Raw genomic sequence first — 144,179 nt, 5'->3', positions numbered from 1 at the left:
GTGTGTTCATTTATTTATTTTTTATTTTAAAGCTAACCTGAATCAACAATTTAACAACTAAATTCCAAAAAAAAGAGTTCCTATCTTCAAACTCAGAGAATATTCACATTAGTGTTAATTACTTGGACAAACAAGCTATCCTTTATTTTTCAAAAATCATTACTCCTTGATCAAAGACATTTGACCCACCTGCATTAGATCAAAGAAAATCTCCTTCAGTGATAATGAACCCTTAATAGCCATCCCCTTTAAACCATCCAAGTTAATATTTGAAAGATGTCTTATGCAATTTAACACTCTCCTTAATTTTATTATTATTATTATTCATCTTTGTACTTCAGTATTGCAGATGTCTGTCTTCTTTATGTCTGTCAGTAGATGAACTGCAACTGAACCCAAGAAACTGATCAATCTTTTTGAACTTACTCTGACTAGGTAGAAAGGCCACCCCAAGAATTCAGACATTAACCCTGGATTTGGGAAATGAGAAGGGCCATCTCTGAGTTGCTTAAGACTTGTATGGCATTGAGGAAATTGTTTTGGTCTAGACTGGACTCTCTAATTATTCTTAAATGACAATTACATTAGCCTTGATGTTGTTTGGCCTCAGAAAGGGATTCAGAGTCCATGCTGTTGGGCTCCTCTCATTCCCAGGAACACTTCAAATCAACTACTCTGTCTGTGTTGTGACAGGTAATTCACTTAGTGCTTAAATATCAGAGAACGAGGGAGTCACTCTTCCTTAAGGGAAGAGGAGTCAAAAGCCACTGGTGACAACAGGACTGACAGAGAGACACAGCAGCCTCACCAACAAAAGAGACAATCCCACAGTATTTGAGTAAGGTGGCCCAGCAGGTCTTGTTACAACAAACAGGTTCAGCCGAGTCCAAATCACCATTTAAGTCTATGGTTGCATGGCAGGTCCAATATGAGGTCACAGAGGCAACCCTGTGGGTCAGGTCAGAGTCTGCATCAACAGATTACTGTCAAGCATGGCCTACTGAAGACAGTCATCTATATTGTCAATATTGCCATAGCCAAGCTGAATGTTTTGAGCTTTTGAGAATGCTTTGAGACAGTCTGCACATGACCCTCAAACCCTGAAATCAAGACAGAAACTGGGAATACATAAAGTACCTTGTCTCGAAGACATGTTTTGAAGAAAACCACAAAAACAATTGTGAGGTGCATGCCAGGTATTATGGCAGATTAGTGAAAGCAGAGATAAGACTAGCAAATTCGTCAAATCTCATTTGCTGCTAATTAATTCAACTCACCAAACTTAATCTTAGAATAGATTTTAGGATTGCACCTGCTCCTTCCCTCCGGTACTTCTGGAAAATTACAGTTTGTGTTCCATTAGGGGCACTGCATCTTATTACCATTCATGAAAAGGTACAGTCACAAAAGTCATTCTGAGCCTTCCTGTTTCCAGGGGTGAGTATACTGAGCTAGGGCACTGAAGCAAATAGTGTTTCTATGCTAAAGTTAATATGACTGAGAAAAGTCTGTGGTTCACAGCGCAAGAGTTTTAATTGGTAGGTGACAAGAATGATCGGTATGCTGGAAGAATTTTTCACATGAGGAAATAACAGATCTATAAAATAAAGTACAAAGTTACAAGATCTGATATAAGAAAGAATAATCTGCTAAAGGGAAGAATGCTGTGTGTGTCTCTGGAACTTGGGACAAGAGTGGATCACACAAAACATTTCAAATGGATTTAACACATATAAATAGTCCGTGATATAAACTGAATAACATATTTATAATTATAGCAGTGAAGATTTTAGTTAGAAATATAAGCCTGAGAAGGACATAAAACTAAAGACTTGCTACAGGACATAAGACCACCACAGTTAATGAGATTAGAAAATAAATTATTTTAGGAGAAATTATTTTGACTTTGCTTCTCACAGCAGCCACTTTTGCCAAACATGTTTCATACAGCTTCATTTGTCTTCACTCAGAGATAGAAAGCTGAGCTTTTGGGTTCATTGTATTGCACCATTAAGTAAAATCCTAAAGGAAGAAACTGCCCATTTTATTAGTCAAAACTGAAATATAAGATGCACACCAAGGATGCTTCACACAACTTCTCAGAAGTATCCAAGAGATTAAAAAAAAAAAAAAAAAAAAAAAAAAAAGCATTTGATTCCAAACCTTATTCTGAGGCAATTAGCCCTTCCTACCTCCTGACATGGTTCAGAGAAATAGGGAAGACTAAATTTGAAGGGAACAGTTGCATACTCTCCAACTAGAAAAGAGATATGAATGAACATTTTCCCATGTTAAGTAACACCAAAGACATTGACTACCAGGAGAAAGTAGGGCTTTGAGGTGCTTCTCTCCCAGAGAGTGACAGGAATGGCTGACCCCTCATTAAGCTCTGCCTTCATAAACAAGGAACTAGGAACTTATGAGAGGTTAAGGAGACAGAGCTATATGCTATATGCACAGGTCAGTAGAACAGGAGAACAGGGAAAAAAATAAATAAAAGGACCTGTATATTAGGCAGCAAAATCTCTTATAATGAGGGCATAGCTACAGCTCAACATCTGAAGGGAATATATCTCCATGGAGAACTCCTATTCTCTGCATTCCCTTTTTCATTATCATTTTATCCATTAGTGTAATTTCTCTGTTATAGAAAATGAATGTCAGAAACCAGAATGCTTTGCTTTATTTGTACCCAAGCCAGTGCCAATCAATACCAGAAGTATTCCCAGTGCCCTGTCAATGCACTTCAACCCTACCTTGTTGAGAGTCCTTCTTAATTGACTCCAGTGAAGCAAATCCAATTTCCACATTCTCAGTCCTCATACACATATGCTAAGACAGCTAAATTTAAACTATTTCTGCTCAGTTTTGTGGTGTCTACTCTGACACACACGACAGAATGAGATCACCTGTACTTGCTTTATATCTCATTTTTAAGACCATTTAATTGGAATGATTTTCTGCCATTGTTTCTGGGTGATATTAAAGTGATATCCTAGAGGAAAAAAACAAATACATTATTCTATCCCATCATGAACTCTCTCTGAAACCACCTTCTTTACTTTTACTGCCGGATCTGATTTATTTCTGAGACATAAGTGTCAATAACTTGTTTTTGATGGGCGAAATACTGCCAGAAAAATGGATATAGTTGAACATTAGGCTATAAAGTGGGGTATGAAGTATAATTCAGATGGGCTTCATGACACTTGTCCCTCATATGACACACATTTTTTCATTTCCAATTTCATTGGAACAAGGAGAAAAAACTGTTTCCAATCTGTCCCACCTCATAAAAATAGACCTGTGTTTAATTCTTCAGGACCTAAAATTATCCTTTAGATATTGTCAACCAATCATCCAAGGAAAACGGTCATGGACAAAGTAATAGAGAAATCTTCTAGATACAGAGATGACTAAAATATTGCTGTAGCTCCAGTTTTAATGACAGCACTCAAAGTATTAGGCGAAAGCTAAATGCAGTGATATCGTCTGGCATATCCTTTTTTTTTTTTTTTTTTTTTTTTTTTTTTGTAAATGGTGTAGTTTATCTGTATATTGCTGTAATTTATACATATAAATGATTTCCCCAAAAGAAAGAGCTAATGATAGTCCTATATATCCAGTAGAGAAACTGCATTCTTAGAAAGAGAGCATCAAAGCACTGCTTGGTTATAAATGATTATAAAATGGAAAGAAAAACATTTTATTTTTATGCTTGGATACCTTGGTTTGCATTTGTCTGGTAAGCAGCCATCTCAAAGCCTTGATGTACCCTGGCTTGTGTTTAATTGCTATTTCTGCAACAAGGACAGAAAACCAGAAGCGAAAAAGCAGCAGCACAAGATCCACCTATGGTTCACATCATCTTCTACGTTAGTTCTGGGCATTTTTGTAGGCAGGCTGCTAAATATATCAAAGCAAAGCTGCTGACTTGTTGAGGCGATGTATTTGGAACAAAGGCTGGCAGTCTTCAACATGGGAAGCACTTGAGCTAAAAGCTCCAGTTTCATGCTAGGTTTTCTTTCTAAGTATCAGGGTCACATCATAACGATTGAGCAGGTATAGAAACACTAGAACCAGATGGAGAGTCTCTAACACGTATTCTCACTTACTTGAAAATTATTTGAATTAGCTTCAAAGAAAATTGCCTTGTAAGTGTTCCAAACTGAAATTGAAATAAATAAAAAAGTCGGGTAGACATTTTTTCTTTGTGCAAATAAAGTTGAGGAAAGGAATTATTTGACTCGAGCAGAAACAATTGAACCTTTTCTCAGAATTGAAATCATATTAATTACCATTAAGTCCTTAAGGTTCTAAATTTGGAATTGCAATCCTCTTTGAATTCTTGTCCCAGTGTAGTGGTGGTTGCATTAGGTTTAGTGGGAGATGAGCTAGATCATGGAGGAGCACTTCTGAAAGTCTCACAAACTGCATTTAATCCAACACAGGGTACAGTCATACATCGTGGCTATTTTCAAGGTTTACAGCTGGTGATGTAGATTCTTTGTTGATTCTGATTTCTCAATCTCTCTCTTTGTAGTAGATGACATAATCCTTTCCTTTTTCTTCTGTTGTCACATTAAATTTGACATTGGTCCTTATTTCAGCTATGATGATTTAGATCTTTAATAGGAGTAGAAAACACTAATTGTGGAAGACTTTAGTAGAGCTCTGTTACTGACTTTAGCTACTGTGGAAATGCTCAGCAGATCTGCAGTGGCTAAAAAATACTTGTGTATATCTGCATAGATCCACAGAAGATAGTGAAGTCATTCTGTAACATCTGAGAACATGGTCCCTTGAGCCATCGCTATGCCCAATATAGCTCCATGGGAATGAACAGACACACACCAGATAAACCCATTTCCAGAGCTACAAGTTAAAAAGCGCTATGCATTGACTGCTATAACAGAACTGAAAGAGACTATTCTTTTGAATATTAGCTTACAAGGTAAAGAAAAGAATCCTGATTTGACCCTGAAGGATTAAGATCCAAATTTTTTTTTTTCTGATTTACACACCTTGTGATATCACAGCATATAAATCATCATGCACATGCACAGTCATACAAAAAGGTTTTTTATCTTTTATATTTTCAGAAACAAATTAAAATTGTAACATAAGTTTCATCCTTATTTAAAAACCTGTCTGAACACCGAGTTCAAAAATAATAGATTTAATTGGAATAAAAACATGTGCTATGAGTGGAATTGGTCTCACCTATGTCAAATTCAATTTATCTTTGCCACAGTTTATTATATTAATGGATTAAAATTGATTTATATGAAACCTGATTAATCCAAAAATAAGCCTTGAGGAATCAATTTGGATTATGGAGGTAAGACTTGTGAGTAGAAGAAAGATCATGTTTGAGAAAAGCAGTCATAAGCAATATTCACTGCTTCAGCTCCAGATTTGTCCTAGAATGCAAAAATAATGAGAACATTATTGAGTAGAAACCACAGAACTTTATGAATTGAAATCAAAGGTGAGCTTCAAGAGATGTTATATTTACTCAGTCTTGTGTTTAGGGTCTTTACTTTTAGGGTCTTCACTTTTATTTCTTTCTGCTCTCTGTTGCAACTTATTTCATCTGTCTTTAGATATTATAAATTAGGTACCTAGCCTAGATTGAATCAACAATAAGTGGAGAAATCTAGACATTTTGAAGTGTGATTAGGCAAGATTATTTGTCCCCTGAAGATACATTTTTCTCCCCTTATTGACTGTTGAGGCAGTTTAGATAATTGACTTTGTGTAATTTATGGTGAAATAAGAAGTCCATGTCTTTATTGTCAAGAGATAGAGAGTTGCACTGCTCTTGGTCCCCTGAAGACTGTGGGGTCATCTGCTGAACAGTTGAAAAATGTGTCTTTTCTCTGAAGTTGGAAGTCCAGTAGGTTAATCATCAGCAATAAGAATGCAAACCATATTCTGCAAATATTTTTCTGCTGTGACTTTACTATATATGCCTGTTGATTTATAGAAATATGCATGAGCTATAATAACAATATATTATTATTATAGTAATAATTATTATTGTTATTAACCCTCTCTGTCCTATATTTTATGTGTTTGGCTTTCTCTCTCAAGCCAAGATCACTTCAACCAACTGTTGTTCCCCAATTGGAAAGATAAAATCCCTACTGATTGATTGATTGATTGATTCAACATTTCTGTAGCAAAACTTTGTAGAAAAGCTCATCTTAATCCTTCTGGCTCCAGAGCAAAGAATCTTAAATACGTTTCCCCTGTGTTCCTTGCTCTAGCAAGAGAAAATGTGTCTTTCTTGGTAAAGATTACGGCCAAAGAGGTCAACTGATTCTCTATTCCAAAACCTGTACAGAATTCCTTATAATTACCAATCTATTCATGTCAACAAATTGTGTTTGACTGCTGTATCTTTCCCAGGGGATAGTCTTTGTTTAAAGATATTTGGAGTTAGAAAACATGAATTCTTAGAGTGGTTTCCTGCTAAGGTTTAACCTTATTACCCATTTGAAAGTTCTTGATTTCAAACTGTGGGCATTGCTTCATGCTATGCCTCATTTTTCCAAACAAAACAACCCTTTATAATCTGCTGTTTGCTTCTCCTGTGATCATACTATTCTTTCTGATAAATGATCTGAACAATTAACAATCTACACTTTAAACCATTATTCTGGACTTAGAATTTTCACAGTCCTTAACTCTATCTTCTCCACCTTATAAATTTTTTTCATTACCAGAAATGGTAATGGTATTCCTCTGTAGACATAAACTATACCATGCGCAGAGGTAAAGGGTAAGTTTCCTACATTTCTTCTATTCATGACTGGCTTGTTTATTCATCTAAAGGCTCGTACACATTTTTAATGCCAACAGTATATCTTATTTTTGTTCCTACTTTATGGAACTTTTTAGAAAATCAGATTTGCAAAACACATTCTGTTACCTTTAGGCACTATCTACATTTTCATCCCTAGATATACAGGCAGGAGGGATGACAGATCGGAGAGCAGCCACTTGGAAAGCAAGCTGGGTGTTCTGTCTGACAGCAAGGTTGGCACCCAAAAGGGCCCTGGGGTGGATCAGACACAGCACTGATAGCTGATTGAGGGGAGTGATTGTACCACTCTGCTCTGCACTCACCTTGAGCACTGTGTGTGGTTTTGGGTACAACAGCATAAGGACAGAAAACTACTAGAGAGCATTCAAAGGAATTCTGCAAAGATGATGAAGGGTCTAGAGGGGAAATCATTTGAGGAGCAGCTGCAGTCAATCGATTTGATCAGCCTGAAGAAGAGGAGACAGGGGAGGCCTCATGGCGGCCCGCAGCTCCCTCACAAGGGGAGCAGAGGGGCAGGCACTGAGCTCTGCTCTATGAGGACAGCGACAAGGGAATGGCATGGAGCTGGGATGGGTGAGGGTCAGGCTGGGTGTTAGGAAAAGGTTCTTCACCGAGAAGGTCAGGCACTGGAACAGGCTGCCCAGGGAAGTGATACAATCCCTATCCCTGGAGGTGTATGAGAGACATGTGCATGTGGCATTAAGGGATGGGATTTAGTAATCCCATTTCATCTTGTGGGTTGCTTTTGGGAGTTGAGAACATAACTCCATAATTCCTCTGTCTTGTCTTTTTGAATGCTGCAAAGGAAAGGTTGTCTGTTATGTGTGATTTTAGCTTGACTGTATTGATAAATTTTTATGTGATATTGAGGAAGTATACTTAAATAAATAATTTCTATAACATACATGTTAGGTGATTGAGTACAGAGTAGTTCTGAAACTATAAGACTCATTTACGATTACATTGTGTGAATTTGGAAGATGAAATAAATAGCACTGTAATCAAATGCATTGTACACCATATGTCAGATTAGTAATGTGTGTATACATACATGTATGTATATGTATACATATATATGTGTGTGTATATATATATATATTGTTTTTTTGGTTCAAAATACATATAGTATCTTGCCTGCGAAGAGTGACCAAGTTGAGAACATAAAGACTGTTGATCTTATAGGTTTTATCAAGCTAATAAAGATAGAAATTGTTATTATATAGATGATATTATTCATATTTATGCAAGTCTGATGTTATACTAAATGGCTGTAATCATGCAGATGTCAGGCTGGAAGTTTTAATTGAATTTTAAAGCAATTTTTCACAGTGACTTGGAGAAAAGAATAATGATTAGATATTACATCTATTATTCCAAAAATTCCATCTCTCACCATTTCTGTCATAGTCTTAAAAATATCAGAGGTAACTGGAGCCTGACCTGCACACTGTGAGTGGCAGACAGAAAAATGATAATTATATACAGAATTGTAACAGTTCCATCAGAGACATATGGCCCTGGTATTTCTTTCTGTTAGCTGGGAGCAGCAGTGCTTTATGGTTCAGTGATCTGTTGGATAATCACAAAATAAAATAAAAGATATCATTTGTTACAGAGAATAAGCCTCAATAATGCTGTTGAACTACAAAATGACTCCACTGTAATCACTGGTTGTAACAAGATGTGAATGATCCCTGTGCCATACACTGACTCTGACATGATGCTATCATTTACACTACTAAATGAATAAGCATTTGTTTTCATATGAAGACATATTACTTGTATCTCAGAAGCAGCACTGTTATAAATTTCACTTGTGATTTTATCCATACTTTTATTTTTCCCCTTAAAGAGGTAAGTTATCTAGAAGAAACCCTCAAGAGTTTTAAAAAGCCCTCAAGAATTTTAGAGAAAACTAGTATTGCCAATGGCTGATTGTGGTCTTCATTAATATTGCAGTGCAAATAAAATTAGCCATGGTTTGAGTTTGACCTGTATAGAAACTTAAAACAAGATATTTCAGTGGTATCACTGTACCTGAGAATGAGTGTAGTCCTAAATATCTCCTTAAATATGTAGAACTGCCTTTACTTTCACTAAAATCAGATGTTTCTCTGAATGCAGTCTGTGGACACTGTACGTTGTCTCAGAAGTATACTTCGGCTACTTCCTCTACTTCCTCTTGTCTAAATTTGGCCATAGGAAAAATAGTCCAATAACTTTTTCTTCTTCCTTTAATGCAGCATCTAGGCAAACTGTTTCAGTTATAAACTTGTCAGCTAGACTGTGAAAGTATTGCCTGCCACGAGTTCATAGCATTAGGAAAATAATTCCAAACACTTCATATTCATTCAAGATGAAAATCACAATATGAAGACAGTGTAAGACGCTGGCTGAACAGTGCAAGTCTATTTTCTGGCCCTGAAATGAACAGATATCATCTAACCATATTCATACTCATAATGAATTTTACATCCCAGGGGAAGGTCACAACATCTAAGCTATCTATGGGGACTAATCTGTGGACCATATTAACTCTTAAATCATTTCAGGAAATGGGAAAGTGCTTGCCAAGCACACCATAGACCATGCTGGCAGCTGACCACTGGTTTCCAGAGCATCTGCCAATGGCCCTCAGATTATTTAATGCATAGTGATAGGTGTAGCGTGTATGTCCTGATTATATTTCTGAAGTCTTGTCTAGATTCAAGATGCACACTGCCTTTGCTGTCCTATGTCTGTGAATGAATTTTGCCCTAATTAATTAAAAATATGAAATAGGTTTCTCAAAAGATGTTGTCAAAATTTGGTTTCACTTTTATGCATTGAAAAAAGTATAATTTTTTCAAAAGAAGTTTTTTTTTTTTTTAAGTACTAAGACTATGTTTTCTCAGATACTGTAGATATCATTTATAATTTTTGACCCTGAAGATACAAAATTTAACAGCTGTGCAAACTAATGGTGACAGATATACATATATATATATACATATTAAAGACAATATGACATTAAAATGTTCCAAGAAGTTTATCTAGCCTCATTCTGCTGAAAATTTACAAGATCAGTATATCTGAATTTATGTCTGGAAGGTTAATTTATGTATTGATCACACAGCTATTTCAACTATATAATTTTTATTATCATTGTTATTATTAATGGTAATTTCAAATTATTTGTACCAAAAACTGTAGAATTATGAATCAAGAATCCTGCCAATTTTTTTTGGTAGACTTCTGTTTCTGAACAAATAGTTCATAATTTTCCATATAAAGCTTGAGACCATGAAAATAACAGCTTTGTGGTTTAACCCTGGTAGGCAGCTCAGCCCCACAGCCAGTTGCTCACTTCCCCTCAGAGGGTTGGGAATGAGAATCAGAAAGGCAAAGGTGAGAAAACTCATAGGATGAGATAAAGACAATTTAATAGATAAAGTCAAAGTTGTATGCATAAACAAAGCAAAACAAGGAATTCATTCACTACTTTCCCTCAGCAGGCAGATGTTCAGCCATCTCCAGAAAAGGAAGGCTTATCATATGTACTGGTTTCTCAGGAAGCAAACACCATCACCCCAGATGTCCCCTAATTTATCCCAATTTAATATATAGGGTGCTCCAGTCTCAACACGAAATTTCATAAATTCACTCATATTCACTTACTACATCCCCGTTTGCTGTTCAGTATGATGGGAAAATCTCCCTACCAACATTCTATTGCAAATACAAGCTAAATACTGAGAAATTTCATGTATAAATATATATTCAGATATATGTAAATTTAGATGTATGTATATTTAGATATTTGTATATGATCTTTTTCACGCTTACACATGTATAAAAATATATGGTATGTATACCTGTGTGTACAAATATATGAAAGTAAACATGTCCATCTCCACATCATCTATAAAGACAACTATATTTGTCATTTCCTTTCTCCAAAGTTTTCATAAAATGGATCCTAAGCCTATAGAAGAACTGAAATATTCTTAAGTTGTTTAGAGTTTCATTCTTGCTTCTAAATTTAAAACTAGGCTTTTGGGGCATGAGCTGTACTTTCTCTGGGGGTGTAATTGTCATGTACATATTAATATATGCAAATAAAATTGGAGTTTCAACAGCCACTATTCCTCCAAAGGTTACATTCTCTAATTAGAGCCAAGCAATTAGCTCCAACGTTTCCTTTTTTTTTTTTTCTTTTCTAGAAGCCTTGCTTCTCCTTAACAGTAAAATTACATCTCAGCCATTCCTTTTTGGTTCAAGTTATGAAATAATTACAACTGTACCTTCATTTCATCTTGCCCACTAATTGCCCCCCTTTTAACACAGATCATTTCAAATGGTGAGTCTTTGAGATTTTATAGCTGCCTAATATGTACATGAGTATAGGTGCGATGTTAGAACAAATTGAACTGTTCTTTGCCATTCTGACACCTAAAATCCCATGTTACTGGCTGATGAGACTAAGGGACCAGCAATAACCAAGTCTCCAGGCTTAATATTTTTTTTTTTTTTTATACTACAGTTTGATGTAGGAACAGTGTGACCCATAGAGTGCACTCAAAGACAGATGAATAGTTGAACACTTTTTCCTCCTGTAGTATCAGATCTTAAATTTTAAAATAAACTTTATTTGACCTTAGCAGTGATTCATGTAACTTTGAATGATTCATGGTATGTGATCATTTTTATCATAAAAAATAAAAGTAAACAAATCAATGTAACATGCCTATCAGTTCTTTGTCTGAAATGAGAACCTGGAGGGAAAAAGAGTCCATTTGCCCAGCCTCTCTCAGCAGTCAGCAGGGAGATACAAGCAACTCCAGAGGGTAAGTCATCACCTCCAAGATACACACTTCCCTGTAGTGTGTTGTTCCCTTTCTCCACTGATTATCTAGGGAGTTTAGAGTCATCTAAACGTATCACTGGTGACTAAAGAGAATAAATTGGCACCTTCCCCTCCACTGCTTTTCATGAGGAAGCTGTAGAATGTGATGAGGTCTCTCCTCAGCCTCCAATTTTCCAGGCTGAAGAGGCCAAGTGACCTCAGCTACTCCTCATACATCTTCCCCTCTAGACCCTTCACCGTCTTTGTAGCCCTTCTCTGGACACAACAGTTTTACGTCCTTTTTGTACTGTGGTGTCCAGAACTGCACACAGTACTCGAGGTGAGGCCGCACCAGTACAGAGTAGAGCAGGATAATCACTTCCCTCGATCGACTAGCAATGCCATGCTTGATGCACCCCAGGATATGGTTGGCCCTCCTGGCTGCCAGGGCACACTGCTGGCTCATATTGAACTTGCTGTCAAACACAACCCACAGATTCCTCTCAGTGGGGCTGCTCTCCAGTGTCTCATCACCCAGTTTGTACGTCTAGCCATGGTTGCCCTGTCCCAGGTGCAGGATCTGGCACTTGCTCTTGTTAAACTTCATGCAGTTGGTGATTGCCCAGCTCTCCAATGTGTCCAGATCTCTCTACAAGGCCTTTCCAACCTCAACAGAGTCCACAGCTCCTCCAAGTTTAGTGTCATATTGCATGTGTTTATTACATATATATGCAAATAAGCTAAATAAGCATATCAGGTTGTACTGGCTCAGAAAGAGGACCCAGGTGTTCACAGTGATCTGAAGAAGCAGCAGGAGAAAGCAAGCTGATGGAGCTAGAAGGAGCTGAGAAGGCTGGGAGTCCTTGGGAATAGAAAGGCAGAGTACCTAGGATACTCTGAGAGAGCACAATGTTGCCAAGATGTCTCATTACTTCTGTTCAGAGATACAAGGATGATCAGGAAAGGCTGAAGGACGGTTTTGCAATTAGCCATTTTTCCCCATTTTTCCTTAAGGGGAGGAGAAGAAAAGGTGCAAACAAAGGAAATAAAATAAAATCCATCCTCTTCATTTTAGATTATACACCATCCCTTTCTTAGAGCTGTGCTTTAGGGGACAATCTTGCCCATATTTATTATTAAAACCATTTTAAGCTTATTCACACTTTCAATACGTAGGCATATTTATACATATGAATACATATTAGACATGATGGCAACTGTATATATATATATATTAATTCAAAGAAATAAACACTGTGAGCACCATCAAGCACTCATAACCTTATATGACAACAAAAATGGTAGTATCAGCCACTGCCAGGATCATGGATCCACCTACCTGCCTGCCCGTGTAGGGACAAAGACACTGCCTTGGATATTTCACAACCTAAAGCCTTACCTCCTTGAAACCTACTTGTGGTGGACTAATTTCATCTTAACATTGTGCTGTTGACAAAAACAGGAGTATGCAAACAGAAGAATATCTCTCTCTCTCTGGAAGGTGGCTCTTCAGCAAAGTTTTAAGCTGTTTCCCTCAAGATGATTCCACAAGAGAGACTGCAATCATTTCTCTTTAAATATACTCATTTATTTAGAAGATTGTCAGAATCATTGCATGGAGAAGCAGGTTTAACTGTGGCTACAGAATTGATCTGGGGGCTAAAGTGTACTTTAGCATCTCCCTGTCATGTGAGAATAAACGGCTAACGGGCAGGGCCCAAAGGGTTATGGTAAATGGGACTGCGTCAGGCTGGCGGGCGGTCACCAGTGGGGTCCCTCAAGGCTTCATTTTAGGGCCGGTACTTTTCAATATTTTTATAAACGATCTGGATGTAGGAATAGAAGGTATTTTGAGCAAGTTTGCTGATGACACCAAACTTGGAGGAGTTGTGGACTCGAATGAGGGGGGAAAGGCCTTGCAGAGGGATCTGGATAGGTTGGAGAGCTGGGCGATCGCCAACCGCATGAAGTTCAATAAGAGCAAGTGCCGGGTCCTGCACCTGGGACGGGGAAACCCTGGCTGCACATACAGACTGGGCGATGAGACGCTGGAGAGCAGCCTAGAAGAGAGGGATCTGGGGGTCGTGGTAGACAGCAAGTTCAATATGAGCCAGCAGTGTGCCCTGGCAGCCAGGAGGGCCAACTGTGTCCTGGGGTGCATCAAGCACGGCATCGCTAGTAGATCAAGGGAGGTGATTGTCCCGCTCTACTCTGCGCTGGTGAGGCCTCACCTCGAGTACTGTGTGCAGTTCTGGGCACCACAGTATAAAAAGGACATGAAACTGTTGGAGAGTGTCCAGAGGAGGGCTACGAAGATGGTGAAAGGCCTGGAGGGGAAGATGTACGAGGAACGGCTGAGGGCACTGGGCCTGTTCAGCCTGGAGAAGAGGAGGCTGAGGGGAGACCTCATTGCAGTCTACAACTTCCTCGTAAGGGGGTGTCGAGAGGCAGGAGACCTTTTCTCCATTAACACCAGTGACAGGACCCGCGGGAACGGGGTTAAGCTGAGGCAGGGGAAGTTTAGGCTTGACATCAGGAGGGGGTTCTTCACAGAGAGGGTGGTTGCACACTGGAACAGGCTCCCCAGGGAAGTGGTCACTGCACCGAGCCCATCTGAATTTAAGAAGAGATTGGACTGTGCACTTAGTCACATGTTCTGAACTTTTGGGTAGACCTGTGCGGTGTCAAGAGTTGGACTTGATGATCCTTAAGGGTCCCTTCCAACTCAGGATATTCTATGATTCTATGATTCTATAAATGCTTTTGTCCCTGCCAAAGAAGGTACACAAGTAGAAACTGTCTAAATGTCATGCTTCTGGATGTATTTCTAAGAGCTGGGAGATGAAGCATCTTCACAAAGCAATGGCTCCTACCTCTTCCCTTGACAGACAACAACCAGGAACTCTTGTCCTACAGACAGTCATGGCACCAATGCTTGGCCACTTGACAATTTCTTGCCTTTTGTGAGAGACAGCAGCGTCCAGTTATGATATCATCTACTAGGGCACTTAGTCTCTAATTTGAGAAAAGAAAGCTATAAAAAACTCATTTCTGTCAAAGATTCTCAAGCCTTAATCCACAGCTTGCTCTACAGGAAACCAGACTCAGCTGACACAGCCCCCAAAACTACGTTGTGTCAACCATGAACCTGCTGATGCTGGCTGGGGGCAGGGAATGGATTACATGGCCTCTTGAGATCTCTCCCAGCCTTCTTTTCTACACCTTTACAAAAGGAGTGGCAGGAGATGGGTTTATTCAGTTCAACCACAAGGGATCTTCCCTCATCAGGTTTCTGTGGAGCCAAGGTGCAGCGCAAAGCTGTCATCCCTTTGGGTAATGCACAGGGGGCAGGGACAAGGCAAACACCATCTGCTCTTTCTCCTTGGCACTGTGTCTTCACAGACTCTGGGAGGTGCATTTGTACCTCCATGTGGAGTTAAATCAAGATCTCACTCATCAAAGATATTGTAATAGTCGGCCAGAAATCTAATATAAATGTCAAGCAGTTGTTCTCTGAAATATCATAGGCGTTTTTTGCCATATTGCTGCCTTTACCTTTCTCATGTGTATTTAGTTAGAACTGGTTAAAAAGTGTTCCAAAAGAACATGGAAGAATGCTGACTTGACAAAATTAAACTTTCTTCAAGAACATGACAATTTTGTCAAAATTTTCAGGGGAAAGTATTCAAACATTTGGTTTCATGAAAAAAAAAATAAATAATAAAAATCAGGGTCCTTTAATTCCATTAATTCCATTTATGTATTATAGATTGTATGATGCAAGCATACTTAGAAGACAATATAAATGCCAGAACAACAAGTTAGTACGAAAATCTCAGAAGTTCTTTAAACAAAATATTAAAATATATATATATATTTTATAAAACAGCACATTTCAGAATCTCAGAACTTCTTATTTAAATACTAATAAAAAAAAAAAAAATTCAATTTTTGTCCAGAAAGTGGTGAAAGTCAATATATCAGAATAATCAGAGGTAAATTTTGAATTTGAAGGCCACCTACATTTTTCTCAGTGCTAAGCTAGAGAAATCCTTCTGTAACTTGATAAAATTCTTCATAACTAGACCCTGAATACATTAAACATGACTTCAGACCAAAAAGTTCTATTTGTCTATTCAGGTGAACAGTAGGCACATCTTGGAAGAAGCTACACTATTATAATATTTCTCAGATCATTTAAGCAATTCTGAAATTCTTTGAATTCCACTTTTGCTCATACCCAGAAGTGTTCCTATCTGATCACTTTGAAACCACCCTCACAGGAGCATCCCCTGAAACAGCCAAACTGGTGCATGTTTTCAGATTACCAGTTTAATAACTCAGACACACACTTAAGTAGAGATACACTTTCTTTTGACAACAGTGATAGTGTCCATCTTATAATACTATAACTCAGTGTTTAGAGTTCAGGCACACATGGGAAAGAGGGCCATCTTCCTTCTCAAGGACACACATTCATTTGCTCTTTAGTCACAAAAGAAACCATAGCATCTGGTGGGTTCAAGCAGCTGCTGCCTTGACTCATTTTTATTTCAGATGGTGACTTTTTCAAACCACAGAAATATTTTTTGGTGTAAAGACAGAAACACCAAGATCTCTTAGTGAATTTTCATTAGAGAGTAGCAACCTTCATGACTCACCTCAGGCCATGAAGGAAAGAAAAAGTTTCTTACTTTGGATGGAAGACTACATCCAGCAGACTACTAAGACTACTATATAAAAGATGAGTGGAAGCACCTGTACACATGTTAAAATGGAAGACTCCACCCTCTTTCTAAACACTGAAAAATAAATCTCTCTGGAGAAGACAGTGGACTGTAACAGAACATGTTTAACTCTATTTCTGTATGGTGGATAACCTCTGGAGACCAACAAGATTTGAGAGATGCCCTTGCACACGTCCTCACTAAGAGATGGTACTGAGGTGCACTATCACCCCCAGTCAATAAACAGGGAACAAATATATGGGATTGATTATGGAGAGTTCTGCATGCTCAGTACTAACTAGGCTGGTATCCATACAATACTGGACATGGCTGTTATCCACATGCCTTCAGATGCTGACTCTTCTGCCCACACTACCTGTAGTGGTATAGGAAATTCATTGGTTTGGTGAATGACTCAAATGACATTTAACCTCTATGTTAGTTAAGAGATTATTGCCTGTTGTGGTGGATACCTTCAGAGCAGTGGGGCTATTTCTCCAGTCATGCTGCTCATATTCTGTGATACTAGAAACTTCAGTAGAGTTCTTCTCCTCATTTACATTGCATTGTAGGAGTTTAAAGCCTCTTTGAAGAAGTGAGGCTACAGAAAGGATTTGGAAGATGAGAGAATGGACAATAGAGTATATCAGTCCTTTCATTCTTTAGATTTGAAGGGCATGTGAGATCAGTATTCAGTAGAGCCAAAATATAGTCACAGTTTTTGGATGCATCCATTTATGAATTATGAAACACACAGAGAAGTTGATGCCTTCCTCCCATCCTCCCCCCCTCCCGTCCCCACACACACTTACTACTGGACAGACTTCATAGCTAATATAAAACTTGGATAAATTATCTTAGTTTATCTTACACTAATGAAGCCTTGACAGTTTACACAAGCTGCTCACAGATGTCAGTCGCTTGCAAACACTTCCATTGTAAGCCAAATTTTAACGGGTGACCTATTGATTAAAGGCTTGTGTGTTTCTACTGTCCTGTTCCTAATCCCTCTATCAAACAATTTTGAAGAGAGCATTTTTTGAAGCGTGCAACATTAGGTCCCAGTGAAAAGAAGGCCAAGTCTTTAAAAGGAAGCTTTTAGAGCTCTAATAAAGATTTCTATTTCAGTAATTTTGCTTGATTAAACTTCTTTGGTTCTTACCAAAACATAAGCTACAGTAAATTGTGGCAACAATATTGAAGACTAGCTTGGAAATTGTGTTAGATCTTTGACCAGCAAGCTCTTGAATTGGTTTAATTCCTATTAAACTAACGGATACAGCTTTGTGTCTGCAGGAGACGTTTTGTTCCTCTTGACATTGCATGTTTCAGGACCCCTGCTGAGGCATTCTGTCCAGTTTTATTGTTTACAGTTTACGTGTTGCTACTGGGCTGTCAGTTGGAGGTATGGGCTGGGTTAGACAGCATTGTCATGTAAATGACATCCAGATTTACATACTACGCCAGACTAATATTCATTGTGATGTCTCAATAAAGGTGTCTTTGATGGACAATAATTTTTCGAAGACTACAGTCCTCTTTGAAAGTGCAAATTAAACAGAAGCCTCTTTAGTCGGATTTCAATAGACTTTAAATGTTGTCAACTGTTCAACTGCATTGTGATGTTTCAGGTCAGGTTGTTCCATCCAGACTTACGTTGGTGATTGGTGACTGCTCTGCAAATAACCTACTTAACTTTTACTTAGAGCAAGCCCAGGTGCTAGACCCTCATCCTTCTAAACAAACACTGGAGAAGGATAGAGAATTTCGGCAAACTTTTCAAGCAGTATAAATATATTGTTTAAGAAATAGCAATCAAGACCTATAGTAGCTCACAAAAAGTTCCATCAAAACATTTTCTTTAGTTCAATATACTACAAAGGATATTTGAATTTTTTAAAGGAAGACTGCTGAAAATATGGTATTCAGTGTTCTCTACACTAGCAAATGCCAACCCCCATCCTTTTCATGGGATGTAGATGGATCCTACCAAAACTGTCCCTGTATTACTGCAAATAGACTCAGACAGGATCTTATATATCACCCATTTTCAGGAACTTCATTTAGTAGCAATAAGCACCAAGAGGGTTTAAGACACAGTTCTATTAAAGATCTCATTTCACCAGGGACTCTATCCATCATTCAGACTCCATACCAGAGGAATGTTCTCACTTTTATTTCCTTCTTTTAGCCAGAGTTTCGCAGTGACCATACAGTTCTTGACAAAATGCTCCCACACCTACTTAAGAGCATTAGTCAGGTTTCCAAGCAGGGAGTTAGTTTTAGTTTAGTTAGTTAGTTAGTTAGTTTAGTTTGTTCAGCTGGGATAAATGTGTTGCTGGCCACTGTGTTTGAATAAGACTGCCATATTTTTCTCTGAGATTTTGAGAAAAATGACTGCTTATACTGTAGAGTTAGCACAATACATTGAACATGAAAGAAAATGCCTGTGTACTGACTTCTGTAGAATGTGTACTGACTTCTGTAGAGTACATTAACAGGAAAGCCAGTATGACAGGAAAATGTAAGACCCATTTCACTTGGGCTCAATACAAGAAATGAGACAGATGAAAACATGTAGTAAATGTCCTCTGTTCTGAAACTCCATCTAAATAAAATTACCATGTATGAAGACAGGACATCTCTTATGTATACTCTTGTGGGGTATAGGATAACATTTGACTGACTCAATTAAAATTCTAAAATGTATACGGTTATATTTGATCTAATGACTCTAAATTTTTATAATAAACAAAAGAGAAGAAAAGATATTTCCAAGGTGTTATTAATTTCCCTCTAATGCTAAAATCAAGAATAAACTGTCCTTGAAAGATCTTCCTTCCTCCCTTCCTCCCTTCCTTCCTCCCTCCCTCCATCCCTCCCTCCCTCCCTCCCTCCCTTCCTCTCTTCCTTCCTTCCTTCCTTCCTTCCTTCCTTCCTTCCTTCCTTCCTTCCTTCCTTCCTTCCTTCCTTCCTTCCTTCCTTCCTTCCTTCCTTTCGTTCTTTCGTTCTTCTCCTGTGTGCTTGCTTTCTGTCCATCTCTCTTTCATGAGATCATAAAGTAATGTGCACAGATGTAATTGCCTACACTGTAGATGTGCCATTAAAAATACAGATTTCTCTGAGAGGATAAAGGACAAGTTATACATGTATGCCCTTTTTCTCCACACGGCAGCAATGATTGCCTACTGGATGAAATCCTGTCTTTGCAGAAGAGACAGATGAAACTATTGTGGATTTTAAGAACATGAAGATTTCAGCTATAACCATTAATTGAAACATTAAGTGAACTGAAAGCAAAAGCAATGAATTATGGGTATACAAAACTGGCAAAACAAGCAAACAATACAAACAAAACTTACAGCCTTTGATATAGCTTTATCAATTACTACCATAACTTATTATTTTCTTTGGCTTTATTAATCTATAACTAATTTGAGTAGGTTCAAGCTTGCTCTCTCTCATTCCCAATTAACCCAGTGGCAATTATCACTGGCTTTAGTCTTTAATATCTAAGAAATATCTTTTACCTCTTGAAAGAAGCTTTTGAAATCTGAAAATGCCAAACCAGCTAATGTTTTATTTAAGCACAGAAAATGAACTTTAGGTTATTCCCCTTGCCATAGGTTAACTAATTATTTATGAAATAGGGAAATGAGTAAGAGAGAAAGAGAGAAGGAGAAACAGAAAGAAAGAGAGTGAGAAGAGGAAGTTTAATATTCAAAACCAACTCAATTTTGCACCCTAATTTGTACGTTAAAAAGTTTGTGTCCTTTGCTTTGACATTCAGTTTACCCTCAATAATTGACACTGTTAATTTTGATCTGCATAGCTTCATCTATATTAATAAATTGATATATTTTCTATGAAGTTTAGCATTCTCTGACCCTGGATTTGGCTGACACATTCTGCCCATATTCTTAGTACTGAAACAAAACAAACTGCTTAGTGAGAACAATTCTTCATCCTTTAAAATCTCAAGGACTCTTGGGAATTTTCTCGGTTAGTGCCACTTAGCCTAAGCCAAAAGTGTTCAAGGGTCTTTGCTAAAAATTGACCTGTATGGAACAAGTTTCAGTGCTGGTTCACAAGTGTCATCAGTGTTTAATTTCTTACAAAGTCATAACTGTCATGTCTGATGTCAGCATAATAGCAAACTTAGAATTTGGCCTGATTTTTCTTAGGACATCAGTGAAATTTCCATTGTCTTGGTTAGATGGTGTCCATCTCTAAATGTCCTACTAGAACATAATAATTTTACACCATAAACAATTTGACTGAAACAAAAGGTATATTTTTGTTTTAAACCTGCATTCTACTGAAACTACCTGAAAACTACCTGAAACTACTTGAAACGAAGCTGTAGAGAGGTGGGGATCAGCCTCTTCTCACAGATAACTAGTGATAACACAAGAAGGAATGGCCTCAGGTTGCGCCAGAGGGGGGTTCAGGTTAGAAATTAGGAGACATTTCTTCTCAGAAAGAGCAGTCAGGCATTGGAATGGGTTCCTCAAGGAGGTGCTGGAGTCACCATCTCTGAGGGTGTCTAAGGAAAGGTTCGATATGGTGCTTAGGGGCATGGTTTAGTGGGCCACATTAGTGGTAGGAAAATGGTTGAGCCAGATGACCAGCCTTTTGCAGCCTTCCAAGTGCTGTAAAGGCATTCAGACTATAGATTATTGTTTGGGGAATAAAGTCAGCAATAGCTGTGAAAAAAATGTAAATCAAAGTGAAGGGTGATATTGTGACAAGGGAGAGACAGAACAACACAGATATAAAACGTATCAGGAAAGAAGTTAAACAGTAGTCAGAAACTAGTTTTATTTGTGTTCTTCCATGACAAGAAAAATTAGAAGTAGTCAATTTGTTATAATGATTTTGTAACATACAAGGACAATTTCAGTAAAAAGAGATGAGGAGCTCAGGAAAGAAGGAGCAGAAATGAAAAGTGAAGAAACTTTGAGTAAGACAGGGGAATCCCCTTTTGTCTTCTGGCTGGCACCCTGCTCAGAAAAATCATGAGCACAAAGTTATTTATCTCATAGAAACTAGACATTGTTTTGTGATTCTATTCTATTTAATACTGCCATAAAATAGAGCAGTCTAGATGACTGGAATGATTTATAACCATCTCTTCTACTGTCTCACCAACCAGACTTGCTGATATAGCAATCTAACCTGTATCCGTTGAAGACAGATGGGTCTTTAGCTGTAAATTGCAATCAGCTGAAGATCACTGCCCCCACAGTCCTGCTGCCAGAAGGTAGTGTATGAATATATCCTAATCTGTGTCACAGCAAAGCCAGTCAAATGAGCTAAAAACATATTTGTCATGATTTATCTGGAGGACAGTCTACATTACACTTACATGTAAGTAGATGAGGAATATTCACAAGTTCCTTTCCTGTAAAGAAGTAACCTCATGTTAGGATCACTGACACAGCAGCCTATATGTGACAAGGCTTAAAATTACACTTATTATCCATAAAATGAACACAAGACTGGGGTCCAAATGTGAGATCCTGTGTCGCTTATTAGGGTTTAAGTTTTCCTTCTCAAGGATCACAGCCATTTCCACATGTAAGTAGGAAGAAAGAAATTTTGAAAACATGAAAAACTTGGTGCCAGAAAAAAAATATTCAAAATGCAGAACTGGATCACAAGAGTGCATGGGTATTTAATCAGCACTTTGAAGGAAAAATAATCACATCTTTTTATGACCTAACCTTTTCAACAGTTCCACTACAATGAATGACACACAAACTATTACAGAAATCAACAGAATACAAAAAAAAAAAAAAAAAAAAAAAAACAAAAAAAAAAAACCACAAACCAAACCAAACCAAACCAAAAAACAACAACAACAACAACAACAACAACAACAACAAAAACACAGTAAAACATCTCAAGCACAGCAGGGGTTGCAATAGAAAGATTCATGAAAACAATGTGTTTTACTCAAGTCATTCAGTGGGAATGCATTTAGATTACTTGATGAGAAAAACACTGAAAATATCTTTCAGTGACAAGCTGTCAGTCATCTGTGCTGAAGGGGATGTGACTGATTTACCTAGCTGTCATGGACTAGCTTCTTCCCATAAGAAATAGAGAGAAATAAGAACAGGCATCCATGGTCTATTTTTTGGGTAGAAGAAGAATACATTGTACTTTGTGCTGATTTCCTGGCAGCTATCAATAAGGCCCAGAGTATTTGTTTCATTGGTTTAAATTTTAGCCACTTCTGTTCCTGTTAGTGCTGTTTGGCTATGGGCCACCATAGCCATATGGGCCAGCTGAAGTTCCTTCAGCTTCTTGATGATGTTAAGTAGGCATATCATCATATTCTAGATGATGTTAAGTAGGCATAGATGGTGTACCACCGTAAAATAGGTTGAGACTGGTCCACCAGTCCCAATTTAACTATATATGGCTTCCTAAACAGAATAGGAATACGAATCATAAATTGTTTGGGTTGAAAAAGACTTTAAAGATCACCTATTTCCAACCCCTCTGGGACACCTCCCACTAGGACAGGTTGCTCAAAGCCCCATCCCACCTAGCCTTTCTCAGCAATCTATACCTGCTGGGAAAAAAAAAAAAAAAAAAAAATGCAGTAGAATAATTTTGTATGACAATTTCAAAACCTACATTGAATTTTCGCTTAGCAAACAAGCTCTTTCTTCAAGAAGATCAGTATTGTCAGGAATATTGTTCAAAATAATTTTCTGAAATGAAACATTTTATACTTTTCTTCTCCCTAACCTTGACTTGTCTTGGGAAACAGCTCCGTTACCTATCCATGTCATGGAGACAGATGGACAATTAGGGAGCCAAGTGAAACCTCTTCAAAGAAAGTTTCAAAGTAATGTGTTATCCCTCCCTAGAGTGGTTCTTTGAACCAGAGTCCTCTTCTTGTGCTGCTCCCACTAACTAGGTCTAAACTACATTTCAGGCTCAGATAGCTAACAGAACCATGTGGACACCTGTAGACACGCTACAGGCATCCTGCAGGCAGCAATCCACAACATTAGAGCTGGGTCAGACAGCATACTCTGCCTGATGTGGCTTCCTGCCTTACACCCTCAGGCAAACCTCTGAAAATTCTTCTCTCCAAGGGCTTCAGGCACCTGAACCAGGTAAAGTGCGGTGAGAGGAAAGCTGAAGATCATCTGATGGGGGGAGAATCTACAGAGCTATGTTGCAAATAGGGAGGTGTGCGTTAAAGGAGATACCTGGAGGAAAAGGTCCCATCAGCTTCTAACTCCTCTCAGCTTGTATCCTCTCAGGTGGTGTCCTCTGCCTTCAGTTCATGACCCTATAATCCAGACACTGTTTCTCAGATCACCAGTCAAGCTAACTAGCTGCCATTTAACACAGCAGAGATGGAGCAGATGAGGTATGTTAGTACTGTGATGTAAATAACCAGCAAAGAAAATATGCATCAGGAAACAATTTTTGAATGAGACATTGGTAGTTGGAGTAAATCCAGAATAAATATCAGAAGCGTAACAGTACTTTCAGCTGAATCACTTTTCCCCTGTAACAAACAATCTTGTTAAACGAAATCACGATAAGAGTCTATATCAAATTCATTCTTCAACTTTATAATTATAAAGAGATAATTTTAGTGTATACTTCCCATAAAATTAAAATAAGAAGAAATTGTTTTTATAGACTATTTTCTATTGAAAAGGAGAGAATTAAAAACATCAGATAAAATTATCTCTTCAGATTAGTTAATTCTGCACATACACACACAAACACACTTTCTAATACCGTGTCCTTTTGTATTCTAAACAATAAAGGGATACATTCTGATGTTTCCATTTTAGTGTTGTATATACTTACATACATGTATATATATATTTTTAACACTTATATCAAATGGAAAATTTCAATGACTTAGAAAATGCTATCCTGCATCAATCACATTTTATGCACTATTTTTGTGAGAGAGCAACATTTTGCTCAGACAATGAGAGAACAATGGGGAATGGTTTTAAACTAAAAGCGGGGAAATTTAGATTAGAGGTTAGGAGGAAATTCTTCACTCAGAGGGTGGTGAGGCACTGGAAAAGGTTGCCCACAGAGGCTGTGGATGCCCCATCCCTGGAGAGGTTCAAGGCCAATTTGAATGAGGCCCTGGGCTGCCTGATCTAGTGGATAACATCCCTGCCCATGACAGTGGGGTTGGAGTTAGGTGATCTTGAAGGTCCCTTCCAATCCAAGCCAGTCTATGATTTAATGATTCTATGCACACCTATGCCCGTTATACCATAGCTTCTGGACAGAAAATCACTTCATCCATAAAACTGTAATGATTTCCCATTTCCTCCTCTCAGTTGCCTTTCATTTCCACTACTTTACTACAGGCTGCTTTTTCCACATGTGCATTGGCACTAATGTTCATGGTCTTAAAAAATAAAGAGTTTTTGGGCTATATTTCTTTGGGCTTAAATAACTACATCCTTCCAGTAACAATCGAGACAGGAAAAGGACATGGAACCATGAAGCCAGAAGAAAGGGTGAGGTGAAAGTGGCAGGACTGAGACCGTCTCTGTCAGAAAGCCACAAACTATGAAACTCTTTGCTATCCTCTAAGCATACCCATGAAAACACAGCAGGTGAAGGGTAGGGGAAAATTCTTGGCTAGGTAGGTCTTTAACTAGAGATGTCTAAGAATCGCAAAATCAAAACTTTGGACCGAACCTTATTTTCAAAACAGTCCCTTGGCTTCAGTAGGGCTATGTTAGTCCTAGGAATAAAATAATGCCAGGACATACACTTCATTCCTGAGCTTAAATGTCTAAGTCTTGATATATTCCAGTAGCCTACATATTTATTAGCTCCACATATTAATACTTTTGAATGCTTAAGGACCCATTCCATTTCTGTTGGCTGTGATTTTTTCCAGAATGATTATTAAGTGTTAGTTGAATTATTTTTATGAATAATTTTCAGACAGTTGGTTGCTCATGATCTGTTTGCTGCAACTATTTGATGTTTGTTATTCACGTTGCATGATTAGCAGTGCAATTCATGCATAATTCTTTCTGATTCTTCCTTTGAATATATATATATTTTTTAAAGCAGACCATGAATAATGTTGTCTCTTACAATTGTTTGGAAGAATATTCTGTTGTACAAATATTTGTGAGAACATCAGGATTCATGAATGATTACACAAATTCTTACCTTATGTGCATATGAGCACTCACAAACCATGACTTCTTGTTTATTGTTTCTTGATCTGGTATGTTTAGTTTCTTGATATGGTGTATTCTATTCTCTACTACAGTCAAAAGAAAAAGGGCACAATGATCCCCTGTTCAAATTAACATTAAAACTTCTCCCCTTATGAAAATATCTACAAATTGGAGTTTTTAGTAGTTCTACAAGTATTTTTAGGGGAAAGTTTGCTTGCGTCTTCTATTAATTGGAACAGCTGAATGCTGTGCTAGTCACAAAGCTTTCTTAATTAATTGTATTTTCCTGCACTATTTACTACCTTTTTATTTTTCTCTCACTAAGACTTCTGTAAAAACAAAACAAAAATATAAATATGTTTTGACTGAGTTTCTTTTTATTCTTTATGTTTTTTGTTATTTCATGTTCTCATGAACTCTCAAAGGGAAAAGCACTTCTTGATACTACACGAATTAACCCTTGAAATGAGAGACAATAGGAAGGAGCAAATATTTCAGGTCTATCTTCAAGCCCATGAATTCTCCCCACTGATACATCAGTGTTACTTCGGTAGCATATTCAGTGGACACTTACAAGGACTTCGACAAAGTTAAGTGTGTGATCCCCAGGAGACAAGGATGCATACTGCTATTACTGATTCATGAAAGGGAAAAAGGAAGGTAAAAGGAAATATTTCCAGTCAGTGAGGTGTGTGATGCCTGTTTAGGATTAGGAATTAGTACAAAATTCTTCTTTCCTGAGACAATGATTGTGCAGGCACAGAAGCTCCAAGAGGACAGGAAAAAAAAAAGGATGGAGGAGCTGGGGGTGGGGTGGGGGAGTGGGGCATGAGGGAAGGCTTCTCCGAATTTGAGAATCAATTTAACAATCCCCAGAAGATTTAGCAAGAACTAAACTGAAACCAAAGGATTTAAAGTTACTATTCCAGGAACATATCCCCATTCTACTGCCTCTGGTAAAAGAACAGCAAGCTGCAGCCCAGGACTACAGCTGACAGCTAAATTGGCAAATTCCTCAGTCACAACAACTAAATTTGACAGGGATCATAAGTCAGAGTCTTTAGCAAGTCCACTTGCCCTTTTCTCCAGAGAGAAGTTCATGCTATTCTCCTGCTTGCTGCAGTTTGAACCCCTATCAGATCACCATCAACATCTGAAGTACAGGTGACTTCTAGGCATTTTTTTTTTCCTTCTCTTGCTGTGAACATTCCTACAGGAAGGAAAGAAAAGTTCTTAGTTCTTACATTTTTCATCTCCCCTTGTTGGAAAAATAGTCACAAAGACCAGAAGAGCTCAAGATTTAAAAAAAAAAAGTTTCCATTTGATAGCTTAATTTTTCAAACTCTCATTGCACTCATTAATTCAACCCTACAGATTTATGCAAAAAGAAAAATAAATAAAACCCAGCTAAAACTGCACTCCCACCCTTGATTTGTGACAAAACAAAATTGAACTTAAAATTTTGAGCCATTAAATTGCTACCACCATTGAAGAGCCCTATTTTAACAGCAGTGTGATTTGGGAGACATCAGAGAGCTCCCTGAACTATATATTCCCATTGCAACACACAAACAGATATATTTTCATTGCTCTTTGCAGCTGGTTCTACGCATCCAATGATCCTGTCTTACTTTTTGCTCTGCAAAGTCTATTCCAGACAGCCAGCAAGGATTCATGCCAGAAATGTAAATCTCTGCCACATACTGCAGAAGAGCCACCTACTGAGTAGAACATAAACTGGAAATATCATCATCTCTTCTTCACTTAGAGAAAATATAATAGGTTAAACAGTGACAAGTTGTACACACAATACATTTCAGTGTACTCTGCAGCATGCAAGCTAAGGTGAGCACACTGACACACAACACACACCAAAGTAGAACACCCTTAAAAGTCTAGAGCAAAGAAAAGGAAAACTCTGAAAAGCAAGATCAGACCGGGACTGAAACTTAAAACAGATAAAGAACACTTCAGCATAAAGTGCAGCTTTGACAGCAAGTCTGCTGTGAAGGGAGGAAAAGAAGAAAACTGATTCTCTGTATTGAGCAGAGCAGGAGTTAAAATGATGAATAATCCTAATGAATAACCCCTGGAGGGGGGCTGTGCGGTAGTAAACCAGATTTGTGTAATCGGTTCTCATTTAAGTTCTGCTGCTAGTTTAAAGATATTGAATGAATTACTGTGATTCCTAATGAGACAAGCCTGTTTTTCTTGAGATAATTGATATAGTAACTCACAGTAAATAATAGTGACTTTAAATATTGCCAGTGCTAAATGGTATAAAGTTTAAAGTGTTTTCATCAGTCAGGAAAAAAGGGAGTAGGGGAGGGCAGACCTCTATTTCTATGCATAAACAAACATAATTGATTGAATTCAGAACATTTGTTTTTATGAAGGAAAAAAAAAAAAAAAGTACTAGCTAAAAATATTCTCCCCTGGAAGTTCTGTAGATCCTACAGAATAAATGTTGTAAACAAACTTTGTTCCATGACTTTGAAGTCTTCCTAACCAGTTTCCCCCAACTTAAAAAAATTAGACTATTTATAAAAGTGCATAAATTGTAATTTAAGTAAAAAGCCTTGAAATTTTTATCAAAAGCATTCAAATTAGTCTCTCCCCAGGTCAGCTAATGAGTTGTCATGAGCTGGCCTCTTACTGTAGTGCACCTCCTGCAGACTAAGACAGTGAACCATGTTTTCATCAAAGGAAATGCTCATTAGTAGAGCTTTCAGAAACTGATTTGATTATAGTTTCACTTGTTAAAGTGAAATATTTTCAGCTCATTAGGATGATTACGATTCAAGGTCATCTTTTGAAGCTAGTCCTGTCAATATAAGATAAATGGGCCCTCATCTTTTTCCCTTCTTTACGTCTGTGCTTTTTAAACTCTTCTGTGCAAAAGTTCCATAGCCATAATTAATTTTTAGTTCTTCTTTTACAAAGCTGCTTAAAAAAAAAAAAAAAAAAAAAAAAAAAAAAAAGAACAAAGATTTTGGCTACCAAAAAGGCATTGAAGAACTATTAAGAGGAGGAGGAGGCTATCTTGTTTTAGAGAAATCAGAGAAAATCCTTGAAAAGTTCAGCCTTTGAAACCCAGCTGTTTTCTCCTTGACCTCTTCCAAAGTTTCTAAAAGGTACTTTGTACATATTTTTACATGTATCTTTTAATCTCAAAAGTGTAGAATGAAACTAAAAACTGCCCAAGAAGTACTAGTGGCTTATTAAATATCTTTTCTTTTATGGCACATAATAAAGTTAACACCTTTTAAAGGTTGTGGTTTTTTTTTTTTTTGGTCTCCCCCTTTATATTCAGCACTTAATCTCTAAGTGGTTAAAGAGCCATTTAAACATAAAGGAAATAGTGCTAACTTCTATCCACATACTGAGAAATACTGCATTTACATAGGGCTTGCATCTTAAACCTAATTGGTCACATATCGCCTCATACATCAACCATCAACTTGAAAGATGAGGTCAGGAAGCCAGTTTTTGTGATGAATATATCAGACTTGAAAGCTGTATATTAAAATCAGGCCAAAAAAAAAAAAAAAAGAGTGAAAGAGAAAGAAAGCAGATTTGGTCTCTCTAGTAATAGGCAAGAGAGTTAGAGAATGACACAGATTTCAATTCCCCATGGTGATTGTGAAAGTGTCCCACCAGCCTGGGTTATTGGTACAGAGTGGGGTATATACATGTGATTTCTGGTGATAGAGACTGGGGAGGAGTATGAAGTGAATTAATAGACGTCCAGATTAACCATCAAATAATAAATGATTAATCATTTTGTCAACAAATTATCCACAATGAAGCCTAGCCTTTACACCAAAGCAGTGCCAATTATATCAGTGTAATTGCATCAGGGCAACCTCCCCAGCCAGAGAACAGTAATAGAACTATTTAGTTTACTCCCAAGGGGAATGCTCCTATGCAGCATCTCTATGCTAGTGCATCTTCATCCACTCTTGGACTTAATTAAAGTCCTCCTGATTAAAATAAGTAAATAAACCCCCTGGTAAATATATATATATATATGTAAACATAGGTTATTTTGTCTTCTTATGATCCAATTCACTCTATTAATATAACTTTTAGTAATGACAAGTGTAAAAGCCAGTTGCAGAATGCAAAAACTCCCTGCATTTCATGGTGGATAAATGCCTTTCTTTCTGCTAGCCCATTCCTGAGGATACTCTTCTACATTGTGCTGCAAATACACAATTAGCGAACTAATGAAGAATGACATCCTAAAGATTTATGTCTTCAGGTTGAGTTGAGTCTCTGATGAACTCACAGACATGCCTAATGTAATAAAACAATAAGTAACATTGTTTGCTGGTTCATTTGTTTGTTTTACCTTGTTTTGTTTTGTTTGTTTGTTTGTTTGGGGAAGGGGAGTTTTTTTTTTTTTCTTTCTTTTTTCTTAATGGGAACACTGACAAGTCGATAGATCTGCAATGTAGTACCAGTTCCCTAATTAGATGGTGCATTCTATATGGAGGTTTATTTGAACTGCATCTCTAGCTAATTTCAAAATTTACTAAGTTGGTCTGGGTTCTGTTTTTACCAGTTGCTTCTTCTGTGACTTTTGATAAATAATTTCATGCTTGTTTCTCAGATTTTTTTATCATTTCTATTATTCCAATCAAAACAAAGCTGATAAAAAAAAAAAAAAAAAAGTGAGAGAGAGAGAGAGAGAGAGAGAGAGGGAGAGAAAGAAAGAAAGAAAGAAAGAAAGAAAGAAAGAAAGAAAGAAAGAAAGAAAGAAAGAAAGAAAGAAAGAAAGAAAGAAAGAAAGAAAGAAAGAAAGAAAGAAAGAAATTAAAATAAACACAGTGGGGTTTATATTGCAATTAGTCATTTACATGTGAAGTATCCAAGCAAATCTACTTTTCTTATTTCCATTTACAATCAACAGAGAAAGGTAGTCACTTCCAAACATAATTAATCACTTCTCAAGAGAGTTATGGTAGACAGGATGAATTATCCTTAGGATATGTCCACTTGGGACTTTCTAACTTTTTTCTGCGATCAAAGAATTTTTCCACAGGAGAAGTTGATAGCTTTAACCTGAGGTCTCCAAGAAAATAAAGAATTAATTATTTCCTTTGGTAGTTTGTCCCAGTGATGAGCCAGTGACACTGTTTTAGATCTATGTCTTTATTTGCTTGACTAAATTCCAGCCACTGCTTTATGTTTTGCTTTTCTCTGTTGGTTACATGAAATTGAAGTCATTGACAACACAGGATCCCAGGATACCACTTTTCCAGATTTTTTTTACCTTTGATGCCCTGAGAGTCATTTAAACTGTTTTCAGAAAATTTAAATGGTTTAGATTGTTTATGTAGTTTGTCAAAGCTTAATCCAAGAGGAAGCCACCAGGGAAAAAGCACTGAGTTCTACCAATTGCCTTTGTCCTCTCCCTATGTTCCAAAAGAGAAGAGAGAAACCTGAACTGGTATGAGGGAAATGGGACCAAACTTTTCTCTACAACATCCAGATTCTACTTCAGAAGCAGCAAACAAAGTAACAAGAGACAACAGCTTGGGAGATTCCTTTTAGACAATGTTTTCATCAGGACACTGTGACACCAGAAAAGGTATCCAGAGCTGTAAAATCTTACTTTTTGGACATTTTCAAGGCTGAGCTATACTAAACCATGGCTGACCTGGTATAGCGTTGGTAACAGTTTTACTTCTAGTGAGAGGTTGGGCTAGAGAACCTCCAGAGACACTGCTTACAACCAGTACTTCTGTAATTCATCTGTCCTGCAGCAAGAAATAATTTTGTCCAAATTTTTCAAATTATTCAAAAGAATGAAAGAATTCAGACTTTAAGGAGACAGACAAATATTTTACTGCAGTAGGTAAACTGAGGTGTATAGAGGCAAATGAAGTGTTCACAGTTATATCACAGGAGTGTCAGAGCCATGAACAGAAACAGAACTTGTCTGCTTTGGCTAATTTGCAACATTATGGAGTGTAATCTTTGGTCAAAGGGACAATAGTGAAGAACTTATCATTTTTATTAGAACAAAATAAATAAATAAATAAATAAATCCTTCATTTGGAATTATAAATTCATCAAGAAGGATGCTGTTGTGATTTTTTTTTTTCAACCAGACAGGTTGAAAGTTGCCAGCCTCCATAAAGTTTTTCCCTTGTTTTAAGAGTCTGTGTGAGACTGTTTGTGTGGAACCCTGCAGGCTAACTCCAGGGGAATTTGGTACAGACTTGTCAAAGACCAAACAACGAGGATGCTTGGGTGTCTTTCTTATTTTTTCACTGCTAATATGGTAATGCTAGTTTCCAAATATAGCTTTCAGAGGAAATCAAAGTTGGAATAAACATTCCTATAATATTTCACACAACACTGATGAGATCTCAGTAATCTAACAAGAAACACTTTTACCTACAGCAAAATTAGGAAAACTATGGCTATAAACATAGAAAGAATTAATTGATCACTTTGTTTCCTTTCACCATCAACAGAAACTTCAAAGATGAAGAACTGCTCAAAAAATGAAGGAGAAAAAACAAATAGTAGCATTGTGCACGGCAGTTTGAAGGTAATGATTAATAGTCAGGATCTAAAGGAAAAAAAAAAAAAAAAAAAAAGAGAGAGAGAGAGAGAGAAAATGCGCAAAACACAAAAACAGACATTTTACAATCATTGGTGGCCACTAGAATTCCAGTAGTCTCAATATTGGCTAAATCATATGGTTTTGCTTATTCACTTATTCATCTATTAACTTTCCAAAAGGTTCCTTGAAAAAGAAGGGTAGTAGATAAGCCATTTAAGAAGTGATTTTTTTCACAAGATAGTATCAGTCTAAATGACATTTACTTCAGGGTTAATGCTCTCCAAGGGGGTGCCAGATTTTTTATATATATCCAGAATTAAACCACGCTGAAAAGAATGCTTTTTAGATGTTCTCTTTGACATGAAAGTATACCTACAATTTCTGCCAAGACTTAGACTGTCTATGTTTTAACATCTGTATCATAATTTCTCAAGAGTAAATAATGTTCTATTTCTTCCTTTTTTCTAAGCCTCTTACATTAGAAAGAGACTGCCCTAAAAGGCAATTGCCAATTTCCTAACACCATGTATCCTATCTTCAAAATTATCACTTACTGGTCAGTACTTTGAGGGCATCTTTAAGATGTTCCAGAACAAGCCTCTCATTTACCCTTAAAGGCTATAGTTTTCATCCTACCTTATTGTAATCAACAGAGTTCACCTCTGATCTAAAGTCTTGTCCTCTGGTCAGTGGAGAAAGGTCCAACTCATTTCACCTTGAAAAGCTTTTTCGGGGAAGTGCCTTGGACACCCTCCTTGGAGACATTTGGCTTCATGGACAACCAAGGGAAACAGACAACTCTTTCAGAGCAAACTTTATCTACCTAAAAGACAGAAGTTGAAACCTTTGATGAATAGGGCTGAAGCAAGGTTGTCTAAAAACCCCACCACTGAGAATTTAAGAGAGAGATGATAAACCTTATTTTGCCTTTCTAGAAATGAGTAACCATGGGGGAGGGCATTTGTTCTGGTTAAAAGTAGCACATTTTTCTACCTTCTCAGTCACAGGGGTGGAATTTGGAGCTTCCTGAGTACACCAAATTTTTCCTGAGAATGTCACAGAAAAAGTTTTATCCGTGAGGAATGATTCACATATTCCATAATAATCCTTTAGGATATGGGGTCCTGACAAGCCCAAGAATGCACTTCTAATACTGTGAACAATTTTAACTATTCTAGAACTTTCCCTAGAATTCCCTGTTTTTCTCAGACTAGTGTTTCAGCCTAGACACCATCAGTGGAGGACCTAAACTTTTCAGCCGGCCTCCACCACTTGGCCCAAACCCGTTTTCAATCTGTCTCCTTGCAGGGCACAACATGAAGCTCATCTATGTTCTCAGGTTTTTGCCTGAGGGGTTGGAGATAGGGAACATGTCTAGCTTATCCTAAGAGAGTCTATTTAAGGCAGACATTAGTCAGCATGTTTGCATTTTGTATTTAAATTATGTAAATGTGTTCAAAGGCTGTTTGGTAGGGGCCTATCTGACAAACCTAAAAACAAGTAAACAGAAACCAAAGCAGATTAGCATGAAAATGGAAAACCCAAACAAAAAAGACTTTTCAGGGTTTTTATACATGCACTAAAAAGATAAAACCACAAATCCAACAAGTTATGGCACGGCAAAAGTCACAAATGGACATTGGGCAGGATGAAGAGACAGATTTTTCTGATTTGTGTCCCAGTTTATTCAGCCTTGAGCCTAAGGCACCCAGGAGTACAACAACCACAGGGAACATCCTCCCTCAAGGAAGCAACAAAGAGAGTAAATGCTTTAACTGGTACCAAGGGCTTTTATATGTCTTACTTATCAACAGAGATTTTTAGACGTTGTCTTGTCTCCAGACCAAGAAACTATGAGAGCATGTGCTATCGACCACACAGCAAGGCAGAGTGACAGAACTAAAGTTTCAGGTGAGTTTGGGTTGCCTCTCAAAGTGTTGGCTTTTGGTCTTACTTCACCTGCCTGTAGCCAAATTCTGAATAATGTGTAAATCCTGACATAGATGAAGCAAAATGTGATGTGGGGAGTGACCCTGGTTTCCAAGAGGAGTCATTTGCCTCAAGCTCCTAACATCAGATAATTTTTGAATTTGAGATGATCCAAGAATACATGAAAGTGATACTTGGGGCTAAAATAAAGGGGTTTGATTATCTCCTCCTCTCTTAAGTGTTAAATAATTTTTTGACATAACTAAAACTATAACTGAAGAGTCTCAATTGACCAAATTTTCCACAAAGATACCGTAAACCAGAAAATCACTGGGCCTTGGCAACTAAAAATTGGAATTCTTATTTATTTATTTATTTATTTTAGTAAATGAAATGTTAACCAAAATCCATTGTTCAGATTTGTTTTTTAAAGAAAATAAAAATTGGCACCTTATTAAGAAAATAAAAAAATGCAAATTATATCTTAACCAGCTAAGTAAATTTGCAGTGAGATTTCTTCAGAATTTTGCCAAAACTTTAGGGATGTCTAATTGCTAAGCACCCTTCTGAGGCTTTTTGATATCTTCTTTGGATATGCATGGTCCATCTACATGTATATTTAATGATTTCAGTCTGCAAGTTAAAAATAAAGGGGGAGGGGGCAAAAAAAAATAAAATAAATAAGTTGTTAAAAAAAAAAAAAGCAACAACAAACCTGTCCTGTTAACTCATATAGTCAGCCTTACAACTTCAACATTAAAGAGTTCTAAGAAGAGTTCATGAAGACAAATTTTGCTTTCTAAATTCATGAGAATTGTGCCTCATGAAGTATTTGGTCAATCTGAAAACAGGACAGAATGCAAATAGGAATTAACTTAAGAGTTAAGGAAAATAAATTTATTTATATAAATATATATATATATGTATATTTATATATATATATAATCATAATATATAAATATATAAAAATATCTATAAAATATAAATGATATATATATCATAAAAATATATATAATATATTTTTATAAATATATAATATATATTTTATATATTATATATTTAATAATATATATACATATTTATATTTATATATGAACTTTATAAATAATAAACTTTATAAACTTTATAAAAATATATTAATTATATGTTATATAATATACATAAATATATTTATTATAAAGTATATATCATATTATATTATTTTTCAGCATATACATCAAACAAATAGGGACAACACGACGCCTTTTAATTCTGAAGTTCATGGTTCATAATCAGGAATGGTTAGCCCTTTTTATCCCATCCCCTACACTACAGTCAGTGTTGTTTTTTTTTCCTTTTCTTTTTTTTTCTTTTTTTTCTTTTTTCTTTTTTTTTTTCCTTTTAAATGCTGCTTTATGAGTACAATTATTTTCAAACATTTGCAGAAGAACATCCCAAGATCTGCTTGCATTAGCTCATTAATTATACACACTCTATACCTATATATTCAACAACTGAATATAGCCCATGAGTAATCTTGAACCTAACTTCTCTCTCTCCAAGCAACTCCCATAAACTATATGCAACAAATAATACCTATTAAAATGCACATTTTAATGAGCCAAGGAAATATATTACAGACTTTGCCCTTTTATTTATTACAAATATTTTTTCTATTTATTGTATGAATATAAGGATAAGACAAACACAGAAGTGTCTGTATTTCATGGTCTGTGTAGAAATGATCAAGTATAGTAGCACTGAAGCTGAGCAAGGCTTCAATATAAAAATGTTTCTACAATTTCAAGCCTTCTTTTTAAAAAAGTATTGAAATGGAAAAGTTACCTACTAAAAATCTACCTACCCTACTAATACTTGTTTGCATGAATCAGGATTCCCCCAGAAAACATCATAAAATTTGTTATCGGTTTTATTCCTCATTAATAGAAGAATGAAGTTTAGCTATCATTTTTAAAAGTGTCATTTGAGGTATTAAAGTTGTGTTTGCAGATGGCATTTTAGAAGAGGGAACTGATATGGGGTACTGCGTCTTTGAGAAAAAAAAAAAAAAAAAAAAAAAAAGATGCTTGTTTCAAATAAGTATCTCCAAATCAAGACAATTGTTAGAAATTATCCAGAGTAAAAACAAACTACATTTCCCTACTACTTTATAAATACTTTGTACCAAGTCTAAAATACTTTTTCTGGCATCTGCAGTCTGTCTGGAAACTCCTCACCTTACTTTGATAAAGTTATTTTGAATTAATTTAAAATCATATAGGGTAGGCAGGGTTATGGGTTATTTCAGGGTTATTTAAGCATCCTGAAATGCTTAAATATCAAAAACTAGTGTACGTATGTTGTAAGTACAGTGTGTCTGATGTATTTTATTACTTTTTTGGGGGGTGAAAAGCAAAACAGCTTAATTAAAGATTTTTTTTTCAATTCTAACACACTTTCAGAGGAAGAAAGATGAAAAAAATGCTCGATTTATAACTTCACCAAAGTTTCTGCTTTGATATTTCCCAATACGAAAAGGCTTATATTTTTATCAGAACGTAGTCTTTTTATTGACTCTTCACTTCTTTTTGTTGTGCTGCTTTTATATTTCACCCCATGTAAAGAATTTATAGACATAAATTAGACATTATAGACATTAAAGAAGGATATGACAGTTCTAAAAATCTAGACTGGAAAGAAGCAAATGAGGCGGTTGTTTCTTGTCTCTCCTAACACAAGAGGGCATCAAATATAATTGTCTGGTAACATGGTCAAAATGGAGAAATAAGATATTTACTCATGCCTTGGATAGTTAGGTATTCAATTCTGCCAAGTGATATCACAGAATCTAAAAGTGTATCTGGGTTCCCAACTAACTGCATAAGTCTGAACCCAGAAAACATCGGGTAAAAGATATTTAGGTATTTTAGTCCTTAAGGACAAAATGCCCTTGCCAATTTGTTGTAACTAACCCAGAGCAGGGATGCCCTTGCCAATTTGTTGTAACTAACCCAGAGCAGGGATTTGAAGTTTGATTGTTCATGGATAGTTATCCTGAGCTTAGCTTTTCCTGTTATTAAAGCGAAAAAAGGGATGATCTTTTTCCAGCCATGATTTTAGAAAACTGACAGTGGCTCTTGAATTTCTTTTTGCTCTTACCTTTGATCTTCAGCAGGAGCTTTGATCTACACTTTTTACTTTTTGATGTCACTAGTGTAAGAAAAAAAAAAAGCAAGACATTCAATATGTACAAATGGGCGTATCTCCTACAAGTGTTACAGATTGGTTTGTACAGCTGAGAATCTAGGTCACCACACAGAAACTGACTTAGAAAGAGTGGAATTCAGCTCCTGTAATTTTACCGTTTTATGAGAAATTAGGTGTGTTCAACAAATGTTATAAGTTGAATCAATTAGAGAATTATATTAAATGTCTACTTTATAAGTAGATGAATCATAGCCTAATTCTAAAAAGAAGTTCAGGGAACTGATTCTGTTATATATTTAGCAGAATGAATTCCCTTTAAGAGAACACAAAGTAAGATGTATGACTCTGAATCTCTATTAAATATTCACCTAATAATTGTTCAGTCTTTCTGGTCCCACTTGATCTCAAAGTGCTCATTCCACTTCAGTAAAAATAGCCAAACAACCTTTGTACATCAAAATGAGAAGAGAGAATTTGCTACCACAGTGCTCCAGCATTCATCATTCCAAAAATAAAAATAAAAATGAATAATTCCAAAAAGTGGAAAATAAGTGTTTTATAGAACAATAAACAACAAGAAGTGTCAATTCTCATACTGAGAAAGAAGGGGAAAAAAAAAAAAAAAAGAAAGAAGAAAAAAAAGAAAACTTGGCTTATATATTCTGTTATAAGCTTGTAACTCAGCCCGGTTGAGTTAACAGATCAGATCTGTTTACTGCCTCTCATAGAGGAGCTGCTTTGGCTGGTAAGAAGTCTTTGATGAAGTATTTTCATCAGAGCCACTTGGAATGTATTTTCTCACTGAAAGCTAGCACAACCTGAGATTAAATGACAAGAAAATAACAGATTATTTTTCCCCAAATTTATCTTCTTAAAAATACAACATATTCTGAAAATAAACAGACAAACAAAATATTTGTCATATCCTTGGATAGTAATCATTCAGCCTGTGCTTTTAGGTATTTCATAGACCTCAAAAAATACTCATATAAATTGTAAAGTAACTAAAAGCAGCTGTCCTTTAACCAATAGGCATAACTTCACTGTTTCAAAGTTCATACTTCAACTTAAAAACTATATGCAAACAAATAGAAAGATGTATCACCATGCCAATGTTATTACAAAGTTAGGTCTGTCCTGTGAGTTATGGCTAAATCCTCTGCAAGGTTTTGGGGAAGTCAAATACCATACTTAGTGGGATGCTCCCAAATATACCTTCTATATGAGTCAAACAAAAATATTGTTAAATAAAAATTAATTCAATTCCAGATGACTCCTCTACTGTAATAAAGACTACACATGGTTTGGGACTACACTAGGTCTTATTTAGGACAATTAAGACAATGTGTTAGTATGCTCGGTGGTTTCATGAGTAATCATGTAATCAGCTCTAAGGCTGATCCATCCAAACTCTCCAAAACAGGTGGATAGATTCTAATGGATTTTTGGAATAGAACAGTGTTCAAGTTAATTCCTGAACAATGCATATGGAAGAGACGTAGTTAACTTGAGCCAAAAACACACCAGAGATTTTCCAGTAATGTAAGGGTGGGTGCAGGCAATCAAATTTCAGTGTTACTATCTGCTACAATTTAATTTACTCACAAAACAAGAATTCTAGAATCCTGAAGTTGTTCAATGATCATATTTTACTCTTTACTTTTTTACATTCAATCTTTGAAGACACAAAGCATATAGGATTGTATGGTGATAAAGTGTCATTAAATTATATGGATTGAGGTTAAGAATCAATGTATTGAGATATCAGGGCTCTTCCTGAAGAATTTATATACACCTGACACAAACAGCCAATTTAAATTTGCTACCAAACTTGGAAGGAAAAAAGTAAAGGAAGAAAGAAACCATCACTAACAAAAGCCTAACACTGCTATCATTTTTTGAAAAAATGCTCCAGAGTGAAAAAGGTTCTTTGCTTTATTCTACAACTGTTTATAATGCCAACTTGGAGACATATTACAAATTCAGGCATTCAGGGGGCTTTTCTAATCCTCAATTGCAGTTTGTCAGTGCTTCAGGAATATTCCCTTGCTCCAATTGTTCATCCTCAGCAGGAGCTGGATTAGTAACATCAGAGTCTGCAGATGCGTATTGTTCCCCATTAGTCTCAGCTTGAGCCTGGTGTTATGTCCTTTTCATCAGGAACCTCCAAGTCCAAGTCAGTGAACCAGGACTAATGATCCCAGCCTTCCTGGGAGACATCAGAGTCTGTGTACGTAATGTCCAGAGCCTTCACTTCTGCTGCTGTTAGTCATTTAATGTGCTTCTTAAGTCTCAGAGCACTTACTCTCAATGCATAAGCTACAGCCTCTTCTCAATGTTTCCAAGAAAATACACACTCGAATATCATTTTTTCTCCATCCCTTTGAATTTCTTTTATAATTGCATCTGGCAGAAAACAAGGAGTGGGAAGAATAAAAAAAATAATAATAATAAATTTAAAATCAATTTGTAAACACTTAAATGTTGATGGCCAACAGCTGCAAAATTATTGGTAAATTACCTCAAAATAAAAATTATTTGCAAATCATTATTTGGCAGAAATGGGGGAGAAAAATGCCATAATTCACACAGATGATTAATATTTGAGGAGAAACGTTCTGCTAAGTCTACTCCACACTATCAGTTGGAGAAGCACTTTATAAAGGTTACTTCTGTCCTTTTCTTTCTCTGTTTTCTTGCTAACCCTGTTGGCCTTTCATAGATATCAAATTCGTGTTTCCATCTCAACACGGTGAATAAAGAGCTCCCTTTAGAAACCATCTTTTTTGATAGACCTGGGGATATTTCTTGTAACAAAACCAGCAACCCGAACCTTCTGCTCTGGACTTTAATATGAACATATAAGACTTCCCCTGGATGCCCTCCTTTTATAACTAGCTGCCTGAAAACTATTTTTCATGCTTTGTGATACCAGACATATTGTTAATGAAGGTTTAAAGAATTTCCTCTTAAGTTCCTCTGAAGCCTGTACCCCACAATATTTCAGTGAAGTCTGTTTCTTGATTTGCCAGTCTGTTTACAATCTTAGTAATACAGTGTTAGAGCAGAAGAATTTCACTTTAATTGCCATTGCTCCTAGCTATTTAAGCAATGTGCTGAACTGTCTATCATCAAACCTGGGCAGCCAGAACCACTTCTTAAACATGAACTTGATATTATCTTGAGTCAAAGTGCTTAGAGCCTACATAGTGTTTGTACTATATGATGTTTGTGCTATACTGGAGACTTAAGAAATCATTCTCTCAAAGTGCCCCAGGTATATTTCTTATTCTAAATGTTTTGGCTCAATAGAGACCTTATCAATATTCCAAAAGAAATCCTTTGGATAGTCAAGATAGTAATTTCTGGCATTTGTTGCTATACTTAGTTGTATTGTGATAAGAACTGAAGATCTAAATAACGATTAAGAATTTCTTACCTGAGTGCTACCAAAATCCAGAAACGAAGGCTGACTTCCTGAGCTGAAAAGATTGAGATTAAAGAGAGGTTTAAAACAAACAACTAGATGGGCAAAAAATGCTTGAATGAATGGGCTCAGAAAGTAGTGGTTAATGGGTCATACTCTACCTGGAGGCCAGTAACAAGTGGGTAATTTAGGGTCTGTCCTGTTCAATGGCCCAAGGACCTGGATTAGAAGATGGAACATACTCTCAGGAAGTTGCAAGATGTCATCAAACTGATGGGAATATTTTGATACACACCAGGACTGAGCCACCTTTCAGAGGGATTCAGAGAATCTGGAGAAGTGGACCAGCAGGAACCCAATGAAATTCAAGAAGTACAACTGTCCAGTCCTGCACATCAGAAAGAAGAGCCTTTTTCAGCAATACAGGCTGGGGACTCACTGCTTAGAGATCAGCTCTGTGGCCAAGGCTTGAGGCCAAACCAGGAATGAGCCATGGCAGCCACAAAGGCCAACAGTATGTTGGGCTGTATAAATGGGAGCAGATCCAGAAGACTAAACGAAGTTTACTTAGCCCTCAGCTTACTTTTGGACTAGTACATCCATTTTTTGACTCCCAATGCATGAAAGACATATCAAGAGAAAGAACCATCAAGGTACTTGGGGGCTGGAGTATTTCCTTTGTGTTGGGAGGTTGTAGGATCTAACGTTTTTCAGCTTGGTCATTTGGGGAGGCCCAAGAGCAACCTCTAATATTTATGAGGTTATCAAGAAGTTGTAGCCAGGCACTTAGGTGCATGGTGAAATGAGAGAGAATTGGTGTCGCCTGAAACAAGAGAGATTCAAAGTGATGTAAGGAAAGAAGTAAATTTCACCATGGAAGTCAGGTATTGGAACACCTTGTCCCAAGAAGTCCTGCAATCTCCATCCTTGTAGGTTTTTCAAAATACAGATGAACACAGTAACCTGGTCTGACTCCACAGCTGACCCTACTTTGAGCAGCTGGTTGGACTAGAGACATCCTGAGGTCCATTGCAAACCCTATGTCTGAGAGCATTGCTCAAACACTTCTTGAACTCCAGCAGGCTTCACATGAAAGGAGTCTCTGTTCACTGAGAGGATGCAATATCATACAGATGATAAGATTAAAAGGTTTTGTCTCTGAAAAGACAAACATTGCTGTATTGATAGTTATCCTAAGAATCGACTTTAAAAATTATCACTGTCTCCGTTTCTGGAAGGTGTTTTTCAGCAAATACATCTCAAAATAATTCTCTCCCCATCAAAAATCAGATTTAAATTATTTAAAACTGTTCTCCCTAATTATATAGAGAGATTTACTTTCTATTTTATACATAGACCCCTAAACTTAGACACAGACATATATAATCTGGTATCTCAGAAGATAAAATATTCACCAAGATAGTGGGCAGCTTATAGTCTTGTCTTTCTTTGCTTGTCTCACTGTCAAACTACTGAGTTTAAGGAAGGGATTACTTTTTTTTTTTTTTTTTCCTGAACAGTCTCATGACTTTGATTGAATATTTTATCTTCATCTATCTACCTTAATTAAATTTTCTTAGTAGTTCTGTATCAAACAACCTGGTTTTTAATATCAGAGAAATAACTACTCAGAACAAAAGTTTGTATCTCATTACTGTATGTTCCAGACTGACCTACAATTCCTAGTTATTCTTTACAGGGCTGACACTCATAATGCCAACACAAGCTACTTTTAGTACAGAAGTATAATAATTTAAGGCCTGCATATTGTTCTCAGCATAACAATATCTTAGCTTAATATTAATTTATTTGCATTAATAATTCAATTATAATGTTGAATACATAGGTCAACCATTTCTTATTCATATCTGAGAGTTTCCCCAGAACATAAACAGAACACCGCAATAGACTTTCTGATTCTATCCTTCATGATGTGCTTCTTGGTTGCCTCTGCCTTGGTTAGGAACTCAACAGTAAGTCTGAGAAAGCATCACTACTAGACTGTCATCTCTGTCATCATAGACTGTCATACTCTGTCATCAAGGACAGAGCTCTCTGATAAGCTAACTGGCATGTCCTGGCTGTTGTCATGATATCAAATCCACTTACCCTCAAAAAAAAAGGCCCCTGGTATTTGAATCCAGAAATCTAAATCTACTTTGCTCATGGCAGAGGACTTGGAACAAAATGACCCGTAATGTCCCTTCCAACTGAAACCATTCTATGATTCTATGATTTTATAATTCTAATCTACATTTTGGGAATGCAGTTTGGCATATTCTAAGTCCTACACAGGACCTAAGAACTTTTTCAGGATGTACTAGGGATACCAGACAAAACTTGTGTCAGCAACCATGCTGGCAGTACAACATTGCAGTCAAATTTCAGTTTGCTAGCACTGCTTTTGTGCTCATTCATTACAGTTCTTCACTGAAGCCTTGACTGCTGTCTGTGGACTTTGTTACTTCTTTCACATTTTAAGGACCTGTGCTCTAAATTTTGGATTGTTGAAGCCATTGTTGATAGCTTAGTGTGGCAAATTCATGTGTCTATAAAATCTAGGGGTGATGGTGTGTTAGTACACAAGGACATTATAGACTATAACACCTGGGGATTATACAGTACTCTCTGTTTAATATATTCCTCCTTCCCCCCCCCCAATAAATAAATAAATAAATAAAATAAAATAAAAATTGGAAATACCGATGAATACTGATGTTGATGAAGTCAGCGCTGATAGAATCTGCTTACCAAGCCTTCAAAACATTTCTGTCAAGTGGGCCATTTTTTTTGCTGAGTTTTGCTAGAGTGGAAAGGCTGCAAAGTTCATTGTCTCTTCATGTGATCTCTATGACTTCTTTCCCCTGTCTTCTTTCCTCTACTTTGTTCATAATCTTTTTCCTCTTTAGGAAGCGTTTGCAATGCAAAAATGCTACAGGCTTTTCTGGGTTATTTGGGATTATATGAGAAATCACCACTCCTGACCTCATACAGTGAAGCATCAGTAGTTTAACAGATTGGCAGTGATGGGACAAAGTGCAGTAAAACCCTGGAGGACATAAGTGTCTGTTTAGCCAACTTGAAAGATTCTTGACATTCTTTTGACCAATGCCACTTTTATTTTTTTTTTTATTTTTCCCTGTAATAGCTCTGTCACAGGACTAACTATAGTAGACAGATTTGTTATGAATTTCCCTTGGTAGTTTATCATAGCCAGAGAGAATGTTAATTTCCATACCTTTTTCTTTGTACATGAGCTTGTGTAATATACAGTATCCAGCTGCTTCTCTGAAAGAAGAGTGAAATACCTTTGCAATCTGAAACATGACTGTATCTGTAGATTTTCATAACCTCAGCCCTTATTTTGCTAGAGAATTATTGCCAACTCCAACAACTTAAAACCTTTCTGATCTTTCCCTTCAGGAGATAAATGGCTTGCAATCCCCACCTTACAAAACTCAAGCATTGATGAAAGAAATGGATAATGGAAACACAGGGGGGACTTATTTGTTATAATAATTATTCTTGATATTTGAAGAGCAGTTAGAGTTTCAGTGAGTGAGCCTCTCATATTGCATGAGTTAGTTCAGCACATTGCCTTACAGTGTAATTATATTCTTGTAAACTGCTCATGCTCAAGAAATTGCAAGGAGCTTTACAAAAGATATCAGTACCATTATATCCATTTTATGGAGAATTTTAAGTCCAAAAATAAAAGTATTTTGATCTAGATCATCTGGCTAAGCTTGGAATAAAAACCAGAAGTCATGGGTCTTCATTCATTTCTCTCTCTCTCTTTCTCTCTCTCCCTCTCTCATTCCTCTCTACATCACTTAAATGCATGTACTTAACTGCTCAGAGGTCCCAAGTAAGAGAGTAATACAGTCAATGCTTAACTACAACAGACTTAACACATGTGTAACTTTGCGTTTAAAATCAAACCTTTTCCACAGGATCTAAGTAGAGATTTTCCATTAAAAACACATAAATAATAGTTTTGCCATAGAATATCCTGAGTTGGAAGGGACCCATAGGGATCATCAAGTCCAACTCTTGACACCGCACAGGTCTACCCAAAAGTTCAGACCATGTGACTAAGTGCACAGTCCAATCTCTTCTTAAATTCAGACAGGCTCGGTGCAGTGACCACTTCCCTGGGGAGCCTGTTCCAGTGTGCAACCACCCTCTCTGTGAAGAACCCCCTCCTGATGTCAAGCCTAAACTTCCCCTGCCTCAGCTTAACCCCGTTCCCGCGGGTCCTGTCGCTGGTGTTAATGGAGAAAAGGTCTCCTGCCTCTCGACACCCCCTTACGAGGAAGTTGTAGACTGCGATGAGGTCTCCCCTCAGCCTCCTCTTCTCCAGGCTGAACAGGCCCAGTGCCCTCAGCCGTTCCTCGTACGTCTTCCCCTCCAGGCCTTTCACCATCTTCGTAGCCCTCCTCTGGACACTCTCCAACAGTTTCATGTCCTTTTTATACTGTGGTGCCCAGAACTGCACACAGTACTCAAGGTGAGGCCTCACCAGCGCAGAGTAGAGCGGGACAATCACCTCCCTCGACCTACTAGCGATGCCATGCTTGATGCACCCCAGGACACAGTTGGCCCTCCTGGCTGCCAGGGCACACTGCTGGCTCATATTTAACTTGCTGTCTACCACGACCCCCAGATCCCTCTCTTCTGGGCTGCTCTCCAGCGTCACATCAGCCAGGGTTTCCCCGTCCCAGGTGCAGGACCCGGCACTTGCTCTTATTGAATTTCATGCGGTTGGTGATCGCCCAGCTCTCCAACCTATCCAGATCCCTCTGCAAGGCCTTTCCACCCTCATTCGAGTCCACAACTCCTCCAAGTTTGGTGTCATCAGCAAAGTTGCTCAAAATACCTTCTATGTCAAAGAACAGTAGTCATGTCATTTGAAACCCATAACAGAGATGGGTGTAGTACATGAAGAAGGACTATAGGTGTCCACCAGCTCTCAATCTTAATTTCAGTACTCATCTTTTTTGCTATAATTGGGAGAGAATTTTATGGTACAAATAGCAATTAGGCTTCCAATTTCCATTAAAGCTGTAGAAGTAAGAAAACTAAGTCCCTCCTGGGCTTTTCAAAACCTTCCCATTACCCTTAGTGTTTTTATTGATCTCTTTTGATTTAACAAAGAAGGCTAAGATGATTCTGCCAAAACATTCTGATGCCTCTCATACATTTTAAAAGTATAATTCATTAACAAACAAACAAACAAACAAAAACAGTGATTAATTGTTCTCTTGCAAGATAAAAAATAAAAATCAATCAACCACACAGAATAAAGAAAGGAATGTAAAATGCTACATTCAAATGAATAGCCCAAAACAAGATCTAGAGAAGACACCTTTGCTGTTTGCCTCTCCAAAGGACTAGGCTACCTCTGTAGTGTTTCCTGAGTTTTCCTGACATGATTAAAAAATGTTCATAAGCCTTTTTTTATTTTTTTATTTTTCCCAAATGAAGACAAGAGCAAATATCTCCCCAGTAATCTAGAGTACGGCAGTACTGTGCTCTTAAAAAGGAGCTGCATGGTGTGTCAGCCATCCTCTGGAAATACACCTCCCTAATGACCCCTTAAAAAATTGTTTTCCTCTTCTGCAAACTTTTCTAACCTATTTGGTGTAAGGTGAAACCATAAAGGCAGTTGCAATACTCATTATCTCCCACATAATGGGGTCTTACTCTTGACTTTCCTCCTCTAATTCTATTCCTCAGTAGGGTATCATTTCACCCAGACTGTGGAGGAATCATCAAAAAATAAACTATGGCTCTTTTAGAAATGGCCATCTACTTGTGTTTAACATGAAGCATCCTCATGGAGAATATGACACCATAGAGCAAGATAGACACCATAGACACCATGCACCTATGGAAGTACAATGCTGAAGAAGTGTAAGATAGGATTTAAAACATGAATCAATCATTCAGTATGTTACATAATACATATACCTGAGAGAATTTGTCTCTCACGACATGTGATGCATGACACCTGTGTCAATAACTTTACATTACCTTGGTCCTCTTATGTGGCATGAAAGTAGGGCAAGCTTCTCCCAGGTTCCAAGACATCTACCATTTTTACCCACAGTAGTGACTATCCCAGTCACAGCATGGGAGTTTAGTCCCTTGTCTTTGGTAGGTTTTGAACATGTTAGCTAATAAATAAATAAATAAATAAATAAATAAAAGCAGTCATGTTCCTAGCAAGGAAAAATTGCTGTTACATTGAAATTAGTCACCTTCTGCCCCAGCAGCTTTATGACCTAGAGGCTCTACCAGTGACAGCACTATGCTCACATGAACCTGAACAAATTTTATCTGAGTCTGGAAGCCTCATCAAAAGACATTTGTTTCCCTTCCATCAAAAGGAAGAGGAATTGTACCTAAGAAAATGGGTGGTTTCTATAAGTAGATGTGTTTTAGTGATAAATGACTGACAATTGATTTACATATTTAATCTGCATTATATGCACAGAAAGTATATGTAAGATGTCTTTATAGCTCTTCATTAATGGGATAAACAGAGAAATAAAAGAATGTCCTCCTTGAGCAAGTTATAGAATGTCATGCCACATATTGTAACTCAGATATATCTGTACTTTTGACAACTCTTTCAGCCTTTCTGAGACTGATAGACTTCATGTGTGGACTTTTTTCACAACAGATCCCCATTTATCTAACATCTAGACTTTGCATGTCTCCATTCTCTTTCTCTCAGATACAGTACGTATTTGAGACATAAGGAAACACAAGCCCACCTGGGTTTATCCCCTATTTAAGATTTTCCCTTGAACTTTTCTGTATCAAAAAAACACAGTGAAGCTTGACACTTCTCTCAAAAGAAATGATCTTTCATTTAGACATGCAATGGCACATTCCCAGTGGTAAATTGAGAATAACAGACTTATTCGCATACTGATTCATGGTCTTCTGTAAAGTTCAGCCATTCCCCAGGATTTGCAGTTCAATAAAGGGTGAGATATTTGTAAATGTTTGATCTTTTCAATCAAATGAGTTGGGGAAGTCTTTTTTGTTCTCATTTTGTACTTATTTTATACATTTGTACACAAACACTACCTGGTTACAAAAAGTTAAGATACTGTTGTCAGCTTCTTGGGACAGGATAGACTTTCTGGGCAAAATTCATCTCACTCAGTATTAGACATCTGAAAATCAGAAGTCTATCTCTGAGTAAAGGTGGCTCAGTCACTCTGGGCTTTCCTGATCTTCAGTAACAAATAAAAAAAAAAAAGAGGCAGTTCTGGAATATAATTCATCAGACTTAAATATATTCTGCAGGCAAATAATCATACCCTAGGAGTGCCTTTTCTCACTTCTGACTGTAAAGATCTCTGGTGTCACTGGATGTATCCTTATGATAATTTCCTTCTCCATGTCTGTACAGGTCTGGGTTCAAGTATTTAAGCAATGGCATTGGTGTACTGATATTAAAGCAGATCTTAACAGTCAGGATCCATCTTTCTAGCTTCATTTGTTTGAAAATTAAGCACTTAGGATCCCCCTCATTAAAAAGGAGGAAGAAAAACTTTCAAAAAATAACTCAACCCATGTAATCATGCAACCTAATATTTTTGTCTTGAGAATGAGTGAATCAACATTCAGATGTTTTTCACCTATTTTTTACAACTGATTTCAGAGGGGAAGCAGGTGACACAAAGCCTAGCACAAAGTTTAACAATAAGCTGCTGACAGATGGGGATCAGGATATTTTGCCTCAGCCAATTCCATTCTAAAATGCCAACCTAACACAGGAGAAATAAACCTCTTGTTGGAAATGGCTGTTCTCCACCTTCACCATGGAGACAATCTTCAGTAGGCTCTCAGGCTATGATTTATTGTACAGACAAGGCCAGGGCACAGACCTCACATCTGATCATCTGCACTGTGAGGTTATCAGCACAGCTGGGACACAAGGCAGGGTTAGCACAGAGCAGGGACCATTCCCAAAATGCAGCCTGAAGGCAGCTGACCTGTTTTGGAGGCTGGGAATTTAGTTGTATGTGGGCCAGACCTTTCCAGCAGGACCCAAGAGAGCAGTCCCTAGTCCATTTTATTTACTAGCACAACTATAACCTTAAAGACCCCAGGGTCAGAGGAATACCACCCAAGGACACCTGCTCTATTATTCATTGTATAAACCTAGAGGAAGGACTGCCCCTAGCATGAAGAAATAAACACCACAAGCCTGAATCACAGTCAAGGTATAAATGTACTGCCCCTAAATTTATTGTGCTGCATCTCCTGGTTCTTTCAGTGATGTCAGGAGTAGGAAAGGGAATGAGAAGCAGAAGGGGGAGGGAAGCAGTTCCATATCAGAGCACTGCTGGGTATCCTCACTGCCAACTCACTCAATTGCAGACACATTGGTAGAAAGACTACTTTCCCACCAGGTACACATATCAGTGCACTCAGATAGATGTCTATACTCAGCCCTTAAGCAAACCCAATGAAGAAACTGGCTTTTGCAACCTACCTGCATGTTTAAAGGAGCTAGGTTTGCACTTGAGAAAGAAGGAAAGTTACATTCATTAGGTAAGTGCTGTGTTTTGAAAATATTTGGTTGGCAAATTTTCAGCTTTCATTTGATCTCTTTTCCTTTCCTGCCCCTTTTTCTTCTTTTTGCAACTCAAAAAGGAAGCCTGAGGAAGGGAAAATAGAGGTCTGGGATATGAAACCTTAAAGAGCAACTTAAAACAAAGCTACAATGTTTGTTTTTCTGAGAAGAGCAACAGAAGGAGCAGGGAATTGGTTTATGAAATCATGATATTACAAAAAAAAAAAAAAAAGTCTGACTGCTTTTGCAAACCTCATTATTTACTTGTTAAATACAAGCAGCCTGACTGATGAGATGTAAGGCAGAGATCAGAGATGGAGACAAAGTTCTTATCCTAAGGTTTATAATTAGAGCAGAAATTGTTTTCATTGTGATCCATAAATATTACCTATTATCAGCCAAGGAAAATGAAGAAATATAGATTAGACACATATTTATTTGGAAGTATGGAGTGATCCAGTGTCACATCAGCTTTTGCCCCTTTTGGCAAAATGCTCAGGCACTTGCTTACATTCCTGACATACATATCTTTTTGATTATATACACATGCATATGACATTTGATCTTCTCATCTGAGTCAGCTCTTGGACTCAGCTCCAACATACCTAAATCCCAGGTTTATGATACAAATGTACATACATATCACCACTTTTCTCCTGTCTTCTTTTTCCAGGTTTTGTATTGGCAAAGAAATAAGCAGCAAAGCAAAAACAGGGGAGACATTCTGGTGTTCAGAGTGAGTTCAGATATTGGTGTTTGGACAGTACTTCATAAAGTTCAGCTTGGGAGTCCAAGACTGTTTCTGGAAAGAGTCTGAGCACATTTTTCACAGCGGCTTTCCCAGCCACTATTTCCCAACCACTACTTGGAAACAAATAATTGTAATAAAAGTGCACCTTTTTTCTAACTTAAAAAGTAGAAGAAAAATGAGACAAACAGTGAAGAAACATCCTTAGAGTTTTGTAGGGTGAAAAAATCCGAACTTGGGTCTACATGGTGGACCATTTGTATGTCTACAGATACATGGGATAACTGTTCCTGATTGATCAAATATTGCAAAAAAAAAAAAAAAAAAAAAAAAAAAGAGAATTTTTTAAATCAATCACATGTTTAGCTCCATACCTGACAATAGCATGACAGTTATTCTCTTCTTTTTTGAATGTAACTCCAATACATTTATTGGAGTTGTTCCTGATAATTATCTTTGCATTTTTAATATAGATGAAATACAGACACACAACAGCTTCCTTCACATTCTTACAACCATGTTTAATGCTTCTTTTACCAACACATTTGGCAAAAGGGCTACTCCACCCATGTAGGAGTCTTTCCCTCATGATATGAGAAAATACACCTCATTACTATCCTTCCTTTCTTCTCAGGGTACTAAATATTCACTTACGCTGTGCAGTATAAAATGGTGACCTCCTCTTCCTTAAAACCTCCTGCCGCCCTTAAAAACACACACACACATATAATAATAATTTAAAAAAATAAAATAAAAGTCTCAAACTAAGAGCCAAAACCTTACATCCAGTGGTTAGGCTGGCTGACATATGCAACTAATTCTCTGAGAGGTTTTGTGGAAAACCAGTGACAAGATAGGTACTGTGGGCTAGCCCCGGGCAGTCAGCAGTGGCAGAATGCTTCACACAGCCTCACATGTAAAGTTTCTGAACTGACACAAAGCTTAATGGAAGTGAACCCTGACGACTAGGCCAACCAACTGTAAGTGACATCCTGCATGGCGTGCCATTATGCATCCATCCTCCTCCCCTGCCCCTTCTGCCTCTCCCCCTTGAAGGTATAATGCCTCCTGTGGGAAGCCTTGATGCTAAAATGCCCTTGTACTCTTTGGCAGATAATTTGCTGTCTACCAGCTCTTGTGTAATCAACGCAGCATCCTCAGGATGGGAGTGAGCTACAGACTTACTTTTGGAAGGAAAAAGCTAACGGAGTAATGAATCGACAAAGGGCATACTGAGATTTTGTCTGAAAGCATGCTTTGCTTTCTCTGAAATTATTAAAGCCAGAGAAGTTTGTTTAGGGAAGAAAATACCTGTCCCCAAAGCTAAGAGTGTCTCCAAAAAACAAGTGTGTTTGCCTTTTATGTATAAATTTATATTCTCAAATTCAAGAGCTAATTTGAACTATCTTACTGCATCAATAAACAGCTCCATGCTTGGTATTTTTGAAGAGGCTCATGACTCCTTTTTAAAGCAGTGAAACCAGTCTATTTGCGTATAGCTAACATGGCTCTTGTTACAATGCTAATGCTCTATTTCACATCCATCACTTCTCCTTGGAGAGTTTTAAAGCACTTTGCAAACACTGGGAATAGCAGTAGATATGTAACTGAAGTCTCATTTTGTTAGGTCTTGCACAAATTTGATGTGAACACAAACCAATGTCCTTAAAAGTGCACGATATAGTGGAATAAGACAGGCAAATTTAACAGGGAAAAGAAATATGGGAGAGTTAAGGAAAGCTGTTATCCTGTAGGTGGTGGAATCATGAATGAGCAGAACTCAGCTCTCATGAGTGAAGCTCAGAATCCTGGCAGCTAAACCAAGATCTCAGCTAGCCTCACAACTCATAAACAAATGAACCATTTTATTTCCATTTTACAGACAGTAAGAGTGAGGTCAAACTTGTAAAGCTGATGTTTTCTGAGAGTGAACACTACAAAACTAAACCTGGATTCCAAATCCTCTGCTCTAAATAGTATCTAGCTACAAGATCAAATTATGACTTTCTGAGATATTCCAGTATTTCACTACATTGTTATATTTGTAAGTGGTTTACTTAGAGTAAATGTTCCTAGAGACATACAGTTTGCATGCAAGAACCTCAGCTTTTTTTTTTTTTCTCCTTTATTTATTTATTTTTTTTTAATGATTGGCACTCACTAGGATAGGCAAAGGAAGCTTAACAATATGAAACCTAAGGGATCTGAAAATTTGAGGAAATAAATTGAATGCTATAGTTTTTAATGATTTTTGAATGATTCAGTTTGACAATGTCGATAACAAGGTGAGCTGCTTTAAAGGTGCATGAAGACCACAGGCTTTTTGAAATCTCCTACTATACATGTAAAATGGGAAGGATTTTCTCCCTCTGGGTATGACTGTGTGTGCAAATCTGACTCCACAATAAACTCATTGGCAAAATAGTTATGTAATTCAATCCCCATCCATAGGCTGGACTGCTTTTGGTCTGCAGAGCAGAGAATAATTGATAAAAGGAATATAATCTTCCATTGTCAGATTGTCCTCTTTTAAGCTACTCTAATATCAGTTTTAATATAATTCTTCCTACAGTTATTTGCAGAAGTAATAATGCTATACAAGCTTGTTTTTTTTTTCAGAAAAAGAAAAAGAAAGTTGCAAAGATGAAAACACCTTGAGTTCAGAGAAATGATCAATAGTTTATTATATGAAAAAGACACTTAACCAATGAATTCTTAACAACCTTGGGCTAAAGTTAACAAAGAGTTAGATTAAGTGTCCCTCCTGTAAACAGTGCTCTTCATTACGATATTACTAAAGAAAACTGTCTCTGTAATACAACTATTAGGGGAGAAAGAAAGCTATTAGAGAGTGTAGACAAAAGGCATCAAAGGATTAAATTATAATGGATCTATATAGACAAATTAACTATTTCTGCCTCAATATTGAAGCTTTGAGGGCCATTACTGCTTATCTGAATTTAGGTGTTTGCTAATAAAAATTAGCTTACCTGATTAGGCAAGAAGCAACATAAAAAGATTCTCATTTCAGGTAAACCATCAAAGTTCTACTACATGATGCTTTCCTGGCATGCACCCCACCTTTCCACAACAATGAATATAGTGTTACTCCCAATCATTTGTGATACTGACACAATATTGAACTCAAAGTAGAACAGTGTTCCTGTCTTGTGGTGCCCATGAAGGAGGGCCTGGAAGGAGAACATGGCATTCTGAGGGCAACTGTTATGGAGCTAACATGTGGCTTATGAAACCCTTTTCAAGGGGTTGTCTTCAGGGAAAAAAAAATGGTAATTTCCCATTCCCAACAAATTAAGAATTTCCTTGCTTCCTTAGTGAAAAGAGGTCAGTCTAAGGACTGAAGTGTTGCCATGTATCTGCTGAACTCACACACCATGTTGAAGAGAGTATGCAAAGAAAGTACTTTTTGGAAGGCAGCTTCGACTTAGGAAAGATGATCCAGATGAGAGGGGGAAGAAAATAGAGGGGATGTATCACTGGAGTGCTTTGAAGACATTCTCTTATACCTGATTGCTTTCTTGCAATTTTGTTTCTCTCTAACTTAGAATAAGCTTAAACTATTCTCCTAACCTTCAGTTAATGAACATAAATTTTGCTTGGGAAATTTCTAACTAGACCATTCTTGAATGATGTAGCCCAGAGAGTAACATCTTTGTCTTAATGGGTCTTGACAAAATAATGCTATGCACAGTTGGTAATAGTGGCAAAAGTTAGATAAAGGTTTAATAATAACATGTCAGCACTGGAGAACTTAGTTTTTATTTGTGGTTTAGAGGAGGGTAATAACTACCTTACATCATAGAATCACAGGCTCATTAAATTAACTGCCTCTGGAAAGGCAGTCTAAGTGTTCTACCCAAGGTCACATAAAAAATCAGTAGCAGAGATTGAGCTACTTGCCGAGGCGATCGGCTCCGGGGCAGACGCATTCTGCAGAGGAGCAGGGGATAGGACAGGCAGGGCTTTTTTTTTTTTCCGGCATCTAACCTATTCCAGGGAGCCTCCAGGACCCGGCAGCCCTCGCGAGGGAGGCTGACGAGGCATAGGTGGAGCCAGCTGTGCCCCCTCCCCAGCCGTTCAAAAGTTGCCCCTAGGGAGCGCAGGCGACCAGGAGGGTGGTGAGTCAGTAGGGAGTAGGGAGTAATGCAGCAGATAGCATGGCAATTCCTACAGGCAGGGCAAGTAGGAAGGGCAGAGAGTCCCCCCCCCCCCCCCTCCCCCAGGCCCATACAAACAACTCCTCTAACTGCAGTCTGATGATAGCTAAGCTGCAATGGTCTCCATGAGGCACAGTGGAGAAGTCTGTACACACCCAGACTGACTGCCCGCTCAAAAATGCAGCAGTTCAGGTCTCTGGATGCAGGGAGTGTCTGAGCCTTTTGCTACCATCTGCGGGGGGCAGAGAGACTGTGCATGAGGTGCGAGCAGGTCAATGACCTGGTCTGCCTGGTGGCAGAACTCTAGGAGAAGGTCAAGAGGTTGAGAGATATCAGGGAGTGTGAGTAGGAGATAGACTGGTGGAGCAACTCCCTGCAGGGCCTGAAGGAGAGGTACAGGGGTGAGGCACCCCAAGTGGGTGTGGACCCCCTGCCCTGTCGCTGTAAGGCAGAAGGAGGGGACCTAGGAGTCAAGGAGGAACGGAAACAGGTCCCTGCTCAACATCGCAGGCGAAGCCCCCAGGCCGACCCCACCTTCCCACGTGTCCTTACACAACAGATTTGAGGCCCTGGAGCTTGAGAGACCGGTAGGTGAGGAAGAAGTAGAAAGTCTACCCAGGAGGATGCCTAGGGTGAGGAAGTTGACTCCACACCTCAGCACTGCCTCCACCAAGACAGAAAGAAGGGTGATTGTTATGGTTGACTCCCTTCTCAGGGGAACAGAGGGACCTATTTGTTGGCCTGACCCTACCTGTAGGGAAGTCTGCTGCCTTCCTAGGGCCAGGGTCAGGGACATTGTCAGAAAGCTTCCCAACCTGCATCGCCCCTCTCACTATTATCCTCTTTTGATAGTCCAGGCTGGCAATGATGATACTGAAGAGAGAAGCCTGAAGGCTATCAAACAGGACTTTAGGGGCCTGGGATGGTTAGTGGATGGAGCGGGAGTACAGGTGGTGTTTTCATCTATCCCTATGGTGGCAGGGAGGGGTACAGAGAGGACACAGAAAGCCCACCTGATGAACACGTGGCTCAGAGGCTGGTGCCAACACAGAAGTTTTGTTTTTTTTGACCATGGGGCTCTTTACTCGGCACCCGGCCTGATGGCCGCAGACGGATTCCTATCTCTAAGGGGAAAACGGATCCTAGCCCAGGAGCTGGCGGGGCTCATTGAGAGGGCTTTAAACTAGGTAAGAAGGTGGACAGGGCTGAAACAAGGCTTGTTAGTGCTGTGCCAGGGGTAACAATGGCAGGGCTGGGAGAGAAGGCAATGGCCCAGCTGAAGTGCATCTACACTAATGCACACAGCATGGGTAACAAACAGGAGGAGCTGGAAGCCATCGTGCAGAAGGCAGGCTACGACTTGGTTGCCATCAGGAAACGTGGTGAGACCACTCTCATGACAGCAATGTCTGGCTATAGGCTCTTCAGAAGGGACAGGCAGCATGGAAGGCGTGGTGGTGTGGCTCTCTATATCAGAGAGAGTTTTGATGTCGTGGAACTTGGGGCTGGGAATGATAAGGTTGAGTCTTTATGGGTTAGGATCGGCGGGAAGGCCAACAAGGCAAGCATCATAGTGGGGGGTCTGTTATAGCCCACCGAACCAGGATGAGGAGACTGATGAGGAGTTCTACAGGCAGCTGACAGAAGTTGTGAAATCATCAATGCTTGTTCTCATGGGTGACTTCAACTTCCCAGACATATCCTGGAAGTACAACACAGCCTAGAGAAAGCAATCTAGGAGGTTTCTGGAGAGCATGGGAGACAGCTTCCTGACGCAGCTGGAGTGAGCCTACAAGGGGAGATGCCCCGCTAGACCTTCTCTTCACAAACAGAGAGAAGGACTGGTGGGAGATGTGGTGGTTGGAAACTGTCTTGGGCAGAGTGACCATGAACTGGTGGAGTTCTCCTTTCTTGGCGAAGCCAGGAAGGGGACCAGTAAAACCGCTGTATTGGACTTCCGGAGGGCCAACTTTGAACTGCTCATGACACTAGTTGGCAGAGTCCCTTGGGAGACAGTTCTGAAGGGCAGACGAGTCCAGGAAGGCTGGGCACTCTTCAAGAAGGAAATCTTAATGGCGCAGGAGCAGTCTGTCCCCACGTGCCCAAAGACAAACCGGCATGGAAGAAGACCAGCCTGGCTGAACAGAGAATTGTGACTTGATCTTAGGAGAAAAAAGAGGGTTTATAATCTTTGGAAAAGAGGATGGGCCACTCAGGAGGACTATAAGGATGTTGCGAGGCAGTGCAGGGACAAAATTAGAAAGGCCAAAGCTCATCTGGAGCTCAATCTGGCTACTGCCATCAAAGACAACAAAAAATGTTTTTACAAATACATCAACACAAAACGGAGGACAAAGGAGAATCTCCATCCTTTACTGGATGCGGGGGGGAAACTTAGTTACAAAAGATGAGGAAAAGGCAGAGATGCTTAATGCCTTCTTTGCCTCAGTCTTTAGCAGCAAGAGCAGTTGTTTTCTGTCAGTTCTGGTGAGGCTGCACCTCGAGTACTGTGTTCAGTTTTGGACCCCTCATTACAAGGAGGACATAGAGGTGCTCGAGCGTGTCCAGAGAAGGGTGACGAAGCTGGTGAGGTGTCTTGAGAACAAATATTATGAGGAGCAGCTGAGGGAGCTGGGTTTTTTCAGCCTGGAAAAGAGGAGGCTCAGGGATGACTTTATTGCTCTCTACAGGTACCTTAAAGGAGGCTGTAGCGAGGTGGGGGTTGGTCTGTTCTCCCACGTGCCTGGTGACAGGACGAGGGGGAACAGGCTAAAGTTGCCCCAGGGGTGTTTTAGGCTGGATATTAGGAAGAACTTCTGCACCAAGAGGGTTGTTAGGCATTGGAATGGGCTGCCCAGGGAAGTGGTGGAGTCACCCTCCCTGGAGGTCTTTAAAAGACGTTTAGATGTAGAGATGAGTGATGTGGTTTAGTGGAGGACTTCTTAGTGTTAAGTCAGAGGTTAGACTCGATGATCTTGAGGTCCCTTCCAACCTAGACAATTCTGTGATTCTGTGAAATTCAGCTTGAGTCTGCTCAAACCCATTTGAGTGCCCAAACAAGACCACCTTTTCTAACTGATATTTTAGTTTCCTGTTTGAGATTTTAACTGTTTTGAGGTGACAGTAATTGACCCCAATAAAACAAGTTTTATATGAAAATATTTTCTAGTCTTAACAGCTACATTAAATGAACCATTAAAAATTAAGCATTGAAATGAACTGACCTGAACAACAAACTAAAACATGCCTGAGGCATCAAACAGGTTTCTATTTTTTTCCTTTTATTTATGATGGGTGATGTGACAGAAGAATTCACTAAATTCTGAATACTAAATAAATTAGTCATAGCTCAAATGCCACTCCAATAATTTTCCAGGGAACAAACACCACAGTATCTTTTTCTCATTTTTACCCCTTTGACTCAGCTGGTCTGAAGATACCTCAAAATGGAGAAACCTGGAAGACAATAAAATATAAAGATGTCAAATACTAAATCCACTAAATGACTTGATCATATAAGGTACAATTGAGTTAATATCTAGGCACAAATATCTGGAATTTATACTCCAATGCTTTCATGTAAATATTGCTGAGCCTTAGATGCATCTCAAACCAGGAGTTGCCTGTGTGTGTGGAGGGTTGCCTACCCTGTTTTGGAAGATAAAGAAGCTGAATAGCATGAATACAGTCAGATTATAACAGATGAATTTGGGATCAGATGATAGCCCTGATGTTATTTACTGCTAGAGACAGTCTTAGTCCATCATTTGTAGCGCAATGGTCCTAGGTAAAAGACATATTGTCTTTATGTAATATGGTGTATATCATAGTATGGTTTGCAGATGTCTGATTTTTTTGCTTGACTTTGTTTCAACAATAAAAATAATGTGGATTACTTTCTTCTGTGCCAGATTTCCCCAAACTTTCACTTATACAGACAAACAATAAATAAATAAATAAATATTCCGAAGCATTCAAGTTTACTACTATCCCCTAGATTTCTTCTGCTGATGATCATTTCAGTAGAGAGACTGGGGTGAGTCTATGAGGTAGTGGTGGCTGTAGGGAAAGAAAGATGGGAAGACAAGAAAACACAGAGAGAGAAGAGGGAAAATAGAGCAGAGAGAAGAATGAGGATGCAGAAAAGTAGAGAATAAGATGGGAGCAGACTCATCCTTTAGGGTACAGGCTTTCTCACTGGTTATAAATGAAGAGATGATTAAGTAGAGATGTTGAAGAATTTAAATTTCCTTTCAAAGACCATGTTCATCCCTTTATGTTCTTCCCAAAGATGGATTTACTGTAAAGCCATGTGGTTCCTTCTAGGTGATGGGGAGACAACCATCAGCTGACTCTACTTCGTGGATACCTCCAACCTTAGGCCTCCTCATGAATACACAGAAAACAACCATGCATTAAAGATAGTAGGGTTCTCAAAGTGTATATCCTGGCCTGCATATCCTGGATGGGATGTTAACTTGTAGAGCTGAAGCTTTGACTACAAGAGGGACCTTCTGATATTCTTCTTGCATATTTTAGAAAACCTTACATATTTTTCTTTGCTATCAACTCCTTCTTCACTTTTTTCTTCCGTGGGAAAAAATAAATAAATATATATATATAAAAAAATTTTCACACAGCTTTAAAACAAAACACAGGGAAGTAGGGAGGAAAGATAAATGGGCAGTCTTATGTATAGGTGAGTTGTTTGGGATTTTGGTAAACCCTCTTTCTCAGTCTTTTCCTTTTATAAAACTTTCAGAGTTGTTTCTGTCTTTATCAACCTTCTACCATGGTGCTGAGTAGCTGGAGTGGAGTCTGTCTTATTTGATTTGCAGCTACTCAGTGTGGAACACTGACTAAAGCAGTGTACACAAAGCCCTTCTGGAGTGGATGATTTGTCTCCAGAAGGCACTATTGTGAAGGTAAAAATATCCCATAATGGCAAGACACAGTGCTGTACCTCCAGGCTTACACCTTGATGCTTCAGAATCAAAGCCATTGTTGGTTTTATCTAACTGCAGTGGTGGGAGATTGATAAAGAGATTGATAATATTGATAAAATAATTCATTTTATTTAATTAATTTTAAACTTGCATCAAATAAAAGTGACTCATCACAAGGACTTGTCTGCTGTAGGTAGAAGATTCACTCACAGATCTGCTATGGACCCAAATTTTTTCCTGTTTTTCTCATCAAAAAGTCATTGGGAACCTCTCAAGGGGCTATTTAGAATGAAAGTGTCCTGGTCGAAAATGTTGCTTCATAAGGATCTCAGATGGGCAAAAATACAGGTGGAAAGGAGAATTTCATACGTCTTTTTAAAAGGTTGTGATAATTTTTAGGTTTTGACAAAATGTTGCAGTGCGGTTTCTCACCTTGTTTTGCCTTAATTGCAGAAGATATGTACTTTTCCTTCATCCTTATTCCTCCACAACCCAGGAAAAATAGACCAATCTTCCAATGACTTTCTCAGTTATAACATCCATTTTTTAAGGAGGTCTGCATTGTGGAGTCTCCCACCTTAGAGGTATTCAAAAGCCATCTGGATATGCTCCCGGGCAACCTGCTGTAGGTGACCCTGCTTGAGCAGGGGTGTTGAGCCAGATGGTCTACAGAGGTCCCTTCCAACTTCAAACTTTCTGCGATTCTGTGATTCTGTATTCTGTGATTCTCAGCTTCAGACTGCAGTATTGATAGAAAATCTTCCCTTTTCCAGCTATGCCTTTGGCTGCATTGCAGAAGAGACATTCTGGAGAAGGAAAGATGTGCTCTGGCATATGCCAGATTAGAAGTGATCCCACTGTTCTTAGACTGACCCTGCTGTGAGCTGAATATACTTTTCTTAGGGAAATCTGCTGCTAGCTCCTTATCTGCATTGAAGAAAGGCAAAACGGTGGCAGTCCTAGCACAGGATGTTTGGTGGGCTGTTACTTGTGACAGTTACTCCAACTCCAGATAGATAAAATAGCTTCAAAGAGAATGAAAAAAATTTTGAGGTCTTCTTTCCAAAGCTGCAAATGTTCACACTCACTCCAGCCACCTCCCACAAACAAGCTGAGTCTCAACAGAGAAATTTGAAATCTTGGCAACCTTCCATGAAGGAAATTAATCTTTAAGGAGCCTCAAAACTGCCCATGGGCAAATCCTCTTTTCATAGTCATAATAATAATAATAACTAATGAAATTCCAGAGTATTCAGAAAAAAAGCCAGAGTTTTTAGAAAATCTCCAGGCTGCCATTTCCAATTATAGATTGCCACATCCAGTAACTTCACCCTGATAAAGCAGAAAACAGATCTGTACAGGCAAGTGAAGATGTATCTAAAGTTGAGATAATATCAGCATCTCTCCCTTAAGACATAAATTGAATGGCATCATTTTATTAGATCAACATATTAAAATAAACCCCAGCATCCCTGCAACTTCACCCAACCTAATGCCAGGGAGCTCAACATTTAAAGACTGGTTTTGTCTTGCTGTTTAAGAAAGAATGATTAACTTGTTGAGTGAGAAGATACATAATATGTCAGTCTTTCTAAATGCCTGGTGAAAATAAAAGAAAATGAAAAAAAACAGAGAGATAGAGAAAATGGGAAAAAAAAAAAGAGAGAGAGAGAGAAAAAGAGAAGAGAGAGAAGAGAGAAAATGAGATGAGATGAGATGAGATGAGATGAGATGAGATGAGATGAGATGAGATGAGGAGAGGAGAGGAGAGGAGAGGAGAGGAGAGGAGAGGAGAGGAGAGGAGAGGAGAGGAGAGGAGAGGAGAGGAGAGGAGAGGAGAGGAGAGGAGAGGAGAGGAGAGGAGAGGAGAGGAGAGGAGAGGAGAGGAGAGGAGAGGAGAGGAGAGGAGAGGAGAGGAGAGGAGAGGAGAGGAGAGGAGAGGAGAGGAGAGGAGAGGAGAGGAGAGGAGAGGAGAGGAGAGGAGAGGAGAAAAAAGAGAGGGGAAGGGAGGGGAGGGGAGGGGAGGGGAGGGGAGGGGAGGGGAGGGGAGGGAATGCAAGGCAAGGCAAGGCAAGGCAAGGCAAGGCAAGGCAAGGCAAGGCAAGGCAAGGCAAGGCAAGGCAAGGCAAGGCAAGGCAAGGCAAGGCAAGGCAAGGCAAGGAAAGGAAAGGAAAGGAAAGGAAAGGAAAGGAAAGGAAAGGAAAGGAAAGGAAAGGAAAGGAAAGGAAAGGAAAGGAAAGGAAAGGAAAGGAAAGGAAAGGAAAGGAAGAGCTAAAGTGTTGAAATATAATGAGTTTTTTATTTTAGAAACGTGCTATTTGGAGATTTTAAAGGGAAACCACTCTTCCATTCTCCAATTGCAAATGTTCAACTGCTTTATTTCAAAGGGTCAGATTAGGCCATCTTTCAAGATTGCCATGGGGGGAAAAAAAAAGTTTTGCCTGTATGCCAGTAACCAAACATATATTTGAAAAGAGTATTATGGCACTATAAATTTGATCTGTAAAAAAAATTTATGTCATATTTTTATGTTGTAAGACATGAGATGACTTCATCATCAAACTATGGATTTAATTGATTGTTTTTTTCTGATTTGACAAATTAAAAAAGCTAGTGTCTGTATTAAGCTAGATATAAAGTGTATATATATGACTTCAGAAATGTTTTCTGTTGACAACAGAATGGAAGTATGTGTAAGGACAGAAAAGACTCAGTTTGTAGAAGTGAAATATTTAAACTGAAATCAAAAATTTCCATAAACTATTTAGAGTGCGAAAGCCTTTACTTTTCTGTTTTACTTTTACTACAATCTCAAAATGGTAACTGGTACAAGTAAAATATCCTCTTTTCAAGCTATCTCTATAATTTTTTAGAAAGTGCCTACGGCATAACATTTTGTCCAGGGAACATGCCCATAATGCCCTCTCTATATTTCTGTCATGCTGAAGTTAGGATTCAGTGTTTGAATTTTAATACTGAAACTTGGAAATCAAAGGGGTTGATTTTTACAGCTAAAGGTAGGCTAACAGAAAAAAAACAAAAACAAAAACAAAAACAAAAACAAAAACCAATACTGATCCTTTATAGATTTTCAGTGACAGTTATTCCAGTTTAATCTTTAATTAATTCATTTGCATATCCTGTGCATTTTTCTGTACTTCCTCAATTGTGCAAAGAATATAGTAACCTTAGGATTTTTTATTTTTTATTATACAATAGCAGGTTTTTCTCAAAAATTGATGTGAACATGAATGCCTGCTACACTTCAGTTCTATCTTTCTTCAGACCAACCACCATGTAACTCAGACCAGTTCAGTCCCAGATCATGTCTGCAGCTTTTAGCTCTGACAGTGCCAGATTGGGCAGCACTCACTGGTTCAGGGTATCCCCTATTCCACCCTCTAGATCAAACTTGCAACTTAAAATGTTATCATTTCCCATTGGGGTGGCAAAATTGTCTCACACACTACCAATGGTAGTTATTTTTCTGCTTTCTCAGGCAAATTGCCCAAGAAAGACCTTTGGGTTTAGTCATCCGAGGTTTCTCTTAAATCCATGCAGAGAGGAAGTTATTTCCTGAGGGTAAATATGCTTGCCATTGTGAGGATGGACTGAATTGCCTTCCACAAGATCTTAGGATAGACTCCAGAGCAAACCTACCCAAAAATAAATGAGAAGAAATGTGCTCTTAAACTGAGCTAGGACAAATCCTACTGCAGAAACATGAAATTATCCCTCCTATGATGTGACATTTTTAATAAACAAATCCTAGTTGTGATCTTTTTTGATTGTTTTTTGTTTGTTTGTTTGTTTGTTTGTTTGTTTTTGTTTTTCTGTAATGGCAAAAGTGGACAAGGTTAGGTTTCTTTTTTACATCTTTTAAAGAGGAACAGTTTTCATGTACCACTGAAAATCGAGGAGAATACAATGCTTGTTAGCTATTCTGTCTTGTTGTCTGTTCCTCTGCCAGTTCTCTCTACTGAGAGAACTGGCAGAGGAGCTGGCCAAGCCCCTATCCATCATTTATCAGCAGTCCTGGCTATCGGGGGAGGTCCCAGCTGACTGGCGGCTAGCAAATGTGACGCCCATCTACAAGAAGGGCCGGAGGGCAGACCCGGGGAACTACAGGCCGGTCAGTTTGACCTCAGTACCAGGGAAGCTCATGGAGCAGATCCTCTTGGGAGTCATCATGCGGCACTTGAAGGGCAAGCAGGCGATCAGGCCCAGTCAGCATGGGTTTATGAAAGGCAGGTCCTGCTTGACGAACCTGATCTCCTTCTATGACAAAGTGACGCGCTGGGTGGACGAGGGAAAGGCTGTGGATGTGGTCTACCTTGACTTCAGCAAGGCTTTTGACACCGTTTTCCACAACATTCTCTTCAAGAAACTGGTTGCTCTTGGCTTGGACTGGCGCACGCTTCGTTGGGTCAGAAACTGGCTGGATAGCCGGGCCCAAAGAGTCGTGGTAAATGGAGTCAAGTCCAGTTGGAGGCCAGTCACTAGTGGCGTTCCCCAGGGCTCGGTGCTGGGGCCGGTCCTCTTTAATATCTTCATCAATGATCTGGACGAGGGCATTGAGTGCACCCTCAGTAAGTTTGCAGATGACACCAAGCTAGGTGCGTGTGTTGATCTGCTCAAGGGTAGGAAGGCTCTGCAGGAGGATCTGGATAGGCTACACCGATGGGCTGAGGTCAACTGCATGAAGTTTAACAAGGCCAAGTGCCGGGTCCTGCACCTGGGGCGCAATAACCCCAAGCAGAGCTACAGGCTGGGAGATGAGTGGTTGGAGAGCTGCCAGGCAGAGAAGGACCTGGGAGTGATGGTGGACAGTCGGCTGAATATGAGCCAGCAGTGTGCTCAGGTGGCCAAGAAGGCCAACGGCATCCTGGCTTGTATCAGAAACACTGTGACCAGCAGGGCTAGGGAGGTGATCGTCCCCCTGTACTCGGCTCTGGTGAGGCCGCACCTCGAGTACTGTGTTCAGTTTTAGGCCCCTCGCTACAAGAAGGACATCGAGGTGCTTGAGCGGGTCCAGAGAAGGGCGATGAAGCTGGTGAGGGGCCTGGAGAACAAGTCCTACGAGGAGCAGCTGAGGGAGCTGGGCTTGTTCAGCCTGGAGAAGAGGAGGCTCAGGGGCGACCTTATCGCTCTCTACAGATACCTTAAAGGAGGCTGTAGAGAGGTGGGGGTTGGTCTGTTCTCCCACGTGCCTGGTGACAGGACGAGGGGGAACGGGCTAAAGTTGCGCCAGGGGAGTTTTAGGTTAGATGTTAGGAAGAGCTTCTTTACTGAAAGGGTTGTTAGGCACTGGAACAGGCTGCCCAGGGAGGTGGTGGAGTCACCATCCCTGGAAGTCTTCAAAAGACGTTTAGATGTAGAGCTTAGGGATATGGTTTAGTGGGGACTGTTAGTGTTAGGTTAGAGGTTGGACTCGATGATCTTGAGGTCTCTTCCAACCTAGAAATTCTGTGATTCTGTGATTCTGTGAAATAACACTCCATCATAGCCGGGACACTCCAGGTACTGTTTGTTGTCTGATATACAGAAAACCAAGGACAATCCATTTCAAGAATAATTTTAAAAACAGTGGAGGGTCCCCATCAATTGTAATATGCAATTTAAATAAGCCCTTCTGTCCCAAAGTTAAAATATATCACCCTCAGCCTTGTAGAAATTTGCCTGTAGAGGAATGATTTATAAATCATTCAGTAACAGATGATGTTACAACTAAAGCAGTGGGAGTTTTGAAATACCTACATCAGATTAGGCGTGTGTTTATTTCAAAAAATGCTCTGATCTACTTTGGATTTTTGGCAGGCACGACATGAGCCCAACATGAACTATCGTAAATCAAAGCCTTGTTTGAAAGTCAAACTTGGAATGCTTCCAATCTCAATTAAAAAACATTTGATGCTTTTTGGACTTCTATTTTTTTTATATTTATTTTTTTTCTTCTCACTAACTCTGCCCAGACCTGCCCATAACAAACATCTCACCAGGAACTAATGAAATTGCAAATATTTGTATGTTTCCTTTATTTGTGGGCTCTTTTTTAATGCATTTTTTCTCCATTGTATTGCATTTTAATGAACAAATTAGGAGGGAAAAATCCACATCCAGGCATTTAAATTAGTACAGATTAACATATTATATATGTTTAATAGTTTATGTCAGATATAAATGGCTGCAGAAAGAGAAATCAGGCAGCATTTGAAATCATTAAAGTTATTCAAGGCAAGTTTTAATTCATTTCCTCCCTTTTCCCTCTAAGATTATGATAAACAAATTACTTCTGATTAACTCTGCAGCAGTCTTGAGGTCTAACACAAACTCAGTGGCAAAAAAAAAATAATTCCATTTGAAGTTAAATAAACCCTGGTACACAGAAATTTTTTGTTAGGTGATAAATAAAAATGTCGGTGGAGGATGCATGAATATAATCAGTTTTGCATGCAACCACATTTACAAAGAGTAGTAGAGTTCTCTTTGAGCCTACTGCTGTGGTAAGTCAAATTTACCATGGAATCAACTCTTTGTTTTTACAAATCTTGGAGTAGAGCCTCTCTTAATACAGTCTGCCAATGGGCTAAAAACATTTCACACCAGGACAGGACTCCATGCCAGGTGTCTCTACTTCTCATTTGCCAAAGGTCAAAGAACAGTCCCTACAGGCAATAAAGAAGCAAATGGAGAGGCTTTGAGCAGTTCATTTTACTGGAAATCTGAAATCTCTGGATGTTAATTACCCTGGTATTATTAAATTCATGGACTCAGAACCATAAAATTTGTAGCTGAAAAAATGCAACCAGTGTCTGCAGCACAGGATTGTGGCAAGACGGTTTTTAAAACTTTATATATAATGATTCCAAATAATGCTTAATATTTCTTCTACCTGCACTCCTGAGATGGACAGAACTTCCAGTTTATGCACTTTTAGCTCTTCTTGACTGAAACATAACATGTATTGCAGTGGTACATGAATGAGTGGTACACAGCTACTAGGAAACCTTAGCCTGTCCAAAACACTGCAGGATGACTCCGGCTCTTAAGACCACACCTGTGATCAATCAAAGCTGTCCTCTTCTGACCTACTAGCTGTCCAAAGAATAATGAAGATCTCATTTCCATGTACTAGGTGTTCCAGCATTCCTCAAAGTCCACTTTAAACTTTGGGAATGATGTTTACAGGCAGCTACTCTGACCTTCTCAAAGAACTGAATTCATTATGGAGATAATGCTTGCTTGTTCAGGAAAAAGTATTTTTCTACATTGGACAAGTGTTTCTACACTGGACTCCTAAGCTATTCCATCAATGACAGGTATGCACATATGCTCCAGGTGCTTCCAATCTGGCAGGCTTGCCCTCATCATCATAAATACAGACCAGCAAATACCTCAAGAAAGGGCAAATCTATCCACACAAATGACCCCACAGGGCAATTGACTCCCCCTTTCAAGAACTGAGTGAAAAAAAAATAATAAAATAAATAAATAAATATATATATATATAATACTATGTCCCTTTGTGAACAGTGAAAGTACTAAGATCTTATCATACTGAAAAAAAAACAGGTAGTATCCAGTTAATAGGAAGAAAGTGTCACCTTAATTTCATGATCTTTGCTCTCAGAAGCGTGTCACCTTATAACATATTGGTGTTACCCATTTGTTACCAACGTCCTGCCCTGGTTATGACAGCATATCTGACTGAGGTCACACTAGCTTTACAGGGGAAAGTAGAATCCATGAAAAGCAGAAATATCTTTTTGAGCTTTATGTGAAATAATTCTCTGATCTTTGCACACACTGTGGGACACAGAACTCTGTGAATAGGTCTGCATAGGAGCTGGATGTCTCTGTAACAGAATCAGGCTTTTTTGTTCTTTATAAGAGCTAATTTTCTGCATACAATACAACAGATTGCATTGACAGTAAACATGTAGTAAAATGCAGCAAACTGGTGCACAGAAGGGCCACATCCCACCATATCTGTTATTAAAGTTAACCAAAGGTTAGCCTCTTGGTCTTGAAACTACATGTTGTCATACAGATAATTGTGAGTCTCAGAATAAAAACACTATATTTGCAGGAAAAAGTGATACAAAATATTGTTTGAAAAAAAGATCCTCAATTGTCTTTTAATGCTCAGAAAATAAGGAATAGGGAAAGAATCCTTATCTCTGATCCAATGGACTTATCTACATGTATATATTTGATATGCTTATTCCAGCTTACTTTACTGACTTGCCTTATAGTTAAATTTTTTGCTGGCTTTCTGCTTTCTTTTCACTCAGAAGAGGGATATGGAGTGAAATGTTAACTATCATTCAACACAGCTAAAATGTACATACTTACATATTTGATCCATATCTATCTCAGCATTTTGTTACGTGAGTTTCCACATTTTGTGACATTCAGTAAACATCTCAATGAAGCGAATGTCATATAATTTCAGAATATGTTCTTGGCTCTAAGAGGCCTGGAATACCTAAGCCTTGTCATATCTCTGTCAAATTTCAGAGCAAGACACATTTCAGTGATAGGCCTTGTACAAAACCCTGCAGTGGAAGAAACTTACTGAAACTTTTCCAATATTTCTTTCTGATTATTTTATGATTTGAGGAAGAGGGAAGAAAAAAAAATAGAGAAGTGTGGTTGAAGTTTTACAAATGTTTAAGGGAAGTGAGACATAAAAATGTGCAGTTTCATGACAAGCAGTTGTAGATGGCTTTGCAAGCCTCTGTCTAACTGTACCTGTCTTGGTTGCATGCATTTGTATCTTGTTGCCTAAGATATTTTATATCTTGAATCTCAGTGCTTAAACCATTAGGAGACAGCAAATTTGTAGCAGTGTCACAGAGTGGAAATTTCAGTTAATTTTCTGACTCAGGCCAGAGTTTTGTGATTCTAGACATGGTCAGTAGCATATGACTCATTTTTACCGCTAATTTATTTACCTTTTTCCACTAATTGCTTACCCAAATAAAGCAATATTCAGCTTGTTATCAAGGCAGTTAATTTTTGATATTTATAGTGTAGTGATGCATGTGTATTTCAGCAAGGTGCTTCAGATCTCTTTATAGCCAATGGGGACCTGATGTAGAAAGTTAATAGGAAGGATTCATTTGCCTTAACAGTGTTATCAAATGCCATATTAGATATCTTAAGGTGTCCTATCTGTCTTTTGGCTACCTCGACAGAAGGATCTAGGTTTCAGTTAGATCCTTGTACTGCTTCTACCAACCGTGGGTTAGTGTTTTTTGTGCCCTAGGGCACTAAATTCCATTTTTAGGAAAATAAATCTTCTTCCTACTGCAATTTAAGATTTATCTCAACATTAGCCATTCTGTATCTCATGTCACATCTCCATAAATAATTTCCACGAACAAAATCTAAACTTAAATGTCGCATGCTGTTTGCCAGAAGATAAGAGATGGTATCTCCACATCAACAAATCTTTAGCAGTTTACTCCTGTGGACAAGCTTAAGATGGTCACAGAAGAATCACAGAAGACATAGTAGCTAAAGATTATAGAATTGGGTTATGCAATGTGCAAATTTGAGGCTTTCATTCACAGCTTTGCACAGTGGTTTCCCTCATGCCTTTTGCCCGGTATCTCTCCAGCCTGTCTCTTATTTATTTTGTAAATTTATATTATTTATTTGGTGACACTGCACTATTTTTGTGCAGTGTCACCAAGCAGGAAAAAGGACATATAATTGAGTTACCACTAGCTATGTTCAAAGAAACCAATCCAAAGGTTTGACAAATTAGGTTTTATCACCACACTCCCTTGTTGTTCTTTTGTGGGAGCCTACATGTTAGGAGATGAATAATTTTTATGGAAGTCATTAAGAGCTCATTAGACCTCATTAGGTGGTCTACTATTTTATGGTCTTTATTTCTGACTCTGTTGCAGTCTTTACTGTATGGATCTTCGCAGTTTTACTAATGTAGGGGGAGAGACAGGAAATCATTGTTATGAAGACGAGGTGTCAGAGATTAGCATATAATCTATACCCTAAAGTAAAAGACAACCCAGTTGACTCCCCTATGTTTCCTTTAAGTTTGAAGTAAAGGTTACCTCAAATACTAAGTTATGTTGCTGTATGATGGCTTTTTATTGTTTTGTGTGTGTGTTATCACCTAATGCATTTTTCTAAGCCTCTTTCTGCCCTCTTTCACCCCAGAACCCCTTTCACTATCATTTTGCAGCATTTCAGCTATGTTAGAATATTGCAAAAGCTGTGAGTAAAACATTACAACAATAGAACACCAGATAAAAATTCCCATTTGTGGATACAAACCTTCTTAAATTGCCATTATATATTTTCATGATGTTTTAGCCTGTGGGTACTATCACTATAATTTGCAGTGTATAAGTTTTAATAAGTCAATTATAAACGTAATGTATGCTGCAAATATCACCACAGTAACAGCTTAATAAATATGGCCTTTTTTAATCTTATCCTCAAAACAGAGTTAATGTACCATTTCTCTAATTTATAATCAAAATGCAAAACAAAATTCAGCTTAACAGTTACAGTGGAGCTCAGGTGCTTCATATCATTAACTTGAAATACCTGAAAGCAAATCTGTTGTTTTATAATGGTAAAATATGTCAGAGAACTATTTGTATACGTGGATAATGTATTTGCTTGTGTATATACATATATATGCATACACTTCTACCTATACACATATTCTTCTGGAGTATATTTCTCAGCATAAAGAGTTTATATCAGAATAATTGTGATGGCCACATTACTCCAGTACAGAGAAGTCATTTTGCACAATGTATGTTGCAATCTTGTTTTTAATAAGACACAGCAAAGACCCAAGGAAATTGTTCAGAGTTTCATCCTTATAGAAAGACAATTATTATTTTAACCCCAGGGCAGTAAGACCTATGTTTTCTAGATGCAAGCAGGTAGGCCTAGTTGATTACAGATTCATAACCCATCTTCTTAAAGTGTCCAAATTCTCAATGTAGTCAACAAAATGAGGTGGGTACCTCTGAAGGCCTGCAAATGGAAAGCAGAGAGGACATGACGGTCATCCGAAGTTTAGACATCTAGCCTACATTACTCATTTAAGCTCCATCAATCAATACAGTAAGATGAGTAGGTCCAGAAGACAACTCATATCTTCAGAGAAACTGACAAAAATAAGTAGTCTAGAGTGTCTATCACTCATCGTTAATTACATTGGAGACTTTGGTGATTAATGTAAACTACATGCTTAAATTCGAGTTTGCTGAACTAAGAGGGAATATAAGAGGGAATAACTCATTCTTACATCCAGTTCACAGTGTTACAGGGATGTTCTGCCATTTAACAAGATTGGGATGTTGCATGAGTAACCCTTAAGTATATGCAAGTTTGCAGGAAATAAGCTTTTTGGTTGTTGTTTTAATGCCTACTGTACTTGATTTAAAAAAAAAAAAAAAAAAAAAAAAGTTTTCATTGATGTCTTCTGAAAAGAAAATGAGTTGAATTAGTGTGAATGCATAGCTCACATTGTATAGTTGAACAATTCTTAATTGTTCTTTATAATATACTAACGTGTATATGTATGGTGTTTACAGGGAGATAGAATGAAGTTTTGACAGAAGATAAAACCAAAAGAGACATCATGCATCTCCTTTATAGGAGAGACAGTCCTGAAAACTCTTGAAATATCTATAGCTATACACAATCCCAAATTAGGTATTACACATAATTTAGGGGTGTAAATTTGTCATATTCTCAGAATGTTTTTCTATGTCATTTTTCATCTTCAGTACAATCTAACTACTCAAACATGCTTCTTTTGGGTATACATTGGTGATGTAAAAGCAAAGGAGCAAAGCAAAAGCATGCCAGTAGTCTGGGACAATCATTATAGAGCTGGAAGAACTGTTCCACACTTCTACTTTCTAGGAAAATTCTGAAATACAGCTGGGGGAATATGTCCCTTTTGTCTGAAAGTGGTTAGATAACCATAATTTTGATCCGTGGTTTTCGTTATGCTCTACAAGAGAGAGGAAAGCGGTTGGGGTTGCAGACAGATCCAGAGTGAACAGCATCCTCACTTCGGAATGCTGCCCATGAAAACTACCAGCACTGCCTCTTTTCCATCATCTTTTTCTGACAGCTTCTGAGAAAGATTCAGGACATTGGGAAGTGTTTGTGTTTTTAATTTATCAAGGTAAGAGTAATGACTGTACTGAGTAGGAGTAATTCCAGTTTCTAAGGTGACTAAAATGCACAAACAAAAGTACACAAACAATAACAATATACAAAATATATTGCTCTGTAACTGTCACTGAAGTCCTCTGCTAAATGCAAATCACTTTACAGGAAGGGTGGCTAGGAACAAGAGCAGAAACCAACCAACCAACCAACCAAAACCTCTGAAAGCATTAAGCTGTCTTGGTTGTTTCTATGTAATGTTACTTTTGCTTTTCTCTAGTACTTGAAAGTCAAAGGGCTTGAATCATGTGTCACTTCATCTTTTCCTCCCATTCCTGCTCTCAGTAGCAGACACAAGCCCAGCTGCCCTGTTCTCAATCTAGATGAGTGATTTTGTTCCCACCTTTAGGACTTCTTTCTGTTTACTTTGTACAGCTGAGATAACTTTATCCCATGCTTGTGATGATTCCAGCCTACTTCAACCAGAAAATAACCTAGATATAACTGAGCATGAGTACACTGAGCCTCACAGACTCTTTATTTTTTTGTCCTCTCCTCTCTTAGCTCTTTGCTCACCTTAAGACTACATGAAAACCTGGATAACTTAATACGGAATATCAGAGATAATGTTTTTCGACACTTGCAAAGCGTGCTTTGCCTTCCAGACAGGATTTCTTCAGTCTGCCCTGTTCTAGATACAAAACCATCCTTCTGTCTGCCACTACTGCTCATGCACAACAAGGGAGAAAGGGGCATTGCACAGTACATTTTCCACTGCTGTGCTGTATCTCATTTACTCTTGCTACTGAAATACACAACCTCTAATTAGCTCGTCCAGCTCTGCTCTTTTTTTTTTTTTTAAGATGGAAAAAAAGAAAGTCATTTATTACTGGCTAACATTCATTAAAACTTGTAACTACTTTGTTTATTGATACTAAACAGCATTTCTTCCCCTTCTCAACCTGTCACTGTGCAGCATATTCACATATAAGGCATCAATAATTATACAATGCATTACAAATGAGCTTTTAAAGCCAGGATGTAAATTAGGAATGTAAATATGGCTTCCAAATTGGCTATGTTAATATGAAATATGATTGTTTCTAATAGAGTGGGAGTAAGCCCCAGCGGTATTGATCTTTTCCCTTTTCTGCTTGACCCCCCTCCCTCCCCCCCCCCCCCCCCAAGTTAAGCAGCAGTGTCTTTTCACCTCCCCTTGCTGAGACTCATCTGGTCAAGTCGGACTCTTTCCTCTTATTTGCCTGTGCCGAGCCATGAGCACTAAATGAAGCGAGTAATTTGGTGCATTGTTGGGGGGGACAGGAGGAGGGGGACGGGGGAAGGGGGGCAGCTGACAGTGAATGGTGTCAGCTGCAGAGGCAGCAGAAAAAGCCGACATCTTAATAAAACAGCCTCGGGCAAAATCCCATTAAAGCCTTCAGAAGCTTGTTTCCCTGCAGTTGAGCAGGTAGGCGTCGTGCACTGCGTGGCAGCCCTGAGTGCTCTCTGGGAGCCCAGTTCAAAAAAAAAATACAAAAATAATAAAAAAAAAAAATTGAGTGCTTTTTTTTTTTTTTCCCTTCCCTTTCCTCCCCCCGATCTAAACCATCTACCAGCTTCTGCTCCTCAGAGTCATTTGCAAGGCAGAGAGGGAGGGAGGGAGGAAGGGTGAGGAAGAAGGGAGAGTGCGCGTGTGCCTTGATGTGCAGGGACAAGTGCCTATGCAGTGGCAAGAGTGCTGGTGAGTGCTGCTTGCCCATTAACACTCCAGCGCAGACCTCAGGCTGACCTTTGGAGAGGATAGGGAACGGAGGGACATGGGCAGAATGACAATGAGGAGATGAGGCACTGGTGCACCACTGATGTGGCATTTAGGACATTGGCACCTTTTGCCTGGTGGTGATGAGTGAGGAGAGGGAAATCAGGAGAGGGCACTGGAGAAAGACAGTAGCCAGGCAGGGGCAGTCATCAAAGAACAAGGGAAGCTGATGAAACTCCCCCTGCCAGATCTCTGCTCTTGTGAAATTAATCGTTGCTAAATGTTTGTAAGGAATAAGTGCACCACACACAGGCTTTGCTTGAATAAGCTGTAGCTGGATTTAATTTTGTTTTGATGAAGGTTTTCCATCACCACAGACACCATAGTGTCAGTGGCTATGCAGGGACACTGAACCAAGGAGATGATCCACATCCCTCAGCACTCATGGATTTAATAGGCAAAAAATCAAGGTGCATATAAAATTAGTTAAGCCCATTTGCAGCCTGGAGATGCAGGCTTCCTCCTGACACACACATCTCCTCTCAGTCCAGCCACATCTCTCTATCTTGTTGGCATTCCTTCTTTGCCCATAAGTTCTGGGTGCAAGGACTTCTGGAGCATTTCTAGAAATTCTCTTTATACGTGAGCTTATATTACAGAGATCTAGTGGATACTGACAGTTCAAGTTCAGGAACAATTCTGCCTGACTCACCTCATGATGTAGCTGATCTGACTCTCTAATAAAGCACGGCAGCCATAATCCATACAGATAGATTATGTCCTTTTAGGTCTCTTAAGAGAATTGAGTTTGCTTTGGCTTCATATTGCTGTACTTCTACATTGTACATGTACTGTCTGATGGGTGCCTGGATAGAAAAAAAAAAAAAAAAAAAAGTGAGTTTCTCATAATAAATTAATTTTACCTGTTCTTTTGAATCTATTTGGGTTTATGAATGACCCTGGGATAAAAAAAGAACATCCTTAATGCAGCTGGAACTCGGTGCTTCAGCTGTTGCTCAGCTATCATTCATTTCTATTAAGGACAAGGAAGAAAGAAATCTGCTTGGCTCTTACTTTATCTAAAAACTACAATTAAATCTGTACACACTATGCCTTCATTTCCCTATCTGTACAGCAGTAAGAATAAGAGATGAGCTTCAGCTTTACTCAAGGACTGTTGCCTCTGCCATAGGTTGTGATATTCAGGCAACTATCAGCAGGAATATTCACCTCTCTGAGACTCATTTCATTGTGGTTAAATTACCTTGGTTTTACCAGAGTCATGAGACCAAATGTGAGCCAGAAGTAACTGGGTGCAACTTTGTGGATTTCAGTAGAAGATTCTCAACATTTAAGCTTTGCCCTGGAGCTCAGCTAGAAAAATCTCAAATCATTCCTGCACTCTGAATTTTCATTTCTTTTTCTTTTTTTCTTCCTCTCTGTTCTTTTCTATCTTTATTCACTCTTTATTCATTTCTCATTTTCCCTGTTCCCTCACCTTCTTCACTTTTTACTTTAAGCTGTGGTTTCTACTCTGGAAAATCCCAAAGCATTTTCCAACCTGCATTTGTACAGTTTCATTCCCCCATGAGTGTGCATCTACTGGCAGAAGATGAACAAATGGGATTGTTCCCTCTCCTCTGAAATGCAGCCACTTCTGAGGTAGAGCACTGCAGCCACTCCATCTTTAGCATGTGTCGTGGGTCTCCAGAGAGGAAATGAAGGATAACCTTTCTACCTGAAAGTACCTTTTTAGGTAGGCTGAATATAAGTTGGAATTAAGCCAGAACACCACAGTTAACACTTCTCTAAGAGCATAACTTGGGACTGTGACCAGAAATATCAGTACATTCCTTTGGTGTCTGTCTATTGACCTGTAAAAAGGAAAAGTACAAAAGTTTAATCTTTCTTTTATACACATGTGTATATTGCATAAATATATATGCACATATATATACGTGTACTTTGAAGTTTTAGAAGCAGATCCTCTTGGAAAGAGAAACAGAGGTAAACAATTAGTGAGGATAATTTTCATGATGGTATTTCTTTTAATGCTTTGATGTTTTATTGTATCTCATCGTATTAGAAATGGTTCTTGATATTTCTGAGTAAAATGGATTAAAACTTCTCTGTAAAACCATAAACGGACCTTCCTTTCCCCAGTATTCTGCAGTGAATAGTGTTATTATTATGATGATGTGACAATAACATTTGGTTACACTATGAACACCATACCTTCATTCACTCTTTTATGCCATTTTGAGGGTTATAGAAGGTATATACAACTCAGTCTGTCTAAAACCCACTTAAAATTCAGTACACAACAGTACATCTCTATGACTGTCAAATCTTCCAATTTCCATCTCCATCCAATTGGCCTGTCTTTATGTAAACTCATTAGGTCGTTAACTTGAGCCCACCCCAATGTGTTCAAAGGAGAAGTTTTCTGCCTCCCACCTGAAGTTTCACTATGGTCCAGACAACCAGTTGATCAGACAATCAGATACCCAGAAGATCCCATGGAAAGGTCAGGCATACAGCTAACCCAAAGAAAATGCCACCTTAGGGCTCGAGATTGGATGCCTCACCAAAGAAGTAAGACAAGTCATTTTTATTGTTTTCTCTGTCTGGCTGAATCAAATAAAAGTGATGAAATCACCATCTCATGCACTACCTGCAGTAACAATGAGAGACAGTAACCAGTTTTAGAGGTCCTACAAATTTTTCTGCAATTTTATGGTTAAGAATCTTTTCTGAAATTAATCTGAATATGAGCTCCAGGCCTTGGTCTCTCAAAGGCACATGATGTTTATCCCAGAAAGCCCAGAATTTTAAACAGGAAAACATCATTGGTAAGATTGTAACAAACAAAATGGAAATTCTGCATCTGAGTTAGAACACCCAGGATTCATCACAAGTGAAAACATCAACAAATATTTTAGCAACAGTCTTTGGGCTTTTTTGGAGAACTAAACCTGTCTTGGGTACCTATTGGATGACCTTCTGGTTAAACTCAGCTAAATTCAGTTAAATTCATCTGATCTGCCAAGACTGGGTAAGGCGTGGTGAACTGTTTTATAACTCTGCCTAAGTAAGTTACCCTAACGTGAAAAGGACAAGCAAAAATTGTTGCTTTCCCACTTTTATCAGCGTAGCAGTGTGTTTACCACTGAGAAAAGACCAGATACTGCATAAGAAAATCTGCCATCTACAGAGAGAGCAACACTGGATGTGTCAACTATCCAAAGCATTATTTTTCCTTAGATCTGTCAAACATGCAGTTGTGTGTCAGTGTGTGCATGCATAAATACATATATATGCAAAAATATGTAATGACCTGTCTGTTATGTGTTTGTATACATTTGAATCAGGTGTAAACACCAAAGCAGACAAGGCTGGATTTGCATATTCCGGTACATCCAGTTCTTTTAATACAACTGAAAATTCTCCTCTGTGTCTATGTTCATACCTTCACATCAACATGCATACAAACACCTTCTTTTCCTCTTGTTTTTCCTCATTAGAACACTTTAAAAGAAAATATGGATTTGGGTTATTCGTTCTGGTAGAAAATAAAAATACCATACTGCAATATTATATTTTTTTCTTTTAAAAAAGAATAATCAATAAAAAAAGAAAGTATTCCAATTATCCTTAGTTGTTTACATTAACTCCTGTGATGAGTTATTTGAAGTGTGCCCTATTAGATGTCTCTCAAGTGTGTACTCCATCACAGAGCTGCCATCAGAGCTCTGAACATGGTGAAGGCATGACAAAGAAACTGTCCAGCTTGGTACCAACACATCAGAGACACAAGGAGGAGCAGAACTTTGAAATTTGTTTATAACTTAAACTTGACATCTTAAGATACTTCATATAATTAGATCCCTTCATTGCGTGTAATTAGTGAGTTCTCTATATAAAGTCTAACCTGCCAACTGATTTAAAGGGACATCCAGAAATGTGCTCTCTCCTCTCCAAATTACACGGGGGGAAAAAATAAAATCTCTTCTGAACTTTCCATATACCGGTGATATTTTCTATTTTGCAACAGCTATTAAAACACAAATAAAATGAAGAATCTCAAATACATTTTGCCCTGGCCTATTTCCATTGGAGATACAAGTAAAACTTTCACACATTTCTATACTTCCTATCATGTGAGAGAAAACAACAACAAAATAAACACAACAGTGAAATCACAGGGCATATATTAAAAAAAAAAAAAAAGTACATACTCTTTTTACATGATCAAAGCCTAAGCTCAGTTCTCATTTCTAAAAATCTTCCTGCCTTAAAAATCAAAGCTGATTTACTGCAAAAGAAATTCCTCTTATTTCCTTCTATTACTATTCAGCCATGAAATAAACCATACCTCATGGAAAAATAAGTTATCAGGCAGAGGAAGTGTCCAGGAGAAAGAACGTGAGGAACATAGACCTGTATGAGATCCAGAATGTCTCAAGGGGGAAAAAAAAATGTCTTTGTAATTTCTCACTAATAACGTATTATATTTTTACTCTGTAAACACTTCCACACCCAACTGCATATTCAAAGTATTTTCTAGTGTGCTTTTTTTTTTTTCCTTTCTGTCTTTAAAATATTCCTCTAAGCTAGTGTTTATCATACCATTCTGTTAGGGGGAGGAAGCAGCTACATTATGGAAAATAATCATTATTTTATCCAGTTCCATCTTGTTGTCATCATTAGCTTCTGCTTTCCGTACATTCCAAGGGAGGATTTTTCCAAAGAAACCCGTGAAAGCTCCCCACAATGAGTTTCCTGGTGTGAAGTGTGTACCACAGCAAGCAACTGGTCACTCCACACCCTCATCATATTATATCAGCCTTGGAGCTAATACCTGCATGTTGCTTCTTTGCTAGTAAATTGAACGGGGTCAGGGAAGGGAACCAGAAACTGAAATTATTTTTTTGTATGATCAAATATCTACAGTTATCCCTGGCATCTTTTGGCATGGACCAGCCTGCACTTGCCCCCCAAAATCCTCAGGTACAGTTGGTCTCAGGACCATTTCTGAGTGGCAACAGAATGAGACCACCCTAGTCTGAAGGGCAAAAGACTTTAACAAGCATGGCCAGAAAGCAGGATTTGGCAGCTTCACTTTACTAGCAGAGAATCTACCTTAAACTCTAGGTGCGTTGAACTATCCTCAGACTACCTGCCAGAGGGGCCTTTGCTTTCACTTCCCCTCAACTGTTGTTCAAAAACCTATGTGCAAATCAGATCCCAGCTAGCACTTTCCTCAGTAAGCTACAGGGTGGATTTTGAAGACATACACACATGCATAAATGCATCCCTATTCAGAATGGGATTTTAAAGAGCAACTATGATGGAGACAAAGAGGAAAAAATAAAAACTTTGTGGCTTTCACATTGATTTGGGCACAGAGTACATTAGAATGAGAATATACATATATATATGTAATTGCATTCATAAATTCAAGCAGGATATTGTTGGAGTGTTTTCCTGGTTATAGACACCCTAAGTGCAAGAATTCTTATCCTCCACTAAGCAATATCTATATAGCTGCCATACAGCACTTTAGTCTATATATTAGTTGGGGGTAATTCTATTTTGGTTTATAACATCAATGGAGCAGAACATTGTCATATGATAGTGGTCTCCCACTGCTACCTCGTTTAAGCAATCAAGCAAAAATAAAGCATATGTTACACCTTGTAATGTATTTCTCATTCTTGTATTCTTACACTATTTTCATTGTCATAATGATCCAGTATATCTTTATCCACTTGGACTTTTTATATAAGTTAGCTTCTCTCTAAGGTTTACAAGTTAATAATTTAGCCAACAGCCATGTACTATATATTATTTTTTCACCCAGAAGCACAGCCTTCCTGAGTTACAGTCCACAGAAGATAGTTCAGCTACAAGAGAAATGGCCTATATATGACAGCAAACTTCGACTATTATTCCATGTTGCATGCTTAATTTGTGCAGTGTTAGGTGAGCCTTAGTCACTGTGCTCTTCTCAAACGAGTGATTTCTACAGTGTTTCTGACATACACAACAGCATTAAGACACCTGAGGCTTATATTCATCAGGATTCTGGGGAAACAGCTCATGACTCTCTTGTATGAAATGAGAAATAATATAAACTCCTGTCACTATTGACTAAAAAATGTGAGGATATATTTATGGCTAAACTACTCAATACAGATTAAAAAAAAAAAAAAAAAAAAAAAAAAAAAAAAAGAGAGAGAGAGAGAGAGAGAGAATGAAAGAGATGAAATTTTGGTTTAACTGTGTCATCTCTGTAAGACATTGGGCTAGGCATGTTTCTTTAAAAGCCTTTAGGACACTAAGTCGTATCAAAATCAATGGGAATTAGGTGCCTGAATGGCAGTGTGTCTTCATTAATTTCCTCTTAAGAAAACAGCTTTATTACCATTAGGAAATAATTGTTAGGGAAAAAAAAATAAAAATCTGTCATTTTCCTCTGTTGACTTTTTTTCATTTAGGCAGAAAACACTGTAGTGAATACTCTTCCTACTATTGTATATTAATACTAAACTCTCTTGAAAGCAGCTTATAAGGGTGCCGCAGCATAAACATAATCAAGACAATAGGAAACTAAATTTGCACTTTCAAAGGAAAGTCAAAGCTGTAGGGCCTCAATTAAGATCCTTAAATATCATCACCTCTAATACCATTTTAGATAAACTAAAGTATTCAAACTCACCTCCAGCCACCACTGCAGAAATGTGCAAAATTCACTGGTGTTTTGCATCACTGCTGCCACCCTCATTGGTGTCTCAACTATGCATGAGCTTCTCAGATTATGCTAAAAGTCCATGCAGAGTAAATTATATCAACATCTTCGTGTACTACAAATTTATTTGCCAGTAAAGACAGTTAGTCTGGATATTTTCCTGAATATCTAATGGAATTTACCTTTCTGTGAAACAGAGTTTGTGGCTGTTACTGGTGTTACAGATAAGTTTTTATAACAAGGACCAGCTTTAAAACAGTTAAATGCTATATTTCCTGGACTTTGTCCTTTAAGTCTTAAGGAGAAAAAAATTTACAAAACTGGGTAAAAGAATATTTTAGCTAAAGATCAAGAGAAGAATCTTTTCCAGACCCCAAGGTCTGTTTGACTGGAATTTTCTCCCAAGAGAAGTAGTGGAAGCCTCAATACTTGAATTATTTAAAATTAGAGTAGGCAAGGAGTTGGAGAATCCTGTAAGGATCAATTCTGTATTGACAAGGGGATGGACTAGCTGAACTGGCAAGGTTTTTTCATCTCTAAATTGGGTGATTCTATAAAATGAAACCATGGCTTTAATGAGTACTTGCCTTACTCTGGGTACAGTGGCGGTAGCAGTAGCTATGCTGCTAGAATTAATTCTTTTAGCTGGGGTGGAAGTGGTGAACCTTGGAAGTCTGAAATGACATTTTAAGTTCTGTGGTGTAAATGGGGTAAGCTTTTCTTTTGCACTTTATATAGTACACTGCACATCAGGATCCTGACCTGTGACCAATATGCCTGAAAAGTAGAGAAGAGAGGGGATGGGTGGGAGGGGTGGGAGGGAGTCTAATAAAAAAATGTTTATTTTGAGTTATATTTTTATTTTCAGCATTTCTGAGGGCAGGTAGAGGGTGAATAATTCCAATCAAACTGACTTCCTAGTTCTCCAAGTCCAGTCTGCAAAGTGCATACCTATATTGTTCCTATATTTTGAGTGTTACAACTCAAAGGCTTTCACCAGGGATTTGAGGCATGGTCCTTAGCAATCTGATATAACATCAGAATTAGTCTTATTTTGAGGAGGGTGCTGATCCAGATGGTCTCTAGAAATCCCTTGCAACCTTGTAAGAGCGAATTATTTGATTTGCTCCACATGGGATCCCAGTATTAGAATAGAATTAGAATATACTCAGTATTGATGATCTAGAGCTTCAGTGTAGAAGCAAAATAAAGGCTGAGTCAAATTAACTGCACAGGTCAGATGGGAAAAAAAAATAAAAAAAAAAATCTTTGTCAAGTTCAGTGCTTTCTTTGTACATCTCCAACAAAACTGCCATGACTTGATCCTTTTTTTCAGCTAAGGGATCAACAGAGGTCAATGCAACTCAGAGCTATATTACAAGGTTTTTAACTTGGTTTCCTAGGCTAAATATATATGCAAGTCACAGACTTTTGATATTTTACTGAGAAATCTGAGATTTATTTATTTTTTTCTTCTGTCAGAAATGAGGACACTAATTCTGCAAACGTTTAGTATTTGAGGCAAATGACTCAGTGTCAGCCACATTATGCCAGGCAGAGTTTTTGTCTTCATTTCTCATTAAAAAACCTTCATACTGTAGTGAGGCAGAGGTCCTTGACTAAACCTTACCATGCTATGATGGTAAAAACAATTATCATTAAGTAAGAAAAATAATCATCTTAAAATTAAGATACCAAAATTCTTTTCTTCTATTATATGTGAGTTTAGAAAGATCAGCTTTTGTAGATTTGATGAGGAAACAGGTTTATTTGTTGACCTCAGCAGGTAACCCCAAATTACTTTCCCAATGTTTTGTTCCTTTGTTTCAATGTTCAGGTGTTACTTCTGAAATGGTCTTTTGGTTTTTATTGTAACTTGTTGTTAACAACATTAGTGGAAGCCAGAAATTTTGACATAACAAAATGAAGTCAAGTTGCTGAAGATATTCACATAACATAAGAATTCAAAACTGGGGAGAAAAAAAATGATCCCTTCTTAATTTTTTTGTGGTTATTCTTTTTTATTTATATACACACTGTGAGGCAAATGATTTCTCTGTCACTGAAGGGACATGAAGAGTGAAAGTGTTTGCAAATTTCTTACAGAGATGAACTTTTTGGAATACTTCATTTGGCTTCACAAAAATATTATTTAAAAATAAAATAAAACAGAAAGTTTCTTATTTTACTATCTCCTTGAGGCAGGTTGAACTGAGATATAGCTAATGGGTGGTTCCATAAGTAGAGAATTATCTAGAGCATTTTATATTGATTTTGTAAAGTATTCAGATCTGACTTTTCAAATTAGATTATTATTAGCTGTATTGTTTGCTGTCATTATTAATATATATATATTTATTTATTTCCCTACTTAAAACAACATAATTGAGATTTCAAAAAAGGTATTCAAACCTCAATTTTGGGGACCACTCTTTTGAGGTAACCACCTATTTTGGAAAATCTTAAATTCTTACGAGGGCTGAGGAATATTAAACTTGCTTCTGATTTGTAGTTATAAATGGTTGGCGGAACAGCAATTTTTGATCGTTTTAGTTTTGTCCCTTGAATATTAATATCAGACTTGGTTGTGCCTCTATTAATATGTACAGTAATACAAGTGGGGAAAATATATTCAATGTTGATGTGAGCTTTCTATTATAATATGTCACCAGTAAACCTGTAAGACTTTTACCCCAAATATTCTGTAAAGTTAGTACAGAAAAGAAAATGTCATTATTATCAGTGCAAGCAAAACAATTACCACAGTGGAAAGAAACATATAAGCTAAGTAATATACAGATAAATTCAGGCAAAATGTTCTCCCCTCTTACTAGACTTTATTGTTAAAAAATTTTTTATCAGAGCTAGTCAGTAAGGTTTTCCACTTCTGTACTGAAATCTGAAGAATTCAACAGAAAATCATAGCTAAAGGTATGGCATAGGCATTCATCCTTTGAGCCGACCACAGTATCCACAAATAAAATAAAAAAAACTCAATTCTCAATTAGTAGTGATGGGATTTTTGTAGCATCCCAGAATATGAAGTCTAACTCTATACCATAAAGCTGAGCAGAGTAGAACATTCTACTGATAGACTGAAAGAGAGGTGTCTTCTTGAACTACAGGTCATATAACAGGGACTCTGCGCTTCTCCCTTTGAAGTTTAGGATTGTCTCTTCTCTTACTTCAGTAGGGTTTGAATAACAAGCCCTTGTTTGTTCCTCTTCAGATTCTCAACTTTACCCTATCCTAGTAGAACCCATCTTCATGTAGTTTCTGTCTTCACTATCCAAAGGAGAAGATTATTCCCTGCTGCTGAAATTACAACTCTGTTAAATTTCCAGTTCCATGTATCTGAGGGAAGTATTTCATAAGCTAGTGAAATTTTACCCTTCCTGACAATCTGTAGTCTTCTTGAAGGCATTCTTGTTGCTGGGATATTAAGCTCTTATTTGGAGACTGAATGTGTACTATCACTATTTCTTTGTGCAGATAATATTTTCTCTAAGAGACCCTACAAATGTCGTGAATGATCAAAGTGTTAACATGGTGATTTTAACAGCAGTTATTCTAACTGTACTTATGAGTATGTGAGTTAGCTACATTGTTACATTGTTTCACACAAAGTGCTTAATTATGCCTTTATTATACTAGAAGTTGCATTATTTTAGTACTTACATTTGAGTTCAGGACCGACTGATATTAATTATAACCTGATTAATCTATTGATTTATAGATGTCACAGACCTCAGGTTTTTGCTACAACAGTACCCTGCCCTTGCCATCACCTTTCATGAAAGAAACTATATATGTAAAATAAACATTTACTTCAGGTTCTCTCATAAATATCACTAGAAGCTGCTGCTAAGGGATGGGGAAGCAGGGAGAAAGGGTAATAAAACAGCTGAAGATCAGCCTTGGTCCCCGAGTTTCTGGGGCAATGGAGCCTGGCTCAGAACTCTCTAAGTTATGCTGCAGCTGTACCTGCTCTCTGCGAGATGCAAATATATGACAGAAAGGTGACCTAAAATTGCCTTCCTCTCCCCGTCTCTGGGGTTGAAAGTTTTCCACTGTCATTCCTAGATGTGGTTTCCTCCGATCCTCTCTTCGTTTTTATCTTTGCCTCCAGGAGTCTCAGTGGAGGCTGGTAGAAAGGGATGGCTGGGCACCGAGAACTTGTATTTACTGCTTTATCCTCTACCAGTCTGCAGGGGGGAAGAAGTTGCTGTGAAAAGGGAATAGACAGAGCAGGAAAGTGTCTGACTTTGGAAAGGAGCATTCAGTACAGAGACTTTTTCACTTTATAAAATTTCAGTTACAACTCTTCTCCTCCCCATACACAGGCAAAATCCAGCCAGCGTCTCAACCAACCTTTCAAACCTTTTTCTGGCTTGAGGCTAATTGCAGCTTTGCATTCTGGGAAATACAGAGGGTGCCCAAGTCATTGAAACCAAGTCTTAATTTGGACCTGCGTTTCCTCCTTATTAAACTGCCAGTAATTTAGTACATGAGAGGATTGCTCCTGCGAACACAGCCTCCTCTCCATCCTCTTATACTACAAAGCTTGCATTTTTCACAGTGGATTAGCAAGTCTAGACATCCTATAAAATGTCAATGAACGTATGGATCTTCAGTGCATATTTCTCAGGAGAGCTATGCTTGTTTGCAATGCTGCTTTCTCAGCCCGATCAATACAGCCACAACAGCCTTTTGCATTTTCTGACAGAAAACAGAACCCTACTCATTGAATTATTTTTTGTTTGTTTATTTATTTCCAAGGTAGTTAATCAAATAGTGGAGGTAAAGAAAAAGGGGGAAAGAGGGAGTTAGATCATATGCTGAGCACCCAGGGAAGTTGTGAATAAAGTATTTTATTTTAATTATTATTACTAACCACGAAGGCACGGTAAGAATTATCATGAGAAAAATCATACCTCAGGGGCAAGACAAGGACTGGGGAAGAGAAGGGAAAGGAGGCACAGCTGAGAGAACCCCCACGGGATGTGATTATCTCCTGATAACAACATCCCCAGACTTACTGCTATTATGAAATTTTGTTTTTCCCATTTTTTATATACACAGATACATATATAAATTATTTAGGTGAAGTATTTCAATTCCCTGCAAACTGCGAGTTTGCATTAAAATGCTTCAACTGTGAGATTCCCAGGTATATTAATATCCCCTCTTTTAGGATGTTGAGCAGCCCATCAGAATAAGCTCTTCATCCTTGGCTGTTTTATGATATTATTACAATGTATTTTGGTTGGGGAATGGTGAGTAGGACAAGTTTTCAGAGAAACAGACTTGTTTGGATTCCATTTGGTTGCTGGAGGGGAAAACTCCACATAAAACAAGTCTGGCTGTTCAGTAAGGCATCCTGGTTTCTCATTATTATTATTTTTTCCCCTGCACAGCTCTATTTCTTCTCTGCTTTTTAGAAGCCCCAAGTCCCCTTCCCATCTAGTTTAATAAATGTGTGAGGGGATTGCAGCCACAAGACGTAGGGACTTCAAGGACTACATTCAGATGTGTGTTTGTATGTTGAGTTTTTCTGGCCGTTATATATAAAAATGGCAATCCTCTTACTAAATATAAATTGAGCAATGCACAAATATGATTTAACAATTTTTAGAGGTGAAAAAAAAAATGTATAAGAAATTCTACTACACATTTTGTTGGATATACCTAGCTTGTGTTTAGACATTTTAAATTTCCTTCTAACTTCCTTAATTGTTCGATACATTTTGATTCCAGTTTAGGGCTCAGATGACATTTTGAAATATGGTTATCAATGAAGCAGAAGTGATGATAACATCTCATGAGACTCATGAATTTCTCAGGAATCACTGCAAACAAAGTGGCCACTTTGCTTATAGGGTCAACCTGAAAGTCTTTTGGATGTTTTGTAAAACTACAGTGGCTTTAATATGAGTTTTATGTCAGTCACATAGGATGAAGAACATTTAGAAGATTTCTAATCCATCTAATTCCCAAGTGTACAGGCAGAATCTTCTGAATTACTCACATATATTCTCCTTCCACAGCAAAAATGTGCATATTTACTTATCCTGACTTTGACACAACAGAAGAAGAAAAAAACACTATCAGGGGAAATACTATAGTCTAATGTGGCTGAAACCCCTGACTCACAGAATGTCCTGTAAACTGTTTAAGGATCTCTCAAAAAATACACAATCAGAGATGCTAAATCCTTTCTAATACATGTATTTCCTTTTCTGCATGTTCTCTGAACTATTGTCTCCTCTACCCTATTCCCCATGGAATTATTTGGGAAACCTATGGATTGATTTGGGGAAATTATACTAAATAAACATAGACTCCAGGGGAATTTTAAACCAAAAATAAAACCAGGTGAAATAGTCTTCTGAGTGAGAGCCTGACAATTTTGTATTTCTTCAGTTGGTTGTCAGTATAAACATATCTCTGATAAGGCTCTGACAATTATGTTTCCCATTTTATTGATTTGTACAGGTAAAATTCAGACTGGTAAAGACAGATTTTACACACAGATGAAGACATTGTTGATTCTAACTTCAGTTCCTACATTTGCAGTGGTTTCATTATTTGATTTGTCTTGTTTCTATACTTCTTCATCCCTATTGACGTCACTGGAGCAATTCCTGATACATATTTGTGTAAACAGAATCAAAATCAGCCCTTCCAAGTTCATCTCTTCATCACTAATCTAGCAAATAAGCATCAAAAATGAACAGAAGACATTCTCTGAGCTTTTCTTATCTACTTGAAGCACTTTGTGAGAGAGGAATCCAACCCTATTCCATTTTACTCCGGTAAAATGAAAGCTTAACGTCAGCTGTAGAGATACAGTCACAACCTACAGACACACTGGTCCTAGTTACCTGGATATCAGTAAAGAAATCATCTTTTGTAACCTTCTTTAGCTCAGCTGAAATCAGTAGAAATATATTTATTTCATTTTGGATGAAAATTTAGCTCAGGATCAGTATCACAAGCTTGATATTTATGGAAAAAAAAAAAAAAAAGGTTGAAAATATATATGTACAAGCATATATACAAGCATACAAGCATATATACACACATACAGGAATAAAGCTGCAGCTTATTAAACATCTTGGCAAACTCCACCATTTTGTATACTATTGTGAAGACCAGGCTTCTGAAGCCTAGGAGTTCTGCTTGTCCGGAAAGATACTTGCAGAGTAGTCATTCTTTTGCCCTTGAGGACAGGAGGATTTTTTTGCAGGAAAAGGGTGATGCAATGGATGCTCTGCAGTTTCCCAGTTCCAGGTTACATGCTGTGATTTGTCCCATCTACTGCTGAGCCACTGGGGGGTCTTGATTAAAAGACGGCAATGAAGTTTAGAAAGAAAACGAGAAACTTAAGACTTCTATGCAGTTGTGATTGCATCTATTTTAAGCATATGAAGTTGTTTTGAAATTCAGCCTTTCTAAACAAATAAAGTCTGTAACAGCTTTCACAGTGAAGATAGTAATGTTATCAAATAACTTTAAATAACTTTTCTGGGCTGCAATGTAATGCACTGTAATTGTAGAGGAGCAGAAATATCAGAAAGTCAGAAAGTAAGAATTTCTGTATTGCATACTCAAATTGTTTTACAGAATAGCATCAGATCAAGTTGCTATCACCCCAAGATGATTTTTTCTATGGAGAAAAATGCACCAGACAAAGCTTTGCTGTTCTAAGAGGCTGGTTTTCTTTAGGTAGAAGTTACAATCCCTAGCAGGGACACCAAACGGTTACATAGTCAGTTATGCCACGGATGTGAAGCACAACTATTTTGTATTATTATACAACATAAACACTCAACACAAATAACACAAAGAAAGCCAACATAATTTTGTGTCTATAAAAGAGGTACAACCAATTAAAAGATGGACAGTAGAATATTGTGACCATACACTGAATTTTTTGAGGGCATAGCTATATTTCAGGAGGATGTGGATATGTAATACACTATAGAGAGTTCAAAGGAGTACCACAAAACTGATCCATGGGTTGGAAAACAAGCTCAGCAATGTCAGGCTTAAGGAGCTCAACTTAGATTATCAAAGGGAAAGTGGAGAGGTGAGTTGATCACTGAGTAAGGTATTTAGAAATGTTTGATAGCAGGGAGCTTGTCATCCCTGTTAACAAGGGCATAACAAGATCCAATGGCTGGAAGCTGAGGTTTACATAAATGCAACTTTGAAATAAGATGCAATTTCCTAACACTGAGAGGATATGGCTTATTAGCACTAACCAGGGAAAATGTGCTTGGCTTTTGGATTTTTATTTATTTATTTATTTAAGTATACTTGGACATCTCTTTATCTACATGATTTGATTCAGCTGTTGGACTTATTTGTCATGTGTCTGCAGCACTGGAAAGAGGAATCCAAGTTTCTCTGAGCTCCTGAAAGGAAACAATAGAGTTATGTCTCGAGCACGCTCTGGACACACATGGTCCTATATCTGGGCAACACTTTCAATTATATTTCATGTTTCTGAACTTTAGCCTGATATTTGCTGAGAGATAGTTTTCTTCCTGGATGTAATTTGGCTGCTGATGACAGGCCTTCTTCTGAAATTTAAGATTGTTTGTAACTAGAAACGGGATATAAAAGGACTTATGTTGATCCTCATTCTCTACATATATGCCATCTTTGCTGAGATAGACTTCTACTGAGAAGGCAAATTTTTTTCACTTCCTATCAGCACATGAAGGATCTGACCTCCCTGAATTCAATGGGATTTTCAGCATTTAAACTCTTCTCCCAATGCATTTTATCTTCCGCTTGTCTGTGTTGAATTTCATCTGCCACTGTGTTGCCCAATTACATACAGTAGTTTAGTTAGGTCCATCTGGAGTTCCCACCAATCCTCTTGGGCCCGGAGTAACCTAAATAATTTTGTGTCTGTGTCATAATAACCATAAAATAATTCTGTGTCAAAACAATTTTGTAAATTGGTGTTTCAACATTTGTCCTGAGTGCAGCTGAACAAAACCCTTTGTGTATAGCTCCAGTCTTTGCGCCTCAAGGACTCTCCTATTATACACCTGTTCTTGACAGATTGAGGCCTAAAACAGGATAGCTTAGTCACATATTAACCAGCAGGAAGAAAGTCTCTCCTTTTTATTACTGCCTGCCTACTAGTTCAGTGTTTGGAATTCAGTCCTACCTATAAATCAACATCAGAGACTACAACCCAGTGTGTTCAAGAGCTTTGTTTAAACATCAAAAGAAGAACACAGACAGGCACTATGATAGAAATATAACTAATCACTTGCAAATACATCTTTCCTGTCAGTAGGAGCTTAACCTTTTTGTTTAATGTTACTGGAGGAAAGTGCACATATTTCCATTCTCTCTATTTTCTTTAAAGCAGTATGCAGGTTCTCTACGAAAAATGATCATATTTCTTCCTCATATAACAGAAGCTTAGGAAAGTGGATTTTAGAAGAATGCAGTTGAAGGGAGATTTATGGAATCCTATTATTTGAAAATTTCAAGGCTACACAATAATTAATAAGAACAGGAACTACTGAGATTGCTAAACATATTAGGGTAACCATCACCCGAAGAAGTGACAATTTATTAAGAAGGTAAAATATATCTAAGGTTTTAGCTTGTTTGTTGACTAGCAATGAACAACATGATTGCATGTGGCACATTGATTGGATCAATTTAACTTCACACTTTGCTCTTGGCTTTCTTTGTTCATAGGGGACTCTGCTAGGATTTAGCCATAGTATGCAGAAAATCCTAGAATCTATAGACCGTTCCTTTTAATTTGAATGCTGCAGATTATGGATGAAAGATTGGTCACCTATAGGATTTAAGACTTCAAAAGAAAGGAAAATAAAGACAGACACAGAGGGGAAAAAATACAAACAACAAGCCCCTGTGAGAAAGAAGTGGAAATGCAGCCTCCTACAAGATGTGGGGTTGGGTTCAATAGAGCTCCAGAATCTGATTTTCTACTTACTCACACAGACTCCATTGAACTCAGTGGCATTACTCTTCATCTATACATTGGTAACAGAAAGCAGAATCAAGCCCTTTTTTTTTTTTTTTTCTTTTCCCTACTGTAGCATAGTTCACTGCCAGCTAACATGAAAAAGTTCAGTACTTTCCCAGTTTGCTTTCATCTCTAGGGCTTGATGCTGTTTCAGTGAATATAAATTTGTCATTGATCAGCAGCATGAGCTTTGTCAGTAGGATCAGGACCTCTGAATTCTTCATATTCTCTTTCATAAGTAATAAAAAATGCTCCCTTACAACAACATGGATCATAAGAATTAAATTTATATATATATATATATATATACATATATATATATTGCATATGGGACCTTTCCTAGACGATACAATTGTCTTAGTAATGGCAGGTGCAATTCCCTAGGTGGAGTCAACCAGTTCCAGAGTACTTAGCCCTAAGTGAAAATCTCTGGCTGAATTGCCTGTACCCAGTACTTCCCAACTGGGTGACCCACAGGTCTCACCATACTCCTCACACTCATTGTTCACACATCCTCCTTGTAGTACATGCATTTAATATTTTTTACTTTCCTACATCTCACCTCTGTTATGGTCCCAACAGATTTTTTCTCTTGTCCTTAAAGCATTTTGTATCACTGATTTGGATTTTTTCACTTCAACCCCACTACAAGACAAGAGCACAGTCTCATTTTTAGAGGCTTTTGCACTATTTGGAAAGGAAATGTAGCATGGCTGCCTATAGCAGAGACCCTGTCATCCTGTTGAACCCAAAGCAGGGAGTAGGTGACTTAAAATAGTGATACACAACCAAATGATAGAATCACAAAATAGTTAAGGTTGTAAAGGACCTCTGAAGGTCATTTGGTCCAACCTCCCTGTTCAAGCAGGACCACCTAGACCAGCTTTACAAAGACTAAATCCAGATAGCTCTTGAAGCTCTCTAAGATCTTTCATTAAACAACAGTCATGCTCCTAAGTTAGGTACTACGAATAAGTTTATGTTGTCCATCCTTCAAGTCTTTCCTTCTCAGATTTTTTTTCTACCCTTTCCTATATTTGTTCTCCCCCTTCTTAACATCATTGGGTGACACAGAGGTCCCTGTTGTCTTTCAGTCAGTCACAGTCTCTTCATATTCTTCCACCTCCAATCCAACTCGAAAATGAGCTGAAAACCAAAATTATATATTTTTCCTGACCTATATTTCTTCATCTGTTTTTTTTTTGTTTGTTTGTTTTTGTTTTTGTTTTTGTTTTTGTTTTTGTTTTTTCCTACTATTTTGTGCTAGTAACTGTTTACTCACTCTAATCCTATAGAAAACTTCAGGCTCCAATTTAAATGAAAGCTGTCCTGCCAAATAAAACTGCCTTGAATTGTCCCTCTACTAATCTACAGTTCTTTCATTTCCTGGAGTGCTAATGGTAAAAGTACAGCACTAGTGAGCATCACAGACTGTACAATACATTATAAATAAAGGTACAGGCACTACAGTATTCAAGATAAAAGGTATTAAGGTTACTGTAGGGGTACTGTAAAATTTAGTGTTCTGTAGAATATGCTAGTAGTTTCTAAAACAGCAGTCAGATACTCACAAGGCACAGAAAAACAAAGCAAATTCAGGGAAGAAACTGTCAATAGCACAAGCCCTAGAAGCTTTCAAAGGATTCAGGTTTGATCTGTTTGCCCTTATTCCGTAATGCTTTTTTTTCATGAGCCTTTCCACTGAAATCATGATATGGAAAAAAATATTGTGCAAGGCAGAACAAGTCAGTAGCTGCAAACTCTTCAAAATGAGTTCTTGCCAAAACCATGACATTTGATATGGCTGGGCTAAATAATGCTTGCATAAATATAAGACCTTCTTGGACTGCAAGCCTTCTTGTATTTTTGGTTCTGGGTTCATATGTTGCCTAATGCTGCAGTATCCTATGGGTTCCCAAGTCACTGTAGGAAAATAAGATAAGGCAACATCATTGACATAAGAAATAATATAGCCTATATCATGTGCCCTTTCCATTTTGTGACTTCTCATCGGCTTGTTCAACCTCAGCACCTTCACCATTTCTTCAATCAGCCAAGATATTTACATGGTATCTCAAACTATATATATATATTGCTTAGCCTCAAGAGCCAGAGGAGACAGAGGACCCTGCTGGTCCTGACTGGGAGGAAAAGATTGGCAACTCATTTTTCTTTATGTTTATATGCATCCTCAGTGTAGCTTGAGCTCTATTTCTGTCCCATTTTCACATTCACGTTCACATTCATATTTTCACAACAGAAACATTTTGACTTTCCAGAGAATCCTTATTCAGGAAGCTGGCAAGTAGATGGTTTATCTGATATAACACTGCCCAGGAAATTTTCTGATTATTCGATTACTTTTGTCTCCTACTAAGCCTCAACATAAGGACTGGTTCAAGAATCACAAGGAAAACAGACATTTTAAATCTTCATACCTATTAAAGGGGGATTGTATTGAAGCTGCAGGGCTTCACATGATGATGGTTTCTTTGTGATTGCTCAAGATACTCTTATACCTGCCATACTTCCACATGTCAAACTCATCCTGAAGTTAAGGCCTCAGTATTCTTTTTCTTTTTGCCTTTGGGTTTCATATGCGTTATCTTCTCAAAATTTGTAACTAGTTGCTTCTTTTTGAGAAACCAGAAGGAAACAAGGTTACACTGCAAAGGAAAGACCAAGATCATCTTGGTCTTATCCAAGAGTGGTTATGCTTGTAGTTTGTCTGACATGACAACCTCCAAAAATCCACTTATTTACTCCCTGGAGTCTAAGTCTATGGTAGCTAATATTCCACAGCCAGAGTCTTTGAATTTGTGCTCTGCAGCAGTGTTGCAGACTGTCTTCTTTTTCTTTTGTTTTCTTTTCTTTCTCTCTCTCTCTCTTTTTTTTTTTTTTTTTCATAAGGCCTTTGTGTTTTGAAATGCTTTGGATACATTTGATCTTGCCTATTTTTTAAATTACTTGTCAACAGTTTCCTGTGGAGATAGAAAGAGGCGGAGGGGAGGCAGATTTTTAATGCTAGAATACCACCTGCCTTCTCTGCTGTGTTAAAGTACAATAAGACATAAAAATTTATAAGCAAATGTGTGGTTCTTGTTACCACAAGAAAGATCTTGAGCTTATTTTGTTCAAGTCCTAAGTGCATGTAGACAGGCATTGTGGACAATAGCAAGTTTTGACTTAACCTCCAATGTAGGCATAGATTTTCCATAGGCACAGCTTATGTGCAAAGGTCTAGGAAAATCACTTAATCTATACTGGCTCCCTGTGTTTACAGTTGTTATGATAAACCCTCCATAAATGCTAAATTATCTTTCAAAAGTGAATCACAACTGGCAAAAGACAGGGAGAATTCTTGGAACAAGCATTTAAATTCTCAGGCTTTAGTATTTTATGTGGAAAAAATATATGCTATTGAAGTACTCCCTATGCAAAGGAGCCCATCTAGTTCCATCTCTCTCTGGAGGTGTTCCTTGGTTCTGGGGATTGCAAACACCATGACAGTAGCAGGGAAGTTTCATTCTCTTCAGTGAAAGGCAAAATCCTCCACGCTATGCAGAAAAACTAAACCACCTCCCACCATCCTACTCCTTCTGGTTACAGTTACATTTCTAAAAGTGGGACTGAAACATATTAAAAGTGTCAAATTAAAAAGATGTTTAGAAACAAGTTTTGGTGTCTAAGAGGAAAGGGAAAAACTCTTTCCAGTACTCTGAGGCCAAACCAATAGTGCAGAGTGCTGCAGGAAAAATACCAGCATAGAAAATCTCATTACATGTGCTGCTTTTTGCAGCATACAACAAAGTCCAGTTTGGGAAGGTTTTCCTTCCAGCCAGCATATTTTGTTATTCGTGTCTGATGCTGAGGTCCACAGCATTAGTTACAAGAACAAAGCACTACCTTTTTGAATTGTCATTGATGTGGGCTCATTGAATTTGGTTTTGCTTAAATAGCAACAATCACTGACCCTTGTGTGTCATTATTTAACTCAAAATTCCCTTTCAGTTACTGGAAATTTGCTGTTTGCTCTACAGCACTGTGCATTCACCCTGTCATGTTTCCTACATACTATTAAATCTTCAGGCCTATAGATGTATTATTCATATGCTCATTGCTTCCAAATACATAAAATCAGACATTGTTCATATGGGCCCCAATCCTGCAAAAATCATGTTGATCTCAGCACCTAAGCAATGTAACAAAGGTGAAGAGAGACCTTAGTCTTAAAATTGTACAGAGCTGCTTCTAGAACCGTGGCTCCTATCATTAAGAGCTGCAACAGCAAAGTATCTCAAGCTAATTTATTGCTTCTTTATTATTCCCTTTAAAAAATGTAAGTTGATTTTGAAATAAAACATCCCTTTGAAATGGAAAGTTCAAACATTTAATTTAAAAAAGAAAAGTCTATGCCAATCATTTAATGCTTACTCTTTTCCAATACTTCATTTCAAACTATTAAAAGACCGTGGTTGAATTTGAATGTAGTTTTGTTCCTTCCAGGAATATCGAGCTGATCAGTTTCTACCTCTAAACTGAGGCAGAAACAAGGCTACAAGCGTACATGAAACCCAGTGGTGTAGAATACATAAATAAGCATAAGAGAGGTGCAAATAGTCTGAGTGTGCAGAGCATCACAATACATTGTGGTCCAGTGTTGCATGAGACCCCACAGGATATCCAGGTCATCCTTCTGAATAACCTGGTATGACACAGGGTCGTAGCTGACCCTTTTCCTCCTGGAGTAACAGGTCAGCTGTAGACTTTTCAAGAGGCTTTAAACACCCATGAATTATGCCCAGAATATCTACATGACCTTATCCATAAGGTCATGTAACTAACTCACAATACTCAGCTTGCCAAGCAGGATCTGACCGTGAAATGGGGACATCAGATCACCATCTGGGAAGAGGCAATGGTATGTCATTTGTTGAAGGTGAGGGTTTTTATTAAGTTGTACTCTCTGGCTGCTTGACATTATGGTCTCTTTCCATCCCATATATCAGATGCCACTGGTGGCTGGCTAAAAAATATGCCAGCTGCCTGTAACAAGCAAGGAAGGTCACAGTGGGAGAAGAAAGTAGCTAAAATGAGTTTGAGTCTATGTAAGGGGTGCAAGCTGAGATGAAATTATATTGGACTGAATAAATAGAGAGAATTCTAAAGCATGGGACTTGGTAAGTATGAGAATATGGTAGTGCTCGAAGTTGGGGAGATATGGCGAGACTCCAGATCTATGATAACCTTCAAATCAGTAAAGTGGAAAAAGAAATAGACATTTATGTATATGCTGAAATTCAGCCTCGGAAAATTCTACCCCTTTATGCATGCCCTCATAGTTTTCCATTAAATAGTTTGCTAGCTGGTAGCTCAATGTGCTTTCCAGTGACCTACAGTAAGCAATGCTCCAGATGAAACCACAGGGCTTAGACACTGATCAGATTAATAACCTGCAAGATGCAAGCTGGAGCCCTTTGAGTACAGACAGTCTGTCTAGAGGCATGTAGCATTTGAATAATATGTCCCTGCGTATAAATACACCATCCACTTCTGTCTTGCCATGGGGCAATTACCTGCCCATTGCGGACAGGAAAATCTTTGCCACTCTAATTACCTCTTTGCACTGTAGTCACTACAGTTGTGATAGACACTTAAACTAAAGCAATATTTATTATATTATATAATCAGTAGCTTCTGCTACAGAGGCTTTTGGGAAATAATTAATTACCATATTTGAATAACACATGGCATTGACTGAGATTTTTGCTTACACAAGCTCTGCTCTTGGAAGGTGTTCAGCACTGCTTCCTCCCATTGCTTTTCACACCTTTCAGGACAGGGCATCTTGATGTGAACACACCAGGCAGAGTCTTCAGCTGATCTGGCCTTGAGAACAAATACGCTGTTTTATCACAGTAATAGCAGGATTTGGCATAAGCACCTTGACGGAATTATTTCAGAAAAGAACTGGGCCCAACATGCTTTGATAGACTTTATTGTAAGGAAAAGTATGTAATTGCTTATAAGAGATTTACTAAGTATCCTTTTACACAGATTTAGCTATTATCATTGCTTTATATTAATTGCTGATGATTCTCTTATTTATGTTATTTTAGCTGAACACGCTGATTGGAATACAAAGACTCTATTTTGAGGCTTTTGAAACAAAATCCACAGTGGAGAAACAACAGTTCATCCCTGAGCTTTTTCCCATTGGTAATAATAAACAATAGCTAATCCTTAGCAACACTAAAGGATGCTTTAGTTTGCAGACTGTCACATCCTTTAAATGTGTTCTCTGAGAAAAAGAGTGGGGGTTATTAACATGGTGTATCTCCTCCTAGTGGCAACACAAGGGAAATCACAAATTCACTGGATTGTACCACTGTGACAGAATGTCATTTCAATTGCCTTATTAACCATATGAAAAAATATATCACAACAGCGAGAAAACTTCTCAGTTATCTATATCTTACCCCTAAGGCTATTGTCATGAGCCAGTGGCATACTAAGGAAAGAGTACTAATTCAGTTGTCAGCTGCCTTGCCTATTAAACAGGGGGAAAAATACCAGCAACAAAATTGAAACAAGTAATAAGGGTAAGAGAAAGGTCTGGATACCCTTGTCCACTTGATTTCTTAAACAAATGCAATTACTTGTACCATTTTCCCTGTCACATAACATCGTAGTGGTAGTATTGTGCTGTCTTCTAATTGAGTATTTACTCTGCTTAAAACGCTACATGGGTTGCACTTTAAAAACGTAAGTGCTGGAATATTATACTCCAAGTTCATGACCTGCATTGTAAACCATAGGAGGATGAGCAATGATCTGCTAAACCAGAATATGTTCAGGGGCTGGAAAAAGTAGGTTTACTGTCAGCAGGATTATGGGAATCTATTAGTTTCTCTGCGGATAGTCTGAGCTTGATTAACCATAGACAAGCTCTGCATAGAAGGAGATGAACCACCTCCGAGTGTTTGTTCCACAGATATCAATGAGTTTTCTAAGACGATATAAATATAAAGACACGATTCTCTGTATCCTTCCTGTTTGCATAGCTATTTAAAGCAGGGGGCACTGAAGACTCTATTCTGTTTCTTTAACTTAGTGTTATTTGGGAGGATTCCACTGCTTGATAAGTATGCAGATATCCTATAAGCCTTATGTCAGGCTAGCCAACTCTATGCATATGTCTCGGGACATATCAAATGTCACTGCATGTCAGTGAATAGCCAAATGAAACCTACAATGGGAACTAAACATATAAAAAAATTGTTAGCGTTTGTGACTAGTAGTGTTTTAGTCAAACTTCGGAGAACTGTACTGAGGTCCACAGTGGTGGTGAAATGCATAAATCTCAAAAATACTCTTTTCAGAAGACAGAACTTTTTCATCATGATTTTGGTGGCTGATATTGGTTTCTGATGACATTTAAGTTCAGTTCCAGAAAAGGAACCAAGTGTGCAATGAAGCTGTGAAAACATGAGTACTTATCTCTATCAGAAATACCTTAGAATATCCCTCCTTGCCTTGAGTCACACCTCCAGAAGGGCTCATGGATACTGTATTTCTCACAGTCCATATACTTAGGTAGTAGAATCTCATACTGTTTCCCCTGTGTTATTTGAGGCCACTTTACCAATGCCTGTAGTGTATTCTACCATTTGCATGCCTGCAAAGTGGATTTGCAGTTCCACAGCTTTGCTTTGTTCAAATCTAAAGGGGTGACTATATAGGTCAAAGGGAAACTGGCCCTTTCAAAGATAGTAACACAGCCACTTCATATCTACAGGAAATATTTCTAGTGTCATCTAGTGTAATCAGGTTTCTAATTTTGTTCCCAGTTACAGAAAGTGCAAAGGCATGAAAGTCAGAGCCAAGTGGTATAATAGAGGATGCTCACAAGGGAGGAAGATGCTCCAGTTCAGGTTGCTGAGTCTGTAACCTCTGGACCACTGGTTTAAATAGAGTCTAGCTACAAAAAGGAGTTACAGTGGTGGAACCATTACTTTCAGGTAAAAGCAAAGGACGAGATTCTACTCAGCCATAACCACATTAGCACTTAGCAAATAATATTATTTGAAAGTAATATTAGCAAATATTACTTTCAAATCATACACACTGCCCTTCACTCCCTATGGTACATCTGTATTGCTTCCAGATCCAGAGCCGCTGACTAGGGACCAAGACTCTTAACAGACAGAGGCAATAGACATGAATTAAAACATTCTTTCTGAACACGCACACACCTGTGAGTGTAGTCAAAGACTGGAAGAGGTTGCCCAGAGAGTTTGTGGAGTATCCATTCTTGGAGATATTAAAAATTCATGTGGATGGAGTCCTGGACAACATACTCTGGCCCTTTCAGAGGGAAGTTGGACAAGAAGACCTCCAGAGGTCCCTTCCTACCTTCACTATTCTGTGTTTCCATGAAGGAGCCACTGCTATTTTGGATGCCTCTAGCAGAATCTCATCTGTATGGCTCTAGTATCTTCTTCATTACATGAGCATGTTATGGCTTCATTCTTGCAGAAGGGGTAGAAAATTAAAGCCTATGAGTTAATTCATAAAGGAAAGATAATAATTCTTTTTTTCCTTTCTATTCATTTAAGGAACTGACATTCTAACCTCACCTCAGCTCATCCCCATTCCCACAGAGATGCTTTTTTTCCTGGGCTTGGGAAACTGGTGCTATGGGAATAGCTAAAGCTGAATTTTCCTTGGAAAGTACCTGCCTTAAGAACACTTAATTGTTGCTACTGACTGTACTAAACAGAGTGCTTGACATAGAGTGACAGTGGTCTTCTTCAAGACAGAGAGCCATGGGGCATGCCTTGAGTCAGGCAGCACTGGCTCCATTCCTACCTCGCCTAAAGCTTCCATATCTTGGGCAATTTATCAAGGTCTAGATCCACAAGGTGACTTTTCTGAAGTTAAAATGTTGTGGTGGCTAGGACCCCAAATCTCATATTGCTCTTCATCAGTCCATTATTCCGGACATCAGTATCGCAACAAGCAGTTCCCCCGTACCCAAATGAACTTTTGTCATCTTTGGTTGCCAGATATTTTGGGTCCATCAAGCACCACAAAGTAGACACTATCTGCCATGACCCAGCTGACTTTTTCTGGATACACCTCAACGTGGGTTCTAAGGGGAGAGCAGAAAGAACCTCTGCTTTGAATAGCCCCAGGGGCAGAGAAAATGGCCTCACACTGTTCAGTCTGCCAGTGTTAATGTAGCCTTTAGCCTTTGCTGTGTTGTCATCCTTAATATAATCATAACAAATAAAAATATGGCACACAACTGGATTGATGCTATTGCAAGGTAAGATAAATGGCTTATTCAGAGAGAAGAAAGCTAGGCTACATAGTTCTGTTAACCCTATGCCAAGGTAATATTTGTGTCATTCATAGTACTGATATCTGGTAGCACCAGCCTGAACAAACTCAAGGCTGTGAAAATAAGTTTAAAATCTCTCCATGGAGCTATTTCACTAAAAAGTTGTTCTCAGAATTCATGAGAAGAAATATTTATTTAGGTGAAAATACAGATCCAGCTCCTTTCAGTAAATTAGTAGCAGACAATGTAGAGTCAAAAGGGTATCTTTTTTTTTTTTTTTTTTTTTTTTTTTTTTGTATCAAGCCTTCAGCAATTTGTAATTAGATCTTTCATGCTGGGAGAAAAAAAAAAAAAAAAAAAAAAAAAAAAGAGAGAGAGAGAAAGAGAGTGAAAGAGAGGGAGAGAGACCTATATTTCTGCAAAATCATTAGTAATTTTGGCAGCCAAAGGCTGGATCCTCAATTGGTGTAAATTGGAGGTAGCTGTACTGAAGACACTAGAGCTATGCTGATTGACACTGCAGACATCATTGCTACTGCCTGCAGGAGCCAAGTCTGAAGCAGCAGCAAAGACTGATGAGACTATATTAATTCAGACATTAGCATGTTTGAGGAGGAGATGTGAATAAGAAACGTAAAGGAAGAGCAAATTAAGGTGCAAACATGTGGGGTCCTAGAGAAATTAAGCTGTGGAAGAGCAGAAGGGAACAGAGAAGGTGTGAAGTAAAGAACCAGGAAGTCTGATGGTCGCAAAAGGCTAGCAGAGAGCTCAGTGAAAGGCCAGGAGAGTTGGCAGGTTATTGAAAGGGGAAATCTCAGCTGAAAAACTGTTTGGAAGTTAATAATAGATGTTTAATGAAGTAATGTGGAGAGAATAATTATAATAAGACTAACTTTTGACAATGTAATGTTCTATTACCAGATTAAGTATTGGAATAAGCTATCAAAAAAAGATGGCTAAATTCTCCCCTTTATATATCTTGTTGCAGTATAGTGTTTTGTAGCTGTTCTGATTTACTGCCATAAATTTGAGTTGAACAAAAATGTCCACCTGTTCCTCTATGAATTTCACAAATACAACCAGGGAGGAATATTACTGGGATGTTAAGATCTTTGGGCAAAGGATAGTGTTTTTCTACATTGCTCTCGGAGAATGTCTCAGGTGGTGAAACACACATATTTACATACCAGAGTATGAAGAAGGGCCATTGGACTGGCCTGAGCACTGGAACTCTGTGACATTGAATGAACGAATCATGGTCCTAGGTCTAAATTCTCTCCACATTATTGCAGCAGTAAATGACGAAGGCTTGTATGCAGCCAGTTGTTGATGAAGTGCTCTAGTTTTTGTACAACAGCATCATGCCTGTGTAGATTTGGTTCTTCAGACCAAATGACCCACTTGGTACCATTCCCAGGAGTGTGAGCCTAATCTAAAACTCTAGCTCACATCTTTAGACCTATGCTTTCCTCCACATTGCCATGAGACATAAGTAGCACAAATGCTGTTCTTTCAAGGTGGAGATGTACCTTCTTCAGTGAACTGCAGGGTCCCAGGAATGCCAAAGCTGTCCTCCAGTTGCTGGTTTGTTTGGTGTATTTTTACTTCAGTCATCTAAAAGAGAACTCTAAAAGCCTCTCCTCCCAGCAGTCGTCTGAGCTGTCTTCCACAATTTGTGAAGACAGATACCTCTAGGGTGTTTCTTCATCTTCCTGTCTTGCCATCTCTCCTAAGATAAAAGAAATTCCCCTCTGGAGATACCTCTCTTTGTAAAGCTAAGTGAACTGGACCCTTTAAAACTTAAAATGATATGTCATGGCTTGCTCAGCTCCAGGAAGAAGATTTGCAGAACTAATGAGCTGATGGAAGCACCTGAGACAGGAATTCACAGCCTGTGAATATGGAACATGCCAACATGGACTTGTAGGATAGGAGGAAGGAAGTGGAAAGGGAGAAGGATAATAAGGAAGCCCCACCTGTAGCTGACAGAGAGATCAGATACTGCCAAACTCAGTTTCAAGCAAAGGGAGACCAATGTAAGGGGACAGAGAAAACCATTCTTCTGTGTTAGTCACCTGTACTCATGGCGTAAAATTAAGTGTTAATGACAAAATGTTAACTCCTTCATCCTCATTTCTGGATTTGAAAGGATAATGTAGGTTTGTGGAATTGATGTTCTTTTTATTCAGTTCATCTTAACTTCATCTATATTTATCTTTCAACTAAAATCTATGCTTTTTCTTTGGGGGTGGGGGGGAGGGGAAGAAATGTAGAGGAGGAGGGAATCTGGGGGAAAAAAGTTAAGTATCACACATACCTTTTATTTTCCAGCCTACACATGCCTATCTTGGAATAACAGGTTTCCACTTTGAACTCTTCCCGTTTATAAGCTATAGTCTGTGTTCTCTGAACATCCTCCTGAATTTGCTCCACACAAACTATTTCTGCATATCAAGCTATCAGTCCATCTGTCCATCTGGCTCACTAATCTCTTTCCCAGCTTATTTTTTGGGTTCCTTTTGCTATCGTATCTGTGCATCATCCTCGGGGAAAATTTTCTGCCTGTGGGTTAAATTGCCTGGAATACTTGGGTGAACAAAAAAAAAAAAAAAAGGCTGAGTACAAATGGAAGAGGGTTAGCTTCCAAATATCAAGTGAATGTCTGTGGGAAAATGCTGCTGTTATGACCATCTGTGTATTGACATATGTTTGCTATAGAGGGCTGAATCCTACATTCAGAGCTTCAGTGGGAATCCTCAGTGCCTAAAGAATGTGGGGCTCAGCCTCTATGCCTTACTAGGGTTTGGTTAAACATTATTAATGAATTATATATGGTTATGACCTAGAGTGGTGCACAGACTGGACAGAAGCTCCAAAGGACATCACGTAAGTTACATTTGAAGCAATCAAAGATTCCTTTAAAAAATGGGAGGGATAAAATAAAATAAAAACAGGCCAATGAACAAAACAAAGAATGATTTTCCCATAATACCAATAATTAAAATAAAAATAAAAAATAAAAATAAAAAATAAAAAATGATAGTCTAAATTAGAAGGGTGGAAAATCTCATTTTGTCCATGAAAACGGGTTATATCTTGCTTCAGAACATTACAAATCACCAAAATTCAGAGTCAACACTTTCTTTTGATTGAGCAACTACTTTAAATCAACTTGGCATGTAATCCTAAACAGAATTTATGGTTTTAAAAGGGGCAAGAAGGCTAAGGTTTTTGTTTTAATGAGTCTGGGGAGAGTCATGGACTATGTAATGTAGCTGCTTCTTTGAAAGACTGTGTGTCACCATTTAAAAGAAAAAGCCATTTTTTCATTGTCTAATTACTGTTTTATGCTGCACTGTGGCATGAAATTTTGCAAGTGATTGTGCCAGAATTAATGTCTTTCTTACAGCCAAATTTTACATTAACAGTTATAACAAAGAGAAAAGATTGTCTTGGATACAAGAAGCAGCAATAATGTTTCCTTTCATGGAAATGTGTTAAGTTACAAAGATTAGTGGAAATACACATTGAAACTATACGTTAATGAACCAGATAGTCAATGCTATATATTAAGTAGTTTCCTTTGTATCCAAGATTTTTGCACTGAATACCAGAGCCCTGGCACCTCATTTGTCCCTACAGTTTGTAGAGGCATTAAGCACTTCCAGTTTGGAGGGGTGTTGGCCCTCAATTAGCACTACCGTAATTGGCTACATTAGGTACAAGGCCATGGTGAAACAGCTTTCAGAGCAGGCATATGAGAAAAAAATAATGGATGTGTGAGTCATGAAAGCATCTATTCCCTGACCTCAGATGAAGATATGCTTAAGACACTTCAATATCTTCTAACATCTAATTTCCATGGAAGATTGCAAGCACCTGAATCTGCACTGCCTGTTTTGCACACACTCCACCCTACCCCCAACTCATTTCTTTTATTTGTGACTGGGGGTGTGTATGTATTTTTTTCTGTAAAGAACCATATTTAGATCACCATTCCTTTTCTCTTTCTTACATACACATTTCATTTAGACATCATGTCACATATCAGAGCACCAAAGTTCAGTTCTGCACATGTTCTTCCTATCAGGCAGTTCTGGGTAGAATCTAAAGGTCCCCAGTGTCACTGTTCCAGTTCAGACACAAGTGAGTCTAAAAGCATTAATGAACTGGTAATCCAACAAAAAAGAAAACAACATTAAAGAGAGAAGAAATGGATTTTGAAATAGTTTTAGTTTTTTCAACTTCAGGATGTATTTTTAAGCATTTGTGTTGAAATGGTGATTGAAATAGTGATAAAGCTATTCCTAATGGTGAGGTTAAGTTTAAAATGTTTATAGAAGTTAAAACATTTTTGGTCACAACTTGCAGTAAATACCGCTGTCTACCAAAGCTTTCCATTAAATATTTAGAGAGAAAATTATTAATGGGAAGCAGTTGAAAAACAGGAGAGAGAAAAATTTTCTTTACAAAATAAGTCAAAGAAAAAATAAAAAACCCATTCACATTCCAGCCAGAGGCTCTCCAGAGAGGCTAACATTTTTCAGGTTTGTTCCACCTGCCCTAATGATCTGCTTGGCCTAGCCACCTCCAGGGTTTCTGACAGGGCACAAGTGACTGTTTTTGACCTTAAATTTCTCCACCAGAATAGTTTTTAGGGAATTCAGTTAGGAATGTGAGAAGTAATTCATGTTTCCTGACATGATTTACAAATGCGCTAGTTAAAGAAATATTTCTGAGTTTTTAAATGCCTTTCTTAAGTCAGAGCATCTTCCACCAGTAAAGAGAGGGGCCATTCATCTTTGCTTTTCATGTGGGATTCTGGAAGCTCAGACTGTGCTTTTGAAAACTTGCCAAAAAGTTGTCCATGGGAATTTTGATGAGAGAAACTTGTTTGGGTCAGGGTTTGTTGGACACATACTCTTACCTGTAATATATCATGTTCATGAAAATGTTAAGTCCAGACTCCTTTTTGGGTACCACAATTGTACCGATGATATTTTTTCAATACTTTTTCCCCCCTCAGATTTGCATGTAAAAGGAGAAAGAATAACTATTTTTGCTGGTCTAGGCAATTTACTGTGCCAGAAGCTAATGAGACATGAATAAGGCCAGAAATGCACATCTTTTCACTTCTTTAAACTTTTTGTCTTTTAGCTGCTTCTGATTTTTCCTCAGATATCAGCACATCTTCGCTGCGCTGTCAAAGTCTATGCATGATCACATGGCTAACAAACAGCAAAAAATCCCTCATTTCATCCTTTCTTTTTTTCCCTTCCAATCTAAATGGATGGCTCTGGGTGAGAAACAGAATTGTCTGTTTTCATGGTATTAATAAAACCTTTTCTACTTGCCCTCCCTGTAATGACATATCAAAAAGAAAAAAAAAAAAAAAGGAAAAAGAAGCACACCACAAAACAAACAAAAAGCAACCAGCTCCTCAGAGCTGGTAACTACTCATTAGCACTTTTTTCTTTCTTTTTCTTTTTTTTTTCCTTTCTCTCTCTCTTTTTTTGTCTTCCTTTTTTTCTTTTCCCCCCTCTTTTATTTTGTTTTATTTTCTTTTCTTTCTCTCTTCTCTTTTTTACTTCCTCTCTTTTTTTCTTTAATATAAGGAAAGATTCAGAATTCAGTCCAGAAACAAGACCCGTAAACTACTTCAAAATAAGAAAATGAAAATCCATACTGTAGAAAAACTTCAGTAGCATTTTTATTTTAAAGTAATCTATAGGAAAACAAATTCAAAGCCTTACTCTTCCATCTCTCCCTCCCCCCCCCCCCCCCAAACACACACACACTGAAAAACTTCATGAAATTCTGCACTTATTATTTGAAGTGTATGTCCATAAAACAACCTCAAATATTTGGTTGCCCATAGTCATACAAAACTCCGCTAAGTCCACAGACAGACACCTATTCATTTTATTACTTTTAACTTAAACTTATATATAAAATCTATGAGACTTCAAAGTAATTTTAAGATCAAAATAACAAAGATGAATTTCTTCCTCAACACCTAAAACAAATCTAGAGAGTAATTCTAATATCTTCTTAGAACACACTGTGAATAAGACCCATGATTTCTCCTGTTCTTCCAGTCAGATAAAATTGCATCTCACTCCTTTGCAATATTTCTCTGTTTTTTGCAGTATAATTAATACTCTGAGGAAATGCACACTGTGAGAACCTCTTCTAGAAACTGACCTGGCAGATGACCTCCATGTCATATGTGGACCAATAGAATAACTGCTTAACTGATAACTAAAGCTGATAGAATAAGTCTGACATAATATTGCTCACAATCACCAGGAAAGACTCCAGATTGGGCCACTAGGTAGTTTAGACCCTTAGCTGCCTCTTTGGATCCTCATGACCACTGTGTCAGACCATCACATTGCATCAATGGGAAGCTACACTGGCCTCCATGTTACTCTGGTTCAGTCCAAGGTGCTAACATCAAAATCAGGTACTGACAAAATCAGTACCCACTGTGGGGATCCAACTGTTCATAGACTAGAAGAAATGCGGAGCTGGAAGGGACCCTGGTGGACAGTTCAGCCCACTTCACTGGGCTGAGGAAGGTTGGAAAAGCTTTCTGGATTTTGGCTGGTTTTGCTCTCATCACAACTGGTGTCAGCAGGATGCAGCACTTTCTTTAAACAGAATTAAAACCTGAATCTTCATTATGATTCCTGTAGTGTAAACTCAGACCAGAAGTTTTGCTTATGCTATTGGTACCCATAGTTACCATTCACAGTTTATGATAACTGTAAATGGTGGGTATTAAAGTGGATTAAAATAAATACTCAGAGCACGCAGAGTCCCCTTAGAATCATGACCTGTTAATACTGATTGTTCTGTAGTTGACTAAACACAGATTGAACTGCTAGCTGTTCCACACTTATATTGGCTCATTTCTATCCAGATACACTAATCTTGAATAAAGCTGCCCACACCCTAAACTTTATATCATGCAATTTTGTCTTTGATTTCACTGGAATTAGTACATAAGGAAAGGGGAAAGTAAGTCTTTCTATGATCTCACGTGTTATTAAGATCAGCCTTGAATCCTCACCTCTCTGTATCAGATGGTGGAACCCAATCCTGGTAGAAATGTCTGCAATTCATTCCTTCATGTCCTATTCAAGAACCACTGGAAATTTTGTGGGAAAGACCAAATCTGTGCTATACATAAGGCTAGCATTTCCACTTGCTTTTTAATGAAAACTCAAATAAACCATCCAATACCTTTTCACTCAGAGCCATCCTGGGCAACCAAAATGATGTCATGAAACCTCTGAAGGTTGGTGACAGCTCTCTGAGATTCTGTATTGCCTGCAAAGTATGGCTGGGGATTTCTGGTGGCTCGAAGTAGCCGTGGTTTACGGAGCTGGTAGGTTTTCTTTGTAACAACATTGCCACCTAGTGCTCCCGTGGTACAGTTCAGAGAGAGACTGAGAAATTAGGTGTTTTAGCAATCGAAACAAGATGATAACAAGTTTGTAAAACAGTGGGTTTGGTTGTTTTTTTTTTTTTCTTTTTTTTTTTTTCTTTTTTTTTTAGTATCTTAGAGGAGTGGACAGGCTGCAAGAGATGCAGTGGCTTTTTGTTCTTTCTGGGTGATCCACCTCGGTCAAAGTACTACTACAAGGTGAAACACTGACATTGCAATCACTGCACGCATCGAAAAGGAAAAGGCAAATGAGATTCACATTAAAACCTGACTGCTCTAAGTTAGGAATAAAGCATGAATTGATCTTCTTAGGCTGTTTCTGTTGCACATAGAGTTAGGCAGCACACACAGGCAATAATCCCACCTAACAAATAATGTTTTTATTAATAAGTCTTTATTAGAATAAATATAATAACAAACATTAATGAACATGCTCTCTGTGTGTTTATTTTCTCTGCTCACTACAGAGCCATATGAACTCAGACTGGTTGCCTTACTTACTGGTGGGTAATTTGGGGCCAGTCTCTGTGTAATTCTATGACGTAATTCTATTCAGGATCTTCATAAACCCTGTATTTTAGCCATTTTATCTTCTCTCCTGTACAACTAAATTTTAGTGACCATGAGGGAATATGCCACTTCTAAAATAATTCAAAGCTTGTTCACTTGCTTTCACAATGATAAATAAAGTGTAGTTTAACACTACATTTTGAGGAATTTGCTGTTTTAGACATTTTAAATTCAATCCCAGTGGTTGGATTATTACAAAGAGAGAAAGAATACATGCAAAGTACAAGTGGGATTTTATTCATAGAAGAGAACAGTCTACGAACATGTATTCTACACTGTCTTGGGGAGAAGGATCAAAGTTTTGCTTCACCATAACCGCCTTGATTTATGTTTTGTGATGTGAATTATCTGATCTGTCTGTATTTTTCCAGATATGCTGCAGGAGGCAGGTTTCTGGCAGGAAAGGTGTACAGATGAAATTAAATCGATCTGGATGCAGACGGTATTCTTGCACTGTTATTTATACCCAACGTGGTTTTGGAAGTCATTTAGGTAACCTGTACATTTTCATATGAGATCTAATTTCACGCAACATCATGGTAGTGTTTATCTATCTTTGGGGGCTTAGACCTAAGATAGTACTTCTGGCTTCAGCGTGCATCCTATAACTCTACCAAAGGCTCTGGGAGTACATAGGTATCTGGTACTGAAGTTTATGTCATCACATCTTCCCTACTATTATTGTTTCTCTGTTAATAAGCTGGGGACTGCAGGGTTCCTGCACCAGAAATAGTTAACACCACTAAAAGACAAAACATTTTTGTCAGAGAACACCATACAATGCAATTGCATGGCTTCCAGGCCTAGCATATCACCACATGGTGCCATAGGGACACACCACTTTTCTGTGAGACCTGGAAAACAAAGAATGGAAAATGCATATCCTGAAAGACAGAGGAGAAATGGCAAAGAAGGCAAAAAGAATTAGTTTTTGATGCCACTAGAATCAGCAGATCATCAAGGTCAAGGCACATTCATGTGTAGTTTCTTAATACACTTAGAATAAGAAAACAAAGGACAGATAAAAGAAGGAACAAATTACACACAGAAAAGGAGACGGAAGGACCATGAGTAAATGAGCAATTTACCTAACAACTCACCAAGGCAGGTGAAGGTGAATAAAAAGTTTATCACCATTGACCATTCCTAAAAAGTACAAAATTCATATCAAAATACAGTTTATGGATTACTAATCAAGAAATACACAGGTGTCATGATGAGGGCCTAATAAACAGAATTATTTGTTCTCTGATGTTATACATAAATAAACTTGGACAGCTTAAGCTTACCTGAATATATGTGTATTGGTGCTTGTGAATGGGAGAAGGAGTCTCCCTGATATCCTTTTAGGTGATAAATCAACCCACTTAAAAAAAAAAAAAAAAAAAAAGGTAATATAATTGTCTTCCTGTTGTGTATGTTTTCACTTAACTCATTCTGGTAAGTACAATACCAGAATAGAGAATGGATAACCACTATGACTGGTTATCTTTACTGATACTATTTACTTTAGTAAAAATACACACAAAAGTATATATTACTTGCTTCTCTGAGTTAAGATATGTCAGTACAGAGATACAAAATGCAAGCAGTTACCACTTTGGGTGGATGTCTCCTGTAAAAGATGTTCCACTGAAACCTCCAGGCAACTTGCATTTGGATGAATCCAAATGCAGCTACAGCTGTCAATACAAGACTTCAGGATTACTCTATCGGCAGAAACCAAGTTACAGGGGAACTATTCAGATATGAACTGCCTAGCTCAATAACCCAGAGAGGCAAAAGTCCTGATATTTGTGATAGTTTACAGTAATATGCTGAGTATCCTACAGCTGTATCTGGAAAAGTAAAGGGTTTAGCAAATCAGCAAATTTTCCTTGTGGGCCTTCTTGTTCTTGAACTGGAGAAGTATTCCTTTGTGTCCTAGCTGTCATTTTATGCTTGACAGATTTTGGAATGGGATGTAACAAGGTGTCCAAAACCATTGGAGACAGATTTTCCTCCCATACTCAAATATACAGTAGTAGCTTGGTCTCTTTAGCAAGCATCATGCACCTTGTAAAACCTCTAAGTGGGTGGCTGGGAGCTCCTGGTTCTACTCATGACTTACTAGATACCTGCAGAAGAAGACAGCAGCCATTGCTCCTTTTAATTGCTTTACAAAGTTTTTTCCCTTTCTTTAAAAGTAATAGATGTAACTGCACAAAGACTAACCCCCAGAAATTTTGACTTGTTTGGAAATAAACATGGTGCTCTAAAATGTATTGTTGCAGGCATGATTCTTACCTGATTTCAGTTCTCTTGTCATATGGATACTTCCATAATCTCCACTTGTGCAAAGAACAAATAAACAAAGCTTTCAGCTTTTCAGGTGAACACTTGAAAACCTATGTTTAAAGTGAAACAGGAATTTACAGGTATATTGCACTCATTCTTGCCATCAAACAGTACAGAGCAGGACCCAATCTCCTCTTGACTGATCTTTGATTTTTAGATATGAGTGGTGAGTAATACAGGTAAAGATATTCAGGTGAGATTCATCACTGCTAAATTAAGGGGCCTATTTCTGAAACAAATTATCTTTCAACAGGAAGAAATATGCTCTTGAGGACCACACATTTTCTTACCTCCTTTAGGAAAGAGAATTCACTCTTGCTTGTGATAATTTTTCTGAGATGATTTTGAATGGAATTGGAAAGCTATAGTCCAAATTTAGATGTCTACAATGAAGAAATGATGGCAGTGTAGCCACATAAATCTCACTCAGTGTAGGTACTGCTGCAAGTTGCTTCCTGCAACATAAGGTAAGGAAGAGCTCACTTAAAGCTCCATTTCGCTGTGTCATCCTGTGACTCAAAAGCTTTTGTTTTTCTGACCACAGCATTGTGACTACAAATCCTTTGCCATTGCCAGTAGGCTGATTACCCATTAACATCAGACACCTCAGAACTGTTGGTGCAAAGCCATTTAGAGGGAAGCTGTCAGACACAATAATATCAGCTATTGACAGTTTGGTCCTATTTGCACAGAAGCCCCCAAGCAGAGGCAACAGTCAAGGTTGCTACACCTCTTACTTAGCAGATTGATTAAAGTAAGATTAGGAAAATTTTTTTTACAACACCTCTGTTCATAACTCTCATGGATTTTGTTGAATTCTAACACCACAGCACTGCTATGGATCTCATCAGGTGCACATCTACAAGCACTTAGATAAGTGAGAACATCTGGATGGTGATTCTGGAGATTCCCAGTGGAGAGGAAGATCACACCTAAAGTGCTGCAGTTAAAGTTAATGTGGAAGGGCTGGAATACCATGTATATGTAGATTTTGCCTAACCAAGACAGAAAAGATGAATATCTTAACTTAGTGAGATTAAATGCTTAAGGCACTAATTCTTAAAATTTCAAAATGCTATGCTCCTAATAAATTTACAGAGAATATTTTCATGTAGACAGAAGTTTACAAAAATGTCCTGGTTATTAACAAGCTTATCTTACATCATATTAAAGGTAGAAGCAAATTTCAAGCTGCCAAGTCCTTCACTCAAACTAATTTATTTATCACTGTCCCCGAACAAATACATTTTCTGACTGTCGTCTGCGATGTCATGTGCAGAAATATGGTCTCCAGTTTACAACAGATATCAAACCAGAGATGATTTAGTTTTGAGAACTTTTAGCCAACGTTAAAGTCTGACCAGTTCCTGAAGTCAAACAAGAATATCAGCTCCTACCTAAAAATCAGCATCCCTGCTATATCTTTCGAAAACTGATCTCTTGCTATCCATCAATTAGGGTGTACAGTATAGCTAATGTGCTACACAATACAAGGTGTAGTTGTCCACAGGGAAGAAAATAAACAGAACTCATTGAAATAAATTTAAAATTGACTTTTTTGGTAAAGAGTAAGGTTCCTCCAAGATCCCTAATTCCCAATTTAAGAAATACAACAGACGGTCATTATGCAAACTTGCCTAAATTCAAGTCCAAGTGATTTACTGACTAAACTAAGCAAAGTAAATCTTGGCTTTGACTACAAACAACAGATTTTTTCAATTTGATGGTGAATTAAAAAAAAAAAAAAAAAATCAACTAGAATCTATCAGAAATAAAGAAATTGTATGGGATTTTTTCCTTCCTGTTTTGAAATCTTATTTGGGAGGTTAAGACTGAGAGGACAAAATCTTGCATTTTGAAATGCAGAGTGAAACACTCTGATATTTAAGAACAGAAAAGAATAATAGCAGATCAGACCAATATTTTGTCTTCAGTAGGAGCCAAAAAATGAATGTCTATGGAAAAGCATAAACCAATATTTCTTCAGAATGCTCTCCCAGCCTGCAAAAACTTACAGCTCAGGGATTTCCTGAGTCCCAGATGTATTTAATGGTTCTCAATGAACTATGAAAATGCCTCAAAGAGCTGTCTGGAACATAGCTAAAGTTAAGCATTACCTATGGCCCCCATTGCTTTCCTGTGTATGGTAGAATCCTTTTGCACAGAAAACTGCTGGGAGGTGGAAATTGATTTGGCATCACAGCAGGTAAAGAACAAAATTCTTGGCAGAATCATAGCTGCTGTTGATTTTTTTTATTTTTATTTTTTTTTAAGAGGCACTGACATTATTTTATAGGCAATGGTGCCAAAAATGGGAAATATAGCCTCCAATCTCCCCATGTATTTCCTGTGGCTTTGCCTAAAATCTGTGATTTGCTTTCAGATATCTTGCTGTTTTTATTGTGGTTACAATGTGGGTCATATATTCTCTCTGAACCTAACTAGGAAAAATTACTCTATTTCCATAACAAGAGCATGCATAGATGTGTTTCATTGCTCAAATTTGGTAAACAAGGACATGCAAATTGATGGAAATTACTTACTAATAAATGTAATTGTTGTTTTCCACTAGAAGGCAGATATGGGACCTGAAGCATGCTATTTCACTTGCACTAGACAGACAAGACAAAACTCAGGAAATTAGACTGCTCTGTCATAAAATTCATTGAAAGGAATAAATTTGCCTATATATTTCTTTCCTGCTATTATTTTTTTTCTTCTGTGTAGTGTTATGCACATTTATAGATACTCTTTTAATAGTTCACTGGCTGCATAAATATACTTGATAGTTCAAAGTGAGCTCAAAATAGGACTAATAAACTTAAAAAAATAATAATTATTATATATATATTTTAATCTGGTTGTAGTTTTTAAGCTACTGATGTGGAGCCGTGTGATTTGAACACAACAGTGTGAACTTCAGGGTATTTTTTTCTTATCTTGCTATGCAATCTCCAACCATAAATCTCTGCTCTTTTGCCCAGTTAGAAAATGAAGTCTTTGCAGAACAGGTTGTATCTCCAGACTATTATAAAGAACATGTATCAGGCCACAAGGATGCACACACACTCTAAGAGTATCTTAAATATTTTTTTAAAATCAACAGTAAATACTGGATTTGTTTTCTTTTTATTTTCTGACCCCTGAGGTGTATTTATAGTATTTCAAAATTTTTCCTCTGATATCACAAATTCTAAAATTTTCATAATTTTTATTAAACAAAATTTCTACAAATACAAAATTTACTAAATGCAAGTATTTGGATAACTTACGCATCAAAATTCAACCACGTATTGAGTCCCAATTTAAATATTTATGCAATAATGTATCCAAATGTGCATATTAACAGATATGTACTTATATGTGTGCCTTTTCTATTACATATGAGGGGAAACATTTTGCATCTCTTCTGAAAGCTAAATTGTCTCACCAGTCTGCCATCAGACGTCAGTGAATAGATTAAGGCAAGAATATGAGAAATGAGAGCTGAGCTACGTCCGCAAGTGCAGTAGAGAAGCTGCTAAGAGTGTCAGCGTTGATCCTCATCTATGCTGAAGAGCAAGGAAGTCCTCAGAAAGAAATTAGCTTCGTGGTTCACAGACCTCCACAAGGCAGACATAAATTTCATTCAGAATGTACTAATTAGGGTCTGTTGAACACTCTGGATAAATTGATTGAGACACGAATTCAGGACTTGCAGGTTTTAGGAATGCTAAGCAATCTATTTTTTTGGCCTATTTCTAAAAAAAAAAAAAAAAGATCCTTCTGTCTCCTAGGACCCAGAAGGCTTCTAATTAAATGTCCACTTTGAATAGATGCAGACTTTAGTGGTGCTACCTTACAACTGCACACTGATGCAGGAGGTATAGCAGAGCAAACTCCCACCTGGCAATGGATCATCTCTCTGGTAGGCACAAGCAGGAAACAGGTTTCAGAACAGCCAAATGACTTAGCCCCGCTCTGACTAAAACCATCAGCAAGAAACTCTGTCATGTGAATTTACACCAAACATATTTCTTGGGTCAGGCATGAAATCAAAATTCTTTTAAGGAAGCTGAGACTAAAAACACTCACTGTCTGAAAAAAAAGTCTCCAAAGACCTTACCTCATGCACGGTACAGTCACAAACATCTGCTTCCGTTTCAGTTTTTCCTTCTGTTAAAAACTAGAGAGTATTTCCAGGTCCCTGGAGCAGCTGTGCCTTTTAAGCCAGATACATAGCAATACAATATACATTGTTGGCCTGTGGTTGGGAAAATGCTCTATTTCTGAGAACAGATAATTTTTATTTCTTCTCTTAGACAGCTGTTAGGTAGAACAACAAAATTCTAGGACCAGATTTTTCGTACAGTATTTTGAATACTGAGTTACAAATTAGCAAATGTATGTGGCATATTTCAGGAGATTCTTGTCAATAAAAAATGTGACATGCAAATTCAACTAAAGCCCACAGTTTAATCCTCATTAAGAGGCTCATTGGTGTCCACTTTATCAGGATAATGAGATAGGAAACATGAGTCCTTAGGGGTACCCTAATTAGGAGTTCTGGCAGGTCTGTTTAAATGAGTATATGATGACTGATTCGAGGGGCTTGTTATCATTACATTTTGTTGCTGATATTCATTTGCAAATGTATCTTGTGCTTCTAAGCTTTAAATACATTCGGGGGTCTAGTCCAAGCAGCTCTTCTGATTTTTCAAATCCTTCCTCCACATTCCTACAGACCTTCAGCCCCTCTGCCTCTTCAGACATTAGGAGATGGGCTTTACTTGCTGGACTCCTTAAGAAATACCCAAGTGTCAAAGATTAATATGGGAAGTGGTGAATGTTACAAATCTGATGAAGGTAAATCTTAGGGAAAAAACACAAGAGTGAAATTCCTGGTCAGGAGATACACATTGCTCATACTGGGGTGAATTATTTAAATTTTCTGTGATTCTGATCCATGTCTGTAAAATGGGTGTAAAATGGGGTGACAGGGGAACAACTTTATTTGTGCTCTCTCTCTTCTCATTATTATTACATATTTTAAGCTTTGTCAGACAAAAAAAAAAAAAAAAAAAAAACAAAAAAAAAAACTTTTTCTTTGTTTTGTGTTTGATTTTGTTTTTTGTTTGATTGTGTTGAGGCTATACAAGATTTCTGATAATGATTGTGTATGTTCACTGCTCCTGCAAAGTTAAGCATATCCTCATCATATCACATTACTGTTGGACTGCAGCACACTTTTCTTCTCTGCTTTCTTCACAGCTTAAGTGCTGCTTGGTTATCAAATAATATTTGGCTGCTAATTCAGCCAATGTAAATGTTATTTCATGGACAGGCAATTTTCCAGAAGCTGAATGACTGCACTGCTCTGACCCCAGAAACCAGGAAGGATTTTAAACACATCAGCACAGCCAGTGGCTCAAGAATGCCCCAGGCTGTCAGCTGGTGGGATCTGGTGTAAATGCTGGAGAGATACCTGCCTGTACCAGCCATGTACTTGCTTTCTTTCTCACAGCTCTTCTACTGGCCAACAGTCAGAGACAGGCTTACAGACTATAGGGACATTTGGTTCACGTACAATAGCAATATAAGAAATCTATCCATTTACAAATATACTCTCAACTTAATAATGTATTGCTATGTCAGTAATAAAGCAAGTCAATGATACTTCCTTGATACAAGACAATGGAATTCACATTTACACAGGTCAGCTTTCTCTTCCTCCATGACCGCACATGGATTTCCTATCAGGCATGATCTTAATGGGCAAATCCCCAGAGGCTACCTGGTTGCTGCTGTTTGGCCTGGGCCAAAACAGATCTGTGAGTCCAGGTACTCTTCTAGCATACAACAGTCTAGTTGAATGTATGACAATGTTTGAACCTTGCTGTGCTTTAGGACAGCTGCTACTAAATACAGGCACTTCCTTTATGGCAGAATGTAAGTTCTTAATACTGTCAAAGAGAGGTGTGCAAACTCCCAAAACATTTTGCCTGCAGATACTTTTTCTATTGATGCCATTTCTGTCAGTTGTTTAGGATTCACAAGGCTGGCACATCTAGAATTGTGGAAAAGTGATCCCACAGGGATGCCCTGACAGACATCTTTGACTTGTCCAAAAAATACAGCAGTCCTATTCCATTCAAAAGCAGACAAGAGCAATGTTGGTATAGGCTCATTTTTAAATGTCACCTAGAGGTTGGACAGCTCCTGCAGGAAAGTTGAAATCCGGATTCTGCAGTCCCCTTAGCAAGGAGAAAGACTGAAATTAACAGATCTTCCAGCCACAGGGTAGAAAGAGACAATTTCCCTCTGCCTCTTGTCAAGGCTAGACTTCTGTGTACAAAAGCTGCCACCCAAGGGCTCAGTTTTACATAATGGAAATCTTGAAAAAGTTTGCAGCAGTGAATTCCAGTTTCATACAGATACTTAACTATTTTATATATGTGTGTGTATGTGTGTGTGTGTCTCTCTCTCTATATATATATTATTAATTCAGTCCTGGGATAAGTAGGAAACATTGGTCTTGTTGGCATTTCAGGTTCATTGACTAAAATCTTTTGGCTCAAAAAGTCCTGTGAAAGGTACCTTACTTCTGTTGTTCTCCAGACAAGAAACACGGGCTCTCAGTTCTCATTGGGCAATAACTACTGCACTGCCGGGAATAACAGAATTTAGGTTCCTTTCTGGATGAAATTGGTTAGGTTTCTTTTCTGGAAGAAACTGTTTAAGGAGACAGTCCTAAACATACAAATCCACAAAGCAGTCCCTGGGATGAGGCAATCTTAAATGCACAAATTCACTAAGCAGTTCCTGAAATGAAACTGGTGCATATGAAAGTATCTGAAAGGACATCTTATTTTCTTATTTTTTTTCCATAAATACAACAGTCTGAGATACCAGTCAAAGACAACAATGTTGTAACATTTTTCTGGCAATACTCCAATTTGATGATTACTATTCCATCTACATATATTCTCTGCAATTTTAATAGCAAGAGTGTACATGTGTCCCCCTTGAATTCAAAGGGCATGGCTCAGTCCTGTTGCATATTTGCTACACTTCTCCCTAAAATAAAGTGATTTTTATCCTACCAGGCAGAGCAGAGGAATGTGTAATAGGATTCTTACCTCTGTAATTCCACACACAACAAAACTACTATGTTGTCATATGCCACCTTTAAAAGAGATCTTTGGTACAGAGATGATTTGAGATCACAAGAAGGCCTTATCCCTTCTGGATATTTATAATAGCTTAATCATAGCAAGTAGAGATGTAATTTTTAGAGCATTACCCCATTACTATGATGCTTAAAATGGAACTTGGTAAAATTCCATAAAAGATAACCTATAATTGTATAGTTTTTGTTGTTGTTTGCTTTGGTTTGGCTTTTTACTGATCATCCTGAACAATATGTGTGTGTATATATATATATATACATGTATATATATATATACACATACTTTTTTTCTACTCATCATCCTGATTGATATATGTATACACATACACGTATATAATATTTCTAGTACTAATTTCTCTAATTTTTAATTCCAGGTAGAAAATCATAAACTTTTCTCTATAAGATAGAAGGGTCTTACTATTCCTGATATTCTGTGCTCGTGAAGTGTAAAGTCAAGGTTGTCACTGTTTAGGCTTAGAGATGTATTAGAAAAGATTGAACGCTTAAGTTTTTCAGTGTAAGATTTTCAATGCTTTCCACATGTTTTTCAGTTTTCCAACATCTTTTTTAATGTCTAGAGATCTGAACTCAATAAAGTATTGATCTTCTCAGTGATATGCTTGGAGACAAAACCACTGCTATTCATTACTCCCCTATGTTATACACATAACATTATTAATTCTCATCAGTTCTTTTTTTTTTTTCCTTTTTTTTTTTTTTTTTCTGGCAGATGATAAACCCACTCTTCATATAGAGCCAGTACTTTATGTCTTTATAAGGATGGCTTTACAACTGTCCTTTTCAAACATCTTGTCATTAAACAGTGATATACATAATCCAAGTCACTCAACAATTTTCAAAAAAGTTTTTTTACTTGCACAGATTTATTTATTTATTTATTTTTATGGTATGTCTTTGCTTTCTACACAGGAACTTGCTAGAATTGTTTGTTAGCAAAGTTGGTCTTCATGGTCCATTTGGTCATGAAGCAGGTAGTTAGTCAACTGTAACAGCTCCTAAATCCCAGATGTGACTAATAAACATAGAGAAAATGGAGAACATTGGATCTGCCAAAGTTCATCTCAGAAATCCCTTATCAGAAATCCCTGTTCTAAACCATTCTTTTGAAAACTCTGTTCATAACAGAAGAGTTTTATTCAGGGCAAACTAGTTTTGCTCTGCACTACAAGCCACCCCTTGACATAAGCAATTTGTCTCTGCCTTTAAACATCCCCATTTGAGGAATGGTATTGATAAGGTTATGAAAAATCAAGCGTGGAATCACCCAGACATTTCAGATTTCCTGGAGGGTTTCCGGCAACAGTCAGCTTGTCTGTACCACATTTGACTCCATGGTATCTGAACACCAAGCTGAGTCAGAGGGACTTAAGTCGTTGATGTTTTTTATCTCTGAGAAAATACACTGTAGATGATTTCAGGATTGCCTGAGGGTCTTATTCTTGAAGTTTGAGTGTGCATTGGTTACAAGGGGAAAACAGTATTAACTAGAAACCAAACAGAAAATAACTAAACTGGGTCATTCCACAGCCAGTTATTATAAGGGCTTTTTAACTCTCAAAGGTTTACCTATTTCTGTCCAGACACTGGTTTTACAGAGTTCCCCTTTGGAGAGACAACTTGCATCTTCATTTTCCAGTCCCGTCTTCCACACTTGTGAGAAAACCTTTGCAGGCATTAATCATCAGCTTGCAGCAAAATAAGTAGAACCTCTGAACCTGTCTCACACCAGAGTAGCATTAAGAAAAACAATTTATCATTTAACTCAACATTGTTCACATATGAAATTTATCTCTCCTAATGAGATGTTGTTCTCCATGGGTATTATTTTTCTATTTCATTATTACATTTCCCTTTAGGCAGGTTTCCCTTGAGTTTTAATTATGAAAACAACACCTGTTTTCAGTGCCACTGTTGGAGTTTTAATCCGTTCCAGAGAAAATATTTGCTTTTCTGTTATCTTGAATGTCTTCCACTCTCTGCTTTTATTTCCCAGAAAATGCTGTATCGATTTTATCTTGACATTTCAGTGTCATCTTCTGTCATCTTCAGTCTCATCTTCCTCATCCTTCCTTTTTCTGAATTTTAGAAAACTATACTCACCCTTGTTCTCTCTGGTCTTCCAATTAGGGAATACTTGTGATTCTCTTTTTCTGTTTTAAACCCCCGTATGATCGGACTTTTTTGCTGTTGTGCCCCTTGCTTTTTGAATCTGCTCTCCAGACCACTGGGGAAAGGAAAGGATTTTTTTTTCTTGGTCTTCAGTCAAATCTTAGGACCTGTTACAATATTTCTATGTAGAGATTGCCTTCACTTTAAGAGTTGTTTTCATCTGTTATGTTTGTGGTGGTTTGGATTGAAGATCTTAGTGTATATTTAATGTTCATTATATCCATCATATTATCTAACATTAAATTATGCTTGTGTTGTCTTAAAGCCAATGGGCAAAAATGTTTCTTCTAAATGATTCTAAATATATTTGAAGTCTGTGTTATTTTACCTTAGTGTTTTGTTACACTAGAAATAATAAACCATGATGAATAATAAAGTAGCTCTTACCTTCAGTATATTCCACCTTTACCTCAGTTTTTTCATCACTGGCATGGGGAGAATAAGGCATCAAACAGCCAAGAAGGTTTATCTTCACTATATAATAATAAAGCACTCATTCATATCTAGCCACTTATCTTGAAGTAATGAAGGAAGCTAGGCTTAAAATACTGCCAGGCTTATAATATGTTCATGTTATGAGCTGGACAGAATTGACTATTAGACAAAATATCTCTAAGGAACTTTCAAAAAATCTATGAGGAAGTTTAATGAAAAAAAAAAAAAGTATATTAAAGTATATTTAAACCATCTGGAAGATACAGGATTAGCAGACTTTTCAGCTTATTTAGAAATACTTTGACCTAAGCTCTTCTTGCCATCCCAGTGACAGATGGTAATTTCACTTAAGAGATGGTCATGAAGAACATTTTTGTATCTGTGCTCCTATGTGGAGCAAACTTGGTAAGTTCTTGTCAAAGGTTATGAACATAAATTTAAGCTTACATTATGAATTCTCTCATAAAGAGTTATTCCAAGGTTTGAAATTCAGATCAGAAAAAGTAGCATGAGATTTTCTTCATCTGTACTTCATTCTAATCCCTATATAACAATTCACAGAATCACAGAATGGCTGAGGTTGGTAGGGGCCTCTGACTGCCCTGCCAAGTAGGATCACCTCATGTGGGTGCGCATCATGCGGGATGGCATCCAGGCAGGTTTTGAATATCTCCAGAGGAGACTGCACAACCTCTCTGCGGACACTACTCCAGGTCTTGTGCCTGTTGCCTCTCATCCTATCGTAGGGCACAGAATTCCTCTACAGATGTCTTCTTTTTCAGAACCATACTAGTTTTCTAAGTCCTCTCACCCAGCATGTTTCCTTTCAAGGAGTTTAAGTAAGAAAATTTACTCAGTACCATGGCTTGTTTTTTGTGTTTGGCCTTCAGTCATCCATACTTTTATGCTAGCTCTACAGTACCAGAAGTATCACTAATGTGGCAGTGGCTGGGTATGATGAGTAAAAATAAATCATCTTAGACAGAGAAAGTTTTCAGGAAAAAAAAAAAATAAAAAAATAAAAAGACAATCACAGTACAAAATTTCAGATCCAATGGACAAGTAATGAAGAGTCTTAATGGTCAGTCTTCTGTTGTGTGTAGATGTAATAGTAGTTTATGTAGGAAAGAGGTTTGTAACTATGTAATAAAACACAGATGAAGGACCTTCTAGTGGACACTTAACCTTTAGGAAGCTCTACAGTCTGTGGTGTTAGACATCCAAACTTCTCCCTAGATTCACGACACATTGTTTCTAGACCCTGGAAAATAAGTATGAATTGCAGTATGAATTCCTAAGATGAAACAGAAGGCCAAGACTGAAAGAAGAATTTTTTGTCTTATAAGTTTTGTTTGTTTTTTTTAAGTGCTGAACAATTCATCATACAATAAACTCATTTACTCCACTGTATTAATATGAATAGTCCATTTTGTTCCAGTGTGAAACTCACAGACTGCTGTTTACCATGAATTAAAATAATTTGACCTTTATCGTGTTATGGCTTTTCTTTTTATTTCTGCCATTTTTTAATTTTTTTTTTTTTTTAATCTGGAAAAGAAAATGCTTGCCAGCTTTGAACAAGGGGATTTAAAAGGGTTTGTTTTGTTATAGTGCAGCAGAAAAAAATAAGGTGTAATATTTTCATTTATCCATGCTACCAACAGTTTGGATGATTCATATCCACAAAGTTATATTCCTTGAAGCACTGGTTTATGGAAAGCTTTGCTAAAACAACCAACCATTCATCAAGAGATAATTGCCAGGATTGGATAAACCTGCAAAACCCAAAGAAAGCTGAGGGACTTTTTATGTTGGCATAGAGTATTACTCATCGGATGGCAGTTGCAGCTTTGGAAATGCAATTGTTACTGCGCTTTGTTAAATTTGGTATTCATAAAAAGTAAAAAAATCACAAACAACACAAAAGTCAAACAAAAGCCTTGCTAATGTTTAAATTTTATAGTGAGATACAGCCACAAGGCACTAGCACAGAAGAATATTTCTGATTGGCTACCAGCTGTTGGAGCTGAGCAGATGAGCTGGAAAGTAGCAATTTACAAGCTATTTCATATTTAAAAACTGTTAGGTCCTGTGCAAAACAATCTTCTTTCTCTGGGAAAAACAAAAACTAAAATAAAAAATAAAGATACCCAGAAGAAAAGAAACATCCATTGCGAACAGATTCTCCCAGGAAATGAGAAATTTTAGACTATCTTTTATTCTTTCAAAGGAATCTGTGTCATTTAATTATGTTAAAAATCAGACTTATTTCTTAGAAACACTAATTACTAACTTGCTTCACCTCTGCTATGTTGCAACGTGTCACAGTTTAACTTACATCTCACTTTTTAATCATTGTTGTATTGACAAAGTTATTTTAATACAGTCTTCCATAATTTCTGCAAGCAGCTACATAAGTTGTGATTAATTAAGAAAGATCATTGCAGTTAAACTAAAATGGAAATAATAAATGTTTATTTCAGGAAAATGTAAAAGATTTGTGCAAGACCATTGCATTCTATATATAGTCCTTCATTTAACGGCTCTACAAACCTGCGAAGTTGGTTCCTGTTGAAAACTGCCAGGCTACATACAATGAAATCTGGAGTAGTAATACCAGAGAGCTGTCAGTCAGCCATCCATCCATCTAATTGGCTTCTTACCATCTTTCCATCATGTTTTTTTTATAACTGGTCGCCTCTGGCTAAAATGCAAATCATGAGGAAGAGACGTCTAGAAAAAGCTGCTGCTTTCTTAATTATCTGTCAGAGTATGGACCAGTGGACCCTGGGCCGTGGAGTAGAGTTATGCTAAGCAGCAAGGCATCACGGGAATTGGAGTGACAGCTCATTTTCCTCCTGTGTTTTTCCCTGTTCGAATGACAATGCAGAAATACGGGTTTTTCCCACACTTTCTCTGAACACCTGGGCCAATGCTCAGGGGAACACAAAGCCAAAACTGTCACACTTCCAGACATGGTCTTATTGCTGTCACTGTGACAGGATTGTTGACAAATGCCAGCAGTCATCTCAGCATCTTGGGAAATGTCTGCCGTGGTTGTGTCAACAGCCTGACAGAAATTGTTAATGTTTAAACTTCTTCCACTGACAGAATCCTGTCTTGCTGACAGTATTTGTCATATGAAACTCAATCTTTGTCAAACTTGCTTAAAAATTAACACTTCCTCCATTTCTTTTGCAGCTAACTGCCTGTGGTTTTTTTTTTTTTTTTTTTTTTTTCCTTAAGTAATAAGATTTCAACAAGGTAATATTCCACAGTCCACAATGATTCCAAGAGCACAAGCACATTTTGAACTTATGGCCAGCTTGTCCTTTTGACCTCTGCTACAATGACAATTATGCTTTTATTCCTTGCCCATTTTTTTTGCCTTAGGAATCAAAGTTCTGAATTATTCAAGAGCCATAAAAATCCTATTTCTCAGTGTACAATGTGGAAAATCAATTAAACAGAGTTAGCTTAGCACTTATATAAAAATCAAGTTACAACTTTGTAGACATATATTAACTGAGTCCTTCTCCAACTTCAGTTTTGAAGGTCAGCTCAGCTGGGTAGAGAAAGAGGGTCAGCAAGTCTTACTTGGAAACCTTATTCTAGCTCTAAATCTGAAAATTCCTAGGATGAGTAATGGTTTGTTCAAGCAAAAAGGCAAAACACATAATGCTGTGTATCTTCCAAAAGAATGGCATAGGAATATCATGTATCATTTTAATTAATTTGACTGAGTGCAGTTGCACTTAACAAGACCCAAACTAATTACCACTGGGGATAACAATGAGGTACTAGCATGGAAATTTGTGTACTTCTCTGCTTAAGCAGGTAAACCTGAAGGAGAGATGTACAATCATAAGCATGGAGAACTTCAGAATGATGCAGGAAATGGTCTTCGAGATCCATTAAGAATAGTTATTAAAACTTGTGTCCCTACAATTAGTTATGAAGCACCCTACATAAGCAATTAAATGTGACGATTTCTAGAGATGGCCATCTGACTCTCCCATTGCAGACAGGTGCTCAGAATCTCTTTGAAATAGGTACTTATGTACTAAGCTGTTAATAAATTTATATCATTTGATCCATAGGATGTTTGTCTTGGTATTATTTTGCTCCTTTTGCTGGGTAAACGCTTTTAGTTTAGGTCCCTGTGGAAGGTGTGAGAACAGGGAGGCACCTGAGGACAAGACCCACAGAAGTTAGCAGTTGGAGCAAGGGGCTACCTAAACAGACTGTATGAAATTGAGAGGAAGAATGAACCTGTGGTCCCAGTCCTTATAAGAATATTTACATATTTTATGTCATTCGGACTCATTTCAGCTTCCTAGTAGACTGGGTCTGCCAGATAAGAGTTGTGAAATGCTGGGATTTTAGGTGCTAAGCTCTCGTGCCATGATTCAGGTAACTTATGTTTAGTATCTGAAAAGGAGTTATTAGTGGATGATAACTGAGGTGCCAAGGAAAAGTGGACTTATCTTCTCTTAGGAAGCAGCTGAAAAAATATTCTGATAATCTACAATTTATATTCATTATTGTTAATATCAATCAGACTCCGCAGTCTACAGATTTAGCAGCTCCTACTTAACCTTAGCAATGATTTAAGAACAGAAATGGTTTAACTTGTCTGTATCTTCACTTTCCCACTTATTATTACTATCCAAATATATTATTAATATTACCCAAACTGAGATAAAATATCACTGAATATATTACTCTGAAATATCCAAGAAACTGCAAATTACAAGATGAATGATATCATGTTATTTATTTTTCTGAAGTGATTTTGATTTTTTTTTTCAGAAAAAAATATACAAATATTTCTTTTCTATCTTTTACTTTCTCCAAATTCAGTCTGAATGCGTATAAAATTTCAAATTTTCTAAAATTTATGGCACGTATTTGAGATATTGAATTCATAATAGCAACCAGTATCTAAGAATGAAATTTAAACACTGTAAAATAAGGACATAAATATATTCTCAGGAAAATATCATCTTTCATGAATTTTACATATTTTAACTTCACAAAGATTTGATTATTCTTCTATATTGGAAACAGATTATCAAGAACAATCAATTATACTTTCCAGGCTGATGTCAGATGACTGAAGCAGAGTTTTGAAGCAAAGAATTGATATTGTCAATGTGATCTGTAATTCTATGAAAGTTTCAGTTCAAAGATTTGCAAAATGTCTATAAAGCATTGTCATCCCTGTTTTGCAAGTAAAGAAACTCAACAGACCAAACAGAGCTACAAAGTCCACTTGCACTGATACCTAAATATATCTATGTGACCTGATTGTAGCCATAAGAAGAACTGATCGCAGACATGGGTTCAAATTCTCATGTGCCAAAATGTTACACTTTTCATAATGGAAACTGTCCAACAAGTGTCTGTCAAAAAGCAAGCTAGAGAGTTTGAACCAAATCCATCCTGCCATCTCAGGGGTAGCTCCGGGTGAAAGATGCATGTATCTGAATACATGAAACAAGACTTCTATCATGAATGTGATTGTTTCTTAAATTTTCTCTGTCAAAAAGAAAAATCTAAAGGCTGAAACTTTATTTACAATTATTCACTTATGAAATATTAATTTTGGCTGGAATAAGAATTAGTTTTGAGATAAAGTACGCAGTGCTCAGCAATTCTCTACCAGATATGAGCAATGAGGGGGGGGGGGGGGGGGAAAAAAAACAAAAAACCTCCTATGCAGATTGGCCATCTTGAGATTTAAGGTGCAGAATTCTGGATCCACATTGGGTTTATCTGGAGGCCATTTGGAAACCAGCAGACTGAAAGATAGATGTTGAAAACTTTAACTGGCTCTCCTTTCTCCCCAACCAGCCTTACAGCAACCTATTCGTCCTCAAACCATGGCCCAGCTGCACACAATTTCCCTAAGTGATCACCTGCACTGATGGAAACTGAAAATTTTTCATTCTCCTTGACATAACTAAAATGATGTAAAGAAGTCAAAAAGCCTATGAGAGCAGAGCAGAGCAGAGCATAGACCCGAGTCCTGGGCTAAATAATTATCTCCGGGTATTGTATTATTTGCATAATTAAAAAGTTTGGCTGAATTTCCGACATGCTGTCTCCTACATCAGGGAGGTGGTGGGGGTGAGTTAATCAGCAGGAGGAAAGTGAAGGTTAATGAATTGTTATTCAGATGGTGCAGGCCCTGTGAGATTTGTGGATAATTGATATCATTTGGGAGCTAAGGCAGTGTGGAAGACGAGAGAGGAGCTGCCGCAGCAGCTAGACTGGAAAAGAGCAAGCAAATGATAACTTAGCAATTATCATTTTGATGGGTTTGTTTGTCTTTTTTTTTTTTTTTTTTTTTTACTTCTTTTTCTCTCTCTTTTCTCTGCTCCCCTGTGAGCTAAGATGCCTGTAAAAGAAGAACCATTCAAAAACTTAAATATCTGGCAAAGACAATGGTCTCTGAAATCTCGTCTGGGAAACTGTCATACAGGAGGTGGAAAGGATAATATAGCATGAGCTGGAAGTATGGTAACAGCCTCAGGTCGTGGACACTTCTGGTGACCCTTTGGCACAAAGAGTTTTTTTTCTGATCAGGTGAAATTCCTCCTTTGCAGAAGGCCAGGGTAAGCCCTGTTCATTGTTAGCCAACTATCACTTATTATTCATGCTCTGAAAGCATCCAGAGGGCACAAGTTCAAGTCCTGCTGTATTCATAAATGTCCCAAAAACTTGTAACACAAATACCTTACCATTTTAATTGCTAAATCCACATGAGAAGAAACTCATGAAGTGCTATGTAACACCTAAACTTGCAAACATTTAACTAATAGCACCTGCCATAGATGCCATGTCTCCTGAATTGAGCCAACATAAATCACAAACTTTAAACGATTCACCTGAATGGCACTGCAGGGACCAAGCTCCCTGAACTTTATGTCCTAAGGAAGATAGGAAAAAAAATAAAAATCTGTACAGACACAGTTTCAGATCTCTGTAGGTGGATGATCATGATTAAGAAATGGCAAAATAGGGGTGTTGTCCATCTTGGGAAGGTCTCCTGCCCAACAAAATTATTTATACTTTAATTCAGATAAAATAATTCCTAATTTAAGGTAACTATTGAAAAATATGTATATTCTAACACAGATAATGTTCTGTTACTGGAATTTTTTAGGGTACCAGAACAAACCTCAAGAAGCTCCTTGACATTGGTTGTTTACCAAAATCTGTTTGAGCTATTTCACAAACAGATTTCAAATGCTTACTTTTGGCCCACAACCAAAAAAATATCAACAAACATGCTGATTTTTTTATCAGCCTGGAGACAGAACAAAATGTATTTCATCAGCAGTACTGTGTTCGGATAAAGACAGGATTTTAAATGTAGTGGGACATTCTGGTATTTCAAAAAATCATTGCTGTGGATCCCAGATGAATGGGAACCTGACTATGTTCTGCTTCTTGCTCACCCCAAAACAAAAGGTTTGGGGCAGAATATTTGGCCTCTAATGAACTAACATTTTGTGAAAAAATATAAGGTCTTTGTTACAGAGAGAATGTTGGAGAGGAAAGGCTGCTCAAAACAGTAGGGATAAATTGTTTTTTTTTGTTGCCTCTAAATTAGATGGAGCCTGGAGTTTAATGGTGACAATTATTTGATTAAAATAAATTGAATGTTATTTTTTTTTTATCTCTGTGCCACCTAAAAGGCTCTTGTGACAGAAGCACAAGACTTGAAGATATAAGCAAATCAGTACTACATTTCAGATAAAGTCTAGTGTAATAACAAAGTTATGAAATGGCTCAGAGAAATGGGCCTCAGCAAAAGAAGAGCAAGCCAGAAAACTCTGGGGTTTAGTAGCTTAGCAAAGCTAATATTGGTCTCTATATTATGCCTATCATATTAGGACAGTGTAGTCTACACATCGTGTAAGAGGAGAAAGGGTACTGTACAGCTGCATATTACTGGGAAAGAAAGGATCTTTTAGTTGTGGTATCATAAACTATTGTTTGCTTGGAAAATCTGTATTTCTCTACCAGTGGAAGTTTACCCCCCTAAATATTTTGCCAGTTGTTGTCAGGTGCTGCAGTAAACCCAGATGACTTTGGGCCATATGCATAAGATCAATATGATATTCATTCAAACTTTGATAATATTTCACGTCCTTTCCACTACTCTGGAAAACCTCCATCGTCCTCTCCTGTCCCATTGAACTTATCTTTTCCTTTCTACATCGTCTAGCTGTCTTTGAACTCGTTTCTTTTTCTTTTCTTTTTCTTTTATTTCTTTTTCCATATTACAAGATCCTGCACCTTTGAGACCTTAACAACATCAGGAAAGTTTTATTTATTTATTGAATTAAAAATTCAGTGGAAAAAACACATACTCTCACATGTACCTGTATGGTGGGAAGGGGAGGGGGTGCAGAATCCAGGGCAGAGCTTGCTGTGATAAAAAAAGATGACGGGTGCCCCCCACTGCAAGCATGGGACTGAGAGACCGTGGATTGAATTTAAGAAGGATGCTTGTGACTTCAGGGAGAACTCTTCTACCTGAAATATTTCCTTGTAGTTAAAATATACAGCACACTGCTGAAGCTAGTTATAGAGACAGGCAAGTGTGAAAATTAATTTAAGAGGCAGTTACACAGATTTTGGGTGAAGGCCTGAATAATGAAAATAGCACTGCTAGGGACATATTTTTGGCTGATTCCAGTGCTGAAATACACTGTAATGTTGGCTGATCTCAATTTAATACAATCCTGCAAGCAGGTGTCCTTGATGGTGCTTCAAGACTTCTTGCAAATAACTCCTTATGTTGCTGCTTTTAAAATATGTGGGCAGTATTGTTGGACACAACCCACAAACACAAAATAAAGGGGAAGAAAAAAAAAAAAAAAAAACAACAAAAAAACACAAAACTGCATGACATTTTTTTCAATGAGGAGCGGAACATAAAATAATTGGATTATGCTTTAACAGTGAGCATAGTGCAAATTTAACAGAGTAACTAAGTAAGAGTAGTGGCCATATTAAAACAGTCTGGATCAGTAGATATGCTGTGGGTCACATGGATGTCAGCAGTGGTCAGAATACAAGACTGGATGTAGAGAGAGGAGATGATGACTCCCTGTCACATCCCTACAGTCCATCATACATAAAATATCGCTGTTATCCCTCTGTCTCTGTCCCCATTTTTTTTTTCTATTTACCTTTTGGTGCTACAGGGGCTGCCTCCAAACTGATAGCAATTTTGGACACAGTGTAATTGAATAGATAAAGATATAGCAAATATGCTCAGAAGCTGAAACCTGAAGAATGTAAATTTGAAGACAAGGGAGCTTTCTGAAAAACAGATATATTTCAGCACCATTATAAAAGACTGTAAGAATAGTCTTTACAGCTCTGTAAATCCAGACAAGCTTGAATTTCCACATCCATTGTTTAGCCATCTAAAACTCGTCTGCTCAGTTTAAGATATCCATCAAGATTTCCTCACCTTTAATAAAATTGGGCAGCTCCAGGGGAATATTCCATTTACTTTAGATGTTAAGTATTATGGTGTGATGAATAACTCTCTCAAGATGGCTATTTTTTTTCATTGAGTAAAGGCACAGCATACATATTCAACTTACCTGTTAGACTTCCAATATTAAGTGCTTTGAATTAGGCAATACTTTTTGGTGTATCTGATTTTTAGTCAATTAAAATTATTGAGATGAATCATACCACTTTACCATCTTCAGGAACATTTCTGTATCACTCTGTATCATGGGTAATGACAGCAAATTGCCCAGTTTTGACAAGAATTTAAATTGATTCTAAGCCTTGATTTCTCACAGAAAGAATACATGTATATTGAATTTCACTGCAGCAGATGCCATCACTGACCATTGAGCTAGAAACTTTATACTTTATGGGTCTAGCACAAAATTTAATCCAATCTGTTTGATTAGCAAAATCCAAGCAGTTGCAGAGCATACTCATCTGTTCTTGGAGTTATTAAAATAGAAAGGATTTTAGTGTCTGGGGGAGCTGAGCTTTCCAGAAGTCACCAGGGATATCTGTCCTTCTGACTACAGGAGGACAGATAATCATACAGCATGACAATATCTTCCATCCCTATTGGTGAAAGAGGCAGGAGTGGAGGAGATGGAAGCCTTCACAGACATTTTGTCTAACCTAGTGCTTTACCCCAAAGAATATTTCTTCTGCATTGACAGCTGCACAGTAAAAGCAGCTCCGTCTGTTAAAATATGCAAATGACCAGCATGCATCTTTCCTCCCTCTCCTACTGGGCAGGGAATTCTGAATCTAAATTTATAGTGGGGGAAAAAAAAATCCAAGTGTATTTCAAATGGAGGGACTGCAGTGCACTTGGTTGGATATTGACTTCAGCAAAGGAAAAGACAAAGTAGGGACATAAATAGTGGCTTTAGTAAAGACATGTTTCAAATTAGACTAGTAGAATCACTGAACAGGACAAAAGATCACTGAACACATGCAGAAATTAGTCACTAAGTCATAACTCCCAGAGATCTTGGAAAGCAATTTTAAATTATAATTATGGACCAAAGTTCTCTGAAAGAGAACAGTAAACTGCTGAAATGGACTAAGCTGAACAAGAAAACCAGATTTGCCCTGGAAGACAAGCGGGTTTTATTTATTTATTAGCTCAAAGAGAGTAACATTAATTCCACCTTCCTTTTTTTTTTTCTTTATTCGTTAGTTTTTCATCTCACTCTCTTTGTCTGTGCTTAATGTAGACAATGATTTAGACAAAATAAAAGTTCCTGGTCATAACAATTCAAGATACCCACTGGCGGCCTAGCTTTACAGCCACCAGATGGCATCTGACCTCAGCACTTATACCATGGTGCCTGCCATTTCTTATACTTCATTTTCTAAGTTATGTTCCCTTTTAATTTGACATTCTGACATTTTCATACAAGACAGATTCTACTGCTCACCGAACAAAGAAGGAAGCTAATATCACAGTTAAGGTTTTGCTAGGAGGTTGATTTATGGCTTTTCCTGGGAAAATTCTGAAGTTCTTGTGTAGAGTTTTCTTTGTAGTCTGACTCTTCTATACAACTTCGGGGAAGATTTGGTCTCTTTAAGTCAGATTGCTCATCCCAAATTCACTCAGTGTCCTACAGTGACCACTAAACCTTACCACAGTAAGGTTTTATCATACTTGGCTTCAGAAATAAAGAAGTTAATATTGGACCTTTCAGAACTGTCCCCTGACCTTTCAGATCATGCACTAAATAGAATTGCCTCTTTAGTCGTATCTCCAAACTGGCTTCCCAGAGTCTTTTGCTGATGTCTTTCTGCAACATTGACCAAGAAAATCCAAACTGTTTTTTCTTGAAATCCTGTTGTTCATTCCTTAGTTTCTGTAATCTTTCTAAACTTTTTTTTTTCCTTTTTCATTTTTTTTCCAATCTCTCTAACTTTCTTTCTGCATATTTTTATAGGATTTTTATCCTCCCAGTAGGTGAAGGAGGAAATGCCAGAAGACTGTCTTTGTGTCCATGATAATTTATTCTTCTTTTCTAGTGAGGAAGGGGAAGAGGAAAAGGAAGGGGTATTTGATGTTCTCCTAAAATAGTTCTTAAAGACATTCACTGTTTCCTGAATATATCAGCTCCTGAGAGAAGTTTGTCTCAACTCCTTAGATAGCTGAACACAGACTAGATGATTCTCTTTCTTACCCAGTAGGATCTTGGATTAAAACAATGATTTCTGGTCACTGTAGTACTAAAAAATATTAGCACTAGTTGTTTTCATTTTAACATATATACATAAATTAAAAGGAGAAGGAAAAAAACAATCTGGCAAAAATAATATTAAAGTTCTTTTTCTGAGATACAGATACTTTTTTTTTTTCCTAATGAATTCACTTTCAACCTCTGCCCAGTCATGAAGTATTGCATTTGTTGCTTTGTTTTACAGATGGAACAGCAGTGGCACATAATCTATACAGCTGTGCATGCAGTATCTGGCAGAGGTCTGGCTGGTTTTCTACTTGCCAGCAAGCCACATTTTTGGCTGGAAGAATCAGAGTTGTTCAACTTTATTGGCCCTAGTCACACTGATACTTCTACACTATAGTGGCTGATGCCAAAGTCATTCATGTTCATTTCACTCCCTAGCAATGACTACATGATCTAATTTCACTGCCCTTCTAAAATATTGCATGCATAATACTAATAAATAAATAAATAAATAAAACCTTTCTGGTATATAGCATATTTCATCTGTAGATCTCAAGGATTTAAAGGAGTATTTAAAGGAGGTCTGTATTTTTATACTCATTAACAAATGGGAAGAAGACATAATCAGGTAAAGTATTTTTACTGTTTTATTTCTTTCTGAAATCCAAAAATGTGAAAAGAAATAAAATAAAATCAGAACTCAAATTCTCATACTGCGTCTATATATAAGCGCAAACCAGCACTTGATTAGTGTCCCACAGCCCTTCCACTATTTGTTAGAAGTTTCCCTAGCACTGCTTTGGCTGGTGCTAATACTCCAAAATGTCACCTCCATCCAGTGAAAGGTCCATGGCCCATTTTGTTTACTAGTATAGATTCTGTTTTTAATGTAAATCTAGGCCTCTCTTCATTAGGATGCCTTATTTCTTCTCCACATAATCAGTGCAATCTTCTGCTTGTTAGGAAACAGGCACTAATAGTTTGCAGATCCCTAACTGGTAAATATGGTTGACTTTAATTGATAGACATGATTGATTTTGCCAATGCTCTCACACCTTTTTTTTAATCCAAGTTTTAATCAAGAGTAATGACTTTGAGTATAGGAACACTATTTTGTAAGGAAATGTAGAGTAGAGTAGAGTAGAGTAGAGTAGAGTAGAGTAGAGTAGAGTAGAGTAGAGTAGAGTAGAGTAGAGTAGAACAGAACATATTGTTATTGTCAAATGTAATTCCAAGAATAAAAGACATCAGATCCTATAACGAATTAACCTCCCTGTTTTGCTAAGGAAACAAGAAGTGTATATGAATATATCTTTCACTTAGGTGATAGACAGCAAACCATTTTAGATGTAATATCTGAAAACAAGGGATACATTAATTCCTGTAAAATGCAGTGTCCTCTCACTGACAAAGGCAAAAGCAGAATTAGGTACAAGTAATATAAAAGATGTTCCAAGGGATCCACACCTTTCCCTTCACCTTTTCTGTGAATATTTGTCTATTTTCAGTGATACTATTCATTATTTTTGTAATTGAAGCTGCATTTCGTTATCACTCAGCAAATTATTAAAATATGCCAAATTTTCAGGAACAACTCTTTTAGTGTATGAGAAAGGATCATTTTGAATGATTTTTCTATCTTGAGAGTGTTCCAAACAGTGACTTAATTAGCCACTTGAGAACGTGTAAAAAGCTTGGTTCTGAAACAAAATGTTTTAAAATGATGAAAGTGTGTTTTTTTTTTGTTTTGTATTTCTTCCTTTTTTTTTTTTTTGACCTGATCCAAAATAATATCTATTTTGTTTTGTCTAGTGAAAATATTTGCTGTTTCACTCTCACATCCTGTACTAGAATTGGAAAAATGTGCACTAGTTTAAATTAATCCTGGCTTAGAGGCTGTTTTCTCCCAGTTCTGACATTGCCTTTCACCTCTGTCATCACAGAGAACATTAAGCCAGCTCATGCAGTCTTAAGCATTTAATACATTTGATATGAATTTAGGAGAGCACAGGCCAGTTCTGCCCACTGGGCACAATCAAACATTCAGAGAATCATAGAATCTCAGAATCACAGAATGGCTGATGTTGGCATGGACATCTGGAGATCATCTTGACCAATTCCCCTGCCCAAGCAGGGCCGCCTACAGCAGGTTGCCCAGTACCACATCCAGATGGCTTTGACACTACTTCTCTAGGCAACCCATGCCAGGGCTCCAGCACCTGCCCAACACAGAAGGGCTGCCTGATGGTCAGAGGGAACCTCTTGTCCTGGGGTTGTGTCCATTGCTTCTTGTCCCGGCCCTAGGCACAACTTAACAGTTTACAGAGTCTGGCTCCATCCTCTCTGCAGCCTTCCCTCAGGTACTGATAGACTTCAACGTGATTCTTCCTGAGCCTCCTCCTCTCCAGGCTGAGCAGACCCAGCTCTCTCAAGCCTCTCCTTACAGGACAGGTTCTCCCATTATTTGATCACATTGGTGGCCCTGGATCAGACTCTTTCCAGTATGTGTAGGTCGTCTTGTACTGACAGGCCCAGAAGTGGGCACAGTGCTCCAACTGTGGCCTCACCAATGCTGAACGAAGTGGAAAGAACCTCTTTGTTGACCTACTGGTGATTTTGCCTAATATAGCCCAGGGTACCATTAGATCTCTGTGGAAATGGCCCATTACTGGCTTATGTTCAGTCTGCTCCTGGGTCTCCATGTAAGTGTCACATAACCAAGTAAATGCAATGCTGAATTAATGTCATCACCAAAAAATTCCCCTAATAAGGGAGACTGGCAATTCTGAATTGCTTTGTCAAGATTCTGGGATATTTTAAAAGGACAACAAACTACTTGAATTTCAACTTTATTTTTTTCTCCTACAGAACTCAGTAAGATGTAATATTCAGTCTCCAGACCTGAAGGGTAACCTCCAACTCAATTATTCTCTGCCTTGATTTCTTAAATATAAAGTGCCAAGTCTGATAGTTCCTTGATATTACCCAGCATTGATATTTTCTATTTTAAGAATATGATTATCATGGCAAGAGCTGATGCCTTTCATGCTCCTGTTCTGATAGTTCCCCAGTCTCACAGATACAAGTATGCATTCAGGAGTGTATGTATGTATACAGTAGTGTACTTGTATGCACAGAAGTACAGCATACAAGTATACATCACAGGAGTGTTTTATTATAATAAGCCATTAATAAAGCCTCAAAATAACAAGATGTTTCAGTAGTTTAGTTTTAGGCCAACGTTACCATATTTTGTTGACTAATGTCACACATTTAAGTCTACAGGAAAAATTCTTAATGAGTAATCATATTTAGAATGCACACACCTTAAACTATCAGAAAAAAAAAAAAAAAAAAAAAAAAACACGTCAGTGAGTGGAAGAATTGTTTAATACTTCTTTCAAAATATCAGATGATTTACTAACACTTTTCAGGACTATATAACAGGCAAATAGTTTTCCTTGCAGAACTTCCATTTTGGTTTAAATCTGAGCTTGTTTTATAATTATTATCATTACTATTTTGAGATATCCTAATTGCATACAGTAAATTATAAGCACTGTAAATTGATTGTCTAGTATATAACCTTAAATGTTTGAGATTAAATATCCAAATATGCGAAGAAATAAAACCTGACTTTATCTTCAGCTTTTTATGCAACTTCAATATTTTACTATTATTTTTCAGAATTACAGGAATAAAAACGGAATTGGTTTAGAAGCTTTAAATAAAGATTACATAAATTCACTAATACAAATAGATTTTTCACTGTTTTTAACATTAATGAACACTGATTTGCATAAATCAGGCAGAGATTTTTCCTTTAAACCTTATGGCTGGCACTCATTCTTATTCTTCATCAAAAGCATCACTAAATGCTCTATATTTATCTATATGTACAATTTGTGTGTATAATATAGAAACACATCATTTTGACTTTCAAAGTTATATCAAACTTCTTCATATTTCTGTGAATAACGCCCATTGTGATATTTTTTATTATTGTTTTTAGTCTAATCTCAATTCTTTCCATCAATAGGCATTTTGCCATTGACTTCCTTGAGTATAGGATCAACCCCTGAAGCAAGACTAATACCTAGCCTCCTTTCTGAGATTAACCCAACCCTTCCATTTCAATGGCTTATTAACCACAGGAGAAATAAACAAAAATACAGGCCCTTCTCACTGTTCAAGGAACTGCTTAAGGAGAGGTGATTTTACAGAATCTGTGTTTCAGCTAAATGCACCATGAGATTAAAAGACGGCTTTGCCAGAGCAATTGTGTTGCAGGTACTTCATCCAACTGTATGACTTTGCAATCTCTGCTGTAGGTTTACACACTCTGTGGCTTTAAGTATTTCTGAAGTACTGTACGGTAATAATTAGCAGCCAGAGGCAAAATAATCATTGCTTGTTTCATTTAATGCTAAAGCCAAAACTGGTATATTTTCTGTTGGCTGAAATGTCAGACCTTATCTTCATTATTCTAAGATCAGATGGAAAAAATGTGCTTTTAGACATGGTTCTGAGTAAGTCTGCACAGTTTGCAATACATTAATTTGAATGTAAGGTATGCCTTCTAGTGGATAGAGAAGCATATTTGAAATAAGAAAGTTGAGCAAATATATCAGATATAATTCAAATATAATTCATAAGGAAATGCTAATCAGTAAATTAAAATTAAAATTAAAATATCAAATTGATGTTCAATTATTTTAGGTAAGTATTAATATTATAACTCAATTACATTTGTGGGAATTCTGTAGTGGAAAGAAGTTGATAATGTTGCCGAGCAAAATTTTCAAAAGAGTGAACACAAATAAGAGAAAGTATTTTCATAAGGCCCAATGCCATCATGTGAACCACTTAACTTTCCAAAACCTGAGCCCTCCATTTTGCATCTAGTGATTCTTAAAAAGTTGTTCTTCACTGTTCTTGAACACCTGAAATCTCACCCATGAGCTTTAGAAAAGATTCACAGAACTGCAAATTCCCCAAGGGTTTTTAGCTATGTATATGCTTTGTTTCCTTCCTCATCACACCACAGAAATTTTCCATCTTGCACTTAACAAGAATGGCTTCAACTAACTTAAGGTAACAGGACAATGAATGATGTCAATCAGCCAACTTCTGCCTTGTCCCTTTCGTTGCTTGCAATGTTGAAACATTATGGCTGAACAGACCAGATATTTTTCCTTCAAATTTAAGGAAAAATAAATAAATAAATGTTCATCTTAGACCTTGTGCGCCAAGTTTCAACAAGGAGTGAATTTTTATAGTCAAATTATAAAACCCTGAAAATAGGAGTTTATAATGGAAACACTGATACAACCGTAACTATGGTATTGCAATTGCATCACTATAAGAAAATTGGTTTAGATAATATACCCTTCTGGAATGACTGCAGTTCTAAATGATCCTGCATCTTCATAAATCTAAGCTAACTCAGTAATTCAAAATTACTAAGATTTAAGTTTAGTACCAATAAGCAATAAACTTATGGCTATTGCTATAATAACTGTTGGTCTGTGTTCCTTTATTTCACAGCAGGTGGTCTTTGGGCTGGTTTGCAGCCTGCATGAAAATACTTCCAACTAATTCAAAACTAATTCCTGAAGTTGAGCAGAGGCATATTTCCAAACTTTCTCACAATTTCATTTCACTAGCAAAGAACATGGTTGCTTGGTTGTTTTGTTGGCGGTATGTTGGGATTTTTCCCCTTTTCTCTTTAATCAGTGCCTAAGCATATTGTCCCTTTTTACACAGTTTTATACTAATATATTTTATGATGACAGCTGTCTCACTATATGTCTGCAAAGTGTCAAGGGAAATTCAGAGGAACACGTAAGTTCCTCCAAACACACTGTTCCTTTATATCATCTTACTCCCCCATGTCCCCAGATACACCTAATATTCAGAGTGCTAAAATCTCATGCCTGATTCTCCTGTCAAACTGATCAGCCTTATGTGGGCATGTTTAATGACTGATTCGGGCCATGAGCAAGTGAGAAGAAAACAGGGTTAATAAAGTCTGTTACCACAATTTGCCAGAGTACAAAATTTCCTTATCTTTGGACTAACACAAAAGCAACATCTGGCCTTTTAAACCCTTTCTGCCATGGGCTCAGTGCTATTGATGAGATGCCTGGCAGTACCTTGCCTTTGCAAGTGGCAGGGGACTCCATGCAGTGCAAGTCATGACTCCATCTCCATCACCAGTGCCTCCCTCAAATTCTTCCAGGGTGACAAAGAGAAGTCTTATACAACTGCTTCAACAATTCTCTCTTGCAGACCTATCATGGTTAAAATGAACAGGTCCCACCCATTTGTCTCTTCTCTTTACCCTTGCTGGGATCCAGCAAAAAAAACTTTTGATAAAGCAGATCAGCAATTTAGTCCTTCAAAAGGATAGGATTTTGTTTGTTTGTTTGTTTGTTTCAAGGCAGTACATTCAAGGAATAAGGCAGCATCTGAACTCTGCCAAAATGCTGCCTCTCAGTTTGACGTGAAAAGGGGTTGTTAGCTAGATAGAAAGCAAAAAGAAGCATTGATATTTGGTTCAACAGAACCATAACAAACCAGCAAGGTACAAAGACAGTTCTACCTCAAATAGGTTTAATTTTAAAGTACTAATTTTTCTTTCAAATTAAGTGTAGACAGATTAAGTGTAGACAAACTAAGTGTAGTCAGGTTTGTAGAAACACATCAGTTATCATCTGTTCTTGCTAAGGTTATGTTTTTAAAAACTGATAATTAAAAAAAAAAAAAAAAATTTTTTTTTTCTTGATACTTCAAGAACTTAATAAAAATCTACATGTTCACCTTTTTCAAGCTACTATTCATTCCAGGCATCCACTGACTTGTTCTGTGGGATCTGGAGGAGTAGAACAACTCCATGCTTCTGCAATCACTTCCCTCCAGTATATAAAAACAATCCATAAGATGTACATGGTCCCTGAGCAACAAACTGAGTAGACACTAAGAAACTATTGAGGAGACAACCCATTCAGCACTTGCTTTCTCTTTTCTTCCCAAATTAGGTTCTGTCAGCTTCTGCTGGAGATGGTGTAGAGCTTCTGTAAGACTCATCCATGCATGCAATAAATGAAATTCAGTAATACTGGAAATTCATTGTGTTAGTTTTCAGCTCAATCAGTTCCCTGATCCACTCAGTCTGGTCACAAAAGCATTTGTGGCTTGAGGGAGGGTGTAAGAATAAAGAACAGGGGGAGAGGATGTTTTGGCAACTGTGCTGAGCTATGTTAACTAAAGTGATTGTGGAGTTACACATTTTTCTCAAGTTAGATTACTATAAAAAGCCTGCAGGAGCTAAACAAGGTCTCCATCTTTGTCAAAAAAAAAAAAAAAAAAATCACAAAAGGTTGAAAAGCTATTCTATATACACAATTTCCATTTCACTATCACTTGGTCAACTGCAGATCATTCTACTGTCAATAGTAAATGATAAAAATGTATCTTGTTTCTGCTTTAGTGAATAACAATTTTTAAAAAAATAATACAGTGAGATATAAAAAGCCTAACCCTCTTTAGTTTCAATCTTGAGTTTTTCTGAGCAATTCTGGAACTTATGAGACATTTTCTTCTATCACTTGTTTTACGGCAAAATTTGAAAAAAATATTACATTCCTTCCACTCTAACAGAGAGCTGAGAATACTCTACATAGCATTTTTCAGAAATGAACTTTTAAAGCTATAGAATTTGTTTGTTTCTTTGCTCATTTTCTTATGGAATTAACGGTTGGGTTTGATTCCAGTTTTACAAATCAAAACATCAGCCCCTTGGCACTGTGTTTCAGAGTCTCTGAATGCTTAGTTCCTGCTTCACCTCTTATCTACATTAACAGACCTTGCTAGACTCATGGAAAGAGTTGAAGAGATAAAGGGCATTAAATGGGCAACCCTTTCAAAAGGCCTCATACTGTGCATCTGTACTGCTTTCCTTCATTTCTGAGCTATAGCAAGACTTTATATACCTCCCAATATTTTTTCTCCCTTATGCAAGATGTTGTGTTGTGGTTTTTTTTTGTTTGTTTGTTTTTTGGTTGGTTTTGTTTTGTTGTTGTTTGTTGTTTGTTTTGCTTGTTTGTTGTTTTGTTTTTCTTCTTTGTTTCATTGCTTGTTTTCTTTTGTTTTGTTTGTTTTTGAAAGGTGTTAGGAAGGACCTTAAGTAGAGAAAATGCTATGTAATTTAGAAGATCAGTACAGAAACATGTATGAAATTTGTGTAAAAACGTAAATAAGTAAGAGTCTACATAATAGCCAAGGTGAATAACAGAGAAACCCCCAGGCTGGGATATGTCCCTATGCATCATCTAATCATTCTCAGTAATAGAGACATTTACAAAGACCAACTGTCAATGCCTAGTTTGTGAGCAGAAGAGTTTGAATTCATCAAATAAAAAGAAAAATTCTCTACTGATGGAAAACCATAACTCTGTTGACTTCAAGTCAGACTGTGCCAAGCTGTGAATTTATCCCAAACTGCTAGCCCAATTCTCTTTGGTAATGACCCCGAATAGATTTAGATTGGTGTGAAATAGATGGAAAATGGTTGGTAGCCTGTTATCAGCGCATTTCCCTACTCCCAGCCTTTTATCCCATGAGAGTAGCAGAAGTGAAAAGGTTTCAAACTTCTTATGAAAATATTTTTCCACCATGCCTGTTCCCTAGCCCTGTCTGTTCTCCTTTCTCTCTGCATAAGCAGTTTTAGACTTTATTTAAGTGTCGCATTTCCAAGTGTTCACGACTCTGTACAAAGCTCGTCACACATCACTCATGCCTTATTTCACGGGTTGAGCTGGTAATTAGCATATTTCACAATTAGCCAGTGTATTTGCTTTGCTAATTTCATTCCATGATGAAGGTGCTAACTTGGCGTGAAGCTGTAATGTACTGGTTGATTTATTAAGCTTACTCTGATGGATGAAAATCACATGCTGTGCCTTTACTGTCGGGGAAAGTTAACAACATCCATTTGTAAGAGATGGTATTTGAAAAGTGATGTTGGTGTGATTGAATGTGTGAATCTGTAATGAAGCCAAGTCAGATAGCTCCTTCCCAATAAAATCATGCTCAACTTCTGTGGTGGCTCCTTCTTGAAACTGGTCTTTTCTGCCTAGATTCCTCCCCAAAAGTGTGCAAGTACAAGTCTAAATACTCATTGTGTATTTAGAGTTGGCGTCTTACATTGACCACTTTTAGGACAAAGCATTTGTTTTTTCTTTTCTTTAATGAAGCTAATGAAATAGCCTAGTTGACCGATCAGCAAATTTATCTGTGAGAGCACAGGATTTCAAGTGCTCCTTTTGTAGGGAAAAAAAAAAAAAAAAAAAAAAAAAAAAAAAAAAAACACAAAACAAACAAACACACACACACAAAAAAAAACACACTCTAGTCCATGACACTATGACATCTCATTATTAAACTAAACCATGGTAGTGGTTGTCCCCATTTTTTGTCTCCAAAGCCTATAAGTAGCTAGCCATGTCCATATGATGACACTGTCTTATACGAAAAAAATAAAAATATAAATGTGGCTGTAAGCAAAATATCTGTTGGATATCTGTTGGATATCAAAATATCCATGGTTTATATTTTTACTTAAAAATCAAATTTATAAGTTACTCATGATCTTCCCCAGGTTAGACAGCTCCAGACGAAATTGGAGAGATGTAGGATGGGAAGGTTTCATGTTTCAATGACAGCTATGTGGTGTGACAGAGGAATATTCATGGCATTTGCCAGAGATGATGGGAGGAGCAGTTACAGGCTCCTTCCCTTTGGTAATTTGGAATTTTGTTATTTGAGAATACTAAAGATCTTTTATACTCTAACCTGCCAGGTTAGACAGTCTGTCTGTCTTAAAACGTTTTATCTATACTTTAAGTTCCTCTGATGCTAGAACACTCCAGAGAGTATCCACACACTCTTGACCTATGTCCTTGTGGAAAAATCCCTGCTACCCTCACACACTTCTGTGGCCAGTGATTGGGATAATTTAATATCTGCTCTTTTTATTTTCCAGTATTTAATTTGATTTTAACTCCCCTAAAGATTGTGTGTCATCTGGAGAAATGTTTTTGAGAAGGGATTTTGTTCTAATTTTTCTATGCCCAGAAAGAACAGGTTAAGTTCAATCTCTCTAAAGCCATCACATTTTTGTATTATATCTGCATTTTTACCACTGCATCAGATATGAACTATTGACAAATCAACATTAACCAGGCTTTCAGCACAGTTTGGGCTTTTGAAGGCATAAGAAATCAGATTGCTCTATATCAGAACTTGAATGTGTTTCACCAAAATGTGAAAACAGAAGGGGAAAAAATAGTAAGACAAAAATTAATTAGATAATCCTTGTCTAAATATAAGGAATTAGAATGACCCCAGAAAAAGTATGACTCTCAATTTATTTAAGTAGACAGTAAAATCACACAGGCAAAGGTAACATGAGCTGATGATCTTCTTAGTCTATTCTGATTTTCTGCCTCCATATTTTCTCTATGCTGGATTAATCTTTACTTTGTATAGTTATATACATATGCGATGTTATAACAGTGTTAATAAAAACAAACAAAAAAATGGATTCATGAAAAAATATCTTAAATCGATGTATGCTTCTAAACATGTACATAATTTTCCAGTTAAATAAGTGCTATCAACTTCACTAGTTTAAAGAGAAACACAGATTTAGAATGGGTTCTTTCCTTGCATAAAGTCCTTGCTTTTTGTACCCACTCAAATTATATCAGGTTTGGCCTCTACTTTCCCACATAGTTGAAAACTGCCTAGCCTGGAAGTTTCCAGTCTTTCCCAGATTAAAAGAAGAGAAAATATCTTTTATCATGAACACTGATGATTTTACTGACTTTGGAAGCCTTTCCACTCCTGTTACCAAAATACATTCTTGTGTCCGTTCCAGTCCTCCTCCATTATCACCCCACCCTCATGCTCCTTTTATTCCTTGGCTCAAGCCAATTTTGTAACTCGGCAGAAGGCAGGAGCTGCTGCTTCACACACATTTTGCCTCAGTGTGAGCCCCCAGTTCACACTTCCAGCTGAGCTTAGAGACCACGATCATTAATTATTGTTACTCATGTTGTTGTTTGTGCTCCAAGAGCTGCTTTTTCACCCCAGAAGAGTTACATGAAACTTAAGAGGTGCCATTTGGTCAGCCCTATATGATTAAAGACTGCATGTAATGTAGTATATACTAAAGGATGACTCACATTGCTAGCTTTTGTAATGAATTTTAAACTGTTGCTTAAATTTTGCTAGGTAAAATCTATTTTAAACTGAATAAAAGCTACCTGCCTGACATGAAGTATTACAGGGGGGAATTAGGACAAATTAAGACATTTGAATTAGAATTTTGACTGTAGATTACGACAAACAGAAAAATATTTTGTGCTTGTACAGTTATAGTTTTATTATTATTTTTTTTGTTTGTTTGAATGAAATCTATATCAGGACAGCTCTGTTCATATAAAATCAAAGCCAGAGCAGACATTCATAATTTAATTACAATCTCTAGCTAAGGCCAGCACTATTTCTTCAGTTTTCTTTCAGTTTTTGGCTACCTACCTCAGAGTGAAAATGACAGTTTAAATTTCACATTTATTTATTTATTTATTTATTTAAGCAATGAAAGAACAGTGGTGTGATGGTGATTAAAATTATGCATTGGGAATGTTTACCTCTGTAAAACAAACAAGTAGCTCCATCTTTCATAGATACATACCCAGTAGCTGTTGAATTAACCTCATCTGTCAAACTGTCATGTATGTGATGCTGTAATTATGTGACTGATATGGACAGAAGATTCCTTCCTTCCTTCCTTCCTTCCTTCCTTCCTTCCTTCCTTCCTTCCTTCCTTCCTTCCTTCCTTCCTTCCTTCCTTCCTTCCTTCCTTCCCTCCTTCTTTCCTTCCTCCCTCCCTCCCTCCCTTTCTTTCTCTCTCTCTTTCTCTCTTTCTTTCTCCCTTTTTCTTTCTCTCTTTCTTTCTTTCTTTCTTTCTTTCTTTCTTTCTTTCTTTCTCTCTCTCTCTCTCTCTCTCTCTCTCTCTCTCTCTCTCTCTCTCTCTCTCTCTCTCTCTCTCTTTCTTTCTCTCTCTCTTTCTAATACATATTTTAACTTTTCATGTCTTAATATTTCTTTTGTATTCAACAGGCAAGTAAGATATCTTCTCCTTCCCATTTTATACAAAAAAAATAAGGAATTATTACATCCTTAACATTTTTTCTTGTTGTTATCAAATGCATTATAGTAGTTTCTAATCCCAAGTGAATGAAGACACTGAACTTCTCCTAGTGCATTCAGCAGCCAAGAATCAAAGTTAATAAGTTAGCCAGCCCACCGCTACCAAAAAGAAGCAATTTTCCATGCAGAAGAGAGGTGAACTTTTGGGACCATGAAGGTCTTCCATCACCTTGTTGAGGAAATCAAGTCCATGCCATGGCAATATGTCTAACTCCAAATTTTTCTGTGTCATCAGTTCAGGAGAGAAATATCCTGAAGCCCTTAATGAGACTGGTAATGATGATAAAGTTGGAATTATACTGTTAAATGGTGCGTATATAAGGAGATGAGCTTCAAGACTACCTTCATCCTAGGACGCCAGTACTGAACAGAAGCATTTTTGTGTTTATCCTGTACAACACATGGTACTTGAAGCTATGTCAGAGAACAGCTCATGAAAACTTGTGAGTTTATTAATGATACCAATTGCACATTTAATAATAATGTCAAAATTTAGTGTTTCCTACTAGCTGGAAGAAAATCTGAAGACAGGAGATGTTGAGGAAAATGCATATGAAAATGTATAATACAATACATAGGGAAGCATAGAGGCAGGGAAGCAGATCAGTTATATGAATGAGGGTCCTTGCTCAGTGGGAAAGAGTAATTTTAATACAAATAGCTTCAAGCATGACAAAGCAGACTACATTAAAAAAAAAAAAAAAAAGTTCCACCTCCAGTCACTAAGGGCACCCTTCAATCTTTACACATGACTTAAGTGCTGTATTTGGACTTCTTGGATTTCCTGCAA

The sequence above is a fragment of the Anas platyrhynchos genome, chromosome 3 (genome assembly GCF_047663525.1).
Source record: "Anas platyrhynchos isolate ZD024472 breed Pekin duck chromosome 3, IASCAAS_PekinDuck_T2T, whole genome shotgun sequence".
Classification (NCBI taxonomy): Eukaryota; Metazoa; Chordata; class Aves; order Anseriformes; family Anatidae; genus Anas; species Anas platyrhynchos.
The sequence above is the reverse complement of the archived record's forward strand: the minus strand, read 5'-3'. Positions refer to the sequence as shown.